This window comes from Cryptomeria japonica, chromosome 5, assembly GCF_030272615.1.
Source record: "Cryptomeria japonica chromosome 5, Sugi_1.0, whole genome shotgun sequence".
NCBI lineage: Eukaryota > Viridiplantae > Streptophyta > Pinopsida > Cupressales > Cupressaceae > Cryptomeria > Cryptomeria japonica.
The window spans coordinates 779,440,668-779,584,846 of NC_081409.1; the positions used below are offsets into that span (position 1 = coordinate 779,440,668).

Genomic DNA, 144,179 nt, shown 5'->3' on the forward strand with positions numbered 1-144,179 from the left:
TTGGTCAACATGGAAGATATACTCACCACATCCCATGTCTTTAAACTTGAACTTTTCTTTGATCTTTGCTTGTTTTGATGTAGAAGCTTTCAAGGATTCTAGATCGACATATGCTAATGAAGGAATAGCTTCTCGATTGACTGGGATTGTTATTTCTGATCTAGGTCGCATATTGTTGCAATATATGAATGGATTTGGATCAGCTTTGATAGTCACTTCAATTCCATTGTGTGGAAACTTGATACATCGATGATATGTAGATGGGACTGCGCTCATTTCATGAATCCAAGGACGTCCTAATAATATATTGTATGTGAGATCCAGGTCTAGGACTTGACAAACCACATCCTTTGTAATTGGCCCAACTCTGAGAGGTAAGGTGATTATTCCCTTGGATGAGCGCTCTTCATCATCATATGCCTTAATGGTAATTTTGTTTGTAGAATTCATATCCTTTTCAAAATATCCCAATTATTTAATAGTGCTCATTGTACAAATGTTTAGACCTGCTCCTCCATCTATCAGGACTCTTTTTATTCGATGTTTGTGTAGGAAGGCTTCAATGTGTAAAGGTGCATTATGTGGTTGGCCCACGGAGGCGTCATCAGTTTCTGTGAATGTAAGGGAGTGTGGAATGGAAAGGTATCCCACCATGGCTTGAAATTGGTCCACATTTAGATCAGTAGGGATGGAAGTGTCTCTCAAACTTTTGTCAAGAATGGCTTTATGTGCAGGGGATATGTGTAAGAGCTCAAGGATGGAGATGAGCGCAGGTGTTTTCCCTAATTGTTCTACAAGGTCATACTCAGGCTTAGTTGATGAAGAAGGGGTGTTTTTTGTTGGAGCACCTTGCAAAGTGAATTTACCTCGACGGGTTGTAACATGACATTCAAAGGTTGGTTTGGAAGAAGATCCAACACCTTTTTAGGACAATCTTGGGTCTCCGGGTAGAATTCTTAGGATTTTTGTCCTTGATGATAATGGTAGAGACGTAATTGTCCATCAAGATGTGATTAATAGTTGAATCATAGTTGTAGGATGCTCTGGTATAGTTGGTTTGATCCTCTGTGGCTTTAGCTTTTCCCTTGTCATGCTTTGGGAATGGTTCCTTAAACATCTCATGTTCTTGATTGGATGAGTGTCCCTCAATCTCAATGTCACCTCTATCAATGAGATCTTGTATGATGTTCTTCAGTCGATGAAAATTTCCTATCTTATGACCCTTGCTCTTATGAAATTCACAATACTCATCATCATTCCACCAATTTGGTTTAACCTTTGGTTCATATGGAGGAAAATCTGGAACTATGATTACCTTGTTTGCCACTAGCTTCTTGAAAACTGACTCAAGTGCTTCTCCCAATGGAGTGTACTTCCTTCATGATTTAGAAGTTGTTTGAGCATTCACTTGATTGTTTGTAGAGCTTGATCCAAAAAAAATGAATTTGGGTCGCACTGTGTTGGCATCAACAACGCCATCATTGACTGTGTTCTTGTTTCTATTCCAAAATCTCGGCTTGTCTTTTCCTTTAAAGTCATCTTTGTTTTCCTTGAATATCTTAATTACTCCTTGTTCAATTAGGACCTTCTCTATTGCTAAGCCTTTTTCAATGACATCCTTGAAGGTGGACAAACAAGATTTTCTTAGATCATAGCCAATGTCTTTGTTAACATTTTGGGTGAACATCTCTACCATTTGTTTTTGTGGAATTTCACAAGAGCATCTGTTGGCTAGATTTCTCCATCTTTGTAAAAATGATGAAAAAGATTCTCCATCCCTTTGCTTGGTGTTGCACAAAGTAGTGACTGATATGTCTATCTCTATATTGTAGGAGAAATGTTGAATAAATGTCTCCACTAAGTCACCCCATGACTTAATACCAGGTGGAAGTTGGGAGAACCATTCCATAGCTTGATCGCCTAGGCTCTGTGGGAATAATCTCATCAAATATGTATCTTCTACTGCTACCTCAATGCAAGCTATGAAAAACTATCTTATGTGTGCCTTAGGATCCCCTTTTCCTTTGTACTTATCAAACTTAGGTGTCACAAAGTGTGTAGGAAATGGAGGCATTGGAATGCTCTTGTCAAATGGATAAGGACATATGTCTCTCATTGTGTATGTTGGCTTTGGTGTATTTATGTCCTCCATTTTCTTTTGTAAGTCCCTGATTTGTTGTTCCAAATTACTCTTAGGTGGAGATCGCCTTCTTGGACCATACCCCATGCTTGAGGCACCAATTGGATGAGGAGCATGTTGCATATATGGATGATATTGATCATACACATGTTCATATGGAGGAGGTCTATAGTGATGCTGCATATATGGACCACTTGGTATAGATTCATGTTGAGGAACACCATATCTATTTTGTGCATGTATACCATACTCTACAGGTATGTCATGAGTTTGTTCTAATGTGTTACCCCCAAATTTGACACGGGGTTTCCTTGTGTCCAAATTTTGAGCATGCCTTTGAATATCCAATTGCTTTGGTGGTTGATCCTTAGCATTGGTATGTGATTGAGTATATATTTCTGCATAAGACTTCCATAATGGTCTGCGAAGGTGAGTATCATATGCTTGACCATGTGTATGTGGGACCTCTAGTTTTTGAAACAAAGATGATGGTGATTCACGTACCGTATGTGGTCCTCTATTGCCTCCACTATTAGGCCTCCTTTGATCCATGTTGGAGTGAGTTTGTTGCAAAGGTCGATTTTCCATTATTTGAGACATGTCAAGATCATGAGGTATCTTGGCTTCACTTTGTGCCATCATTTGTAACATGTATTGTCTATCCCTCCTCATTATTTCCTCAATCAATCGATTGAAACGGGGGTCCATAATGGATTCTTCCACATTTACTGAATGTACAAAAAAGTTGTCCATATTGTCATTGTGTGTATCATTGTTGTTTGTAGTGTCCATGTTCTCAACATTTGGAATGTTTCTATAGGCATCCATGTTAGGTAATGTGTTATGATTAGTATTGAAAAAGACATCATTGTCATACTCATAGACACTCATGTTTGCGGACTCTTAAGCCTCTTTAGTTTCTCTCCTATATTTTTGAAGAAGAGTTTCAACCATGAACTAGGTATTGACCAAGATGTGTTAGACTAGATGAAAATGGAAAAAGTACAGAAGACCAAGAAGTGAATGGAATGTAAATGAATCTGAGATGTATTTGCAACGTCCAAAGTGTAAGACCAAGTATGTATGTAGTAGAGTAGGTGTGACTTCCAAAGAGAGGATAGTTTCTCTTGATGAGGTAAGTTGTCCTTGACTCTAAGTAAAACCAAATGAGACCCAAAGGTGATAGACCTTGATGAGGGACCACTTAGCAAAGTGTTATTGTATGTAGTGTGTTGACAAAGTATGATGAGGACAAGCAAGTGACCTTTTGATTCAAGTTTAGACAAATGTGAATGTAATGTAAGGTGTGAAGCAATGATGGACTGTGTGAGACCCAAAGACAGGTTGAATGCTAAATGAAACCCTGGAGAAATGACCTAGGAAGCTCAAGAATTCTGAAATTGACTGTGTTTGTTTGCTGGACTGTAAAAGTTTTTTTTCAATTCTGAACACAGACGCGCCTGTATACTGCACATACGTGATTTCCTGACACAGACGTGGTTTTGTTTAACATAGACATGCTTCTGAGATTTTTGTAAAGTGCACTGTTGATTCTGGAAACACAAATGCATTTCTGCCCTTCACAAATGCGGTTATACAACACAGACGCTATTATATCAGACACAAATGCGTTTATGCAAAATTTGTGCAATTTTTTCCAATCTGTGAAGTCATTTTTGTTGTGACCAAATCTAACTATTTGACTATTTTTCGTGACAAGAGGACACAGTGTTGATGAAGACCCAACGTTTGCAAGTGTCTAGACTCAAAATGACTCAAAGAAAGTGTGTTGTTTGATGTAAAAACGTTTTGCATACACATGAAGACACAAAAGACACAATGTTTTGCCCATTTGGTCTTGAATGTTTGAATGTTTAAAATAAGTCAAGCACAATTCTTATGGCTGGCCAAGACAATAGTTGTTGATCCGACATGGGGTTTTACCCCTGAGGCTACACTATTCAAAGCGGATACTTAGATGCTTGACCTCACTGGCTCCACCCTCGGCACTCACTTCTTAGGTCAGCCAAGCATCAGTCCCCACGAAAACTCTCTGTGGTGAACTTTGTATCTCTACTAAAAACTGTATGTGTGTGGGCCGCTACCAGAGGTCTGACCTCCTGCCCCAACAACTAGAAGGATTTGGGCTTCTAAAACAAAAAGGTGCTAGTAAGGGCATCCGCTCATGTGGCCATACATGTGGCACTTTCAGCTCTGTAAATACAGAAGGCTCCTAGCCGATAGGGGTTACGCCCTACAACTGATCAAATAAATTTGATCAAACGGGTTTATGGGGAGACATAGTGTCGGTATGAACTAATCAGCACACGTTATTCATAGTTTTCACCATGAATACAGTTATTTATAGTGGTTCGGAAGAGGTGGGTTTTCCTCGCTACCACTTGGGTCATTCTCTTCTCACTAGTAGTCCTAATGACCACACAGGAAGACAGGCCCTCTAAAGATTAAACAAAAAGAGCCTATTGCTCAAGACACAAAAGACAATGATTCAATTTTAGTGCACCAATTGAAGTGTTTGCTAGTCTATGAAAACAAGGCACACAATAAAAATCAAAAAAACCCTTGCCAAGGTCCTACAACAAAGATTTGTTAGTAGTTTGGATTGTTTTAAATAATCACCCCTTCCTACAAGCACACAAGTTAGGTAAATTTTAAACCCAAAAGACTTTGTGAAAATAGGGGCCTTCAACAAAATGATTTTGCTTTCAAGACAAGCTGCACCAATTTCATTAGCTAGATCTAAAAATGTTAGCTGAAAATAAACCAGATCTGAAACCTTAGATGAAAAACCCAAAAAAAATTGAAACCGGTGCACACAGACGCGGTTACCTTCGACATAGACGCGACTTCCTAATGCAGACGCGCTTTTGTGAGACATAGACACGGCTCCAGAACCTAGACGCGATTTCTAGACACAAACACGTCTAAAAGCACCACAGATGCGACTGAGGAACACAAACGCGGTTTTTGGAATCTGCAAAATAAAATACTGTCGAGAACATAGACACGATTCAAGATGTCGCAGATGTGCTAGAAAATCAAAAACACGATCTGAAAGTACGCAGATGCAAAAATATCAAAATGTTGTCGAAAATGTCAGATCTACAACTTCAAAACACAAAATCTACAACAAGGAGTTAAATGTAAAAAGGGACAAGAGTCCCACCAAGCGTGCCAAAATGTATACAGTGAAAATGGATAACAATAATAACGATATTGAAAGGCTAAATGAATTCAACCACAAAACCCTAGCCTAGCAACAACAAAGATCCACTATAACATATGAAGATTACCTAAGACAATGCAAATCAAATGAAATCACAAAGATTATACCATCACATGTCCAATAGGGTTTGAATCTCCATTCTTCCTATCTCCATTGATCTTGCTTGATATAATTGCTCTCAGATTTTATGTGCACAAGAGCTCAACAAAGAATGGAATGTGGTTGCAAGTAGGATCGCATATGCTCAAAAGCGTAGTGTAGTCAAGTGTATAAATTGATTAGCTAGGGTTTGATAATGAAGGAAGAATCTCCTTATATAGAAGACACAATATGAAATGGAGGGATAAGATTGAGAGGTGTAAAAGGAGGTCGGCTATGATTAGAGGGTAGGTAAAAGAAATAATAAAATAATGAAAGGGGTAGGTAGTGTATGAATTAAGAGATGAATGACATGGTCATGGGTAGAAAAGGTTAATGAATTAATTAAATAAATAAAGATTTATTTAATTAATAGAAGAAGTGGGATCAATTAAATAAATAAGATATTTATTTATTTTAGGAAAAGGGTAATTTAAATAAATAAATGTGTTTATTTAAATGAGAAATAAGGTTAGAAGAGGATAAATCAATTAATTAAATAAATAAAATATTTATTTAATTAGACATGACAATTTTAGGTGTCTACACACTCATTTCCTCTCTTTTACACATTGTCAACAAGTCAACTTTCTCATTTACAAAAGAGGGTAAATCACACTTCAACCACTTGCAATCCACTCAGAATTCACATCCTTGTTTCGCTCGGATTTGGATTTAGTAGATTCAACCCCTCTTTTGAATGTAAAGTTCCTACCAAGTGAAAATCATCCTAGTGGCTTCCTTTCTCTCTCCTAGATGGGAATCACTAGGATCCAATTTTTCACTTTACACTATCATATCTGCTTTAGAACCCAAATGTAAAGGACTTCTCTACTAAAATAAATCACTGTATGAGTGACTTGAGCACAAAGTCGATTTCCACAACCAACACCAAATCCTTCTTACCAAGATAGAAGTATCCTTATACTAACAAAAGATATTTGTGAAGCAATAAACACATCAACAACTAAAAATTGCCACCTGTAATATACATACATATCTTCCATTGCTTTGCAACACATTATACATACCTATCTTCCACTGTTTTGAAAGACTTGGACCAATTGGATTACGGGGTTTGACACAATGACAACTAAGACAAGTACTGCTAACAATGTGACCTCTGCCCTAATTCACATTTGGCCCCATTGAGAGGGACCATGATGCTTCTGCAAAAGGGACCAAAATGAAGCCTTAGGGAGAGGGGTAACCCACTAGGGAATCCATCGATGATATTTCATGGCATTAGAACTAGATAATAAGAATGAAATAGACCTAGATAGTTGATGAGGATAGGACACGCTAAAGTAGGGGCACAAACATGAGGTGTAAATTGGCCCGGTGACAATTTATGACACTACATTTTAAATTTTTTGTATCAACATTATTGTTGTTTAGGAATTAGAATATGTGTGATTTTTATGTATCAATGTTTCAGATCATACACATCAAACAATTTTAATAAACTATCTCTTACCACAGAAACCACCTATTCCCACTAATTAAGGCAACTTCCTCTTAATCTCCTAAAGCAATTCCCACCCAACCCAATCAACTAATCTACCTCAAATAGAATTACCCCCACCCACAACTAAAATTAGACCTCAAACTATAGTTACTAAATTCCCACCCAAATTATAATTATAGTGTTGGGAGATTAAGATTAATTGTTTGGTGGCACTCACACTTATCTTTCCTTGAGTCGGGCTCATTCATTGACATTCAATTGAAAATTTGATTCAATGGTTGAGGGATTTATAAAGAGAAATAGGTTGCACTCACACCTTTTACATGTTTTTTGACACTATCATTACTATTGCATTCTCTTAAACTTAATTAATTGATTTTTTGCACCAGTCAAAAGTGATTATTATTTTTGTTTTCAAAATAAACTTGATTTTTTTAAAGTTGAGTTTATATTTTCAAACTTAAAAATATTAATTTATAATATGATTTGATGAAAAAAATTGGTGTTATAAGAGCAAATTTATAGGGATGATAGATTTTATAAGCTTTTAAAATGATTTCTTTATATTTACAAAATAAATGCCTATTTTAAATATATGTTTTTACTTTTTGTTGACTTTCTTGTAAATAAAGTGATTTTGATTTTTTTGTTTAAATATATATATTTTTTTTATTTAACTAATAAAATCGATTAACTATTGTATAGGAATCACATTCAAACTATTTAAATAAAATGAAATAAAAATTTAACTAAATAATTAAACTATTTCATTACAAGTATCACACAACAAATGTTTTTATTAAAAAAATTTACCCAAATATACATCTTTTATAATTATAATTTTGTATTATTTTTTGAAATCATTTTATTTTTTATTAATACTTTTTGAAAATTATAATTTTTTTTTATTTGAGCTATGAACCGGTGAGGCCACAACCGAGGGACCTCATCCTCACACTTCACTTGTTCAAACCCGCGAGCACAATAGCCCAGTGAAGACACAAGGCCTGCGAGCACAATGGCCCAACAAGGGTTTGAACCTTGGTGGCCACTTCACCAATGAAGTGTTTTAACCATGACACTACATGTCTAAAGACTTAATAATTTTCTTTTTAATTGTTTTAATATATACAATATAATTTTATATTTAATTATTAAAAAATACATATTTTCACTTTATCGTTTATATTATATAATGTTTTAATTATTAATAGTTATTTTATTGAGATCAATGATAATTAATATTACAAAAGTATAAATAAAATAATATATTTTAAAAATTAACAATAATTCAAAATTATAATTATTAAGAATTACAACAAATATTTTTATTGTTATAATAGTCACTACATGACACTTGTTATTATATGTTATATATAATATACAATTATTATTTTAAAATTAATATATAAATATAACAAATATATAATATAATGTATTATATATTGAATTTATATATATAGTTAATATTGAATTTATATAAATAGTTAGGCAATAGTACTATTGTAATGATTTTTAAGTTAATAAATTATGAAACATGTTTTTCTTTATAATGATTAGTTAATTCAGTTTTAGCTATTCTAGATGGATTTCTAAAAATGAAAGCTATTTAAATTCAAACTTCAGTATTTTATATGCCACTCCTTTCATTTTCGTCAACAATAAATTAACTTTTCCAACATCGTTTCCATAAATTCGTCAGTAATAAATTAACTTATAATAGGAGGGAATTTGACGATTGCTACTTGATTTTATTGATTGTTCCCTTTTAAATATTATGGTACTCTTCCACTATCATTTGAATGTAACTGTTTCATATAGTTGGAGACAACTAGTGAGGGTTTATTTTATTTCATATTTCATGCATTTACCCATCATTTGCATGTCAAATAATTTTCTATTTTTTTACTTAATATACTAACCTTAAGAGCAGAGGGCAGAAGAACTGAAGAGGGGGGAAATGATGAAGAAAATGATGCTCCACTTAGTCTTTACATAGCTTCAAAAAAAAAAAAAAATTTAATCTACATTATTTGATCAAAGGCTGGATCGATGGCATCGTGCGTGAGGGAGTCTGCAGGGTTTCAGGCTAGGGAACCGATGCCCTAGCTTGTGGGAGGTCATTGCCTACTGGTGTGTCGGAAGGAGGGCAGTGGAGGTTAGTGTAGGGAGGGGAGGAGTTGTGTTAGGGGTGGCGGGTGTTGGTGGTTGAGCAATGGTCTGCAAGAGGGGGGTTGTGTTGCGCACGATTGGGGCTTGGGGTTCCCTACGGGCCCGTGGTTAGCCAGTGGGGTAGGGGACTGTGGTCTGCTATGTCATTCGGTGGTGCTTGGGAGGGTTGGATTTTTGTTGTCGTGATTCCTTGCTTGTCTCCTTTGGGGTGTGGATTTTTTGTGAGGATCAATGTCAAGTTTTGGTGGAGAGGCCTCGAAGGCACCTCCCATCATGGATTTTCATGCTTCGATGGGTTCAAAAATCCCATCCCAAAGTATCAAGACTTTTGATAATAAGCTTGTTGCCTCAAATTTGTGGTCTAGTAGTGTCAGTGGTTCTCAGATTATGAAGATTAATGGCTATCTAGAGAGATGATGTTAGAGGTCGAGGTTGGTTATTCCTCCGGAGATGATAGTTGAAGATGTTGAATACTTTTCAAAACACTCACTATATTGCAAGTTTTTGGGGATGAGGGTTTCTCTGTAGTTTTTGGAAAACTGGGCACAGAGGACTTGGGCATCGGAAGGGGAAATAGAGATTATGCTACTGGCAAACAACTACTTCATGGTTACTTTCAACTGCATGGAGGATCACAATAGGGTTTTTGAAGGAGGCCCATATTTTTACAACCAGGTGTGGTTGTTCATCAAACCTTGGCATGCGAGGTTTAACCCTTCAGAGGAGCTCTCGAATAGGGTCCCAGTGTGGGTTCGATTATCGCATTTTTTTGTGGAATGCTATTAGGAGGATGTGTTGCGGATGCTCGCTTCATTCCTTGGGAAGCCAGTGGGGTCTTCAATGCAAACCCTGGGGAGAAAGGTAATGACTTTGGCACGTATTTGTGTTGAAATTAATCTTAGTAAACCTTTGCCAGATGCTATAGATATGTGTGCGGGCTCTTATTCTTGGGTTCAACAGTTGGATTATAAGACTTTACCATTTTGGTGTTGTCTGTGCCATGAGTATGGTCATTTATAGCGCAAGTGTCCTAGGTATAAACTGGTGGTGCACCAACCTCAGCAGCCAACCCATAACCTAGATGGGGCTTGTTGTTCACCAAAAGTGATAACCCAAGAACACCTGCAAATCTATCTATGAGATAGCCGATCTCAATCAATGAAACACCTCAGGGCTTGGACAACATAACATAGGATCCTAATGATCCTCCTGCACTTCAGGTTCTGCTAGACCTAGGGGGGGACACCCTTTTGATGCATTGAATACAACAATCACAAACATAATACTGCATCAACAATGAGCAGACAAATCATTTCACAAGCTCGACATATTAGGAAACATTACAGATTGGCTAGATCTATACAAACAATAGGATGAAACAGAGCTTTGAAAGAATGGAACACAAACACCCCTAAACATGAAGGGAAAATAGATTTATCTTTTAAATGTATATCTGAAAACATCCCCAAACTTGCAAGACCAGTGCCTTGTTCATTGGGCAACAGAGTCACAGACATAACTACAAATATGAATCATAGATGCAAGCTTATTTTCCTTAAACAAGATATTCATGCATCAATACCTTATATTAATGCACTATTTGATTCATTCACAACTTTATCAGATCTGGAAATATATTTCATCATTTATGATTGACTACAGAGTTTAAAACCTTCCTTGAAGGATACCTATAAACAATCACACAATTTCTTTGAAATTGACAAATCTTATCCTCCTTGAGGATTCAATTCATAATAATGAAATACTTACATAGAGACAATACTATGAGGAATGTACTCATGCCTGACACAAGCAAGTCCTGCAACTAAAATCACATTTACAACATTGCCCTGCAATCTCTATACCCTGAAACAAAACCAAAAGCAATTACAAATTTGGGCCATGATATTCAGAAAATGGAAGCCATGAAAACTGGAGCACTTCCTCACAGAATTCTGGAACCCTTACAACTGAGAAGAATTCGGAATTAAAAGAGAGAGGGAACCAAATCAAATCTGTAACTGAATTGCCAAGTGTCCCTTCTCTAACTGAATTTTGTTCCCATAAAAAATGCATCCAAAATATCCCACATTTATCAAAATTAACCTCATAATCAGATTCCTCACTCCGAGAGCTTTCCGGCGATATATAATACTTTATATTTTGGCCAAAATTTAGACCCTGGGCGAATTAATTCTCATTTGTGCTCAGTCATTTAAATATTTCGAAATTTAATATAGTCAGAACTATATCATTTATTCATTTAAAATTTAATTTTTTTTTTGCCTCCATATATGCTCTGACGCCTTGCCACATGGCGGGGTCTGATTGGTCGATGGGGTTGACTGGGCGCCACCTAGGATGACACCTCATCATCGCCACATCATCTGCTTCGTCACTGCCACTTGGTCACCATTGGACTGCCACCTGTGCACCAACCGTGTGCCACCTCACCGGGACCCGCCTGCTGGAGCGCTGACTGTACCCGCCACCTACGTGCCACGTGGACGGCTCTCGTCGCTCGTTAACCCGACCTTCATCTGCAAAATTTTGCCTGCTTGCCTCGGGACGCATGCCCGCATGGGGTCCACTTTGTCTTCGTCCAGTCAATTTTTCCTTCGCCTCAAGAAGCGTGCTCGTGCGTGTGGGCCCGCCTTGAGCGCCCATGGGCATCTTGTGTCAAAAGCCTTTATGGCTTAGACATTATAGATGGGTTTGTTTTTGCATATAAACATTATAAAATTCGCTTCCACAGTCAATGTGGGATATTGCTATTTGCCTGGGACTGCGTTTTGAAGCTTTTCTTTGAGTTTTTAATGGCTGGCAATGATGTTTTACTAAAAGATTTATTAATTCCCCCCTCCATTACCACTGTGAAGAACAGGGAGGACTGGTAGAAGGCGTGAGTTTTAAGATTTACACTTAATAGTGTGCATTGGCTGAAGCTTTCCTTACATTTTTCATTTGCCACAGCAGGAGGAGACTACCAGCAAAGGTCATGGATTTTACTTTACACCTGCCATTTTCCTTTGTTTGATTTTTATTACTCTCCACCACACAACTCTCCACCTTCCTTTCACAGCAGGGAGGATTAGTTTGGCAGCCAAATTGCATTTGCTTGAAAGTTTCAACAGCCACGTGAGGGAGAGGATACTTGGCTAAAGTTGTGGAGGCTGGGCATACACCTCCATGCCACACACAACAAGGAGGATAAAAAGGCTTGGCATAAACACCTGCCAATGTATTTTACTGTTTCAAATTGCCCCTTTCACTAGTCACGTGGGAGGGGGAGCTAATTGCAAATGGAAACATTTATATTCTTAAACCATGCAACGCCTGCCAATGTATTTTACTGTTTCAAATTGCCCCTTTCACTAGTCACGTGGGAGGGGGAGCTAATTGCAAATGGAAACATTTATATTCTTAAACCATGCCATGCTGCCTGGAAGGATTGCTGCTATTTGCATTTGTATGATTTTATTTCCTTTTCAACATGCTCTACACCACTTGAAAATCCACGCACAACAAAGGGGGAAATTGGCAAAGTTATGGAATTTGGCTCTTGCCAGCCATTGCATAAGTTATTTTTTTTAAAAAAACTTGGAATCTCTAATACACCACTGTAGAACATTCAACCTTGAGTAAGCCAATAGCATTAATCACTTCCTCGATTATGTCTAGAAGTTGAAATTCCATGAAATGAAAATTATTCTGGCACAAAATTAATGCGCAGGCACGAGCCAAGTCGAGCCCCAAAGTGGGTCCGACTAAAAAAAATTTCGTTTTCAAGCAACTGGCCTCTGGAATGCTTCACTGACCTCAAACATACCTCTGGAAACGATCGGCACCATTTTCGGATCATAAAATTGCATTTTGCAACTTTCAGGCAATTACGCCACAATTTTTGCATTTAATCGCGAAGACGTAATTTTCAATGTGGTCAAAACACCTTTCTGGAGCTCGCCGTCTGACAGGCGTGTACTCTGATATACAAGGATGATATCTACCAAACGGTTTCTCAAGATGAGTCCCGAGCGAAGAGATATTAATTTTTGAAAACGGCCAACTGGCTTTGTCGACACTGCGGACCTGATGAAGTCAATGTTCTGGCAACACATGATGCCTTTCTCAAAAATATCAAACGACCTCCGTAGGCCCTCAAATTCGGAACATAGGTACCTTTAAGTACATATTAAATCTTTGAATTCTCAGTTCGATCACCCAACTGATAGGATGCAAACGGCGCGCTCACCAAAATGGCTACATTAACTGATCTAACACTGGAAGTGCGGATAACTGAATTTGATGGCAAAATGAATCCTTTTGAAAACCGATCAAACGGATTGATAGAGCCTTGAAATTTGAAACGTAGCTCACCATTTATACCAACATTAGCTCGGAACAAACATTCTGACATGACGCTCACCAGAATATTTTTACACTTGTGCAAACATCACAAACTACAAACGGATTTGGCTATGAAAACGGAGCAAACGGATTCGTCAAGACTTGAAATTTTGCAGGGTAACTCACTTTTATGCATACAATTGAATCCATTTTGAATTTCTCCATGAAGATCAACAGGGCAAAAGATATAAACACCCAAAGTAGGCTACTTAATAAAATTTGCACTTGTGCCTAGAATGCACTTTCAGCTCACCCCTCAAAACGGGTACTTGATAAACTTATCCAAATTGAATTCTGAAAGTTGCACATCACTGAATAGGCCAAATGAAAGGTGTGGGACATGAATCCCGAGCCTTACCCTTTGAAAATCAATTGGCTCCATTTTACCCCCTTGCTAACTAGGCCATTCAAACTAACTTATTTGGGTGCCTTTCTGACATACAGAGCAAAAATTTGAAATAGGCCTACAAACTTTGACTCAATTTTAATCAGTCCCAACAGGGCTGATAAAGGAAAAGTTGTCATGTCGGATGAGGTAGTGGGTGCTAATGGTTTTGTCTCAGTTAAGACAAAGAACAGGAATCGAGGACAAAAGAAGTCCTTGTAGGAGAGACATGAGGAGGATACCTTTAACAGATTTGAAGCCTTGGATGACCTTAGCCAATAGGAAGTGAACCCGGGGTTAATCTCTTTGGGTCAAGGTGCATCAGGGTTGGTTTCAGAAGGTGTGGTCTAGGAATCTACCTAGGCTCTGCAAGTGGTTGGAAGTCAACAAATGGAGATGGATCAGCCAGTAGTGGCCCAATTGGGACCCACTTCTGGCGCAGAAGTGAAATTAGCTGGGGGAGGGTTCTCCTGCAACTCAAAAATTGGAACCTATTGGGGTCAAAATTAATAAGACCTCCTTACACCTGGGTCTTCATCAGAAAGACATTAAGAAAGGAGTGGCAGAGAAGAATTCAAAGGTTGGTAGAAAGAAGGATTTGGATAAGATCAAATTGATGTTAGAGAATTTGGTTGAGTCAAGGTTAGTAAAGACTTTGGATTATCACTTTTCCAATCCCTTGAAATGATTGTGCTATCATGGAATGTGAGGGGCTTGAATAGTGGCCCTAGACAAAAATTTATTCGGGAGTTGATTAGGAGTCATTCACCTAATGTCTTGTTCTTGCAGGAAACTAAAATTTCTATGGAAAGTATGATGGGTGTGGTGTCGAAGCTTTGGGGGTGAGGCAAGTGTCATTGTATTGGGGTAGCTAGCTCCTCGAGAGGTGTGGCCTGTCTTTGGAACCCCTTGAGGATTCGTCCTATTTGGTGGGTTGCTTCCAGATCTTCTTCATCTGGGGTTGCCTCTAGTCTTGAGACTAGGGAATATATCTTGTTTACTAACATTTATGCCCCCATTGATCTTCAGGGTAAACAAAATTTATGGTCTCATATTTCTTTTATGCGAGGGTTGTTCCCTTTTCATCCTAGGATTATGGCGGGAGATTTCAATGCCATTTTAAAGTTGTGTGAGAAGAAGGGTGGTGTTATGTGTTTAGAACCTTCTTCTTTCCTTCTTCGGGATAGTATATCTTCATTGCATCTTGTTGACATTAAGCTTGGTAATGGTCTATTCACTTGGAACAACGAAGGGTAGGGGAGTATTGGATTATGGAGAGGTTGGATCGCTTTCTGATTTCTAGTTTTTGGGTTGGTGGGGGGTGGTCCACATGCTCGGAGATTCTAGACTGGAGAGGGTCAAACCACTAGCCCATAAAGTTGGTGTCTTCTTCTGCTTGGGTCGCTCGCTCTCCTTCATTCAAATTATAGCTTATGTGGTTGTGGGATCCTTCTTTGTAGGATCATGTTGTGGAGTGGTGGAGGAAAGGGAGGCCAGCCTTTGGCACTGCTATGTACACTTTTGCCAAGCAGCTGCAATTTGTTAAGGTTCAGCTTAAATGGTGGAACTAACAGTGTTTTGGGAATATTTTTCATCCTAAGAAAGCTGCTCAAATAGTGTTGAATGGCATTACCAAGGAAATAAGAGAGAATGGTTTGTCTGAAGCCTTGCTTAGGGAGGAAGACAGGGTTGTCAAGGCTTTAGATGAATGGGAGCTTAGGGAGGAAATCTATTGGAAACAAAGAGCTCATATTGATTGGCTTCAAGCGGGGGACAAGAATATTGCATTCTTCTTCATTCTATGAAAGCAAGAAGACATGACAATTTTATTCCTGTTCTAGTCAATGATAGAGGTGAGTAGTGTTTATCCTTGCAGGAGATCTCTAGGGATTCTTTATAGTATTTTCAATCCCTCTTTAACGAGGATTCTCAGGGGGAATCGGAAGAGGAGAATCAGGTTCTTGCTTGTATTCCTTCTATAGTTACTAGGGAGATGAATGAGAAGCTTATGGGTCCTATTTTACTGGAAGAACTTGAGAGGATTGTTTTTCACATGAGGAAAGGAAAATCCCCTGGTCCGGATGGGTTCTCGGTTGAGTTCTTTCAAGATTTCTAGGATATTATCAAATTAGACTTATTCGAGGTGGTCCAAGAGTCTCAAAGGAATAAGAGGATTCTTTGTGCATTGAATGTGACTTTCATTGTACTAATCCCCAAGTGTGATGGGGATGACCGGTTAGGCCTTCTGCCCTATCTCTCTTTGTAATGTGATCTATAAGATCATTTCTAAGTTGATAGCGGAGAGGTTGAAGAACTGGCTTGGGGATGTCATCTCAGAGGACCAGAGTGGATTCATAGAAGGTCACCAAATCCTAGATGGTGTGGTCATTGCTACTGAGGTCATTCATTATATGGCGGCTTCCAAGGAAAAAGTTATGTTTATTAAGCTGGATATGGCTAAGGCTTATGATAGAGTCCATTGGTCCTTTCTCCAGAAGATCCTTAGGGCCTTTGGCTTTGCTGATGAATGGATTCAATGGGTAATGAGTTGTGTTACGTCTACCTCCTTCTCTATGCTAATCAATGGAGATCATACTGAGTTGTTTGCTGCATCTAGGGGTCTTCGCCAGGGGGATCCCCTCTCCCCATACTTATTCATTCTCCTGGTTGAGGGTTTGGTAAGGTTGATTAAGCATAATGTTGGTCTGGGTATTATTCAAGGTTGGAATTGGGGAAATGACCTGCATCCTCGGTCCCATTTGCAGTTTGTTGATGACACGACCCTAATGGGATTAGCTCGGATTAGAGAATCTTTGAATCTGCGTAAAGTTTTGGATATTTATCTTGCCGCTTCAGGCCAGTTGATCAATGAGGATAAATCTTCCATTCTCTTCTTCAACACACCTGGAACTATTCAGAGGAGGATTGCTCATATCCTGAGATTCCAGGTCAGTTCTCTTCCCTTGACTTACCTGGGTATTCCTATCTCTATTGGTAATCCTCCCAAGGATTCGTGGTAGGGTATCTTGGACAAATTTTGCATGAAGGTTGAACATTGGACACATAGATGATTATCCTTTGCTAGGAGGGTTCAACTCATCCAGTCAGTGGTTTAGGCTCTTCCAATTTATTGGTGTATGCTCCAAGTGGCCCCTAGGTTGTTCTTGAAGGGATTGGATTCTCTGGCAAGGCAATTCTTATGGGTAGACAACCTGTGCTTCTACAAATGGTGTCTTGTCAATTGAGACTTGGTGTGTAGCCTGAAGCAGTCGGGTGGGCTTGGCTTAAGGTAGTCCATTTTATTTGGGGAGGCTTTGGCGGCTAAATTGATTAGGAGGTGGTTTGTTGAATAGGATCGAGGTTGGGCAAGGATTTTGGCTTGCAAATATATGATGAGGATCCTGAAGGAGGAAATCCCAAGATATCTTGCTTGAGGGAAAAGGTTCATCCATTTTGAGTACTCTCAAGAAAAGGGCTTCTCTTATAAAGGAAGGAATTTTTTGGATATGTAAGAGGGAAGAGGTTCTTTTCTGGTTCGACTCTTGGGATGGATATCCCCCCATCCTTGATCAGTTTCCCAACCTTGGAAATATTTGCCACAGGTTCTCGAAGGCTGGGTGGTCTAGGGTGAGCGACTTTAAGTCTGTTTATAGGTGTGGGTGTTCGAAGTTGGAGTGGTGGAAGGCTCCTAATGAATGGTTGATTGCTAGTATGGATGAAGAGTGTGTTGAATTGTATGGCATTTTGGCAAGTAGACATTGTAGCTCCCTTAAGGGTAGGGATAGACTTTCTTGGTCCTTGAATCCTAAGGGTGTTTTTACTATGGATAGTGGGTAAGAAGGAGTTGTGCCAAAGATTGGAGGGGAGGGAGTTTCTTTGGTGGAAACATGTGTGGAATAATTTTTCTTGGCCGAAGTGTAACTATTTCACTTGGACATTGTCTTTGAATAGATATCTAACTTGGGACAATATTTGCAAGTGAGGATTCCTTGGGCCTTTCATCTATGTTTTGTATGGTAATGGGGAGGAGGATTCCTCACACCTATTTTTCAGATGCCCTTTCTCACTACTAATTTGGTATTATTGGTGGGGGGTGTGGAAGCATCCTTGTGTTCACGTGGATTATTTGGTGGAGTTTTGGAGTAGTTTGGGTAGGCCTCCTATTTTGTCCTCTTTTCTCCAGATTGTCTGGCATATTGGGCCCATTTTCATACTATGGCAGATCTGGTTGGAGAGGAATGGGAGGATCTTTAGGGAGGTCAAATTTTTAGTTCTACAAGTGTGGAATAGAATGATTGGTATGATTCGGGAGACTATTGAAGCTAAATTTGCAATGAATTTTCCTCTGGATAGAGGAGAGGCTGATATTGTGAGTAGGTTGGGTCTGCAGGAGATGTCTCCCGCCTCGGCGTGTGTTAGGAAAGGTAGATGTGCTATGAAGAAGGTTCAAAGGGTGGGAAGGTGAATGCCCCCTCAGGATGAGTCCATCAAGATTAACACTGATGGATCCTCTAGGGGTAATCTGGGTCCTGCTAGGATTGGCGGTGTTGGTAGGGACAATAGGGGGAAGGTGGTTTTCTTCTTCTCGGTGCATAAACGACGGCAATCTAATAAATTTATGGAGGGATTAACAATTTTCTATTCCCTGGAGTGTTCCTTGGAGTTGGGGTGGTAGAAGGTTATCTGCGAATTGGATTCACAAATTATTGTTAACTTGTTGATTGAGCAGAAGGTGAGTGGGGTTCATTGGCAGCTAGCAGGGATCGTTCACCAAATTCTTGAAATTATCTCTATGATTGAGATGGTGTCTTTCATCCACATTCCTCGTGAATGGAATAGAGAAGTTGATTGTTTGGCTAAGTGGGCTTTGGAACATGAGGATGATTGGAAAGTTGAAGGTTGGGAGCAACTCTCCCCGGATTACTGTTAGGACCTGCATAAGATATTTGTTTAGGATATGGATAATTACAAAGCTAGCTGATCTTGGGTTGGGCTTGTGGTTCCCTCCTGGGGCTTTGAGACTCTGGTTCTCTCTTGGGTTGGGCTTGTGGTTCCCTCATGGGGCTTTGAGACTCTGGTTCTCTTTTGTAATTCTTGATTCTGATTTTCAATAAAGTTTTTTACCCCCTTTATTCAAAACATACTAACCTTAAAAACTGTATGTATATATATCTCTCTGATTAAAAGTGTATAAATATATATTTTAGGTACTTTGATAACATTTATTTGCTTAATGTTTATTACTCTTTATGTGATTTTCTAATTATATTGAAAAGTATATTCCTTTAACTATTTAATAGTAATTTAAGAGCTAATAATAATTTTCATGCATGTCAAGAAGATGTCAGATAATATACGTACAAAATGGGTGTCCACTTGGATGTCAATGTATCACCCATATCTTCCACACAATGTCCTCCTTCGTATTGAGGAATTGAGTGTCCGCTATTGGGTCAGAGATAGGATGGTCAAGAAAATTAACAACAATGGACTAAAGACCACTCAATTCAAATTTTACAATTATGCTCTATATTTTAACTTCTTATATGAATCGAAGATCAAAATAAACTTAGATGTCAAATTTTATAATCTATTGATTGAGATTGTATATTTGTGTGGTTGGTCGATTGCTCTATACCATGAAATTCAAGATTTTTACCTTACTGGATGCATTTGGAAGATTGTTATTAGACCAACAAAAAAAATTGAGAAGCACAGTCTATCTGATCAACTTAGTATGAAGTTTATGAGATTTCTTTAGGAATGATTTCTTACTACTCTTATTCTCAGGTACTCTATTAGATTCACAGTGTATCAAGTTATGCCATCATTCAGGTTGTTGCATGAATACTATGGGATACCTACCTTGTATGCAATGAAGTCCAATGTGACAATTAAAGTTCAAACTATTCTTGATGATATTGAAGATCGAGAGATATTACCTATGCATCCATGGTCAAGAAAGTGAAAGTAATCTATAGATATTATTTGACAAATGTGTGCAAACTATTTAAACATTGCATTTATGACTATATTCAATTTTGATATTTTTATATTATCATTTGATGAATATTTGTAGATCAATCACTAAACATTGTATATATGCCTAAATTCAATTTTCATAATATTTTGTAACTATTGTTATAAATTTCTAAGAATGTGTTTTATGGTTTATGTATTCTTTCTTGCATCAAACAAAACTAATTAATTTGATGACTAAAAAACAAATTGTCAATATTTATATTAATCATTTGCTTATGATTTTGGTGACATTTCAACATAGTAAGCCAGCTAGTATCATATACTAATGGTTAATTTTTTTTCAATGACTATTAGGTATTTTCATTATTTATTTCATGCACAAATTGTATTACTTAATATTATTTTTTTCTAATTTTATTTTATTTCAAATTATGGATAGTTTTATTCTCATTGTACCTTAATACTAATTTTAGTTTTACTATTTTTTATTTTTAGCAAAAAGTTGAAACTATGGATGCTTCGCAAAATGAACCACAAATCATTGTTGAGAGCCCTCTTGCTTCTGTAAGCTCTAATGATTTTGTTGAAATCCCTATCGACAAATATCCGAGAACCATTTTAGAGTTACTTTGTAAATTTGACTTTCAATACTTTTTATTTTTACAAACTTTTTACACGTTTTAGAAATATTTATCAATTTTGTTTGACTTAAATTATGATATAAGATAAATGATACTTTTTGGTAGGATTAGTGTGAGATATTATTTGATGATTTATAATGCATGTATTGAATTGTTCTTATCTTCATGCAACATACCTATAATAATATATTTATAGTGATTCTATTAATTGTTGCAATTGTTTTCTTGCATAGTTCTCACTTGTCAAATAGAAGGTATGTTGATTTATTCATCATTTATGTTTGGGATACTATGTGAGATTTCTATTCGAAAATGCAATATGTAAATACATTTTTTTCAATCAATATGATGATTTATAAAGCATGTGTTTGGTTATTATGACCTTCTTGCAGAACGCCTCTAATAACATCTCTAATAACATATTTAGAGTGAATCTTTTGATTGATGCAAGTATTTTCTTGCACGTCTCATTTGTCACATAGAAGGTAAAATGATATATTAATTTTTATGAAATATTTTGAAATTTGATAATCTCAAGGCAAATTTTTACACAGATTTTTTAAAATATAGGTATGCTAGTTTATTTCATATTTCATGCATTACCCGTCATTTGCATGTCATATTGTTTCAAAATTGAATTTTTGTTTATGATCATTTTGATGTCATTGTGGATGCCTCTTGGCATAATTATTTTATGTGGATAAAGATAAGCAAACAGTGAGTGGTTGACATAACAAAACCACTTCTTATGGGGTATAGCACCCCCATAAACTACAACTTTTTAACGTGACCAATGACGCTAGCACGACCTGGTACGACGTGGGCTACGAGAGACTAGACCTAGTGTTTCACCACTAGAAGCTCTCACCAATCGAGCTCGACTTGCAACCTTTTTAATATTTTTCATTTTTAAATAGATTTTAATATAATATTTTTAATTTTAAATTATATGTTTTTTAATGTATATTAAAATTATATTTAAAATATTTTTTACTTTTTAATTTTTTCATAAATTAATTTGAAACTATTATATACAAAAAAAAATGCAAGACATTAAAAAATGTATTTGATGAATAGATAATATTCATTAAAATATTAAATATGTTATATGTTTGGTATTTATCTATATATATTATTTAAATACATATTAAATTTATTAAAAAATATAATAGAACAAAATTTATTATCATATCGTATAGTTTCAACAATAAAAAGTTCAAGATACTTTCTATTGTTCAAGTTTTATTCAATATTTCAAATTGGTCAATTATTTTTTCAACACTAACTGTTTCAAAAAAATTATAATAATGTAAAAATTATAATCTACTTGAACTAATACCAATAGTTTCAATAATTAAAATGATTATATTAATTATTTTAATTTATTATTACAATTATAATTTTATAAAACATCTTATAATAATAATTATATTATTTTATTTTAAATAAAATATAAATAATAATATAAATAAATTTAATAAAATAAAAACTATAATTATATTTAATATTTTAATATATTAATTACAATTCATCATATATTAGAAAAAAAAACTTATTTTTATTTATCTACCTATCTTATTACATGTATTATTTGCACTACCATATTAAGATGGCAAGTACTATAATATTACTAAGTGTTATTTATGAGCAAATACCTAAAATTCATGGCACTTAAGGACACAAGTGCTAGTTTACCTACAATCTAAATTGGATCCTAATGTGTGCACTGCATTTCATTTATTTGCAATTCAGTAGGAATTTCATTGGAAAGAAGATAATTGAATAGACAATCAATTAATTAAACCTTTCTAGATTAACGTCTTTAAAACACGTTCAGACTGGCTAAATTTGCTTTCTAGTTCAGAAAGCAAAAATATAATTTTAACCCAAAAAACAAAATATTCAAACACAAATTGCATCAGATACCAAACTTGCTCTCTTTACAATTTATGACATGTTCAAGACTGGCTGACTTTTCTTACTTGTTCAGAAAACAAAATATGATTTTACCACAAAAAAATTCAAATTCAAATTGCATCAGGTACCAAACTTCGTTTTTTCCAGTTTATGACAAGTTCAAGACTGACTGAATTTGTTTACTTGTTCTGAAAGCAAAATATGATTTTAACCCCAAAAAAATTAAAAAAAAAATTTGTATAAGGTACTAAACTGCTTTCAGGCTTCCATAATATAATTAATCTACAGCACATATCCATTTTTAAAATAGAAAAATAAATTATTGAGATCTGGTAGTTATTCCACAGAACATGACCTTGATTATATGAAGCATGCCATAATAATTTGCTGGTAATATACTTGTTTAAGATTACAATATTGCCTTTTAGAAGAGATTGAAAATATATGTTGATAATAATCATTAAAGTCACAAATTTAAAAGGCAATATCCTCATGCATGCGAGCTCAAGCCTAACAATGTCACTTTCCACGTTGAATCTGCTTAGATGATCTATCTTGTTGCAAAACAAGTTGCAGCATAAGTTGTAGTCATTTCCCATTTGTACCTTCAATGTGAAGAATAATTTTCTGACATATTAGCTACTGAGGAATATGTGCCAACAATTACACTGACAATGCCAATCGCAACGATAATGATACATAACGCCACCTACATCATAAAAGAACCGAGATTTCCTTAATGCAAATTTGGATAATCATCAGCCTGTTCCACTTTACTAAATATGTCTATAATGTCCCAACATCATGTACAGAGAGACCCAAAGATGGGCAGATTGAGGCTTTTTAACATTATAATGTTGGGCATCTATTCTCGTGCTAAAAGAATAATGCACATGGAAAATTCATGCAAATTATGATGGTTAAAAAAATCGAATTGAATATTGAAATATTAAGATAAATAGTAAGATTTTTCTTGCCTGAATTTTAGAGGCGCTCCTCCCCATAATTTGTAAGAAACAAAGGCACGGAAGGATAACAGCCTATCAAAAAAGCAAACAAATAAGCTCAAAAAATCCATACTGTTTAGATGATGAGTTTTATAAAATTACTCAGAAAGGGAATATATACAAAGCAATAGATTTTGTTACACAAATAGGAGGAATACTTACCACCAGCATACTAAGGACTGAACCAATCAGTGCCATCATTAGGCCTGCAGCATACCACAAAAGACTAATTAAAAAATGGATTAGATCATTGAATAATGGAACTATATGTGTTTTAGGGTATTTCTGAGTTGTAATAATTTAAACTTCTAGAAACCCTAACAACTTCTATTTAATGATTCCAACAACTTTCGAACCAATTCCTAACTATTTCCAACTGTTTCAACTATAGGACATAATTTACATGTTTCCCAAGATGAAATAATAACTTTGTTGGCATTAGATTGTCATTGATGTCAATAGTTGAGAAGATGCAGTGGACAGAGATGCAAACATGACGAATGACCCAAAATGAAGATCAGATTAGATAGAGATGCAACAATGATAAGAGTCATAGAGAACAAGTGTGGCTTGACAGAGAATGTATAGAATGATAGCTTCACACTCACTAGACAGAGATGTCGATGCAGAGACATGTAGAGGCATTAGGTTGGACAAAGATGCAGGATGGTGAATGCCCCAGATGAAGGTCATATTGATATTGAGGTTGGCATAGGTGGGCAGATTTATGTTTGTGTGCAAGTTGAACAACCATGAATTTGAGTTTAGTCAAATGCCACAAAGTAGATATATAAGGCAAGCATGGAGTGTGTTATTAAGACGTGCAATTGGACAAAGAAGACACAAGCCATAGAGTGATTAAGGCATTGGGAAAATTGTGAAGACTCGGAAAAAGTGCAGTTGCAGTAATCCAATAATACATCGTGTTAGTCACGCACTATTACAGGGATAGCATAACACATCGTGTTGTCAACTTGTCGCTATCGCTATGATCTCCACACATCCACAAGGCAAAATTCCATCACTATCAGATCTAACGGTGGGCGTGCATTCGTGGTGCGATTATGTCTCAAAGAGGAGGCCACGGTGCAACAATAGCCATTGATTAGGCGAGTGGGACCCACCTTGGCAAGGCGGATGGTATGCGGTGCACATAACATGGTACATTAGTCAGACTGCCACTGCAAAGCAGCTTCTGCAACTTCGCAAGTTCACATAAAGTGACTATCTGGCCACTTGCAGAACTGCGATGCACATAACATGTATTCAACGGTCAACAGATTGCTAGTTTCCGCAACTCCGCAAGTTCATATGAAGTGATTGCCCAACCACTTGTGGAACTGCGGTGTACATAACACGCAATGTTAATTAGATTGCGGAATACGCCAAGCTCAACATGCCGCACGTGAATCCAATGTGAATTTCTTCTACACGTGGACCTCTTGTGAGCAGAGGGATTTGTTGATGGGCCCCACCATCCACCATGTGGCTAAGTGACATTTGAATGTTTTGTGGACAAAATGTTTGATTGGTCTTTGAAGCCAAAAGCCTACGTATCCAAGGAGATTTCTTTTCAGTCTACACAACAAACTAGAAAAGGAGTTAATGTTGAATAGTGTTGTAAATGAATTTATTTATTTTCAGTGTGGGGATTGTGTGCAAAATAAATCAGATTGCAGAAGTTACAATGAACAAGAAGAAAGTGAGCATTTAATGAGGGTTGCTACCGGTCTGAAATGAAGAGAGACAATAAATTATTTAGTGGCTCGAAGAAGATTATTTTTGAATTTTCCTTTTGGAGGGAAAACCTTGGGGATATGTAGTTGACCAATAAGTAAAATTAGAAGATATGAGAAGTTGAAAAAGTTAAGTGAGTGGAGGCGTGCAGGAGACGAAGCTCTGCAAAAATAGAGGTTACAGAATAGAGAAAAAAGTAGAGGGCCGCAGAGAAGTTTCAGCAAGTGCGCATAACATGGTGCCCGAGTAGGCATAACACTCCAAAAAGAGATTGCAGGTAGAATGATCAGATGTGAAGAGGAGATAAGAGGGAGCTAAAAGTAGATGCAAAAAGAAAAAAATTGGAGAAATAAGGAGGTAGGGTAAAGGAGATAAGAAAGGTGCAGCTAAGAGGCGAAGAGGATAAGTTTAAACAGAGGATATAGAATAGGGCACATAAAAAGGCACACATATGCAAATCTAGAACATTTTCTTTACACAGTGGCAAGCAGTGAAGAATGTGTAGTTTGTGTGTGTGTGTGTGTGTGTTGAATAGAGAAGAGAAGAGCAGAGAAGAAAGAAGAATCACAAAGGAGAGAAAGGTGCACAGAAGGTGTGGAAAATACAAAAGAAATACACAAGTATGAAGAACTCAACAGACAATACACACCAAGTGAAGTAGAGGAAGAGGTCTGAAGACGAAAAATTTAGGGAAAAGAACTGAGAGCAAAGAGCATATGGAGAAGAGAACAAAAGTCAATAGCAAAGACCAAAGACCAAAGCGTGGAGAGCCAAAGTGGATAACACAGAAGGTTATTCACACAGAGTGGGGCAGAAAAGGAGGATTGAACCAACCAGAGATCAAAGAGCTGAATGCGGAGATAAAAAGAGGGTAGAGATTGATAGCAAAGACCAGAGAGTAGAGGATAGAGTTTGTGAGCAAAAAAGACTCAAGTCAATCTCAAGTGCAAAAAAAAAATTGTGAGTTACAAAATTTCATTTGTAACAAGGTGCATTAATTGTAACTAAACATTTAGTCATTGTATGTCATCTGAGTGGGTGCTCAAATCAGGGGTTGGTGCTCCTTTGGGTGGGTGCCCAAAAAGCTAGGGGTTGGTGCCCATAAACTTCAGGGGTTGGTGCTCCTTTGGGTTGGTGCCCATAAACATTGTAATTAGACTTTTACTTGTGAGGCTAGATTAGAGCAGTAAACTCTACGAGCATTTCTCACCGTGGTTTTTCCCCACCGTGGGTTTTCCTCGTACACACTGTGTTATGCATATTTGATGTGGATATGTGTTCAACATTTCATTTTCATATTCTTGCTCTTTGACTTTAGTGCTTTCATAGTTAAGTTTTAAAGCTCCACTAATTCACCCCCCCTCTCTCAATGGTCCATTTGTGTTCCTTTACACTTTTTGTCACAAAAGGACAAAATTGCCAACCTAGATAAATAACAAACTTTTGGCTTTTATTGTATTACATTAAATTCAACCAAAAAGTTGTTAATTTTACAATGAATTAATTCTTTTTTACAATAAATAATATTTCATCTCATATTCAACTATTATTTCTCTATTTTTGTTTATTCCCTTTAACATTTCTCTAGAATCAGTCACCATATTCCAAAATTTCTAGAAATGACAGCCTCTAGATTGTGATAGTGATACTTAATACTTCTCCAGCTTTGTCACAAGTCTTTCATTGACAAATTATATAGATTTCTCTATCAAAGCCATTTCTCTAAGAATGTTACTCTCAATCTTCTTCAAAAAGACATCCTCCTCAAAATTTTGATAGTGTTTCCTTTTTTTGTCTTAGACATCATGTGACACTTGTAAATAATATTTGAAAGTTCTCAAATTGCTAGCCCCTCTGGATGACGCTTCTCCTTTAGCTCTTTTCTAGAAACTACTCTTTACTGCGATCATATCTTCAATCCGTGCGCAGGATCCTCCATCTTCTAGCTCCTTTAAATTTTGCAACGACAAATAGCTCATTAAGTACCTTCAGGATTTCTAGTAATTCAAACACATTTCTCATTTATGTAAGTCTTCAAAATTGCTCCCACACCACACATATCCACGTCCTCACATATTTTTCAATTGGTCTTCTTTCTCATTAAAGAATTGATCTTCTCATACTGATGTCTCTCTTTATTGGAATTTGGTGGATATCCCCCCTTTAAAGAACCTTGGCATGCATAAAAAGACTAAGGAAACTTATTGACTTTGGAAAGCCTTGGACACTTGGCATTTAGAAACTAATTCAGACCTCCAATCGACAATGCAAAGATTCCAAGATAAATACAACCTCATAGTGTCAAACTCAGAGTTAGGAAGAGAGTAGGATTAAGGCAAAGACACCCAAACTTGATCCTAGGAAAAAAAAATTGGATTAAGGTGGCAAACTCAGACCTAGGAACAATTTTGGAAATACAACTAATCCTAATTTTGATGGAAAGTCTAAGTTTGTGAAATAAAGCCTCTCTCAAGGTAAAACTTGGAGGTAGGAGAACTTTTGGGAAACTCAGAGTCGGGAACAACTTTTGGAATTCATGCTCAAAACTCGAACTTTGGAGGGAATTTAGGAAACTCAGTCTAAAACTCAGAGTTAGGAAACATTTTAGGAATTCAGACTTTGTTGTTCAGTGATAAATTTCTTCCTTTGGAACTTGGTCATTGTAATGTCACCTACTTGGAGGCTGCCAATTCCCAATGATTAACAATACATCACTATGCATTTAAATCCGATTAAATTAAGAGACAATTAATGATTCATAATACATTTGACAGTTAACATACTTAAGCTCAAATTCCTTGCTTCTCTCCTAATCATCAACCTAAAGGAGGATGGGGAATTACTTGTCATAGGGTGCTTGGAAACCATCTACAAGCAGACTTCCTCAAGGGATTGGGAATGCATGTTCATACCCATCTCGGGATCCTCCCTCAAGGCATTGGACATACATGTCCTTACCCCCATCTTGGAACTTACCTGCCTTGTGAGGATTTACTCCGCCTTTCCCTACACAACACCAACCTCTCCTCTTAAGGGGCTATAGCGAGTGATCAAGGAATAGGTTATGAGTGTACTAACTTCAATTGGATTATGAACAATTATCTAACTTGGTATGACTGTCATACATATTGCAGTCTATATTAACATTACTATTAAATTCTGCATAAGAACATTATCAAGCTTCATATATTAAGCACATCCCCATGCATACCACCAAGAACAAGGATGTTACTGCCTGTAACTTAACAACAGTTCTGATCTGATCTGATCGATGGTGATGTCACTGGATGCTTTTGATTCCTTTCTTTCATATTTCTCAATGTGAGGGAGAGGTCACACCTCTTCATCATGTATGCCCTTTGGTAAGAGACACACCCTTTCACCATTAGCCCCCTTTGAAAGAGTGAAACTCTTCATTATTTCTGCCCTTCAAAAGGGACACAACCTTTCACAATCAGATCTGAACTTCTGATTCCCCAAATTATTCCCCCTCAAATGAGGTTCTCTTATCCCTTTTATATCTCATGTTTGAGGGAGTCACAATTTTTCATTTTATGTATTTTGACCATTCATTAACTTAATTAAATACTAATTATATTTAATTTTATTCTTTTATATTTTATTTTTTAATTTTAATTATATTATAATTATTTATTATTAAATTCTATTTCAAAGTGGCGACATTACAGCCATGGAAGATGCTATGACAAACTTGGATTTAGGAATCTAATTCGGATGATATGAAACTCTCCCTAAGACTTGGTTCTTGGAAGAAGTTAGGAATCTCAGACCAAAACTCAGAGGTAGGAACAATTTTAGGATTAAGACCTATCTACTTTTTCAGTGCTACCACCAAGTTTGTAACAAAGGTCTCATATTGAGGTCGAAAACTTGGGGGGTAGGAATAATTGTAGCCTTAGGATTAAGACCTTATTTCAGAATGTTGTGCAAAGTCTGAGTTTTAAACCAGCTATGACACATGTTTTGCCATAGTTGGACTACTCGCGACTCAGCTCGACTCGCCAAGCCCTTAAGAAAAAAGCTCGGCAAAAACTCGCAAAAACTCGGTGAAAAACTCGGCAACGTAAAAACACGCTTAATTTTAATAAAAAATGCATTTTTTTTGCAAAATTTAATGAGAAGATGCATTCACTGAGTCAATAAATGATAACACAAAAGAAACAAGCTGATTCTAGATATATTTAAATGCAAAGTGTCTACAAAATCGCATCCTCATGAGGAATGTTGATGGCTGGAAGCAAAATAGTAAATAGTTTTTGTAAAACCAAAATTAAATACATCATTACAAATTACAATTACAACTTCCTCTTCCCAGCTCTAGCTAAAACTATTTACTATTCCTCTTCCTCTTCCTAGTGGAGATCTTCCCAGTTCTGAGGGTGAGAAAAAGAGGGGTAGAGAGATAGGTCTAGATCTTGGTAAAGATCTACAAACACGCAATATTTGAAATTTCATCATTCATACTGATAGTTTCAAACTTTCAACTCTAAAATGTATAATACCAAGATTTCTTCAATGCTAATTATGTTGTTATATGGAGCCTAATCAGACTCGGAGGTTAAATTTTCCCTGCTTCCATCAACGCAGTTTCCCCCTATATTTTTCAATGGGGGTTTGGGGGCAGCGCCCCCAAGTTGAGGTCAAGGGGCAGCGCCCCGCGAGGCCAAAAATACTTTTATTATTTTATAAAGGCGTCGGGTGTTATAAAGTTGACATGTTTGGGCCTCTTTTTTTAGTCTAGCCGAGTTTTTTAAAGAAACTTGCCGAGTTTTTGCAAAAACTCACAAAAACTTGGTGATTACTCGACGAGTTTTTTGCAAAAACTCGGCGAGTTTTTGCTATGAGTTAAAGTCATAAAAACTCGCAGAAACTCGCTGAGTACTCTGTGAGTGTGCCATCTATGTTTCAAACATTGATGAATGGGGCATTCAACAAGTTTCATTGCAATTTTTTCTTTGTAATTTATGATGTTATTTTGGTCGAGGAGAAAATATATGCCAAAGCACCGAAGTGTTGATTTGCTACAAAATAGCATGAGCTGTTTAATCCAAAACTAAAGAAAAAAAATGGCACATAATTAGGGACATGCCCAAAAGATACATCTATCAAACAAAAAGAAAGAAGAACTTGAGCCACATTATTTCTGCAGAAGCAATTTGTATATACACTGCAAAAATGAAGGCCATGGTTGATTTGGATGTACCCAAGACTCTAATAATGAGGCTTTTGGGGATTGACACAGTTCTCTCAACAGTTGTTAAAAAAAATTAATATTGTTTTATTCCATGTTCTGATATTTTCATTTACTCTGTAATTCAATGATGTAGAACACACAAGTAAACATTTGGCACCGTTGTCTATTCAAACTCTAGCATAGTATGACTCATGAACAGGAATCATGGCAATCTAATGGGGCAGCTTGTCAACGAACAAGTACAAGCCAACAAAGAATGAGAAGACCAACTTACATAGGACTTAGTAAAATTGTGGAACATCTCATTAAGGGAATACATTTAGAGGGAAGCTCTCATGAGATAGGTTCCTTGGGATGCCATCTTGGACAATCTCACCATCAACAAAGAAGTTGATAATTTGCTGCATAGACTTCCAAGGCTTATCACACGTCACTTCATCATCCTTCAAAACCTTTGGGCGAAGAGGGATTAGGAGCAACAAAGACAACAAATACTACACCAATAGGAGACAAGACACGAATTCCAAGCAGTCACAAAGCAACAAAAGGATTAGTGAGAAGATCCCTTCGACTGAAAGAACAAAGAGAATGATGAAGACAATTTAGAAAAATTGTCGAAGAAACCAACTTGTTAGAAAGCCCAAGCCCAACAAGAACTGAAAGCCAAAGTGTCAGTCAGTGTCAGAGTTGATAAGAAAGGAAAACCTTCAATGAAGAACACACACAAAGCAAATGGGAGGAAATAGCTAGACACCTACACTCTTGAACGAAGTGTACCAAGATCTTGCTGACCAAGAAAACGATATGCTCGTACAATCAACATCTGATGAGGAGGGCGCAGAAAGAAATCCTAAATTAACCGATACATTCAAGAATAACATATGCTGCATTCAAAAGCTATTCATGTTAGTAGAATCGAGAATTGGAGGAATGGAACCAAAGACCCCTAAACGAAGGTAGTGTAGGAACGAATTTAAAGATAATGAGAGTGCAAGCGACGCTAAAGGGGGAGGTGTAGAGGAATCATATGTGGCCAAGAGTACAAGGAATGCACCAGAATGTAGAGGTCAAGATAGTCCACCCAAGTCCAATGCATAAGAACAAAATCAAGCTAGAAAAATGGTGACTCCCTCAGTGAGTCCGAATGTGGAAAGACAAAAACTCCCAAATTTCACAAGGAATGGGTCTGAAGATCATGTGAAACCATATGGATAGCAAGTGGCCAAGAAGACAAGGACTATTTGGTGTAGGGGCACCTACTCATCTAGATGCCTCATGAAGGCTTTTGCATTTTTTTTTGTTTGTAATGTTTTATCATAGCTATGTAAGGTCCTAAGGACCATTTGGAGTCAATTCAAATTATTTTATAAGGCTATTGAAGCCATTATGCTCTTGGTGACCTATAAGGTCCTGGCAAGGTCAAAGTTGGTCAAAGCATGTAAAAATGCCCAATATAGGTTTAGATGATGTAATAAGGTCATTTAAGAATGTCTAGAGGATAATTAGATGATTTGGAGTTAGCTGTACAAGTTTTGGAGTCATGTTGTCAAGTTTGATAAAAAGTTGCAAAGTTGTCACAAAGCAAAATTGCAAGATTTGCAATTAGATGTAATCCAAAGGTCATAACATTCAAAAGGTAGTTAGAGTTGGTTTGGTGGTTGGTTTTGGTGTAGTTATCATATATATGTGTGAGGGAGGTCGAATGGAGGTTGGTTGGTGTGTATGGAGGGAAGAGATTAATAAAATTTGAAGATTTTTTGCATTTACATTGTCCTTCCTTGATGTTACAGTCTGATCCATTGCATTTTTCATTGTTAAATATCATTCAATTGATTTGGAAACCTGTTGGAAATGTTAGGGAAATGAATTTTCTGCATTTTGGTCTTTGCTTCATTTAATTTCATTGTGTCTTGGCAAAGTTATATCAAATTTGGTGAAAACTGTCAAAACCCTGCCAAGGGTTATCCGTTTTGGTAAAACCCTCATAACTTTTGTTTTAACCGTTGGATCTAGCTATAAATTGGAGAATTTTTTTTTAACTAGGCAATCTACAATCTAACAGGAGCAATTGGCTTCATGATCAATTTTGCAAAATTTATTAAAGACTGTTTGTTACAGTTAACAGTGAAAATCAAACTGGTAAAGGCAGGAACAGTCACATTGCAGCAAGTTGTATGGACATATATGACCTGGTATTGGTATGAAACCACTTGTATTTGTTGGATACATGAACTAAATTTAATTTCCTTCAAGTTTCACTGATTTTCATGGAGAAATGAGTAAGTTATGATCATTTTTGTGAAGGCAGCTTGTTCAGAAAATATTTTCCAGAATTTGCAGTTAGAGAACATGTTAGTACAACTATGTATGGTTGAGTACGGACCTGACACTTGGATGAGAGGAAGGATAATGATGTTACAACAAAAATTTATTTTTATCATAAAAAATAGTAAGGCCTTTTCAGAGGTCAAACAGGCCCATTCCCGAAAACTGTCATTTTTCTGTATAGGCTTCTATTGCTGCCAGAACAGGAAGTGTGTGGAATCAATGTTTGTGAGGGTTGCTAAGGGTGTGTTAGTATTTGATTTTGTGTAAGATATGATGGTTGATATATCTTTGATTCTTGAAGGTTATCAAGGGTGCAATGATGTTGCATTGAATTGCTACAGGAAGTCTTTGAAGTTACTCAGGTCTAGTGAACAGTAGAAACCATAATTGTCATTTGTAGCCATAAGGCAAGGAGTCATTATGAAGGGGAGTTTTGAGTTTGTGAAGTATGAAATGGTTGTTGTTTAGGACCTGATTCTTGATGAGTCCTTATGTATTTGAGATGTTGGGATGCCTGAAGATCTATGATACAAGCCTTGTGTTGAGTTTGGTGAAGGGCACTGAAATGTTTCCAAGTGGTTGAGTCATGAACCCGAGCCTCTACATCACTATGAGCAACACTATAGGGGATGAATGAAAATGAGATCATGGTAGAGATCTACAATAGCAAGCAAGGGAAGCACAAGAATGTACAAGCTTACAATCATAGGCTTAAGGGATTGCTAAAGATTGGAGAACTAACTGGCCAATGGACTAAAGAAATGATGGTTAATCGAGGGATTGATCACTTAGGGGAAACAATCAAACCCCTTGGACCAAACTTTTATCACAAAAGCCCACACCCTTGTTGAGATATCAACTCAACAACCTTGTGAAACATGGAAACAACCCTGAAGTGTGGGACCTTGCACAAGAAGGTTGAATCTCCGGAGAAGGTCGGCTTCCTTCTCAATCTAGGTGCAGGTGTTGAACCAACTCAACACTTCAAAACTTACTCCTAAGCCTATCCTAACAACTTGCAGAGGTAAAAGGGAAGAGAAAATGCTTGAAATAGAAAGAGGTGATGCACCAAGAAGAGAATTTTCCTCTCCCCACCGAGATGACACAAAAAATTAACTGAAACACCTAGGAGATGCACAAACTTCAATTGCATTATTGACTCCAATACATGTATGGAGGTTAGAATTCGCTAAGTGTCAAGAGGGGAGAAGGATTCCCACAAGTCACACTCGGAAAACAAGTTAACACAACATATATGGAGAGAAAAGCCACAAGACATACACATATAATGAAGGTAAGAAAAGATACACAACATGCATAGGTTGAAAGAAGGCAAGAATGGTGATTTTCAATGAATTATAAGGCCAATGGCCAAACTTACAGTTGCATAAATGCAAGATAAATACAAGAGAAGTGGGAGAGCATGGAATAGCTCAAGCCAGTGGGGAGAGAACCCTTTACAATGAAGCTTAACAACCTTTATATAGAAAAAAGGTTACAAGGGTGATCATGACCCCTGCATGTCAGTCTAGAAGTGCAGGGAAGTGCATGCACTTGACTTGTACATGCAAGCAACCTAGCCATAACCATAAGGGGCAATTCCGAGAAGGTGGATTGACTAACCTTCCAAAGTCAGACATGACATAAGTCACCAAGCATGGCCCCGTACCTCTCTTGATGGAAATCCTGCCAAAACATTTAATGCACCCGTGTGGCTCCACAAAAGAAAGTGCACAAGTCACCAAAACTGTCAGAGCATTAAAAGCCTTGAGTGTTGATCACATCATCCAGAAGTGTCGCCAGTCGGAAGGAAGTCCGAGGAGGGAACTGTGGAACCTCAGGGTTCCGAAGTTCTGAAGAAAAGAAGGAATAAGAGCGAGGAGGGAACTTTGGAATCTCGGGGTTCCGGAGTTCGGGAGAAGGCAAGGGAAGGGAACTTCGGAACCTCGGGGTTCCGGTGTTCCGAGAAAGGAGAGAAGGAAAGAAGGAACTTTGAAACCTTGGGGTTCCAGTGTTCCAAAGGAGGGAGAAGGGCGAAGAAGAGGAGGGGCTAAGCTAGGGAAGGAACTTTGGAACCTCAAGGTTCCGGAGTTCCGGAGAAACTGGAGAAAATCTAAGGGAAGGAAGGGAACTCTAGAACCTCCAAGTTTCGGAGTTCTGGAACGGGAAAGAAAGCGGCTAAGGCAAAGAACTTTGGAACCTTGGGGTTCCAGAGTTCCAGAGGGGAAGAGAAAAAGAGGGCCTAGGAACTTCCGACAAGGCAACACTTCAAACCATGATTCTACTGCTTTTATCCTTGATCAACTGGGGCAGCGCTGGTCCATGGAACATATCTCTGATCAGTTCTCACTGATGGACCAAGGGTGTCATAAAATGACAACACAAACCTCCTAAACCAAAAAACAATAACAACAATGCTCTTCTAAAAGGTATCGCAGCAAACAAGAAATAACAATCTGTACAACAATAGAGGGTTGGGAAGCATAATGCCAGAACAATCAAATCAAAGGAAGAATGTTGTGTAAATGGTGTGAACTAGGTGATCACGAAGACACCAATTGCTTGAAGGAAAAAGGTATCAACATGCTAGACGTGGAGGAACAAGAAGAGGAAGTTTTGGCAATTACCAGATCACAAAGAAAGCAATCTATCCAAACCCTCGTATGAAGAAAGAACAACTGTGGCAGGCCAAAGAAGTACAACAGGCAATGGCCAAAGAAAGAACCTCTAACAAAATGACAAGTACCTCATTTTGGTCGGAGTCAGAGAAGAACATCGTACAATAGATGTTGCAGGCAACCATACCCATCAAGGTGATAGACCTCCTTCAAACCATGCCACAATTTAGGGTGGCAATAACTAACATGGTCAGTGACAACCAAACTCAATGACAGGAAGGCCCAAGTAAAAATACAATAGTAGAGCCAATATCAAAGGGTTAACAAGTCAGTGATCTAGTGCTGCTGATGGTGAACATCGGGAAGAAGTTGGCTATTATTCAAATGGAAATCATAGGGAAGAACTTAACAAACACAATTGTCGATAGAGGCTCAAGAGTTAACATTCTACTTGAAGACACATGGAAGTTCCTCAAGAAACCAACCCTTTGGCCACCAACATTTCACTTAGTAGGTGTTGTCTAACATGGTGTCAAGCCATTGGGAACATTGATGACACAAAAGGTGACAATCGAGACATAGTAGTTTCTATTAAAATTTGTTGTTATACCATTGTAGAGGAGTGTATGATGCCCCTCTTGGGAGGATGGCTAATTGCAATGAAGGAAAACCATAACTCAAAGTGGAACTCACTCTCCATAGATGACGAGAGAAAGTATGTCATTAACTTGAGGAATCAAGCAATGACCGAAGAAATGGCATCTTCTAACTTGCAGTCTGAAGGAGTCAAATTTGGAACAAAAAAACAAAAAATTTGTGGAACTAAACGATGGTGTCTAAGACCTCTTGAGTTGCTCTAAAGATGAAACAAACTCTCAATGAGCTCTTTCTTTGGCAAATAGAAGACTATAAAGTGTTCTAGCTTGATTGTAACATGTTACAAATCAGGGAGATCGAAGATAACAAAGCCACAACTAGTTAGACATTTATTTTGAAGTACAAAGAATACATGTTGGGAGTAGCAAGGCTAGATGAAAAGCCAACGCATAACTTTGAGTGGGAAACCGTGATTAAATACGAGGAGCCGAGAATGAAGATGGTGAACTTGGGAGATGAAGGAAACCAACGATGGGCACAATTCATCGTAATCTCCCATGACGATAGGGAATTCGAGTCCACCTTTCTTCTTCTTTTTCTAAATCTTGTTGTAGGCAGTCAACTATCTTGTTACCTGAAGCAGTACCATCTTATTTGTTGGGTATCTTGGGAGCCTATAGGGATAGGAAGAGAATCCCTAGACCCGGATGTAGGTGATACTTGGAAAGTGGATGAACCATGCTCCATACTTCTTTACCAATTTCCTTGCTTCCTGCAACAACTTCATGTGAACACATCCTTGTAGGGGCTTGACAATGTGCATGGTGAAAGCATCATTTGCTTTCTTGAAATAAGTAATGTTGTATAGATGCAATTGAGGATAGCTCTTGTGCACTTTGAACTATCTTGGACCATAACCCAGGGGTCCTTTGCTTGACAATTGCTGAATTTGGCCATTCTTGCCAACATATAAACAATGTATGAGCTCATGTAGAAGGATTGGGAACGCATCAAATTCTTTAGTTATTTGTCTAGGTTGTTGCTAATTATCCTTGCCCAATCCACCATCTTTATTGCATCCATCACTTCCTCAATGAAGTAAAACATCCATGGCTTGAAGATGAATGTTTATGGACATCCCATAATCCGACTCACTACCAGCATGAGATCACCATACTCTTGCTTATGCCATTAATGAGCAAAATAATGGTCGTCCATTTTTGGACGAGGATCTTTTGACCGAGTAACGTAGTGACATATTTGTTGTTTGAATATTTTGACCAAGTGGCAGCCAGGTCAGTGCGTGTTGAATCAATGGAGCATCTTTTTTCATGCAGTTGTCACATTTAAGGCATTATGGCTGATTCTTTTTGCATGCAGTCGTCGCATGTGGTGATGATGGTGCATTTATGACATAGTGGTGCGATTTTCGCATGGAGGAATATTCATTGCATGTTGGCCAAATTTAGCGAAGAGTGGTGCATTTAATGCATTTTGGATACCAATTGTAATGGGCTGGAATTAATTGTATATGGGCATAATGGGCATTTATTGATGATTCCCACCTTGTTGCATCATGTGTGGGAAATCTTTTAGGGAAAACCCTAATTAGGGTTTTGCATGTAGCCAAGGCTTGAAGCCTATATAAAGGGGTGACCCTCCCCCCCTCATTTGTAAAGGAGAAATCGCTTTTTTTTTGAGATTGTTGCAATAAGTTGTTGAAGCAGTTAACTTAATACATTGTTCAATTTGATGGTGTATGCTTATTTTGGTTTGTAAGTTACATGGTCTCACTCTTCACTTAGAGTGGATTTGCTTCCAGTACTTAGATGAACGAGATTGATGAGATTGTTTGCAATGAAACCCTTGCTCATACCTTTTGTTAGTAGTTGATTGTTATTAACTTTGCAAGGTTAGTTTGAGCCTTCTATATGGGGAAACTTAACTTCAATCATCAGGTGGACATTGTTCTATGATGGTGTTCATTGGTGGTATGAAAAACTCCTGCACAACCTTTGAAGATTGCACCGTCTGTGTAGTTGTACGAAGTTGGCAAAGCAAAGTGCAGTTTGGTTTCACCCAAGCAATCATTGTCTCTTTGTTCTTAGATTTAGATGAGATTTCCCTAAACCCTTTCCTACAAAGCAAAGTGCGGTTTGGTTTCACCTAAGCAATCATTGTCTCTTTGTTCTTAGATTTAGATGAGATTTCCCTAAACGCTCTCCTATTTACTTTCAACATATTTAAATCCTAAATCCTAAAAAAGAGCTTTTTCATTGACAAATCTTTCCCAAATCGAATTCCTTGAAAGTTATAAATTGTTTAATCTTTATTGTGTGTGCGTAAGTCCCCTTGGATTACCAGCAATCACATCAGCCACATAGTCACGTCCATTGCATATAGGAACCTTGGGGTTGACCGTCTAAACTTACTGCAATCTTAGCATACAATCGTACTTTGATCAAGAAAGAGTGAAGTGACCCTTAGGCAACTTTATTTTGTGTTAGGCGCTGTCATAAAAAACACATCAACGAGACCTAAGTCATTAATTAATGCATATCTAATCAAATTGTTGCCAACATAGACCAAAAGGAATGATCAGTCTGAACTTAAATTGTTGTTGATGGTGATTACATAATAGTACAAATGCAAAACAGTTTAACGTGCGCTATTATTGATCTTTCCTAATGTTCAACATGGCAATTAATGACTGCAAAAATAGAATGTTCAGAGATAAGCAACTTCTTTTGTGAACAATATGTGCTGACAATTTTGTTTATGCATTTGAATGTTTCGTTTTCCAAAGAACAAAAACTGGAACAAATGACATGTATTGCTTCTTTGTAATATTTCAAGCAGAAAAACTTACCAAAATATGGAACAAGAAGAGCAACACAGACAGTTGAGACAACCAGGATTGTCCGTATAAAAATGGATGCCCACCTCTCACTTTTGGAATTTTTTTGTGGAAGTAACTCCTCCAAGCTTCTTGCAATAGGATTTATTAATAAAGCATATTTGTCTAAAGTTAAGGGGATATCAATCATCAAATTACATCTAACAAGGGTAATAGAGGTGGATGCTAACCATACATCAATAAAATAAAATTTGATTAAGTACTTTATTTACTCTGTTGCAAGGATATTTGGTAAAAGGATTGATAACCTGACAGAATTTCAACCATTGGGTTATGTCAGAAAATATTGAACCTCCAAAAGCTGACTATTAATTGCATGAAGTGATAAAACAAAATGTAGTGCAAAAAAATCAAGTAAAAGATAATCTCACTGTTGTCCAGATTGCAACTTTTGAAGCAACTGATCGTCTTGGCAAGTTCAAGGTCACTTGGGAAAGTGTACCCTGACCAAACATGAGGAAGCCCATAATTGCCATACCTCCATAGAGTATAACGCACAACACAAAGCTGGAAACAGATATTGAAAATTAATATCAATGATTCAATATATTTCATGCACTGTTAATAGTTTGGATTCTTGAAGCATGATGAATACTTTCTATTGAAGTTTTGATACTTCCACAAGTAAAAATCTTGAAGCAGAAGAGGACAGAGCATAGTTGAATCCACACATATCATTCATAACTTCTACTGCTGAATACTTAAGTCTTAGGTAAAATTTTAGCAGTTAATGATTTTCTTGATTTGATAGGTTCTACAAAAGAATTTGTCTCAAAGAAAGCAAAATTAACAAAAACTATTCATAAAAATTGAGTTGAATCTTTATTTTGAATTGGAAAATATATTGGAATACTTTTGGAAAAAACAGCACAGCAAAGTTGAAAATGTTATCCACTATAATCTCCATTGCCTTCAACTCACTCTGAAATTCATATAGTTCGTGGTCAATACCTCACTACCAATACCATGCCAAATTGACTGCGGTCTGCCATTGATGTATAGATGTTGGGAAACACAGAATGGCCAGAGTAACAGAACCCATACACACCAATAGCAAAAGGAAGCTGGGCCCAGTTTGCAAATTGGCCTCCATAATGAAAACCTACTCCATCTACAGCTCCCACCCAGAAAACTGAGACAATAACCAATATGGTGGCAAGGACTCCTCCAGCTGCATATAAAATATATTCAAAAAAGAAACACACTGAAACTATTTATTTAAAAATCTTATACAATGAAAAGAAAGAAAACAGAATTTACAAGTATGTCAAAAGGAAGACAATGAAACCTGAGAGGTAAGAAAGAATACGCAAATCCTTGAGCCAAACAGTTGGAAGTACTATCAGTGCAGTTAAAATACCAAAGGAATGGTTAGAACTCAATTGAACCCCAGCAACATCAAGATGAAAATCTGGGAAAAGCCTTGTCAAATTGTCTCCTTCCAATATGACGAACTCTACACAGTATGCCTGGATCATTAAAGAAAAATGTTAAATATCAAATAAAAGCAGAAAGAATGCTAAAAAACTAGATTTCCTCTGATGTATTTAGTTTTTTGTTTTTTTTGTTCCCTAGAAAAGTAATCCCAACATTTTCCTACATCCATGGATGGTGCCTAGGGTAAACCACTGACCAAAAATATGGCCACTAACCCAGCAGGGAGGTCACGAGTGAGGCCCACCACAGAGGCAGCCAACCTGGGTAATAGTTCCCATAACCTCCTGCATGCCATATCCAACACTCAACCACTCAAGCTAGCCTACCAGGCTATGTTGTATTTAGTTAACAAGATGATTCAGATACTTACATAGAGTTCACAATACAGAATGATCTGCATAAGAAAGAAAGAACTTTATGAGAACTCGCATTCTATGAAAGAAAAAAGAAGACTAGAATTATACAATAACAATCTTCTGTGAGCTAGATCACATTATAGTAAGCTTACAAAGCGAGGAAAAGAAGCTAGCTAACTGAAAGAAAATTACACATTTATGTAATTGACATCATTTTTTACAAGAATTATAGTTAATCTGCAATCATGCATTATCCAAAATGGAGGACTAAGTACATCCTTTCAGGGATGCCTGTCAAAACAAAAAATTCTATTTTTCCTCTCTTCTAATCATTCATATTCATATTTTAAAGGAACTTCATTTATGAAATTTCTGATGTTGAGCGCTTTTGGAAATATTGTAGACTTAATTTAAAAGGTCCCAAGTTGCATTACAAACCAATTTGCATTGAGGTCATTACTTTTCCATGATAAAACAACCTAGATATTCTGAAGGTAATTAATGTCAGCTTCAATTGTCTAACCAACAGAAAAGAAAAATTTATGAAAGGAGTCGGACAAGTGCCTCAACAAGTATTTGTCAATTTGGAAAGGCAGAAGAATGTTCACACACTATAGGAATAGATCAATTAAACAGTTTATTATTAGCAAATCAGAGACAAGTGCAAACAGAGGACTAAGAGCAAGAAGTAAATGAAATCTATGATATCAAAAAAAAGAAGACAATACTGGATACAAAAAGATCAACATATAAAGTGACGATGAAAATGAAAGAGGAGAAGATTTTGACCGCTCAGTGGCAATTCATAAATGAAAATGAAAAGGAAAAGGAAATGAAAATTGAAGTGGTTAAATCCAATTTCTAGAAAAAGAGAAAAATGTGACAAGGAAATACAAACCCAAGAAAATAGAGAAATGATGGTTGAACAAAATCAAATTAGAGGCAAAAAAATAGATGAATCTAAAAGAATAAAAGCAATTATCGATGAAATCTCAGGAGCGGAAATTGGGTCTAGAGCACACCAGCAAACAAATGTTACCATATACAAGGCTAGAGATAAGAAAAAGCAATGCAGAAAAAAAGAAAAGAGGCACAGTCAAAAAGCATAAAGGTAAGTCAAAAGAAAGTAAAAGAATACCATAGTGGAGGTGAAATTCCCCACACCAGCCATGAAAATCAAATTTGGAATATTATAGGCCTCAACTGTCTTGTCCCAATTTTAATACATCATATGAAATTGTACATCATAAGAAAGTAAAATAGTTGCTAAATGACAAAGTTTATGATAAAGATAAATCTGAGATGGGATTAGCAAGAAGACAAATTGAAATAAAGTGGATATCATATTTGAGCATATGAAAGGAAATAACTTTATTATATTGGAGTCAAAATATTGTGAGTTGAATGTTTGAATGGTATTAACTATTATGCTGAAATGTTACGATTTTGAGATGAAGTGGACACCGCTCTCTTAGCCACCTCTTTTTCATCACCTTGGTATAGTAACTCGGGTGTTGGCCTTTCCTCTATTACAGCGTGATTTTTATTAAGGTTTCAAGCTTCTGCTTGGCCGCTACATCTCTTGACTTGTATGGTTGGGTTGGGTGAACCCACTTGTTAGTGTGAACTCTTCTTGGTCAGGAATTGCTTAGTGTTATTGTTGCCGCTACTTTGACATATTATCCATGTGTGGTTGCTATTGTTTGATGTAGGATTTGATCTCTATCTACCTTGGTGCTGCTATTCTAAGCTTCACTTTGGCTTTAAACTTGGCATGAGGTAATTCATGTTCGGGACTATTGGTTTTGCATGGAAACTCGTGCTTGTCGGGCACATTATTTGGAGACCATTAACCTTAACAGCATTGCAATTTCAGAAGAGGCGAACACACCCCAATACCCATCGAGATTCTGCAATTTCCCTTTAAGTCCAATTTCCCTACAAGATTGACAAGGGCAGAACTTCATCACTATGCAAACATATCCAAGACCCCCTTCCATCCTAAATGCCTAAATTTCACTGCTAAAAGATAAAATGATGATTATAATGGCTTGCATGCAAATCCTATGAACCAATGAATGATCGATACAACGCCTAATTTGTTAGAACATGGGGTGGTCACCTCTTCTCCATCCTATATGCTATAAATTGGGATTCTGAGCTCTTTTGGAGAGATTTGAATTAGAGAATGTTGGCAGATCAGAAAGGACTTCAACATGAATGCTGAAGAAGGTGTCTCAGTGAATGCATCTATGGTATATCGAGTTTTGTTGTTGATTAATTTAGAAATACTTCAATATTGTTTTGGAAATGTTTGAATGCTGTCAAGTTTGATAGTTTGTTAAGACTCCAAGCTTTGGACTATATCAAGAGGTTTGCATGCTCACAATTTCTACCAAGAGGTTTGCATACTCACAATTTCTACCCAAAATATTTTCTCAAAACAAGCTCAACTAAGCATACTTATACATCTCTCGATCAATGTTTTGTTCAATTTATTAAAAAACTTCATTATGTTGAGAGGTCTACAGATTTGTCATATGCCTTGCACGACCATTTTCCCTGCAAAAGCTATCAAACTTTGCTAAACAAAATTCTCCACCATCATCTATCCTCAACACCTTGATCTTGTTCTCTTTATAATTGTTAGCAAGAGATTTGTGTAATGACCCCCTACCAATCTGCCCTAAAATTTTCAACTTGAGTAGGTTGACATTTCGTCAAACACTTTGAATGCAAAGTCTGAATTCTGAATTCTGGATTATTGTTTGCATTTTGATGTTTCTTTCCAATGTCAAATGATGCAAGAGCATATAGAAATGAATGAACAGATTGCATATATCATAAACAACCAAATACTCAATAATAGATCACTTATTTAACTTCTTTTCAGAACTGAAAACATGATTAAACAGGTCTGTAACAGTAGTTTTCAGACTGATTAAGCTTTGCAAAATTGACATTTAAAATATATGGCCAGGTCCCAACATACCTGTTTATTTGTATCTTCATTGGGTTACAAAGTAGTCATACATGGCATAAATATCTGAAGATAAAGGCTGCACAATCCTCATAACAGATCTGATATAAAGTAACCCAGGAACTAAAGATTGTGGCAGCCACAAGAAAATGTATTCCAACCTGATTTGAGGCGTAGAGATGTATGCAGCAGTTAGAGGTTGAAAGAATCACTGTAGCATGGCAATTGTAGCATGGTACTGTAGCGCAACACTGTTCATGCCATTGCAGCAGCAGTTCGTACAGCAAGCACGGCTTCAATTAACTCCAGTAATCTTCAGGCTGTGTCTTCAAACAGCGTGAAGATTGTAAGCAAGAAGGGGTCTCGTCCTCCAAGCCTTTGAAATCAGATTTCCTCAGAAAATCCAATTAAAAGCATATCATTGTTCATGCCATTGCAGCAGCAGTTCGTACAGCAAGCACGGCTTCAATTAACTCCAGTAATCTTCAGGCTGTGTCTTCAAACAGCGTGAAGATTGTAAGCAAGAAGGAGTCTCGTCCTCCAAGCCTTTGAAATCAGATTTCCTCAGAAAATCCAATTAAAAGCATATCATTCAACCAAGTATATCTAAGAATGAGTCCTTCAATCCTTTTTATAACTTCATCTTGGAGGTTGCTCTTCTATCTTGCCAATGTGGGATAAATAAACACTTCTTTTAATATAATATTTCCCACTTAAGTGAACTATATAAAAGGGAACTTTTGATATATCAGACACATTACTTTATTGTTCCCAAAGTATTTAATAACGATAAAGTTAAATATTTAATTTAACTTTAATACTTTATCGTTAAATAATAAATACCTTTGATTAATCAATAATTAACCAATCGTCATTAAATCTTAATTACTGACATCCAAGCCAACCAGGAATTCACTAAAAAAACTGAGTCACTACCATAGATGCTGACTTACTATAAATAGTAAGTACCTCATAAACTGGTCAAAACAACTTGGAATGGCTTGAAATTGGAAACGCCTAGGCCAAATATCCGTAGGATCCCTCCTATGTCCAAGTTAGCCCACTAGACCATGGCGAAACGGGCTAACGACCAATCATCTAATGACTAGCTAAAAAGGGGACATTACAGTTTGCCCCTCTTGAAATTGCTTGTCCTCCTCAAGCAATCCCAATGTAACCCCAATGTTACTAGGCCGGAGCACACCGAAATCGAGTATAATCCCAGGGTCCCAAATCAACCCATAAGATATGTTGCACCATTGTCTCCGAGTTCTATCCTATTGATCACCTGTACCCAAAACAACCTGCCAACAAACATCAAAAGAAGTAATCAAGAACCGCATAAACTGAGTCATCTCCCCAGGATACCACTCTAAGAAAGTATCAAACTGAAAACCATGGGAGTGATTTCTGGAATGTCAACATAGGTTGTCACATTCCTCTCAACTGTTGAGCTGATGACCACAGTGTTTGCAAGGCCCTCAATCAAACTCTGAATGGAACCACCATGCTTATACTATGACACTTTGATCATGATTGGTAAGTTGTCATACTCAAATTGCACTCTCATCCCCTAGAACCTTATATAGGAAACATTATCAAAACCAAAATTGAAATTCTTGAGAGAGCGGAAATCATTCCCATGAGATATACCTTGCCAAGGAAACTCAAGAATGTCCATATCAACAAACTCACCGTCAATCACGATCCTGGGCAACTGAAAAAACACCTTGCTCATCCACCATACAAAATCCACCCAAGCATCTCTCCCAATAACATCCTAAAACTAAAGAAGATTAATCACTGTCACAACTCTGCAAAGTGCCCACCAAGGAATGTCTCTATTGTCACCCACTAGTATCATACCACTGACACCTAATCTCCACGTGTCAAGGGAAGGATCTCGAGTGCACCAATATTCCAATCTCATTACTCTCAACCAATTTTCATCTTGTAGAAAATGCACTAACATTATGAAGTGTCTACAATGACTCCACCCCTCCCATCTGGAAGTGGGGGATAACTGTACTATGCCCCAAGGGTCTCCTACAACTAACACCTGTGAGTGCTTAAATCTATAATTACACAAGTCTAAAACTTCAAACTACAACCTCAACTCTATGAGAAACCAAATCCTAGTCATATTCCCTCCAATCCACCTGCAACAGCTATAATGGTCTCCTATATATATTCTAAAATAGGGGTAGCAGCAACAACACTACCACACTGTGAGTCCCTGACACAAGGAGTAAGTCCACCACGTTGACGCTGCACTACTCTAATAACCTCTACAATCCAATCAAATCAAATCCCAAACACTTGCTTTTGTAGGCAATTAGCTGGAGAGAACAAAGTGAGAGACTTGCCAAACTTGGACTCTTCACCTCTCAACAAAAATATGTCATACCAGAGTGGACTTGAACACCCCTTATTCAATCCACCTTTTTGTGCCATCAGTGACATAGTTAAATCATGTGTCTATGGGCTAAAGGTAAACTGATGAACACACCTCAGTATGTAGTCGAGGTGTAACGCTCCTGCCTGCACCAATGGAATACAAGAGTGGTCATGTCTTTTCCACTCCATGCTAGCAACATCGGAAGATGACTCACCACTCAATGTAGAAAGAACAACTTCATCAACATTATCATCATGAGTGCCATCCATTTCCTGGACAATGGTCGGAATAGTACTAAGGTCCAACGTGCAAGACTTAGAAGGCATCTTTTCCTCCTAACCAGCTTGCCCAATGATAATCTCAATAAAACCCATGCAAGACCTTGTGCCCAATTCTTCAATGATGCCTGAGCCTTTGACCAAGTCCGATGTGTTTGAGTCATCGACAATCCAATCTACCCACAGTGGTCTCCTGTAGATATGAATGATGCCCAACATAGGTACAAATAAACAAATACCAACCCTTGTCAAACTGTTGGCATAGATTAGAACAACACCATCTAACCAATAAACCAAATCCAAGATGGAGTAAAAGGTATCTCTACCACCCAAGGAGGGCAAGAACTCATCATTTCCCCATCCTCTAACTCCAAAGTGACAATCCCAATCTCTCCTATCCATATCAACAACCGTTGCCCTCAAAGTGAAATCTAACAGAACTCTAATCAGCCACGTAGGACAGTCATTAATCAATGAGGTAGGAGGTAAAACCCATGAGGAAGGTGTTGGAAGCCTGGGATACTACAAGCAAAATGCTTCTCTCCATGCCGTAAACCGAGATCAATCCAGAAGGTGCTGAAGTCATAATGCAACATCTCATACTTATGGATTTCATCAATCCCCTCAATGATCTGTTGGAGCTCTAAGGTTCTTGCATCATATGCATGGATCACCGATGGACCTGCAATGGAATTCCCCACTTTGTGTAAGGAAAAGTGAACCATGCTCAATTGTAAACAAAGTTCATCAATTTCTTCCTCTTTGCTTCTCAAGGCATCTGAATAGATCTCAACCAGGTTGAGAAGGTGATCACGATCTGAAAGAAGGTGCAAATAGTTTGTCTTCATCATTCCCATACCTTCTTTGATCTTCTACAGGCTATCAAGAGAAGACTCCACTTCAGTTCCCTTTTGTCTTCTCTCTAACTAAATCATCCAAAGGTAATTTTCAACCAGCTTGTGCATCTCATCATGATGAGATAATGCTGCCACAATCCCATCCTCATTCACCTTCAATTGATTTATCAAATTGTGTGAACTATGGGGTGTATGAACAACTTTTGCGTCACATGAAGGAGCATTTGATTGTGTCTGTAATTCTTCTTCTACAAAGTCCTATATGCACATGATATGCTCTGGAATTAGGTCAGCACTAATTCTAACCATAGAAATATCCTCAATGCCCAGATTAAGTGTCTCGGAACAAGGGGATTTAGTTTGCCCAATGTACTCATCATCCCACTTAGCTGACTCAATGGAAGATGGCATGCTCTCTTCATGAAGTTCTATTGGAGTGGTATTGTGATCATAAGTGGATTCATCAAGGTAGTTCTTCTCTTCTCCTATTTTATCAATGATATTCTACAAATCACCAATGAAGAGTTTTGAATATCCCTCACCTGTAGTGATTGACTCTACCTCCTGTTGTGACGTATTCACACATCACCCCATTGCAAATGGGGACCCCTACCTTTTTTTTCTTTCTGGGTTTGTTTCTAGGTCTTTTAGGGTTTTGTCTATTAGCCTTTGCATGCTGAGTGTTGCCAGAGGGATCACTAAGAGAGCAGGCTCTGTTTTAGCTAAAGGTGAGTTAGTGGATGCTTCGGATTAGGGTCATCTTTGAAAGTCTTCCTTAGGACAAAGTTTTGCTCTTGTTGCTAATTGTGTCTTGTTTGAGTTTGAGGAGGTCAATGAAGGTTGGTGAGTGAATATCATCTTTGAAGGTCCGAGTTAAGTCAAATTGGTGAGTGATGAAGTCTGGGATGTCATCCTGATCTTCAAATGTCCTAAAATTGGGCTGTTTGGAATGTCATCCTGATCCTGAAATTTGACATCCTGACAGTATATATGGAATATGACTTAAGTCACTTATACTTAAATGTTATATTCCATATATGAATCTTGACGGTGAGACCAAAATGTCAACTTTCTCTCCTGACCCTTCCAAAGGGTCCAAAGCGAATTTCAATTTTGTTCCTGACCCTTCCAAAGGGTCCAGAGCGAATTCCTCTATAGGACATTCTACTTTGATCCAAACTTAGAACTAACTCATTCCTAGCCATTATTGAGGGCAAAACACTTATTTGGAGTGAAGAAATATGAAAATGAAGTCAGGATTTGAGCATAAGGAGGAATTTTGCTCCTGACTCTTCCAAAGGGTCCAGAGCGAAATTCATACAAGACCCTTTTTTCTTCACAAAACCTTGAAGTGAATGCTAACTTGGACTGGAGGATGATCAGGAGAAGCCTAATGAGTTATATCCAAGCCAAAGAAGGTAGAAAAATAAGTGAAAATGAGCCTAGAAGGAAAATTTCACTCTTGACCCTTCCAAAGGGTCCAGAGTGAAATTCATATTTCCTCTATTTTGCTCTTTAAGTTGACCAAGTTTGGAACTTCTAAGGCATGGTTTGGAAGACTTGGATGCATATTTGCCTTGGAGAGGAGGTTTGGGGCAATGAAATGATGGAAATCAACCTAGAAGGAGAATTTCGCTCCTAACCCTTCCAAAGGGTCCAGAGCGAAATCCACGAAATCCTCAATTTGACCTTCTTTTCTGCCTTAAGCCCTAGGTTGACCTTTTCTTGAGCTAGTTTGATGGTGGATTGCCTTGATTATGGTGAAAGGAGCTTAAAATTGATCAAGTTTGAGGGAGAATTGGATGAATGAAGTGGAAAATCAACCAAGAATGAGAATTTCGCTCCTGACCCTTCCAAAGGGTTCAGAGCAAAAATCCCCATAGACCTCATTTTCTTCCTTGTTTTGGCCGAGTTCGTAGTGTCTAAGGCATGTTGGAAAGTAGGTTGACATGTTCTTGCCTTGGGGAAGTGATTGAAAACATTAAAAGGTGGGGATTTTGTCCTAGATTGTGAATTTCGCTCCTGACCCTTCCAGAGGGTCCAGAGCGAAATTCCCCAAATGTAAAGGATTTTGGCCTAGAAGGAGAATTTTGCTCTTGACCCTTCCAAAGGGTCCTGAGCGAAATCCCTAAGATCACCTATTTCCCCTTCAAAACAAGTCAAACTTTTGGATTTTTTATGGCTTGGATAGGAATAGATTGATATGTCCTTGCCCTTTTGAGGTGAATTGAAGTGGAAAAATGATGAAATAAGCTCAAGAAGGTGAATTTTGCTCCTGACCCTTCCAAAGGGTCCAGAGCGAAATTCCTAAAATCCACCTTTTCCTTTCATTTTTGTGTCCATCTAAGTGTGGATCAAGGTAGATTGAACTTGGAAGGACCCTAGGCATGCCTTAGAATGGATTGTGGCCACCAATGGCCAATATTTTGAGCTAGAACAAGGATTTCGTTCCTGACCCTTCCAAAGGGTCTAGGGTGAAATCCTAAATAGGTCCTGTCCCTGGCCATGGTTTTTTAGCAAAATTCTCCTTCTTGTCATTTTGAGGCCAAGAAAGTGTAGTCATGTTGAGAGATGAATCCAAAGATGATAGTCTAGGTATGGAAAGTGAAAGGGATAGACCTAGGTGAAGGAAAACAAGCAAGTCAGGAATTTCGCTCCTAGCCCTTCCAAAGGGTCCAAAGCGAAATTTTCAATTCCACCTAATTTGCTCATGATGAAGGTCAAGTTGTGGATTCCTAGGCTTTGGAGAAGAGAAGGCTAGCATATGCTTGTCTTGGAGGCATTTTGAAACAATAAAATGGTGGAATTTGAGCTTAGTCAAGAATTTCTCTCCTGACCCTTCCAAAGGGTCCAGAGCGAAATTCTCAATTTCACCTAATTTGCTCATGATGAAGGTCAAGTTGTGGATTCCTAGGATTTGGTGAAGATAAGGATAGCATATGCTTGCCTTGGAAGGCATTTTGGAGTATATACATGATAGAATTTGTCCTAAAATGCAAATTTCGCTCCTAACCCTTCCAAAGGGTCTAGAGTGAAATCCTTAAAAAACTCCATTTTGCTCCAATTTTGCATCAAACTTGGTGTTGGTTGAGATTAAGGGCATCCTTGGGCATGTATCTAAGCAAGTATGGTCACAAAGTGAGAAGATTTTGAGCCAAGAATGCAAATTTCGCTCCTGACCCTTCCAAAGGGTCCAGAGCGAAATTCCTAAGTAGTCTAGTATTTTGCCTAGGTCCTTGAACAAAACCTTGTCCTAGGCAATTTTGGAGGTGAATGACTTGATCTTGGTTGGATAATGATGAAAATGAGGTTTGATTGAGCAACTTTGTCAAAATTTGCTCCTGACCCTTCCAAAGGGTCTAGAGCGAAATTTTTATAGGGCCTGTCGCCGGAGAGGATATTGAGCGAAATTCCATTTTGATGTCTTCTCATTAATGATTTAAGGTGGAAAATGCTATGTTGAAATGAATATGTCATATGTGCTTAATCATCCTTTGGTTTATTTTGTAGATGGGAGGAGACCAAGCCAGAACAAGGATGACCTATTCCAATCCATCAACATCAAGGACATTCCTAAGGCATAAAGGTGGACTCAAGGTGTTTCGAAGCGTTGGAAGACTACAGGTGTCCAAGAAGTTGTCAGCCATCTCCAAAACCTTCATTTCACCACACTAAGGAACCACAAGATGACAAAGAAAGGCTTTGCCAGCACTTCAAGACGAGATATGCTATTGGAGCAAGAAGACTTGACAATAAGGAAACCTCATCAAGCATGGGAATAAAGGAAGTACATCATTTATCAAGTCAGAGACAAAGGAGGATCAACCAACTCACAAGTGTTAGACAAGGTGACATCCCAATCATCATTCCTTCGGTTAGATTGGTCCACCTCAGCATGACCAGATTCAATGTACCTAATTTATCGAAGGCGGCACAAACTTTGGTGTACCTACCCCTACTTCCTATTGGTCCTCGCTCTGGGAATGTAATTTTCTAATTGGCTAAGGAAGTTTGTTGTAACAAACCCTAATTAGGGTTTCTATCTTGTAATCCTAGCCATTGATTCTAAGTCAATCAGAGCCATCAATCTGTAAAGGGCTCTCTATATAAAGCCTTGGCTCCTCATTTGTAAAGGTTAATAGTTGGTTAATAGTAAATAGTTAGAGAGTAGGAAATAGTTAGAGTAGAGTAGAAAGAGAAGGCAAAGATTGTTGCCAAGATATTGTTGCACAAGACTTGTAAAGTTCATTGAAGAAATGGTGAATTCTATCGGTCGATTCAACAATTTGCATGGTCTCTATACTTCTTAAATTTGATTTCATGTTATTAGGTGAATGGAAGAAATTTGTATGATCAACGGTAAAATTCGTATATCCATACTACTAGCTGTTTGTTGATTGTAGACTTGCCTTGCGTAGTCAACTGGAATCATGCAGCTTAAGCTTAACTTCAATTATCGCTTCTTCATTGATATGCATCAACATCCCTTCATGGTGACAAGTCAACTCTACAAGTGCAAGTTGAAGTGGCATCCTAGTCATCATCCTAGTCACAACTCACCAATCAGGGAAGGTCTACCTCTGCATGTCTTGATTCAATGTACCTGACACACCATTGATGGCACAAACTCCGAGGCGCCTACCCTTGATATCTATTGGTCCACATGTTCTGAATGTAATTTTCTCATTGGCTAAGGAGAGTTTGTTGTAACAAACCCTAATTAGGGTTTTCATTGTAAAATCCTGGCCATTGATGGAGGATCAATCCTGGCCATTCATTGTAAATGAGCTCTCTATAAAAGCTCAAGCTCTTCATTTTGTAAAGGTTGATAGTGAGCTAATAGTGAATAGAGAAATAGATGGTTAGTAAGTTAGAATAGCAATTAGAGTAGATTAAGAGAGGGAAGAATTGTTGGTATGACTTGTAAATGAGATACTCTTTTCATTGAAGTTATGGTGAAATTTGTTGTTTCAACAAGCCTCATGGTTCTACTTCTCAATTTATTTTCATGTTGATTAGATTGAATGAAAGAAATTGTTGAATGTATTCATGTGGAATCCGCTTAGTCCATACCACTAGCCTCTTACTAATTGTGAGCGTGCCTTGTGTGGTCAATTGGAATAACATGAGCTTAACCTCGAATTGTCCTACACATTGTTTATGCATTAACTTGAATGGTGATCAATGTTTGGCGGTATTGGTTCGAACATCTTTGAAACGTCCTTAGAAGATTGCACTGAGCTTGTGTCGAATTGTTCAAGTTGATGGTGAGACCTAGCTTGGTAGGATTCCACCTATTCATTTATCTATCCTTTTATATTCTTAGGATTAGAATAGACTCTCTCAAACCCTATCTCTTTTTCTCTTTTTTATCTTCCAATTGAGTAGATAGGACCTAAGTTCAAGCAAATCAAGCATTCAAGCATTCGAATGTAAGACCCTTTGTGATTCTAGCATAATCACATCAAACCAACTAAGCTTATCCACACGTAGTGACCCTACATTCATGAACCTTGGAGTCATCTCGAATGATTCTTAAGCTAATCTTCAGCATCTAAGAGATTTTGTTCAAGAGAGGATAAGATACTTATGGTATTTTATTCTGTGTTCGCATGTGCGTAAAAAACACATCAACAAAATTGGCACTAGAGGGAGGGTTGATCATTGTCAAGTCGGGATGAGTGGAACTTATCAAATCATATTTAGAGGAGTTATCCAGAGCTTTTTACCCTCCTCCCGCGCTCAACAGAATTAGGAGGGCCTGATAGCGAATGCGAACTCTTGAATAGGTGAATCCAAGGAAGATCAATGGAGAATCCTCTTCACGCTCAACAAAATTTAAACAGAAGAAAGGCACGATTGTGGATACATGAGTGAATCAATTGATGCTGGAAGTCACCCTTTAGTAGACTTGTGAAGAAAAGTAGCACCTCGCGTAGCTGGAACCAGTTGAGCTTTCAAGTTAAATTTGAGATTTGCAAGATCTCTCCTTATTCCAAAAAATCCAAAAAAAAAGTGAAAAACTAGAAAATCCAAAAAGATTAGAAAAATAACAAAAAAAAAGAAAGATTTCTCAATGGAGAAACAATAGTTTCATGATGAGCAAGAAGTTGATATACCTCAATGTTGCTGGAGGTTGAATACACAGCTTTATCCACGTCGTTTGTCTGAGTTTGCAAGGCCAAGGCAGTGTAGAATCCATGAGACAACTGAACATGATGAGATGCATTGCTTGAAATACTTATCAAGAACGGAATCAGCAGTACAAGGAAAGATTTTCTTTTGGGACATGTTGACGTGTTTTTTATAAAAACATCTAACACAGAATAAAGTTGCCTAATGGTCACTTCACTCTCTCTTGATCAAAGTGCGATTGTATGCTAAGATTGCAAGAAGTTCAAACAATCGACTCCAAGGTTCCTTCAATGAGTGGACGTGAGTCAGTTGGCTGATGTGTTTGCTGGTAATCCAAGGGGCCTTATGTTTGCATCATTCTTTCACTTCCTTGTTGTGGCTGGAACTCCATCATCGGATATGACAATTCTGCGATGATGCTGCTTCGAACGGACTAGAATGAACTGAAAGAAAAGGGAAAGGGTTTCGAAGGATCTAAATCTACTCCTAAGGGCAATGATAACAATGAATAGTGCTCTGGTGGACAAATTCCAAATAAACCAAGCTCTACTTCGCCAAGATCAACTACAACTCCACAAGAACCGGTGCAATCTTCTGGGGATGGTAGAGGATTTTCAAATCGAGAAAGTACATTTGAATACCCAAAAATGGCGCAATCCAAACGACTATCCACAATCGAACTCAGCACAAATTTAGGGGGCTCAAACTAACTTTACACTGCAACTTACAATCAGCAAGATGCAAAAAGTATGAACCATGGAAATTCATTAGACACCATTACATTCTCTTTTGAAATCAAAGCACTTTACTATTTCTACTCTAAGTGAGGAAGGTGAAACCATGCAAGCTTTGAAAAAATAACTTAAGTGGACACCATCAGAGAACAATGTTTCACTATTATTTTCTCAAAAACTTATCGCAACAATTTCATGCAAAGCTCCCTCCCTTTAAAAATGCGGGGGTCACCCCTTTATATAGGCCTCGGGCCATGATTACATGCAACCCTAATTAGGGTTTTCCCTAAAAGATTCTCCACACATGATGCAACAAGGTGGGAATTTCCAATTAATAACCCATCATGCCCATATACAATTAATTCAAAAGTACCCAAAATAGCATCCATTGCGCATTAAATGCACCACCTCCTTCAAATTTGCCCAACATGTGTTGAATATTCATCCATGCAAAAATCATCCCATTATGTCATAAATGATCCACCATTTCCACATGCGACGGCTGAATGCAAAAGGAATCTACCATAAATTCAACATGCAATGACCGAGTCGCCATTTGGTCAAATATTCCAATAATGAATGCGCCACTCTACTACCACGTGTTCAATAGATCCTCACCATGCAAGTGGACCCCGCCATCGTATATCCGCTCCTGCACATCTGGAATTGTTGGAGAGGGAAAATTCGTTTTCTTGAAGTCTCCTCAACTTTCCTTGATTGAAGAAGGTTTTTATCAATTCTGCACACTTCCTATTTTTTAGGAAAATTTCCAAATTAGGGTTCCATGGTCCAAGAGAGAGAAAATTCTCCTACGAATCCAAATCTATAAAACTTTTGAAATTTGGATGTGATTTGATGCCTGAGAATGGATTTTTCAAATTTTTCCCTAGAGGGGGAATTTCTTGTTCAGTTCATCCCTGATTCCTTCCTTGCCTTGGAAATTTTATGTTCAATTCATCCTTAGATGTATTTCTTCCTTGCTTGGAATTTTGTCCCAAAGGAAGGAATTTCCAATACTTAGCCAAATTTTCATCTTTCCTGGAATTATGTCCTTAAGGAAGGAATTTCCAACACTTAGCCAAATTTTCACCTTTTTCAGGAACTCTGTCATGAAGAAAGGAATTTCCAACACTTAGTCAATTTTTCACCTTTCCTGGAATTATGTCTTGAAGGAAGGAATTTCCATTACTTTGTGAATTGTCCATGTCTCCTTTTCAACATCCCTACTTTTTAGGGATCCTCCTAAAATTTAGGAGCTAGGTTCATTGGATGAAGAATTTCACCCTAATTCTGAATCTATAAAATTTTCCACATTTGGTCGAGATTTGGTGTCTAAAAATAGGATAATCGAAAATTCGCCCAAGGGGAATTCTGCTTTTTATTCCTCCTTGACTCCTTGGATTCCGTGCCTTAGGCAAAATTTCAATTTTTAGCTTGGGTGAAATTTTCACCATGCCAAGGATTCATGGATTTCCCTCCTGTGAATGCCTTCTTGAATTCAACGCCCCAGCCTAGACCTGGGCGCATTTTGGAGATGTCCATAGAGAGGTGGAATTTTCCACTTGTGAATGCATTTCTCATTTTGGTGCCCCAACCCTGACCTGGGCACATTTCGGAGATGTCCATGGAGAGGTGGAATTTTCCACTTTCAATTTTTAGCTTGGGTGAAATTTTCACCATGCCAAGGATTCATGGATTTCCCTCCTATGAATGCCTTCTTGAATTCAACGCCCCAGCCTAGACCTGGGCGCATTTTGGAGATGTCCATAGAGAGGTGGAATTTTCCACTTGTGAATGCATTTCTCATTTTGGTGCCCCAGCCCTGACCTGGGCACATTTTGGAGATGTCCATGGAGAGGTGGAATTTTCCACTTGTGAATGCATTTCTCATTTTGGCGCCCCAGCCCTGACCTGGGCACATTTTGGCCATGTCCATGGACACATGGAATTTTCCATCATTTCAGGCTCTTCGTCAGGATATATATATGAAATTTAACATTTAAGTATAAGAGACATCTTCAATATGTGTCTTTTTCCTTTCTTATACTTTTAAGTTATATTTCATATATATTGTTAGGATGTTTGAGAGTGGTTTCAGGTCCATAGGAATCATAATGCAAATTTTGGATTTTGGAAGATCTTCCAAATTTCCAAACTTAGTCAGATTTCGGGCCATTTTCGGATCAGGATGACATTGGTGGATGGATGTGAATTTCTGGACTTGGATGATTTTGCATGCTTTCCTCTTTTGGAATTGGAGTTCCAAACTTAACCATTTTTATTTTTTTTGACCCAAATTGTCTGCCTTCTAACTCTTCCGGATTTAGAAATGGTCTTCAGGAATGTTCAGTCTTCAGAGATATTCAGCTTTCAGTGTTTTCCTGTGAAGAACCTGCCAAAAATAGATTTTTCCAAATAGTAAGTGTTTCAAAATGTCAAGGTTTGGGCAAAATAGGTCAGAAAAGCACTTACTAAAAATAGAAACTTACTAAAAATAGTAAGTTTAATTTTTGGCAAAATTACACCAATTCGAGACTTAGTAAAATCCCTAAAAAATAGGAACTTTCTAAAAATAGAAAGTTGCTCCGTTTTGGCTCAAATTTTACTGGGAGGTTCCTTGAAGGGTCTTGATTCCAGTTGTATGTTCAGTTTTCCCAAAACCCTAACAGAAACCCCTAAAATCTAGGACAGAAGGCAAAAAACCCTAAAATTCACAAAACGAGTCCCCGACTTAGCCGAATTTGCTCAAACGAAAGGCAGACTTGACCAATATGATCCTCGAACACCTGCAAAGCAAAGAGACTGACGAGACTGCTGCGAAAAGACCACAAAAACGCAAGCCAAAAAACCAAGAGGGCCTAAAAAGAAGGGGGTCCCCATTTGCAATGGGGCGATGTGTGAAAACGTCACAACAGGACGTTCCTAGGCCAGAAGCCAAAGAAGGCAATTTCAATGTCCCAGAGAGCAAGGATCCTCTTACAAGCTTCTTGTGGATGATTGAAAGTCAATTTGTCTTGAATGGTGAAATGCATTTAGAAAACATATTGCTACCATTGTGGTGTAGGATTCATAATGCACCTCACTCCGAATTTACTTGCCCATTGTGCGAAATGGCTATCAACCAAGTAAGATGCCAATTTAGAATGCCAGCCTTATCCGAAGAAGAGTGTATCATGAATAGATCATGGAGTGCGTATCTTGCAGCTGAAATTAGAAGGACATATGAACAAGACATTGCTACACTGTCTCATAATGGAGAGAGCTAGTTGCATGTTGATGCCACAAGTTCACCTGATGATCAATGTATTGCAGTGAAGAGTTCAGCATACCTTGCACCTAAAGAAGAATGCTATGAAATGCAAGTTGAAGAAACAGTTGAGAATGCTCAAGTAGTGATAAAGGACGATCAAAGTGTTGAGCAAACAATCAAAAAAGAAGACGACTCATTCCTTAAAGAACTTTCATTCATGCTACAAAAGGAAATCCTTGAGAAAGAGATACAAGAAGTTTCAAATAGCACTCTTGAAGAAGACAATCATCTAGAGATGTTGAACAAAGAATTGCAAGTCATCACAAGTGAACCCAAGTATGAAGAACAATTTGAGGGGGCGCTCAAAAACGTCATCACCATCATACTATTTGAGGGGGCACTCAAAGATCTTATGGAAGAGGCACAAATGGAATCATTGCCAAAAAATTTCAAGACAAACAAGCTATCGTGAGTGATGTGATTCATCATCAACCCCGACCTCTTGAGACAATGCTCGAGGATGAGATACCACCGGAAATTGTATTTGATCAACTAGAGGAAATGTTTGAAGATCAATCTATCAAGGAGTCCTTAATTTTTGGAGATATGCTCACGGAATTTCATGAAGATACATGGTTTATGCATAGAGACGAGCAAGATGTCATTGAGAAAGTAAAGAAGGCTGAGCTATTCGAAGGGGCGTTGAGTTTGTTTCAAGAAGAGTTTGCAAATCAGGATCAACATGTTGTGAATTATCGTGGAATGGTACATCACCAATGGCGACCTCCTGAAGCAACTGATAATCTTGCTTCTGACAATGCACTTCCATTCAAGCAAACACCTCCATCCGAGATTGAAACAATCCAGGTTGCCTCTTTCCTTAATCTTAGCTTTGAAAGTTATTATGATTTTGATTATTAGATTAGAGGTCTTATTGAGCCTTATTCTTAATTTGCCTTGAGTCATTTGACTCATGATCCTAGGTGGCTCAAATAGTTTAGTCGTTTGCTTTCTTTGGTTCGTTTGCTTTTGGTTTGCCTTTGTTTGGTTTGTTTTTGTGTGTGCTTTAGCTTAGTTTGCTTTGGGATTGTTTGCTTTCGAGTCGGTCGGTTTGCTTAGTGGGAACCTTCATTTGTGAGAAAGGTGTTTGCGTTGTTTTCTCACACACTAGTAAAACTTTGGATCTCATGTTTAGTCCATTTCTTAGATATCTATTCATGAAGTGCTTTGAATCCGAGGTTAATCCTCTCAGACTTTATCATTTGGTTAGGACTTGTACTTGACCTCGAAGAGAACCACTTTCCATGTCTTGATACCGACATCTTTTGGTTGCTATATCTTTACATACTAATAAGCTTCGAGTCATTATGGTTTTCAGGCGAAGCCGTGATTAGTGAAAAATCTAAAGTCTAGCTTCAGCGCCACTGTAATCATCAAACCCAAGTGAGCTTCATTGCTTACAAGCCAAAGGAATTGACTGAATATGAAAAGTGAAAAAAGCAATATCAAAAAAAAAGGAAAGTTGAGATAAAGAAAAAAATCAAGAGAAAAAGAAAGTGAGAAAATGAAATATCAAAATTGGCTATGAGAACATGCGAGTAACTCCATCGGAGCTATGGACGCTCGACTAGCAATGGAGAAATATTTGTGAGATTACAGCAATAACCTCGTCGGGGCTATAGACGTCTGAATGGTAGTGAGGCTCTATCCAGGATGCTTATGAAGTTTAGACAAACTACATAGCTAATCAGGATCGAACTTGGAAGTCATAATGTTCTTTTTGAGGGGAATGAATACAATTGCACACACATAGGTAATCAAAGACTAAGTGTTTTGATCTGGTTTTGGATTCTTCTTCCACCTTAAGTACACTTTCTAGTCTCTTGATAAGTTGGGTTGAATTTTGGGGAGGTTCTAAGTATGAATTGATTCTTTATCTTTAAAATGTTCAAGAACATTTATTCGACGCGGTGCTATGTTGTGAGGTATTCACACATTGCCCCATTGCAAATGGGGACCTATTGTGACCTTTTCACACATCACCTCATTGCAAATGGGGACCTGTTGTGACCTTTTCACACATCGTCCCATTGCTAACTGGGACCAACTCTTTTCCTGCTTTCTGCGTTGTTAGGTTAGGGTTTTGGTTGCTTAGTGGGCAATTTTGTGTTTCTCGTGCCCGAGTCTCAGAGTTTAGATCATGCCTAGTGTCGTTTAGGGTTTTTGAGGTTATAGGATAAAGTTGCAAACGTTGATATTTTAATGATCCTAAATTTTGTCTAAGTGTTAACCTTCTTGAGCGTTAACGTGTTCTTAAACATGCACGTCGGTGATTTTAAAGTGCCAAGGTATTTTCAGACCTTTTGGAGTTGTTTTCTTGCTCCTAGGTATTATTCAAGTTGATTTCGCACTTTATCCCTACAAATTTCCTTTCGTTTTGCTCATTTTTTTGGAAAATTTGCCTAAGTCCATTCAAGTTTTGAAGTTTCTAAGCGATTTTCAGTGGTTAAAATGTCAAATTCCTAAGGGAAATCCATATTCGAAGAGTTGAAAGATCAAATTCCATGCTAGAGGTGCTTTTGCCCTCATATTCCAAACTACCCATCCTTTTCCCCCACTCAAAATCCATACTACACATGGCTTTCCCCTTAAATCCATACTGGCTATGATTTTCCACCATTGTTTATTTCCACCACTGTTTATCCATGCCTGGGTCGTTTTTCCCCTAGAAGCATTAAAATTTGTCTAAGTGTCAGGATTTTTCCAGACTACCTTCGTTTTTCCACCGGGAGTGCGGACTATAGTGCGGATGAAGTTGATGAGGATGATTCCATACCTGGGTCTATTTTCCACCAACCTGTTTTGTGACAAGTTAGTGCACATTTTTGTGCATATTCTCAGTCCATACCCAAGTCGATTTCCACTGAGAGCAATTTGATGAGTTTGAAGTCCGGATTTTCATCCAAACTGAGGTCGAATTCCACCAGGGAGTGTTTTTTACAAATGAAGTGAATTTGGAGTATGGATTCCTTGTCCACACCCCCATCGATTTTCCCTTGGCTTGTTTTATATGCATTTTGATGAGTTTTTGCAAGGAGTTTTTTGTCCATACTGGGATCGATTTTCCCTTGTGGGGAATATTTTGACGTTTTAAGTGATTTTAATGGGATTTTTTAATCCCTACCCATATCGATTTTCCCCAAAGGCTCAATTTTGACTTAAAATTGAAATATTTAATAAGTGAGCCCCATTTTAATTGTTTTTAAATAATGATTGACGATTATTTAAAATTTTAAAAGCACAAAATTAAATAACTTGCAATAAGCGTTTAATGTTTTTACCCTTCTAGAAGCAAGTTGGTTTTACCAAACAAGTATATAAGCAAGTGTTTTATCCCACATTGCTTGTGTGGTGAAAGTGAGAGGCAAAAGCAAATATAAGAGAGGAGTCCCACATTGCTTATTAAATCTGTCAGGTGTCTCCATGAAAGGCGATTTTTCCCTCTTATTGGTGAATTTTGGCGAAGTGTTGAAGTGAAGTGTTGGATTGAGGATTCTTTTCTCCTCCATTTTTTCTAGCTTGGCTGTCCTTTCCATTGCTGCCATTGAAGATCATTTCCAGATTTTCGATTTTTTTCAAGTTTGGCAATTTTTGGTGGAAATTGGCAATTTTTGGTGTTTGAGGCTTCGACGATTTTGTCTACCATTATTGCTTTATGTTCTCAAACCATTTTCAGACCATTGTTGGCAGATTGAAGTATGCATTGAAGACATTTTTCAGATTTGGAAATGGCGCTAAAGCTAGAAAAGTTCGATTTTTGTTTGGAGCGTACTTTGGTGGATTCCATGCATGTTTGATGCCACCTTTGCCCCCCTAGTTTCTGTCATTTGCTTCAAATCTGAGGTTGCTTCAGGTTTTGACCTCCATTGTTGGCTACACATTCATTTTTCAGACTTATCTTTTATTGCCCAGCCAGCTGCAACTTTAGCGATTTGCATTTGGAGACATTTTGGATGCATTTTGGGATCATTTTCAGAACATTAGAAGGTTGTCTCAAGGTCTGCAACTGTGTTATTGGCTGCTTGTCCTCAAAAATTTATCTTTTACCAACCATACTCATGTTTCCAAGATTGATTATTTTCATTCTCAAGACTGATTTTTATCAAGTTTGTGCATATTTTTAAGGATTGCAACATGTTTAAAAGTTTAATTTTAACATTGTCTTCAGATTTTGTTGACCTCCATTGTTGACTGTGGAAGGTGTCCTCAGACATACTTTGTGTGAAAACACAACCTTTCACACCTTTCCTTAGTCATTGTTGATCCGCTATACTCCTTTGCACTTTAGTTTGCACAATTTCTAAGCATAAAGAGGTATTAATAAATTTCATAGAGGGTTTCCATGCCCTAGCATTGTCACATTTTGAATCTAATTGTCAAAATCTACCAAGAGTGTGGACTATTTTCCTGACTTCATGCTCTAATTAGCTAAAATCTTTAGAAAGTCAAGAATTTTATCAAGAACATTATTTATTTTCCCAAGTCTAACTTCAAGCTTCGTACAGGTGTGATGTCTAAGTTTGGATTTAAGGAAAGGAAAGAACTATTGAAGGTGCTGGAGATTGGATTTTATCCAGAGCTCAAGTTTTCATCCAGATGGAGCGAGATCACAAATACAAACATGCATTTCCTAGATCTGAACCAGATGCGACAGTGGATGTTCGGAGTCGGAAATCAGGTTCCTTCCCCAACATATGCGAACATTATGAAGAGTGGTATTTTTCATGCCGCTAGATTTCGACAATCCATACAATGCAGTGAGCTCATCCTAGAGTGTGCACAATGTTATAATCCCCTCATGCGAATGATCAAAACTCCTAAGGGCGTTGTTATTGCCTACCTTGTTGAGGATGCTATTGCTAAGGTGTTCGGAATTCCACGCAGAACAGATATGAAGGATGTGACCAACTATGAATATACAGAAAGAAACACGAAGAAGATGGGTGCTTGCAAGAATATGATAAACAAAGAGTGGATGATAGAGCCTAGGTCTCATCATTCCAAGGCTCCCAAGGCACTCATGTGCATAGACTTCAAAGAGGAGTATAGTGACTTAATATTCCTACTCAACAAAGTGATGGGGATGCCGCAGGGTGCAATTTTCGATGGATGGATGTTCTACTTCATCCAGGATTGTCTTAGAGGGACATTGGTAAATTGGTCTAAGATTATAAGTGACAATCTGGACTTTGAGCTGAGGAATGTAGAGCGGTCCAAGTCATTCGTCATGACTTCTTACCTGGTATACATGCTTGCATGATTCGTTTCATACAGAGGATTGATATGCAAAAGTGAAGTCGGGAATGGGCAAGGACAATTCAAGAGTCATGAATGCTACCCCTAGCTAAGCATGTATAGAATTGAAGACTCTAAGAGAGTGAATGATGTATTCACAATGTACATCACACGGATGCTGCAAGGCGGAATACACAGAAGATTGTCCAAGGAGGCAATAGAGCTAGTAGAGAAATATGGATCATGGTATATTCAGTTTCCCACTTTCACATACCTTAGGATTCACGGGTTTCAATCCGAACCCTACAAACTTCCTAGGTATCTGACCGACAGAATGATCTTGTTGGAAGTAGTGAGACAAATTCTAGAGTTTGATGCCATTCAAAGAGAGAAGCATACGACAAGCATAACATTCCCTATTTTAGTTGGGAAGACATCAGAGGTTTGCCAGTCTGCCTTAGCTGCCAGCACTGCGAGTCCAGAACTTGCATTCTATCGATTCGCAACATATAAAAAAAGAGAAATATTTGATCCAGATAAGAAAGTAGGAAGGATCAGGGGAGAGAAGTTCATCCACAAAGTGGACATAGAAGATTATTGGGCCGACCTGATGGATGAGCAAGCAGTGAAGAGAAGAATGTGGTCCAGAATGTCGGTGGATTTCATGAGGAAGTGTGGACTTTTTCTCATTCCTGATCAAGTGTTAGATGACAAAAATCATACGCATCCACAGTATGAGAATGAAATGAAGAAGGCAATCTTATTGCCTAATTGGTCAGAGTCAGAAGAGATTGACCTGAATGTATTGATGAGAGAGGTCTTGAATTTCTCCCTTGCATGGGTAGATATATAGATGAATAAGTTAGTTGATATGGGTGTTCCCTTCACTTATGAAAGGATGAAGCCAGAAGAGTCTACTTCCAAGGATGATCAAAGGACTATTTAGTGATGTCAGGATTCATCCAGACGAAGAGAGTCAAGCTCCTAAAAGAAGGAAGAAGATGCTAGGAGAAGTCAAGGCCAGAGAGGAGAAGATTGAGGAGGTGAAGAAGAAGAAACAGAAGACTATCATTCCTCCACCTACCACTCCTTCACCGTCTCTCGGTGTCTCATCAATTAAAGTGATTTAAGTAACAGAGCAGAACAAGAAAACCCAACAGTGTTCCAACACAGTGATACTACCAAAAAATATTCAGGAGTTACATGCCACAACAACATCTGCACCTTCAAATGAGAATGATAATCAGCCAGGATCCCCTACTATCCTTTTGGAAGTTAGTTTGGGAAATGAGATATATGATTTGACTAGGAATAATCCTGACAATGAAGATGATGATGTTATCTCGGCATTGAGAGGACTTGATTGAGAAATGTGTCTTGATGATGGCCGCTATTCCTGATTGGTTGATGAGAAGTATGGAGAAAAGTAAGAAAATGATAGAGGTACAACCTATTGATGATATTGATGACTACCTAGCTAGGAGTGCTAAGGAGAAGGAACCCAAGAGAGTGGATATTTTGTCGCACATAGCTAGAGATGAGATAGGAATGCGGATTGCACAGATTGTTGTTCCTATTGCACGCGTGACAACGGACATTGCTACTCCTATGGATTTCCAGATCACTTCAGTTGCCCTTGCTCATACATCCAGAGAGCAAGAGTTTCAGGAGGTTGGTGAAAACCTCAAGGCAATCGATGCAAGGTTAGACAGAGAGATTGCAGAGAAAGAAAAGTACAGAGAAGAGAATATCAGACTTAAGAGAGTATATTGCAGGGATAAGGCATGAAAATCCCACCCTTATTTCCCCTATTGCAATTGACAATGGAATACATTCACACTATGAGGCAACAAGAGATACACTCTTGGAGGTGGAAAAGTGGATTGAGAGTGCAAGAAAGCAGGCAGATGATTTCCTTACTCAGTTTGTCCATGCATATGGCAAGACAACAGGGCTCATATTTAGAATTCAGTATTTGGAGGGAGTTTGGGAAGAATTCCGACCTATTCAAGAGAAGACTATTCCACGCCTCCAAGCTTTAAAGAAGATTCTTAATTCCACCTTGGTCAGTGAGAACATTGTGCACAGTGGAGACAGGTACGATTTCCATGGCTGGTATTGTTCATTGGCCGTGAAGAGATCAACTTATGAGAATGCCCAGTCAAGTTGCATGGAGATGGAAGGATTGATTCAGGACATTTAGATGAAGATCCTTGCCTCGATTGAGGAATTATTGGGTGTTGATGTTAGTGATGCTAGTGGTTTACACTTAGCCGAATTAAGAGACAAGATAAAATTTATGTATTTTTGTCAGTTGGACTCTTTGAAGAAGAGTTAGATAGATGACTTTGTCTCTTTGTTGATTCATGTTCCTAGTTTGCAGAAGCTCATGCTAGATTAGTAGAACACTTTGGATGCTTGCACAGATTCACTAGACATAATTGATTTACAGTAGGATACCTTGCCTAGGATTTCCATGGAGGAGTTAGATTCAATATTGGCTAGATTCTTGGAGTATGCGAGGAGAGAGAGAGATGCATGGAGGAATCTTTTAGAAGATTCCCTATTTGATGACTAGGTATCTTTTATTGGGCCATATCTAGGTGGCACCATTTTTTATGTAAACCCTAATTAGGGCAATTCTATGGTTTTGTTGGCATGATCTTGGTCGTTTAACTTGGATCAATCTTGGCCATCCATTTTGTAAGAAACTTTATATATGCCTCCTTGTCTCTCATTTGTAAGAGAGTTTTTGTAGAATTGTTGGTATATGCTACAGCTATTTGAATCATAATCATTGTTCAATTGTTGGTGATTTTGCTCTTCAAGTGTTGTATTTGTTGTTTGTAACTAGGTCAGTATGGGTTTGGATTGCCTTAAGGCAACATCCGAACCCATTTAGGACTGGGCCCTATCCTAAAGGGTAACGCGCCCCCAAGATTGAGCCCAACCCTATACTTGCACGCCACCCTAAATACTCCACGCCACAATAAGTATATTGTGGCCAAAAAGAAGGAGGCCGACTTGAATTAATAAAGGCTAAAGACACATATAAATAAAGACATCTTGCAAATACAATTCACTCATTCAAGCATTCAGTGAATCAGCTCTGCATGTAAAAGATGCGAATTTACACAAGAAGGGTGCGAACTTGTCTAGGCTTGTGCAAACTTGTCCAACAGAACATAGGACGTTTTGGTGCAAACTTGAAAAGCTTAGAAGTGCAGATCTGTCATACAAAAGGGATCAGATCTGAAAAGGAAGCTAAGTATTGTATTTGTGATATTAAGGGAGAATATATAATCTAACCTGTGGGTCTTTAATGTTGGGTTTTTCCTCCTTGGAGGTTTTCCTAGGGTATTTGTGTTTGTCTCTTGTTTACTTCCTTCATTTCTGAGTTTACTGAATCATGGTTTACTAAAATGTTACAAATCTGATTAACAAACTAGGGCATAATTAAAGGACATAAATCTGATTACTGATCTAGGGCACAAAAATTACAATATTTGCATTCATGGTTCTCAATTCCTCCAAGTTAGATTAGAATTTTAGATTAGAATTTATTTTCATGTATGTTAGAGTGAAAGATTTGTTGAATTTATTCTTGTGGAATCCTTAATCCATACCACTAGCCTCTTCCCGCTGGTAAGTGCGCCTTGTGTGGTCAACTAGAAATTTGAGTAAGCTTAACTTCAACTATTACGTGTCCCTTAACAAGCATCAACTTGGATGGTGTCAATGTTTGATGGTGATAGTCTAAAAATCCTTAAGTATACCTTAGACGATTGCACTAAGCTTGTGTCAATACCTGTTTGTGAGACCGTGCCTAGTTTGATTCCACTAGATCTGTTCATCATTTCCGATATTCCTAGGCTTAGAATAGGTTTCCCGAACCCTAATCCTTTTGCCCATTTTTTAGTAAGAAGTAAATCCAAAGCCATATTGAGTTACCCAATCGTCAAGACCTGACATTTAGAGAACTTGGAATCATTTTAGTTGATCTCATTCTTAGCATCTGAGGTGATTTTGTTCAAGAGAGGGTAAATTACCTTGGTATTATATTCTGAAATGTTATGTGCATAAAACACACATCAACAGGACCCCCACTTTTTGCTTTCGAGGGTTAGTTACTTTTGTTTTGTTGTTGGTCATTTTAGTGTCTTAGCCTTTACATTGAAGGGATTGAGTTTCTCAAAGGTGGGTCTCCTCAAGGTGGAGTGAAGGAGGTCAGGCCAGTTGAGTGATTAGGGGTTATTTAGATCATTCCTAGGGTTTTTGTGTACTATTTGGCTGGGCTTCAAGTTGCTAAATCAAACCTTGGTTGAATGCATAGTGTCCTCCTAGGTTTTGTCCCTTACATCAAGGGCAGAGCGAACTCGCCTTAAAAGTCTAGAATGTCATACTGATCCTGAAATGCCCTGAAATTTGACTAAGTCTAGAAATTTGAAGGATCTTCCAAAAACTATATTTTGCATAATAACTCCTGGAGGTCTGAAGCCACTCTCAAACATCCTGATAATATATATGGAATATAACTTAAAGTATAAGAAAAAGAAAAGACATAAGGAAGTACCACTTATACTTAAATGTTATATTCCATATATGAATCCTGATGGAGGACACAAGGTGAACTGTCTTGTGAGTTTTGTTCTTAGGCTAGTCATAGAACGAATTTATCATTTTGCTCTCGTACCTTGCCAAGGGTCAAGAGAGAACTTTGTCTTTGAGTCCCATCCTTCGGAAAGTCATAAAGCGAAAATATTGTTGTCCTCATTTTTGTTTCCAAAAATGAAGGACCATTACATAAAAATTTTGTGAAAAATGAAAAAATTACTCTATGGAATGCTTCCCGAGGCATAATTTTGACTAATCCTTGGATTGGGTTAATCCTCAGTCCATCCTCGAACTGCGTTTCGAATTTCGTCAAATTCTGGGTTCGTTTGCTATGTCTTTCCTTCAATTTCGGGTTTTAAAATCCCAACTGCAGGTGGAGAATTTTCTTCAAACTGCAAGTTTTAATGATGTCCATTGTTTTGGTCTTTGTAGGGGAATTTTTGGCTTATTACATGTGCACTTTTATTAAAAGATGTTACTTGTAATTTTTTTTAAATTTCCCTTTGTTGTTTTTATTATTTTTACTGTTTTTTGGTCTTTTTTAGTTAAAATAGAGATTTTTTGGTCTCCAAAAACCCCTACTTTAATGGTTTTTACATGTAATAGGGATTTTAAACCCCCATTACATATGTGCAAGTAAAGTATAACTTGTAGGGATTTTATTTCCCTTTTAACAAGTAAAACTTGCATCTCTCTTCAAAAAACCCGATTTTACACATAAAGTGCATTTTTAACAATTTTTAAACTTGCAGTTTGTTCCAAAAAACCCGATTTGGCTTTGTAAGTGAAAAAGTGAAAAATAAAACTTGCTATTTGGCTAAAAAATCCCGATTTTGCCTAAACATGAGGAAAAAGTGAAATCAAAACTTGTCATATCTTCTCTAAAACCTGATTGTCACTTGTGCAAATTCGAACTTGTTCTTGTCTCCCAAAAACCCGATTTTTCAGTTGGAAGCAAAATAGTTGATGATTTCAATCGATTTTTGGGGAGAGTTTCTAGGAATGAGAGGTGTTTTGGTTTCTACCTTATTCTTATGCGTTTGAAACCACTTGTCATGCCATATGGAGGTTGCATTTACTGGTTTTTTGCTCCAAATCAGCAACCACATGTTTCCAAAATGACACATTTTGGGGGATTAAAACTTCATGAAGCTGCAATCTTCTAAATCGATTTGAACTCTCCTACCTAGGCGTGGAGATTGGAGCTTTATTTGTTTCACTTCTCATGCATTTGCTACCACGTTTTTCATTTTTGGGCATTTTTTGCAAAAACGTGGCTAGGGTTTGGCATCTTTGACTGTCTCTATTTATTGGTGTGGCTTCTCCATTCCAAAGATTGTTGCATTTTTTGAGAAGCATTTTCAGTTTGAAGAAAGGTATGTTCTCTTTCCTTTCTTTCCTTCATCTTATTATTTTCTTGTTTTCTTAGTTTTCTTTCTTAGTTGCATTTTTGGAAATATGTTGTTCTTCCCCCAAAAATCGGTTTTTGTGAGAGAGATCTTCCCCCCTTGGTATGCAATTTTTGAATTGCATTGTTCTTCCCTAAATTCCCTCTTTATTTGTATTCGGGATTTTTAATCCCGATTACAAATTCACTGGAAATTCTTGTTCTTCCCTTACAGTTAAGGAATTTAACCATTTTTTATTAAAATTCCAAGTTGAAAAGATGTGAAATACCCTCCCTTTCAAATTCAAGTTTTAAAAACCGGATTACATGTTGAAGAGTTCTTCCCATTTTCATGAAAATGACATTCCCGGATTTTCCCATTTCTATCCATTCATGTTTCCCATATCTGTACTTTTCATTTCCATTATTTTCCACAAGTCAAAATCTTATTTTCCATCCATTTCTCCATTTGCAATTTTACAAGTGTACTTGCATTTGGGTTTTAAAACCCCAACTGCATGTATGTTCTTTCCAACTTGTATACTTGCAAAAATTTTCCCAAGATCCGAAATTGGTCAAAGTCAAGATTTTCCCATTTCCATATATTTCCCCTCTTCCTCTCACAAAATCGTGAAGTTCAAGAATCAAAGTCATTTGAATTCCCATTTGAAGAAGGAAGAATGATATTTGCAACTAACTATGATGTTGCCTTAACTCTTTTAAGTCTTCATCACAGTATTCCAGGTTCACAATCAATGTCAGCTTTGCCGGCATCTCCAGTTTCAAAAAAGATGAAGTACAAATATGACAAATATTAGAATGAGGTAGCACCTTCCCAAGTTTCTTCCCCTTTGGATCGCATCAGAGACACGGAAATAGGGCACATAGATATGTTGGAATTCGTCAAGAGGATAGAAGATCCACAAGATAATAACTTGCAACGGCTGTTAGACAGCCATATCCATCATGCATCTTCTTTCCCCGTGGCTGCCCTAGAACCTAAGTTTGTTCTCGCCTGCACCCATCATTTTGACAAAGAAACAAGAGTCATCAAAAAAGATGATGGCAAAGCTATAATCCGTCTTGATGTAGATACGATCGAGAAGGTCTTCAGAATACCTCTTGCACTTGTTTACATGGAATCTCCAAAGAAAGTGCAGCAGAGTATTACGTGAAGAGGGAAAAAGATTGCAAGCGACACATCAATAGGTGGATCCAAGAGCCACGAGCCTCCTTTTCAAGGTGGGCGAAGTTGTACCGCTACGATTTCAAATGGGAAATAGGAGACACCATAACCCTTCTCAGCAGGATGATGGGTCTCAAGTATTCTAATGTCTTTGAGCCATGGATGTACCAGTTCATCATGTTCATAAGGCAGTCTCATCACATTTCATGGGGAGAAGTCATTAGCGATGCTCTGTGTGAACAACTTGCAGCAGTCCCTACCACCATGACCTTCTTCATGAATTGGTATTTGGTATATTTGGTAGCATCACTTAGACACTTTCCAAGTCTTTCTATCAAGGGTGATCCCTCGCTTATACCAGTCTGGGAATATTATGACCAGTTGCCATTGAGACCCAGCAAACTGCATTCTTTGGATATTTCATGTGTCAGTTTGATAGAACTCTTAGAAACAAAAGAGTATCAAATGAGGCATGGGAAAGGGTGTGCGAATATAAATGTTTGTTTCTGCAGTTTCCCACCTTCACCTATATGAGAATTGGATGCTATGGCAGTCAGCCATATATGCTTCCCAGATACCCAACTGATAAGATCATTCTTGTGGAGTTGGAAAGACAGATCATGGCTGTCCACACTTTTCAGTCTACTAGACACAAGGTTGGAATGGGGATCTCTACTACAAATCCATTGAAAATTGGTCGGTATTCCCTTGTCACATCTATGAAAGCTAAAGCCATGGAGACTGAACTGCAGGAAATCAAGCTCAAAAGGTTTAAACCTAGAGCTGATTTTGATTACAGGGGTATGAAGGAAAAGATCAAAAAATTCTTTGTGCATGAGCATCGCATTGAGGACATCTGGGTAGATCTCCGCACAAAAGCCGAAATTCTGAAGATGGATTACTGCAGGCTCACTGTTGAGCAAATTGTTGATTTGAACTTGGTGGATATCCCACAAGGGATGATTGATGATGGGCACATACTTGATCCTGAATACATTTCTCGAAGGGTTGAAGAAGCTCCACTTCCTTTGATCAAGTGGTCCCACAAAGAGTGCATATCCATCCTTGAGAGATTTCAGCCTATCCTAGCTAACACTAACGCATGGTTGAAAAATAATGTTGTTAGACTTCTAAAAATCAAGGTTGGAAAAGAAGATGATTCTACAGGGCCTCTTGGACGTAAATCCGAGATTTAGGTTGACAACAAGGAGGGTGCATCATCTTCGGGCACAAGAAACAAGTTGCGAGTCAGTCGTGTAGTAGTGCTTCCTCCTGAGGAAACGACAGTTCGTGGGAAGGAAAAATCATGATTTCATGTTCAGGTGATTGATCTAGATAATCCAAAAAAGGGGCAGCAATCTGATGATGCTCCTAAGTCTCCAGTTTCAGACTCGCCTCATGAGATCATTCCTCTAGTTTCCATTGAGATGCCTCTTTCTCCTCCTGATTTGCTTGTGGATGACTCTCCTCAGAATGCTATTCCCATTTCAGCATACGAGCCATCTCCTGATCATCAACAAGAAAGTGTGTTGGAAGTTCCTGAGGATATTCCTACTTGCATCCAGCTGTCAGAAATTGATACTTCCACTTTTGGTTTTGAAGAATTCATGAAGCAATCTTCATGCCCATTGATAACTGAGCAAAACGTGGTCGCTATCCAAACAGATATTCCTCTCAGGATGACCACGGAGATTCAAACAGAAATTGCTTCTCCTTTGCCTACAACTGCTACTGAAGGGGAGTTGATGATTTTGCCTCCTTGGCTTAGTTCTTTTACCCCGAAAAGGAAGAAGCAAGAAATCTCACCTGATGCCTTCGACTATCAGCAACTGAAACAGTCTAGATCCAAAGTTGCTAAGAAGGCCAAGACTATGTCTAGAGTAACTGTTGACAGCAACAAGATGAAGGTAGCTGAAATTGTGGAGCCTATTGCAGATAAGCCACTTGAAGAAATGTCAGCTGCTGATTATAAGGTTACAAGGATAGAGTTGGGCAAACAAACGCATGAAGTCATTAAACATGATGCTCAATATTTTGTTGCTTCGCTGGTGCAAAGGTGTGATGAACTTCTAACAAAGAAAGACAAGCTAAAAGTGGAAAACCGACAACTTATGGCAGCTGTTCATAAAATCACAAAACCTGCTGCTGAAGGGAGTAACTCCATAGGTTCTTCTGGTTCCCAAGAATCAATTCGTGGAGTGGAAAGGGCTGCTCAAAAGGTACAAGCACTAGATTCCTGGGTTGATCAGCTTCATGATCTATGTGCACAGGTAATGAAAGGCATTTTTCAAATGGTGTCTAGTCAGAGACCATTGAGGAGAAACTGGGTCAGACTTCTGATACTTTCAAAAAGAATCTGGAAAGTGTTGAAGAAAGTTTGACAATCTAGTGTACCATGCCCCAACAATAGCTGAGTGTTTTGTAGGAGCATGCCATCATCTCTTCCAAGATCATGTACTTGGAATTTGAAGAACTCCTGGAAAACAAGGCCCTTGTTCTTAAATCCCTCATTGAGGAGATCAGTGATGCAAAGAGATTCCGGGGTGAAGTTTTCCGAGATATTGTCTCACATTGTGAAAAGGCCTCTTGCAACATAGTAAGTCAGGATGGAGAGTTGATTCCAAAAGAAGAAGTTCTTGCTGATTTACAGATAAGGATTCAAAATGAATGGAGGAGCAAACAATTCTCGGCCACTTCAATTCAATATTGATGAAACACCAAGCCTTTTTGCATCAAATCCAGTCTATCCTGAATAAAAACAACTTTACGCTCCTCCAGTCTCATGACACTATTGTGAAGACCATGGTTGTTGCCAAGAACACCCATGAACCGAATTCCGAGGAACTACAAATGAGCATCCAAAAGTTTAGAGGATTCGTGTCTTCACGTAATGCAACTTGTTTTTCAACACTTAGTTGTATTTTCCCGCTTTTGTAATCTTTGGTTGTAATTTTATTTTGACAAGTTACATGTAAAAGTTTTTTTGTAAAATGCAAGTTCACATTACTTGCACTTTTGTAATTACATGTAAGGCAACTACAAGTTGTGTTCAATCAGGACTGTAGTTGGAATAAGTCTTAGTTATTTATTAAAGTCTTAGTTTGTTATTGAATAAGTCTAAGTGGTTGAAAGAATTTCTCAAGTTAGTTGGGATCCTCCCACCTTTTTCTCAAGGCTCCTCTTCTATAAATACTTGAGGGGTCTATTGTAATATTTATCTTTTGGAAAGCAAGCAAAAACTTTGCCAAATTTACAACAAAGAAGTCTTTGAGCTTTCATGTGTAAATTCAAGAATTGAAAGGAATAGAAGGAAATTGCTCAAGCTTTGAGTCTTTGTGCTACATTCTTGAGTTAGTGTTCTATATTATCTTTCTTGAAAGTGTTCCTAAAGAGCTTAATCACTTCTGATTTGCAGTCTTTGTGCTGCAAGTAGTTGAGTTTAATATAGATTAAATTAAATATTTTGTTGAGAGAAGCTGCAAGTCTTTGTACTTTCACTTGTTCTTAGGAGAATTTAGGAATAGATTTTGTGGGAAATAGCTGTGAGTCTTTGAGCATACACTACTTCTCATTGTTTTAAAGAAGAAAAGAATAGTGTCTTTCAGTCTTTGAGCTGTCATAACTTGTTCTTTATAGCATTAGTGTAGAAAAGGGTAGATAGGACTTCACATAATCAAGTCTTTGAGCTTGATATTGTTGTCCTATCTCGAAGGAAGTGATGGAAGTCTTTGTGCTTTCAAGAAACTTCATTTCCTTTCTCTCATTTCATTTGAAAGTGGTTACTGTTGTTTATATTCAATTGCTATACTTTTCTGTGAAGAGAAAAGGATATTGTCTTTCTTGAACGAAGAAGAAAGATTGATGTTCCATCCTGTTTTATTTTCAAAGTTGTAGTTAGATAGGGGGAGCCTTCCCTTAATTAGGAGAGTTTTTACTCATGTGCATTTTGTATATTTCCCCAAGTGTCCAAAATTTTCAGCCAACAAATATGATGAGTCTTGTCCTTGGGAAGGACGATGAGCAAAGTTTTTTATAGGTCTTGTCCTTAGAGCGCTCATAGAGCAAAATTCTCTTTAAGGATGGTGAGCGAGCTTCTTCATGTAATTTTGCATCAGATTGGGTCAAATTCATCTATAAGCTTGTCCTTGGGCTGGTCACAGAGAGAATTCATGATTTTGGAACTGTCCTTAGAAAGGACAAAGAGCGAACTTCACATTTTGACCTTGTCCTTACGAAGGGCGGTGAGTGAGCTGCACTTTGAAGTCTTGTCCTTAGAAAGGTTGGTGAGCAAAGTTTTTTATAGGTCTTGTCCTTACCTTGGACATAGAGAAAAATTCATCTTTAGGGCCTGTCCTCACCTTGGTCACAGCAAAATTTGAAGCTTGTCCTTCGGCTGGTCCAAGAGCAAAAATTCCATATAGGGCCTGTCCTTAGAAAGGACATAGAGCGAAGTACTTATTTTAACCTTGGCCACCCAAAAGACATTAGGCGAAATAGTGAGGCATACCTTGCAAAGGTTTTGGAGCGAAAAAGTGTTGATAGGTCCTGTCCTTAGGCTGGACAGTGAGCGATTTTATGGTATATAGGTCCTGTCCTTGGAAGGGACATTGAGCAAAATTATTCTCATTGATGATGGTCGATGAAACCTAGAAAACGTTGTGGAGTGAATTTTTCATGCCAAGTCTTACTTTTAGAGTGATTGAACTTGTTCCTACAAGGGTCTTAGAGCGAAGCTTGTTTTAGGCTCTATCCCTAGGACGGTCATAGAGCGAGTTCATCATATAGGTCTATCCTTAGGCCGATTATAGGGCGAGTTTATCATATAGGTCTGTCCTTAGGTCGATCATAGAGCGAATTTAATCATAGGGTCTATTCTTGACATGGGGTGATTTATTTGGGGCCTTTGCTTGTTAAGGACATAAAGCGAAACACTTATCTTGGCCTTGTCTGCCCAAATAACAAGCAAGTTGAATGAGAACATGCTTTATAAAGGTCAGCCAGCAAACTTCAATATAGGGCCTGCCCTTAGAAAGGACTAAGAGCGAATTTAATGAGATAAGTCATGTCCTTAGGACGGTCTAGGAGAGAAAACTTCACATGTACCATGCATTAAACCGAAGTATTAAAGCGAAATCCCATGAAACACGTATTTTGGCACCTAAAAGTGACACCAATGACACCATAAGAAAAACCAACCTCCAAAGCATTACACCCAATGTATTTATCAATAAAAAAGATTATCATACAATATTAAGGTCTTTGTGCTTCAACATGGTTTAGACTTTAAATCAAGTGGAACTTTGACAACATAACCCTACAATAAAATTTGGCATACTATCCCCAGCCTAAGTCCTATATATATAGGCCAAGAAGATCCAAGAAACCAAGAATGGACCATTGGCCGAAAACCATGAGCCAAAATCAAGTCAAGGTGGTCAAGTCCAAACCATACAATCCAACTCCAAGAGAAACTCCTCTACAATTAAAATGCTTCTTTATCGACCAATCTAACCCCCATGACTAAGAGGTTCAAGTATAGCTCCCAAGTGCTCCAACATGAGCAATCATTTTACTAACACACCTCTTACAAAACTAAAAATAGCCAATCAATAATTATAATCATAATCCACCTAACAACGCCCTATTCAATGACTTTTTACAACCATCGTAAAACCAACACAACGAAAAGAGTGTCATCACATACAAGTGGGGCTCCATTTTCCATGTGGGACATTACTTACAATATTACAACTATTCAGTAATTGCTACTGCACCTTGGACATGCAGAGTGTACAACAACACCTATTGCTCTAGTCCTAACATCATTCTTGTTATGTTTCTTCCATGTTGCTATACTTTTTAACAATTATCATAGCAATAGTTTCTGTTGTAGGAGGAAGAATATGGTTGAATAACAATAACAATGTAAAATCCACTATAGATTTTTCACCACTTTTTTATCCATGTGCATTTTGTCAAGCAGTTTACATATTGTTCTGTAAAATGAGATGTTTGTGTTGCAATTTGGTGTTTCAGGTTTGTATATGATTGATTGTTTGATTCATACAAGTTTTGCAAGAAGAAATAAATATATAACAGCATATAGAATACAGTACCTATAATCAAAATAAATGAATGGAAGAATTTTAATCAATACTGCTGTTATTATTGCAAGTTCCAAGGACACTTACAAACAGAAATGTATATGAATTTCAAAGTTAATGATCATATCTTCTGACCTTGATAACAGAAACAACAGTTTGCACTATATTTGCTGCCCCCAAGAATCAATTTGCGCGGCATACACTTGATTTGTAGACTAAAATTGTTCCAGATCACTCGCAGAAGTTTCTCACTCCCCCAAATAACAGTTCACACAATGAATATGGTTTTTTAAGGATCCCGTGACCTTGCAGAAACCCAGTGACTCTCCAAAAGGCCTTTCAATAATATAGTGTGCCTATATCCACCTTCACAGGCTGGTGACCAGACACAACAGAACACAGCTAGCAAAATGATTTATCTTTGCCCTTATACCTCCCTCGATGTGCACCTAGAATCCTCACATGTATGCTAGAAATATTATTTTAGTTTCCTCCCAAACTCACCATCTGCACTTATCTCCCATGTGCCATACTTTAGAAGGTTAAGAGATTAATGTGAGAGGAAAATCGCCCCCTAAAAAGGATCTCACAAGCCACAATGAGCCATATTAGTATATGGTAATACAAAGTTATTCACACAGAAAATTTACAGGTATCATCATCATATAATTTATTCTTTGGCATCCAATAAATGCAACTCAGAAATTAGTCTTCATAGAAGATTTCACAAATTTCAAAATCCACAAACTGATCAATGAAGCACAATGTGTATTCTGAAGTGAAACCACCAATGAATGGAATTAGATTTTTGTCCAACCACCAAAATTCCAAGTGTTTAGCCAAGGAATTGCCAAACCTGTAGTTGCAGCTCACAAAGAGAAAATCTCAATGAAATAACAAGTTAAGGATGAGAAAATGACTTGCCTTCACCTCCTTTTAGAGGCCCAAAAGAACTCTCTAGAAGAATATGATTTAACCTCTTTTGAAACTTCTAGAAGAAACACTTTATTTAACAAAATGACTTTATACTATTTATTTTATTTTTTCACTTAAGTCAATTAAATTCATTAAAACAAACAATGTTAACACGTCCTTGCCTTGCACCCCCTAGGTCCTAGTCCGGTTCTTACTAGGTTCTAGTCCTGGTGTGGTCCTCTGTGGGTTCAGCCAGGGTCCTGCCCACAGCCTCTGGGTTCTGCCCGGATGAATCTCGGCAAACCCGAGTGTTGCCAGCAATATTGTACGCGGAAATAAAACTAGTTAATTAAGTTGTAATTGTGTTGGTTAGTTGGCAACCGAGGGGTGGCAGTTGCAGTGCGACGGTTGGTGCTCGCACCCCCTCAGTATCTTTATATACTTCCGAATGTAACTTGTGACAGGGGAGCAATTATGAATGGAATAACATCTCTTATACTTGTCTGATATCTATGGCGTTATCATTCTGCATTACGTGCTTTAAGTTTTAAGTTATTCACTCGAGAGGGCAAACATTTGGCACCGTTGCCTAGATGTACTCGGGAACAGAAGACACGGATGGTGCACAGACACGATGGGCCTACCCGTTGGTGAGATAAACCCAAAGGCCAACGACGCGCGAACAGAACTTTACATAGGAGAAGACACCGCAACAAGAAAATTTTCAATTCTGCTCCAAGTAGCCATCCAAACCTACATCCGACGAGAGGCGACGGAGGCGGAAATCCCACCAAGTGCCGTGTGGATAGCATTGGAGGTGAGCTCAATAGTAAAACGGTTGATGAACCATCTTCCCCGGTTGCTTGCACAAGCATCGCTAGCACAACAAGCTCACCTGGAGGAGATTGCCCAGGAAGAGCGACGCTAACAGATCCTTCAGCAATACGAAGATAGCAGCCGACGGGAAGCAGAACAGGATGGCGCCAGACCAAGAAGGAATTGAACCTTGAATCTTCTATATTCAAATAAAAGTGTCATTGACACGAGTTGTATCTGAGGAAATGAATTAATAAAGACGTGTTTTCATTTAAGTATTGTGAATTATGGAAATGTATGGCAATTAATGCCCAACCTATTGAATAAAGATAGAAATAAAAAAGTAGAAACGGACGAGTGGGAGGCCGCGCAGAGGGCCTTGATTCTAGAGCAGCAAGTAGAATGTAGACGGAGGCTGAGGCAACTTGCTGAAGGACGACCTCCCTAAAGGTGGCCCAAGGGGAACCAAGGAGGTGTCACAGAGGGTGAAGAAGCTGACGAAAATTTCTACGCGTCGCCATAACACCGTAGGGTGCGGAGCCACGAAGAGTTTCTGGAGGAAACAAGGTTACAGTGGAATCTAGTCGAGGAGACTCGGCATCAGTTTAGAAACTTATCCCTTACACCACGAAGTGAGGATCACCAAAGGGAGCCAGGAGTGGGCGCGGGTGAGAACAAAGGGGAGGACAACCGTACGGCTGTAAGTGCGACACATGGCAGGAAGAACACCATACCCCCAGTCGCCCATGCAGGACACACCACGGGCGTCGGAGGGAGCGGCGTAGGGGCTCAGACACAACTATAGCCACCGCAGGGGAGACGACCCCCATCAATGGCAAGTAAACAGAAACTACCGAAGTTCAATGGCGACAGGAAGGAAGATCCCGTTCGCCATTGTCGAACGTGCGAAACTATATGGTTATCGATCAAGATGAATGGGTAACACAATTCCCAGCAACCTTGAGAGGAGTGGCCATAGACTGGTACTCAGATATGGACAAGGCCAAAGTCGGCACATGGCCCGACCTGAAGGAGTTTGGGATAGAGTTCCGCCTCCTGAGAGATGACAACGAAAATAGTCGCCGAGATCTATGGAACGAAGCAGAACAAGAACGAGACTGTCCGAGCCTATAGTCGGTGGCTGAAGGAACTATTGGGAAAAATGGAGAGTCAACCAGCAGATGCGTTGAAAAAGCGATGGTTCATGGAGGGACTAAAGCATTCCCTCCGAAAGAAGATGAAAATCATTCCACCTACATCGTACAAAAACGCATACAATAGAGCGATGGATCTAGAGAGCGAGACCAAGACATCAAAGAAAAATAAGAAGAGGGATAGCTCATCCGAGGAGGATGACTCGTCACTGGAAAGCAGCAGCGACAGTGAGGTTGGCAAACGGGTGCAAGCGCTCCAAAAAGACATGGAGCGAATGAGGGAATTCAAAACAATGAGAAGCACCAGTCGGACCGAAGGGGACGTATGGTGCAATGAGTGCAAAGAGGAGGGGCACACAAAGGGTACTTGCCAGAAGAAGGCATTCTGCGAGATTTGCCAAGTGATGGGACACTCCACCAAGGAGTGCCCATACAACATGAAAACCCAAAATACGCAAATGAACCAAGTGTAGTTCACGAAGCAGGCCACAACGTCCGCACCAGCGGGTATGGGCCAACAAACGAACACAACAGCATCATTTGGAGGATACCGGGATAACAAACGCAACGGTGGAAGAAATAATAACAATAACAATAACAATAATAGAAACCGGATCTAGTATGACGCCAAGGGCCAACCAATGATCTAGTGTAGGGCCTGCAATCAGTGGGGATACTTTGCCCGCGATTGCACAAAGGAAGCCAACCCTCAGCACCTCTGCGGATGGTGCAAGCCAAGTGACCATGAGGACGCAAATTGCCCGAAGCCTGGTGTAAACCTTCTAAACATAGAACCCACGAAGGCGGAAGTATTGGCAATCACCAGGGCGCAGGCCAAAAAGAGTGCATACCCAAATCCCCGCAAGGAGACTGAGAGGGTGCGGGAAGCAAGAGACGAGATCACAAAGGAAATGGCTGCATAAAGGCAGAACAACCACTAGACCGCAAGTCCGCTACAGACGAGGGGAGAAGAGGAAATTTTACGGCAAATATTGCAGATGGAGGTACCCGTGAGAATTCAAGACCTCCTGGAGACCATGCTGCAGCTAAAAACAGCTATCTTAAACTCTGTATTTTCACAGGTGAAAATGAGGGAGGTCGTGAGCCCCACAACCGACTCTACGTTAAGGGAGGTCCTAAGCCCCACGGTCGACCCCATGTTGTTGGTAGTCAACAGCAGATGCCAATTGGCGGTAGTAGAAATGGGCATACTGGGGACCACCTTGACAGACACTATTGTGGACGAAGGGTCGGGAGTAGATGTGCTCCCAGAAGCGACATGGAAAAAACTGGGAAAGCCTACGTTGTGGCCCCCCACGTTCAACCTACTAGGGGCAGATCAACATGGGATTAAACCCCTTGGTACCCTCATGGGCCAGCAAGTGATGATTGGCATGCAGCCATTCGTACTAGATTTCGTAGTAATTCCCCTGAAGCAGAAAGGGTATGACGCCATTCTCGGGCATGGGTGGCTCATTGCAACAAAAGCAAACCATAACTGAAAGCGGAATACTCTTTCCTTGGAAAAGGTGGGGAGGAAGTACGTGATCGATCTCCGTACGCAGATGGTGAGTGAGGAGTTGGCATCCTCCTCTGACTCGGAATTGGAGGGAAACTAGTTGGGGGAGGGCGGAGACGGACGCTGCATGGAGCCTAGTGATGAAGGGGTGTTAGAACTGGAGGCATGCTCAGGGGACGACGGGGACTCCTTGAATGGCCTCTTCCATTGGCAAATGGGAGATTATGAATTATTTACACCCTCGTGCAATGTATTGAGCATTGAGGAAGAACTAGATGTATTTCCCCCAGAATATGGCGAGTACAAGGAAGGGAGGGCCTCGGTGAACGAGACACCGACACACCAATTCCCGAAGGGGGAGCCCATTAAATACCAAGAAGCCAATTTAAAGGAGACAAACCTCGGGGGGATGAGTGACCCCAAGATCATCCTTGTCGGAGATGACTGGAATCCAATGCTAAAGGTTGGAGCCTTCAAAATTTTTATTATTATTCTTCTTCTTCTCCTTATGTACGGGAAGGACACCGTGGTCCCTATAGAATTTGTGGTTCCAGGTCTTCGGATGGCCATCGAAAATAGACTTGCCACCAACGGGTCCAAATTGAAACCCTACCACAAGAAGCGCGCAGGGGACCCAAGAGGCTGGAAGGACACCCGAGAGTCCGGAGGGGAACCCAATAGGATGGAAGGGGACTCGAGAGGTCGGGCAGGCGACTTGAGAGGCATGGGACCAACGTGGGAGATTCTTGGGTGAGGAAAACCAAGAAGGATGAAGGGCCATCCCAGAGACAAGGGACCCGAGCCAAAGACTCTCTAGACAACTAAATTAGGAAATTTTTTTAAAAAAAAACGTACGGTCGTACGGGTTTGTACGACTGGGAAGAAAAAATTATTTAAAAAAAGAAAGACAAAAGTCACAGTGGCACCGTCGTGCGGTGGGACCACCGGCGGTGGCAACACCAACGGTGGACCACCGTGCAATGGAAACCATCGCTGGCGCAAGGAATAAAGGCACAGAGCGTGGAGACATAAAACGCAACCCCGCACAAACACGCAGCCCCCGCACAAACAAACACATAGCCATACGATGGAGTGTTGACCGCACGGGAAGGTAGCCGTACGATTGGAGGTGTCAATGTTGTTGTTGACCGTACGGGGAGGTTGTATGGCCGGGGTGCCATCGAGGACATTATAGATGAAACAAAAAAAATAAAAATAAAACGACAATGACGACCAGGTTGAAAAATCATTCAATGACATCTGGAGCCAGGATGTTGAAAATATTAGAGTGGAGTGGAGCCCCCAGACCCCGCGAGGGGCACTGCCCCTCGACCCCGTTGGGTCGCTACCCCAAACCCTGCGGGAGAGCTGCCCCTCAACCCCGCTGGGGGCACTGCCCCCAGACCCCCAGTTTATTTTTGAGCTAAAATACACTTTGAGTTTGGGGAAGGGCATCAGAGAAGGCACGGTAAGTGTTGGGTTGTCTCGACCTGTGAGAAAGAAGCTTGCAACTAAGCATTGGCGGGGAAGCCATAAGCCGTAGAGGGAGACGGATTTGGAGGTTGCGAACAAATAGAGTTTGAGGGAAGGCATTGCAAGAACGCGAAGTCATACGACACCAAAGAGTTATTTGATTCAGTTATCAGCCTTTGGGGAGTGTGATGGAGGATTTGAGGTGTCTTGTAGCCTTTGTGACAAAGGGTTGTGGAGGCATGAATGGTACGCTTTGAGGAACTCGGAGTATGTCTCAGCTGGACATGAGGTTGCCTTGGTGGATGCACAGAGGGCTCGGGGGGAGCTGACCACCAGGTTGGAGGTAGTAGTAGCATGAGACTTAGCTCAGCGTACCCAAGAGTTGGATGCCGAGAGGGCAGCGCGGGTGGCTATCGAGGACAAATTGGCTAGGGATACAATATCATTTGAGTAGCAATTGGTGGAGGCTGAGACTGAAAAGCGTGTTTTGGAGACAAGTTTGGTTTAGGCACCGGAGGACTATGATGTCAAGGAAAAAAAAAAAAAAAAAACTCCTTGCGAAAGCAATAATGGTGAAATCCGCACTTGAGCATCGGATGGTAGCAGAAAAGGGTTTTCAGGCGAGGACGCAGCAGGTGTATAAGCTCCAGGCTCGACTGGCATCAACAGTTTTGTTAATGTCATCTCTATTTTGTATTAAGTCGTCCGAAGACGACTTCTTTTCTTTTGGGGGGGATGATGTTGGCGGCAATATTGTACACGGAAATAAAACTAGTTAATTAAGTTGTAATTGTGTTGGTTAGTTGGCAACCGAGGGGTGGCAATTGCGGTGCGACAGTTGGCACTCGCACCCCCTCGGTATCTTTATATACTTCCAAATGTAACTTGTGACAGGGGAACAATTATGAATGGAATAACATCTCTTATACTTCGTAGGATTTTGCCAAGATCAAGGGCACAATGAAAAGCATAAAAGAGACAATAGAATGACAAGAACAAACTGTATTCTCATCAATATGCAAAATGATCAACTGGATTCACCAATACAATGAATAGGGGCCTGCTTATATAGGCAAGGCCATATGGATGTATGAGCACACAAATATGGCATGTTGCTCAATGAGAAACAAGGGTAGGTAAGAAATACTAAGGGTAGGTAGGAGAAATAATATAATATTCCACAAGAGGTGGATGACCCACCGAATGTGGAGTGTAACAGCAAAATAAGACCACAAAAGGTGGAATTTCTCCTACAAGCTCTATCCCTATGTGCACACTTCCCTAAGTGTCTCAAATCCAAACTAAGAAGAGATGCATTATCCTAAGTTAACTTAAGTAAGTGTAATAATATCCAAAATGAATATTTATTTACACCAACACCCCCCCTTAAGTGCAACTTAGGGGAATGAAGACTCAAGTCAACAATGCAAAATGGGTCCCGGCTACTAGGCCATGATAGGTACCCATGTACAATATGCAAATGCAAGCAAAACTATGCAATGCAATCTCTCACAAACGAAGAAAGGGAGAAAACCCAATAGGAAAAAACTCCCCCCCAAAAGAGAGATGAATGTACAAAAGACTCTCAAAGAAGAAGGACAAAACCTCAAAGAGGAAAAAGTCCCCCCCATAAGAGAGGAAGGAGAAGTCAGCTGACCCCCCCTAATGACACATCCCGCACCCCCAAGAGAGCTCGCAACTGCTGGAACTTACTCTCAGTGAAAGGTTTGGTGAATATGTCAGCAATCTGCTCTACTGTAGGACAATACTACAAATCAATGACCTGCTCCTGGATGAGCTCTCGGATATAGTGCATATGAATCTTGATGTGTTTGGTCCGTTGGTGCTGGACCGGGTTCTTCGAGATTGCAATAACACTCTGATTGTCGCAATGTAGAACTGTCAGTCGTGGAGTGGTGAATCCAAACTCTATGAGAATCTGCTGGAGCCAAATGGTCTCAGTCGCTGCGTTAACAGCGCCTCGATACTCAGCCTCAGTCGAAGAGAGAGCAATAGCATGTTTCTTCTTGCTCTGCCAACAAATGGGGCCCGAACCAAGGTGAAAACTGTAACCAGAAGTAGACTTACGATCAACGAGATTGCCAGCCCAATCGGAGTCTGTGTAACCAACCAAGCAAAGTCATGTGCCTGCTGCATAGTGAATCCCATAGTGATGTGTACCCTGGATGTAATGAAGGATGCGTTTGGCGGCTTTCCAATGAAGCTCATGTGGGTCCTGCATGAAGCAGGAAACCATGCCAACTGCAAATGAAATATCAGGGCGTGTATGAGTCAAGTAGATGAGACTACCCACAAGTTGATGATACAAAGTGGCATCAACTAGTGGAGAAGAACACTGAGCCTCAAGCTTGACTCCTGAAAGAAAGGGAGTCGAAGTAGGCTTACAATCAGCCATATGAAAGCGTGCAAGTAGATCAAGAGCATACTTGGGCTGCGATAGTGTAATCCCGGAAGGTGACTGTGAAATCTCTATCCCGAGAAAGTAGTGCAAAAGACCCAAGTCAGTCATAGCAAATCTGTCATGCAAAGCAGATTTGACCCGGCTAATGATGGATGAAGTACTCCCTATAATGATCAAGTCATCAACATAGAGCACAAGTATCAAGTGAGAGTCATCCTGTCGCAAAATGTAGACATTCGGATCGGAATGACACCTGGTGAACCCTGCAGAGAGAAGAAAGGAATCCATCTTGGCGTACCAAGCCCTGGGGGCCTGCTTAAGGCCATAGAGAGATTTCCTTAGTTTGCAAACCAAGGAAGTATCCTGGATGAAACCCTGTGGCTGCTCCATATAAATCTCCTCATCAAGATCACCATGAAGAAAAGCACTCTTCACATCCATCTGATGTACAGCCCAACCATGAGCTATAGCAATAGCAAGTGTCACACGAATGGAGTTCATCTTGGCTACGGGTGCAAAGGTCTCAATATAGTCAACACCTGCAACCTACGAGAAACCTTTCGCAACAAACTGAGCCTTATACTTATCCACACTACCATCCACTGCAAACTCGGTTCGATAGATCCACTTACATCGAACCATCTTTCTCCCCTTAGGGAGATGGACTAGATCCCATGTGTTGTTCCTCATCAAGGAACTATACTCTTCCTCCATAGCTTGGTCCCACTCAGGAACCCCTGATGCTTCCCTAAATGTCTGTGGATCGGAAGCGGTAGCAATGAATGAATGTGGAAGATCTTGATGTTGTGATCGAGTTCTCCGTGTATCCGAAGGATCCCCAACAAGAGAACTTGCGGACTCAAGTGTCTGTCGAGCCCAACGAGGTCTAGGTGGAGGTGGAGAACGAGGCTCCTCAACTGCAAGTGGACCCTGCGGAGGTGTAACCCTGCGAGTTGGAGTTGAGGGAGTCTCATCATCTGAATCACTAACATCACTATCCACAATGGAGGAAGGTGGAGGAGGTAGAGAGGCTAAGCTAGGAGAGCTTTCCTCAAAGTGAACACTCCTCTCAATGAATACCTCATGTGTCTCTGGATCCATCAATCTGTATGCCTTAACACCCTCAGGATATCCAACAAATATGCAAGGCCGACTCTGAGGTTCCAATGCCTTGCGTTTCTGCGGAGGTATGCGAGCCCATGCGGGGCACCCAAAGACTCTGAAATGTCTCACAATCGGTTTCCTACCAGCCCAAGCTTCAAAAGGAGTAATACCTTGCAAAGCTTTGTGAGGAACCCGATTCTAGATGTGTGTGGCACAACTGATAGCCTCTGCCCAAAAGGCGGGATCAAGAGAACGTGCATGTATCATACAGCTAGCCATTTCTTTGAGAGTTCTATTCTTGCGTTCTGCAACCCCGTTCTGCTGTGGAGTGTATGCTACAGAATGCTGAAGATCAATCCCCTCAAATGTACAAAAATCCTCAAGTCTCTTGTTCACATATTCCCTTCCATTATCTGTGCGAAGAATCTTGACCACTTTCCCTGATTGCTTCTCCACACGAGTCTTGAAGTCCTAAAATCTGTCAAATACTTCACTCTTATGAATGAGAAAGTAGACCCAAGTGAAGCGGGAGTAGTCATCAATGAAGGTGAGAACATAGCAGGCTTTACTAAATGAAGGTGCTGGAAATGGACCTGCTACATCGCTGTGAACAAGTTGAAGAACTTCCAAAGCTCTCCAAGTTTTCCCTTTATCAAACTTCTCTTTGGGATGCTTGCACCCATGGAACAACCTGAACATACACCCTCTGAAAAACTGATTTGAGGTAGACCTGTGACCATGTCTTTAGTGCTGAGTTGTTGAAGATAGCAGTAGTTGAGGTGACCAAACCACTCATGCCATAGCTTACTTTTTGAATTTGAATGAGTAAGCAAGGCCCTAGAAGGTGAACTGGGAACAAAGTGGGAGAATGAATAAAGCCTTGAGTTGTCATTGACTTGTCCCACTGCTACCAAGGCATCATCATCAAGTTCTTTTACCACAACTGAATCTGGTGTAAACTCAACCTTTTTCCCATTCCCATAGTGAGTGATTTGGTAGATGGAGAGAAGATTGGTAGACAAGTTAGGAACATAGAGAACATTCTCAAATGTGCCATCATCCATGTCAACTGAACCTTTCCCTTCAACCTCTACTTGTGTGTCATCACCTATGTAAATGTGAGGTACCTTAGATGGCTCCAATGAAGAAAACTACTCCTTTGTAGAACCCATGTGATATGAGGCACCCGAGTCAAGTATCCATTGCTATGAAGAACCTGTTTTAGCCACAAATGCTTGCCCTTTTCCCTTAGACTGTGAGGAAGAAGAAGGAGATGAATCCTTCTTTGTGTAGGCGGATGGCAAGTTGATGTTGTTTTTCTTAAGAAGATTGGTTAACTCATCAACTTGCTTTGCGTGGCATCGATGCTCATCATGACCATACTTCTTGCAATATGCACAAGTTGGTTTATCCTTCTTAGGTGGTGTCCCCTTCTTGGAAGAGGATGAAAAATCGCCTTGTGATGGAGAGGATGATTGTCCTTTTTCCTGGTGTGGCTTAGACTTAGAGTGCTTCTTCTTCTTGTTGGAATCTTTGCCTTGACTTCCTTGATTTCCTTGATTTGCTACCAAAGCTTTGGACTTTGAAGACTTGAGAAACCCCATGTTCAACAACTTAGTTTGTTCCAATATTAACATTTCTGTGAAAGCATCAAATGAAGGCATAACATAAGAACTCCCCACTGTCAAACAATGAGTTTGGAAGCTAGACACAAATGCTGCATATTCTGGTGCAAGCTTATCCAACAAGTTGAATATCAATTGAGCATCCTTTTTGTCAATTCCACAATCCTTAAGCTTTGCTCTTAGCTCATTTGCTTTGGTGACATAATCTTGGATTGTATCAAAACTCTTGGGATCCAAGTTGGTGAGTTCATTGTCAATCTGATAGCCTCTGATTTCATCAACTTGTCCATACAATTTCTGAAACATATCCCAAGCCTCTTTGATTGTTTTACACTTCTCAATGTGAAAAATGAGGTTATCTGATACATACTTGCGTAAAGTTCTAAGAGCCATGCAATTCTTTGTGAGCCATTCTAATTGAGCATTTGGATCAGCCTTAGGATCAGGTGGTGCTGTTATTGTTCCATCTATGTAGTGTGTGAGACCCTTTTCCATTAATTTACTCCATACTTTAATTTTCCATGATGCATAATTATGTGGAGTTAAAGGTGGAAACTTATTAGGACTCATTGCAACAAGAATGGAAAGAGCACAAAGAGAGGCACAATCACACAAGACACCCCCCCAAAATTCACTCAATCAAAGAATCCCCCCCCCAATGTGATGATTTTGGCACTTTATAAGTAGTGTGTATACAATGGGCCACTTGCAAAAAATGGCAAAGTGGACTTCTGTTTTACAATTTTACAACTGCCTCAATAAGGCCAAAAGAGTCTCAAACTGATAATGCAAGAGATTTAACTAAGATCCAAGCAATTTACAAGTACCTAATAGGCCAAATAAGACCAATATATGAAAGTACAATTTCCACTCAAAATCTCTGAAATCTGATCATAGATTATGAAAGTAGACGAAAAAATAAGCACTTTCAAAAAAAACAGCACCTGAAAAGTAGGTCGTATGAGCTCAAACGAGGCCTTTGAAGTTGCAAAATTGAGGATTGGACAGGTACAGCTGAGAGAATCCAAAAATTCCAAAAAACTTGTGCACCACAATCAGAAAATAGCCATACCACTGCGAAGATCACGAAATTTTAGCCCATTTCAAAAAAAACTGCACCAAAAAAGGAGCAAAAATGAGCAAGATATGGCCTTTCAAAGTTGGATTGCAAAACTAAAAAGCCCAATGGAGAGGGGTCAAAAAATTTTCAAAAAATGCTGATGTGGCGCTGATGTCAGCAAGTCACTGTGTTAAATTTGACGACCATCTAACCGTCACAAAAACTTCGCCTTCCTACTAACTGGGCGTTCGTACTATACGGACTACTAGCTGTGCAATACGAATGCTGACGTGGCGTACAGACGGACTGTGTGGTGCAGGTGACGTGGCGTACGGAAGTCGACTGGGCTGCTATATGGAGATGACGTGTCAAGGTGTCAACCGCGGGCCAATGGCCCCCTACCATGTGGCAGACGCAGGGCCGTCAGTTGTGGTGGTCGCCGGCGGAGGGAGCGGCCGAAGTGGAGGTGGCGGCTGCGTGCAGAGTGGGAAACAGTCACCGGAGGAACCTACTTGGACGGCGGCAACGTGGACGGCAGGTACCGGCACGGGCGGCGGCGGGTGACGTGGGCTTGCAGGTACCGGCGCGGGTCTCGGCAGTCTGCGGCGGCGTCAGCAGCAGGTACCTGCAACTTGCAACACACGTACTGTGGGTACAAGGGGGTCCGCGGAGCCCCAAAAAAGCCAGTGCAAAAAAAACTTTTTTTTTGATTTTTTTTTTTATTTTCAATTTTTCGAAATTTTTGAAAAATAAATTTATTTTTTTTTGAAAAAAAATTTCAAAATCCGTATGACAATAGCCAAAATGGGGAAAAAAAATTTCTCACCAAAATAGGTCAACTTTATAGTCGAAATTTATGAAAACGGCCTCCCGGATTCAATGGTGATGTCCAAATCGCTGTATGACACCCCCAAAAAATGAAGATCCCCAAATCTGAAAATGGAAGCCTTCCACGATGTCTCCAAAAACCGATCAATGAAGCCCCAATAGCTCTAATACCATGTAGGATTTTGCCAAGATCAAGGGCACAATGAAAAGCATTAAAGAGACAATAGAATGACAAGAACAAACTGTATTCTCATCAATATGCAAAATGATCAACTGGATTCACCAATACAATGAATAGAGGCCTGCTTATATAGGCAAGGCCATATGGATGTATGAGCACACAAATATGACATGTGGCTCAATGAGAAACAAGGGTAGGTAAGAAATACTAAGGGTAGATAAGAGAAATAATATAATATTCCACAAGAGGTGGATGACCCACCGAATGTGGAGTGTAATAGCAAAATAAGACCACAAAAGGTGGAATTTCTCCTACAAGATCTATCCCTATGTGCACACTTCCCTAAGTGTCTCAAATCCAAACTACGAAGAGATGCATTATCCTAAGTTAACTTAAGTAAGTGTAATAATATCCAAAATGAATATTTATTTATACCAACATACTTGTCTGATATCTATGGCGTTATCATTCTGCATTACGTGCTTTATGTTTTAAGTTATTCACCCGAGAGGGCAAACACCAAGCCAAATTTCACCTCCGGATGTATCCAGTCAGCGAATTCGAACGTTTTTTATTTTATTTAATTTTACTTTTTATTGTAAGGTATCCATCTACAACAGTAGTAAAAATATTGTCAAAATCACTGCATCAAGGAATAATCACCCGATTGCTATGCTTGAAACGAAATGGAAGGTCTGATATAAACCATAAACATTTGCATATTCAATTCTCAATCTCTAATGTTATCAAATTTATAACTATTTGTTAATCATGTTTATCATTGTTTAGGACAATGGATTGTGTCTGCAAGAGTATCAAATGACTGCTTTCAGCACTCTATCAAGTGTGTAGTGGCAGTGATCTATAGATAATAGTGAGAAAGGGCTAGAACCATGTTAAAATCTTAGGGCCAGTTCATTACTTTAAGAATACCTTAAGCCTTATCCAAATTCTTGAGACACTTCAAAGTCCTATATACAAAAAGAAGCAGCCTTAATATGCTTGAAGACCTTGTGATCAACACCAAACAAAGACAGTGTACAGCTAAGCCATCAACAGTCACAGTAAACTTTTAATGATAGTGGTATCAAAAGAGAGATCACAGTGTTCTATGAAAAGTATCCTTTGTATCATAGTGTTCTAAGAAGAGCCATGGATATGATAGTCATCAAGTTGTTATCTATGAAATGTCATAGTGTATTGAGACTACAGTCCATAGAGCTAACAATCACAAATGATTGTCACATCAAGTAAGCCCAAGTCAAATGACCTACAAGAAGATACTCATCTAATATGGATGATGATGATGATGATATTTTTGATGAACCGATCAATGATCAATGATGGCTGATTGTTGACACTTGACATTATTATTTTTTAACTTTAAAGTTTAATATATATCATGACATTCGGGTTTGACTAATATTTGACTATTAATATGGCAGTGTATTTTGCTATGTTATTTGACTATGAATATGGTGGTGTTTTTTAACATAATTAATGCTGCAAATATGTATATATTTCTTATTTTTATGTGTTTTTGTATGGACAAACTCAAAACGAACCCAACCCCCCAAAAAATTTTGCTTGAACCCTCAAACCCAAACCCGAGCCCAAACCGAAATGGGCTACTTAGAAATAAAGTTATACTTAAGATTTACTTTTATTGAAACAAATTTAAAATAATTATTTTAATTTATTCCCTTATAATCTCCCACCTTAGCCTATGGGAATAAAAATAGGCTATTGGACTCTGCTCAATTATCACTTAGAAAAAAGAGCCATTACACATAGCACAAAAGAAAGACCTTTACAAGAATTAGAGAGGTACCAAGATGGTATTTGAGCAAGGAGTTGAAATCAAACTCAATCACCAATGGCACAAATCTTTATAGAGCAACTTGGCCAAAGATCTCAAATGTATTAACACATAGTTGAAAACGTTTGCAAAACTTAATCTCAATTAATAAAAACCAAAAAAAATGATTACTTTGGCCTTACAAGTAGAAAAAAATTGCTAATTTACTTGCAAGTTCAATAGAAGAACCAATTGGTTGAAAAAAGATGACAAGAATTCAATCCCAAAGATTGGCAAGGAAAACACCTCCCAAAAGGCTGAGGCCTATCTTCAAAAGTTACCATCCTTTCAAGTAGAAAGCAAAAATTGAAATCAATTCATATGCAGGTCAATTGATGCTCAAAGATTAAATTCTCCATTGAAATAACTGGTGATTTGTTTCGAGATGTGCAGTTATAATGATGAGCAAGAACAAATTTTACATTATTAAGAATGAACATCGATGATTTGTTTTTTTTCCAAATCTCTAACATATCTTGGAGTGAGTTTATGGATTTATAGAAGGTTTGATTCTGCCTTCTCAATTATGGCCAGAAAATAAGGATCCAATAGATGTATTAATCTCAAAACAAGGAGCTAGGCATCCAAGTACACACCACTGTATAGGAGACAAGACACGTTGATTGGATCATTTAAAACTAAAATATTTCCTAATCACATATGTGGAAGGAAATCATACTTAATTGATATCAATAGTTGAGGCATTCTGGTTTTCCAAACTCAATCATCTTAGATTGGAATATTAGGTTTTTGGGCACATTTTGAGTCACACTACAGGGAAAGATGGACACCAAGTTGCAAAAGTCTCTACTTTCCACCCATAGAAAAATGGAAAAACTTGAGTAGTAATTGAGTACCTAAATAAAGGAAATCCAAAATTTTGTGATGAATGCTTAGACCATAGTTAGCATGCTTAAAATAGGGCAACCAATACTCATGTTTATTAATCTCCATTTGAGGCACGTTATAGTTATATGCCACTTGAAAAATCCCTTGTTGTTGTTTGCCCTCTCGGGTGAATACTTAAAGCATAAAGTACGTAATGCAGAATAATGCCATAGATATCAGACAAGTATCAGATATGTTATTCCATTCATAATTCGTGTGTTGCAAGTTACATTCTGAAGTATATAAAGATACCGAGGGGGTGCGAGCACCAACCATCACACCGCAACTGCCACCCCTCGGTTGCCAACTAACAAACCCAATTACGACTTAATTAACTAGTCTTATTCCCGTATACAATAATGCGGCTAACATCATCCCCCCCAAAAAGAAAAGTCATCTCCAAGCGACTTACAACAAAATGGAGAATACATGGAGCTCGCAAAAATCCAGAAGAAGAAAAAAAACTAAGGAAGTGCAGAAGGCATCCCTGATGAAGAAGGCACCGGTGGTGGTGTAGTAGTGGACGCCAAGCGCCCACGGAGCTCATAAACCTGCTCCATCCTCCTCTTGAGATCCTGTTCCACGACCATCTGTCGCTCCATAGCAGTCTTTACCATATAGGCTACCTCGAGCACCTCCTTATCCTTCTTGTCCACACTTTCTAGTGCACTAACCAATCGAGTCTCCAACAGCTCCCTTGATGCCCTCTCCTCTTCCAATTGTATCAGCAAGGCAGACTTCTCTGCAACTAAAGTGTCCATCACTATCTAGTTTTGTGCCATGGTAGCCTCTAGCTCTCGAAACCTGGTAGCCAGCTCCTCCCAAGTTGTTACTGCTGCCACCCTCAAAGCCTCAACTGTGGTTGCCGTCTGTTGTGACCTCCGAAGCTCCAGATAACCTTCACGAAAGGCCTGCTCTACCTCTCTCACCAACGACTGCATCTGGGTCTCACCAACCCCCTCAGTGAGGCGCCAAGCCTCCAGCATTGCCAGGCTCTCCATGTCCGGCCACCCGGCACACTCAAAACACCTCTCAAACTCAGCTCGGCATCCGATGCAGGCAAAGGTCAACAACCCTTCCATCCGCTCAACCATGGTCGCATCGGCTTGGAGCATGGTAGATGACACAAGCCGCTATGCTCCTAGAGTCATCTCGGTAATAAACTACTCCAACTCTGCACCCTGCTGACTTCCCACAGGCACCCCCTCTGCTCTGTACGGACTGGTTACTACCACCATAGGGGGTGAGGCAACCCTCTGAACTACCCTGCTGCTCGAGGAACTCCCTTCCTCAAGATCAATGACATCCAAGGAATACATGGTCCGCACTGGGGATAGAGTGGCCTCTCCCGGTGCCACGGGTGCCATCTGGTAACAGCTCAACCAGTTGGTGAGGTCATCATGAAGAGTGCCTGCTGCCGTCATTGCCTCCTACATATATTCGGGCAACCCTGGCACATCCTGTCCTGTCACATCCGGCACCTCATGCACCATGGAAGCCTCTGGCACATCGTGGGCCATGGAAGTCTCTGCACTCGCCAAGGGCTCCACCCGTGGTGGTGTCATGGCTATCGTTACCCGAGGCTGCCCGAAGCTAGGAACTGGTATTGTGGTGACTACACTCACTGTCCCGAAGGACTGCGACACCGCCAACTAACAAGTCTTTGGTAAGCGGGCTAGTGTAAAGTGGACCTGCACCTGTGATGCTAAAGTAGACCCTACTGTACCTGCCGACTCCACTACCCCCTCTTTAGGCAATTGGTCGCCTCTTCTCCCTGTCAATCGGAAGCTTCCTCCGCTTACCTGGGAGGTGTCCTCGGCAGCGGCGCCAAATGTTTGCCCTCTCGGGTGAATACTTAAAGCATAAAGTACGTAATTGTAAAGCAGAAAATCGTGATCGAACCCTAAGTGTTCCCCCCACCACTCCAAGGAGAGAGAAAGGAGGTCACTAGGGTTGACGGTTTTCACTTAGGGGAGACTTTACATTCAAAAGAGGGGTTGAAACCCACAAGATCCAATCCCACACAATGCAAGATTGGATTCTAAATGAGTTTCAAGGGTTGTGACAGCAAGGCTACCCTCTTTTGTAAAGAATGTAGATAGAAGGATTAAGCTAAGAATGCATAAAAAGTGAGAAAGATTCACTTATAAACAGAGATAGGAATATGGGATGAAGCTGCGGACTTGGAATTAGCAGTAAAATGTCGAGACGGCGCTGTCTTGCAAATTTGAGCGAAAGTTGAAGGGAAGATGGTGCCCGGCGTGCACACGGTCCTCCGAAAAATCTGCAAAACGAAGGGGGATCTGTTCGTCTCTGCACAAGGATTCCAGATCTTCAATTACAGCCATGTACCTGCAACCTACACACAGAAAAGAGAGGATGAATGTGGGGTTACGGATTAGGGGTTTGCCCTTAGGTCAAACCCCAATTTTGGAATTAACCAAGAAATGAGAATGCTGTAAATGTAAATGATTGTAATATAAACAAGTATTGATACCTTGTTGTAAGAATGTTTGTATTCTTACATGCGAAGGTGTAAATGTTGTTGTATGTTGTATGTTGTATGTGGTATGTGATCTCCTCTTCAATGGTTGAATCCTTGTCTTGAATGCAACACTTAGCCTTGAATGGAGACTTAGAATGATCAATTGCTTGAAGGAATGCTTGGATGCTTGAATGCTTGAATGTTTGAATATCGTTTCCGCGTCTTGTACACATATGTCCTTCCTCTTTTCCATCTACCAAAATGGGAGAGGAAATGTAGTTTATATACTTTCCAATTAGGGTTGAAAGACTGATTTTTCCGACCTTGGGCCGACATAGCAAGATTATTTTCCAATTTGCAAACTAAAAGACCCGAAGCCCCATAAGAGACCGGGCCCAAAATAGGGCCAAGGACCAGGGCGCTGGGCGCCATGGTCCTGGGGGACTAGGGCGCTGGGCACCATGGTCCCACCTCCAGGGACAGCAGGGTGCAAGGAGGATCAGGCTAGGGTGCTGAAAAATGCAGTTTTTGGTGTCATAAACAGGTTTCGGGGTCTCCATTCAGGTTCAATGTTGCGTCGCCATCGTGAAGACCCAAATGCAGTCGAAATTGCAAGTGTCGCAATTTTAGGACGCTACAGTAATGCAGAATAATTCCATAGATATCAAACAAGTATCAGATATGTTATTCCATTCATAATTCGTGTGTTGCAAGTTACATTTTGAAGTATATAAAGATACTGAGGGGGTGCGAGCACCAACCATCGCACCGCAACTGCCACCCCTCGGTTGCCAACTAACAAACCCAATTATGACTTAATTAACTAGTCTTATTCTCGTATACAATAATGTGGCTAACAGTTGTTATATGACTGAAATGTACAAGGAATATTGTCGAACAGTTATCTACCAACCTTCAATCTGCTGTTAAAAAGTTTCGGACTGATAACCTGCGTGTTATTGGCACTGGACAGCCTTGCATAACTGTGTGTTATTGATTCTGAATGCAGTTTTCCTTTGGGTTTACTTGTTGGGACATATGAATGCAATGAACTGAAATAAATTACTAATAAAGAATGCATACAATCATCATATCTAGCAACTTGACATTTTGTCAAACATGTAGCATGCAACCTCAGATTTGGAACCAAACTTATTACAGCATATATAGAGCTCACAACTGAGTTATTTATTCAATGCAGTCCTTATTACAATCATCAAGCTCTAAGCTTGCAAATATATATACTTCCACTCTATACTCAGAATTATGAATGATCACCTTTTACAACCACACCAACAACTATATAGACAATGTAAACTATGACAAAATCGAAGTATGAACCTGGTAAATAGTCCGCCCACTGCTGAGGATGAAGAAGCAAGCACTATTTGATGAAAGAGTCCTTAAGACAAAATCATGGCTGTTTCCAAATCGCCCCTATTCTGCAAAACTTCAGACCATAATAAATAATCGGCTGCCTCCCAAACAGCTTTCAAGTCTCAAAACCCATCGGTTTCGCCTCACAAGGTGAGCGTTCCAGCTGATGTGAGGAATCAATGCAATAATAGACCTTAATGACCAAAATTGTGGTGTCTCCCTGGCTGATGGAAATCTGAAAATAGTCCGAGTTTATAACTCAAAAATTGGAAGACGCAACCAACTGAAATAAGCAAAATCGATGAAGACTTAAGCTTCCAAAATGTCTCCAATAACCTCCAAATTGTACCCTAGCATAATTTGTCCCTTGGCCACCAAATGAGCTCCAATGAAAGGATTGATTTATCCTTTCCATCCTGCAACACTTCAGTGGGTCTTTCACCACCTTAGTTATGCTATCAATGGGAGCTTTCCTTCTCAAAGACAAGTAGATCAACTGTAGAAACCTTCGGCTCCACAAGCTTAGTCACACAATAGAGATGTCAAGTAATCGATGATCAAACCATGAGGCTCATCCCCTTTTTATCCTTCTCCACACATGAATCAGCCTCCCTCTAGAAGATTCCATTTTAATAAAATAATATTTAATTGCTCCCTTTAAATAATATTTAATTGCACTTTAGAAAATATTAAAATATTTTTATAATATAAAGTGCAATTAGCAACATATGTGACATCATACGTGAGAACACATTATCTCACCATAAAATCATGTAAAATAATAAGTGAAGCCACAAGTAACTGCCACAATGACCCTCTCATCAACTCCTTGGCATACGAGGGTAAAATAATAGGCCAAACCCCATGAATGTCTACGAACTAGGGAGAAATGGAAATTACACCACCATCACCATTTTGACTTGGTTATGTAAGAATCTCTTGATATAAACCCCCACAAAAGACAAAGAAGGATCCAAATCTGATGCATTTGTTGGAAAAGATAAAGATAACTCATCAAGGGTACAATAACAACTTGCCAAGTTACAAGCCAAATATAGGGTAAGGCATGATCATAGTGTTGAGCATGCCATTTAAGTGGATGTTATGGTGTGACTATATCTCTTCAAGTTTTTGCATACAACTTGCTCAAAGTCCATGAATTTTCACCTATAACTCAGCTACTACAAAAGTTAAAAAACCTTGTTAAGAACTTTAAAACCCTTTATTTTTTGTATTTTTGTCATTTCCCTCTCACAATTAGGATTCAGTGGTATGAATTAGTTCTTGAGTGATTTAAAGGGTCTATGATGGTTGGTTAAAAGCAATAAAATTATGACAAAAAAAGCATTCACCATAAACGTTCCTATATTCCCCAGGGCCAAGAAAAGCACTACCAAACCCAAACTCCACTCTAGATTTTAAAAAGAAAAAAGAAAAAACCTAAAAACCATTTTCAAACTATGGTTCAAACATCCAAGAAAAGCTTATGTTATATAAGAAAATATGGACGACGAAGAGGCTTGATGTATAAAGTCCTTGTTGTCTCCCCACCTCGTAATTGATGCTTGATCCAAAAACAAAAGGCCTTCCTTCATATTTCAACAGTTCAAAGAAGAGAGAAATTGCAAAACAGGAAGCAAACAACAATGTTTGAGGTTTAAGGAGACATTTCAAAGTAAACTGCACTTGTACTTGGTCTTGTTTCTTTTAGTTAAATTGAAGCCTAAAGGCCCCATTCCCATTCTATTTCTCCCCATAATGGGGTTTCCAGATAAGGTGTCATCTTGGAGTATCCCTTGGTAATTTGACCCTGTTTTGCTGATTTAAACTCCAAGGAATATTGTCAAACACTTTGCACACAAGGTCTGAACTTGCCGATTGATGATTTTGTTTGTATTGTTTTGGTTTTGTATGCTGCAATTGATGTTTTTGAATGCTTCTAACAATGCAAGATTGACTAACAATGTCATAGAAATGATATGCCAGTTGTTTTTTGACTTTTCACAAGCATATAAGTGACTGAAAATATTAACTACAACTACTTGACAAATTATCAAACCCTTGGCATGCATCTATTCAACCGAATATGAAGGTATAACAAAGACACTTACAGCTAATACACATTTAGACAAACATGTGGCATGCAATCTTGTATCTCCTTCTTTAGATGCAAACCAAGTATAATGCTGATATATAACTGATCTAAATGCAATGCCAAGACTCTTGGCTTACAATCAAAGGTCGTTCCAATGACTAACATGTAACGTGCACCTACAGTACTAATGATGGCAGCGATCAGATTTATTCTTTCAGACAAATAAAAATGCAAGTAATGAACCTGGAGTAACATGCTGTTATAAATCAGTGATGCCAAGGGAGATCTAGCAACAATGTAGATGCCTCCGCAATGAAGAATCTAAAGAAACACGTCCCTGCTATAGCTGTATATAATCTGCCAACTAAATGCTTGATTTCCTGATGTATAATGGCACCCAATATGAATTTCCAGGTTTTTTGTAGATATACCTTCCAATCCTTCAAACCCTAGATGAAATTTCTTCTCTTTTGAGCACAATTAGAACTTTTGGATGAAGTCCTCCACAAGCAATAATATCAGTTGGTATTGCACAGCCTCAGAATTGCACAAACATCGAAGAGTTTTCGTTCTCCAATGTTGGAAATGACTGAAACCCTTATGTATTTCTACACAGCTCTCATATCAAAAAGCACAAGTTTTATAATCTTCAAGAATGAGAAGCATTTGCTTTTTGAGTCCTTTAATGATTAATTATTAATAAAGTATTACTTTATTTATAATTAAAATAACATAACTCCATAAATACTCATTATTTCTCGATCTCGTCTGAACCAGGGAGTCAACCACTGCATCCACTTTGCATCCATCCTTACTAAAAATAGTAAGGGTCCCTCTCAATCATCCACTGACTTACTATAAATAGTAAGTGTGTAGTATTGAGTCCAACAAAGGCCAAACCTGAACTCTGGATGGGAATAAGCCTCCTGCTCTGATAATTAAGTCCCTCTAACCAACTACCTTAGCCTATGAGGGCCAAGAATAGGCTAAACCATCCAAAAACAACAACAAGCTAAAAAGGGGACATTACACATCTTGTCTGAACGTATTGTGGTTTTTGAGTTCCTTTGAAGCATATTGAGTTATCTTTCATTATTGTTATGTTTCTTCCATTGTTGCAATGCTTTCAATTACAATTCTTAATGTAATTGTGAAGGTCATTAATCATGAACTATTAATTGATCAACTGCTTCCATTAGAAGTGGTTTTATAGACCAAGCCACTTCCAATATGGGTCTGAGGGATGGAATTTTTTCAGAATGTGCACACCCTTAATTTAAAAAGGACTTGAGATGGAATGTACGGAAAGGGAGCACAACCTTGATTTGGAATGATACCTTGATAAAGTCAGTTACTTAAGCTCAAAATGAGAAGTTTAGAGGTTTCTATAGAACAAACCAGGGTTAACAAGTTTAAGCACTAACTCATTTTCAGAAAGAACTAAGAAGAAAACAAATGGATGTATTTGCCCCATCATTTTGATAGAGATTATTATATTTCTAGAAAACAATTTAAAATGACCTAGACGTCAACCTGTATGCAGCAAAGCCAAATCAGGAAGGCAATCCCCACAATGAATGTGTGCTAAAAAATGGACTTCCCCCCAAAAAAATCCTTTCTATGGTTAGCAATTTCAAGTAAAGCAATGACATATGATACTCTCGCCCATAAAAGACTTCATAGCAGTTCAAGATGTCCACCATGCAAGAGCAACCTAGATGAGGAATATTTGTTTCAATAATATAAGATGATTTCAAATATTGATGAATATATTTTAGGAGAATGGAAGTAAGAAGAGCTGCCCCAAAATCAATATGGGAGTGGCTATTGGAGTGGCAAATAAAGCTTCAAAATGGTATTTTGCAGTGATTTTGCAGTGTTCCATGCAGCTTTACAACAATGGGATGCAAGGATGGGTTTCAAGGACAAGGGGACTATGGACCCAAATTTGGAGGGCTGAGGGGCAACAGGGAGATGGCAGTGCAAATATAATATAGTACTTGAAAAAATAGTTATAAAAAATGTATAAGTAATAGCACTTTGTCTAAGTCATTTATGTAAAGACATAAACTATAAATAGTAAACTACTAAACACAATGAATCAACTGCACCTACATTGAACAGTACACTAAAAAATTTGAATATCAATATATGCAAGAGGAATACTTTAATAAGCATAGTTAAGTTAATAAGGGAAAACTTCACACAAGGTGACAACTTAGGAAAATCTAAGAAGACTTCACTAAGTGACTAAGACAAAGGTTGTCATATACCCTCCTTAGCTGGGTCAGCCCAGCAATTCCTAAAAGGTGCTTTTAAACACCCTTATTAATTAATATATAAATAAAAATTGAAATATTAAAAAAATAATAATAAATAAAATATTAAAATTTAAATTTTGAGTTTAGGCTTCACATTTGGGCCCTAGTGCCTTGCACAAACAGGTATAGATTTTTGTCCTGCTGGCTGTGGTGAACATGTGGATTTCGGCATGCTTTTTGAGGTACAACTCAAGCAGGTCAGCTAGGACACAATCCCTAGTTACCTAATCATGCAAAATCCTTTAATTCTTCTGTTTTAAGATCAGAAGATTGCAAGTTTAACCCTAGCTGTCTAATCAGGAGGAGTGCCATTGTTGAATCGGAGAAAGTGGACAAGTCTTCCTGGTGGCTGGCCACTAGGTCACCTGCTGGGCACTTTATCAGCAGATCCAGATCGCCATGTGGTAATTTGTATGCAGGTAGAGACCTTTACAGGCCTTGGGTGTCACAGACCGAAGTTGTGTGAGGGCTCTGAAGCTTCCTGAGACCATCAGCAGCACCAAGAAGAGTGGCACAGTGATCAGAACAGCGATCGGACCCACATGAGATCCCATTTCATTGTTTAAAATTGACATCAACTTGCCATTCTGAAGGTTTGCATGCCAACTAGGAGGTTTGGGGCAAGGTGTTTATGCAAATCCAAGTGGACAGTAGCACCAGATCTACCAAAATTGAAGCTAAGCCATAGAAGAATTGTGCACCATGCAGGATTAATGACCCAGCACCAAATCCTAGATGCTAGCTCCTGTTAATACTATTTCAATTGTCATATTTCTGTATAAGAATTGTCCTTACAGCGCCATTGTAAGGTCTGTTGGACTAATAATTACTTCAAGCAATATAATTCAGAATATCTTCTGCGGTATTCTTCGTTTGTGCAGTCATCCTTGGATTTAATTCTGCATTTATGCATAAATCTACTATCTGCCTGATCTACTGTGTATTGTTTCTCTAGCTGTTTTGTGGTCTAGAATTTGTTTTCTGCTCACTGTGAGCTCATTGGAATTAGCTGTGCTGTTGCAAATCTATATCCATGCGAAGAGGTCTAACCCTAACTCTATGATTTCAAAGTTTACTAAATCCTGGGGCTATTACAAAGGTAGCCATAACTATTATTGAACCCTATTTAAGATCTGTAAATCTTTACAAAGAACATAAATATTTTAAGTAGATGTAATGTGATCGATTCACAAAATCATTTTTCAGAATCAGTAGAAGCTATTTTACAGTCTGCAAAGTCAAAAACCTAATTATAGACAAGCCTATTAAACCTTTGTATATTGATAAAACATCAACTTTCCTTCTCAAGCTGTTGAAACGGGCGCTAAGCACGCAATCCCTTGGAGAGGACTACTACTATTTTCAGTTTTGTTGTCAATGTAAGAAGCATGCAAAATAGATTAATAGGAATACTCAATCTTCACATCAAGAACAAAAGACTTTGAGTGGTTGCTAATAAGTGTGGCAGCTAAAAGTTTTCAGCACCTGCTCAAACATGTTCAGAATTGTTTTTGCTAAATGGCATCTTCAATTCCGTGAATTATTTCTGAAACATGTTTAATTGCTGGTTTTGGGTACAAACTACAGATAACTTCGGAAAAGGGCTAAAATTTTCATATTGCAAAGGAATAACTTAGTGTTTTTCCTTTATGAGGTGGCAGGACTTCCAACTGTCCCCAAGATGTTTGAGGGATATCCAGGCATCCCTAGCCATCCTGAGGGCATCAGCAAGTTAACTCATCCCCTACAAGGGAAATGCACCCAGGATATCCCCTCCTTACGTTGGAGCATCTCAAGCGCACCCTACATAGAGGAGGCAGTTTGGGGTTGAGTGGGAAAGGGCAGGGTATTCATCATCGTCCTTGATATTTTCAGAGTGATGGATCCCCATGGAACACTAGCATTTTGAAAGCCATATGGAAAATGAGACTGGCATCTATTTCAAATCTATGGCTAGAAAGGTATTCTTAAATTTTTATAGAGGAAAACCTAATGTGGAGAATATAGAAGAAGATAGATACTTTGATATAATAATTCATCAATTATTCGAAAACTGAAACTCTAGAAAGATGGAAGAAGATTAAGATATTAGATAATAGGTTTGGTGAGAATAGGCTAAAAAAATTTAAAGATACATGGAAGAAACCTCTTAAGACTAAAGAAATACTACAAATAGAAATTGTCTTTATGTGTACCAAGTAGTGCCTCTTCATGTTTATATCAAAGAAAAGAGAATCCTGAAAGAAGAAAGAGATGATGGATAAATGATGAAAGATGCTATCTTTTATTTCTGCTAATTTTCTTGCAATTGAAATAAGCTTATTTCCGTATTTAATTTTTAAAATTCGAATCATTTTTATTTTCCAAGTTTGGTTAGTTAAAACCAGCCGAGTGTTAGCATCTAAACCCACATTGTTTGTAACTCTACATAATTTTAGCAAAAATAATTAGAACATATAAAGAATTAAAAAAAACAAAGGTTGAATTTTAGTATTTTAGTTTATACCAAAGTGGAACGAGAGCAAATATCATGCAATTCCGTTTGACTTTCGTCCATTATGTCATTAAGTGGCCTAACTTACTGAAATAAAAAGTCGACCAAATCTCCCAAATGCAACTTCTCCAACATCTGGATATGTAAAGATGCCCTGTTTTCTCTCAAAAGAGTGACGCAAGAGAAAGCCTGTGTAGCAGCAAATTAAAGCAAACAGCACCAATAACACTAAGCTTATCCAGCCTGCTTCTTCAATAGTATATGGCGTAGAAAGAATACCCACACCAGCCAGCACATTCACACCTGCAAAGAAGAAAATAAGTAAGAACCAACTGTTTAGGGAAGACTGGCGTTATTAGATAATTTTTACTATGTGTCAAGAAGCTATCTAGGACTTTGACTAAAACAAATTCAAAGATGGTGAAGTTGTAAATCTTTGAAAACTGACATTTGATAGACTTCGAGGTGTCTCATATATTTCAGAAGGTCTAGCAGTGAGCATCTCCTGCAAAGGCTTGAAGAAACAAATGACAGATGAAAAAGAAAAAGAAAAATGAAAGAAATAGGCAAAGAATTATGTGTAATCCTCTTTCAATCACAAACATAGCTAGAAACGTTAAGCAAAATACAGAATTTTTTGTAAAGGATAAATAGATCAAGCTCACATGAAGCAAAAGAGTAAATCACAAAGTTGAAAATTAAACTCAGTCACATTCGGAGGAGCAGAAAGAATTTACAGTTGCCTTACAAATAAGGAACCTGCAACAAAGATTGGCAAATGAAAAAGATAACCATAAAGAGTTTGAAGTTTAGACCTGTGAAAATCACTTACTTTGGAGGAAAAAGGTCAAATAGGCCGAATGAGATTAATGATCTGTGTACCCCACTTTCAATGAAAATCAAACAAAGTAGAAGACACTAAAACTATAGCAAGAAGCTTTGAGAAAAAATTGCATGTTATATAGAAGCATTGTATGGTGGGCAACTATGTTCAAATAACCTTTGTACTTAAGGTTGAGATTCCACCCTGCTAGCAACAATTGCTCTTATGAGCCAGATAAATTCATAGGGAACGATTTAATCTGATAGTGAACAGTGCCAACAAAATAGAGAAGAAATATACAGCTAAGGGAGAGATAACAGTAAATTGCTCTTATAGCCAGATCAATTCATAGGAACAGTTTTATCTGATAGTAACCAGTGTTAGCCAAAGAGAGAAGAGATATACAGCTAAGGAAAAGAGAGACTAACACCAAAATTGAATAGAGGAACAAAACATATAAATTCGATTTCCTGTGAGATGAACACAGCTTGAAACCCACAACAGGCTATACATATTTTCTGGACGTTGGCAGAAACATTATAAGCAAAGAGCAGCAAGCAGTCATGCAACATAAATTTCATCATGATTTTGATAACATCTGTTACTCAAAAAACTCCATTTTTCTCCCACAATTAGAAAATTTTCAATTTACTTTTGAAAAATTACTGATATTTTTCTCAATTGTCTGTCCTTTCGCAATTTAGCCCCATTCAATTATTAATCTTTCTGGAGCAGATGCAAATGAATTGCTATTCAATATTTTGGTAACATTGCTTGAATTCCATGTTAGGTACAAAAAGCAAGGGAACCAACTCAATTGCAAAGATTCTTCAGCTTTAAATACTACCCATCAATCAGGACTTCGTAAAAAATGAAAGATAACTTAGGACCTTGGGATAATCCCACTTGCATTGCATCTCAATAATACCTTTCCTTGATGTCTAACTATGATTTTAGTTTCATCACTTGTGTAGATTTCTTGACCCAGCTATTTTTATAGACAACCAGAGTAGAAGTAACTGGCACTCCAATCACACTTTGCTGAAACTTTGATTTGTAAAAGTATTTGAAAGTTGCAAAGGACTGTGTTTTATATATGGCCACATACGTGTAAAAGCAACTTCTGTTTCAAAAGGTAGAGATTAAGGTAGTTTTTTAGGTAAGCATTAAACAAGAGACGAGTTTGCTGTGAGGTGTACAATCCTATGGCCCTCAAAATTCAAACTTATGACCTTTGTAGAGGGCACACAACTTCACCAACATGTAAGCTATTCATGTTTTAGAAAAACCCTATCTTCCTAAGAATTAAGAAAGTAAATGCTATCCTTGTTGGACTGAAGAGGTATCTTTCCACTAGTTCATGTTTCAGCAAATACTTTCGACGTACATGAAGTGACAAGAATCAAGACAACCAACTCAATGACCATCACTAAAAGCTGAAGTCATGTAGACTAGGGCGGGTTACACGTTCTTGAAACAGATATGCATCTTCTAGACTGAGACCTGTAGAAAATGTCTGCATAAAGAAGACAACATCTTTAACTTGTACAAGACATCACATAACATCCCTTGGCATCACAGTTGATGTCTACTGCTACAAAAAACAAAACAAAATCAAAAAGTAAATGATCAAAAAAACCTACACTCTAGAAGATCAAAAAAACCTACCAAAAACATTTCTCACTCATCCAGACAAGGAAATTTAGAGAGCAAAACAAAAAAATGTTCGCCAAATTTAAAGAAAAAGAAGAGCAAACACTATAAGGTTTCAGCAGCATAGATTTGTCAGGAATTGCAAGTTAAAAAAAACAGAGAAAAAAAAACCTCACTGGCACTTACGATTCAAATTTGTGATAGTTAATTTTAATTTTTGAACATTCAAATTGGATAAACATGTGGCATCTGTTCATCAGACATTCTTCATTCCCACATGCACCAATAGCTTGATGCTAAAAATGATGTCCCAGTCATCATCATCACATCTCTTTATGACCATGAGAATCAGGCAGAACTCAACCAAATACATTAGTTTGGTCATTATGATTAAAATTTTCAATAAATTTTTTTTAAACATACCATACACAAAGATATGAGGCAGTAGTAGACTGCTGGCATTCATGAACTCAGCACCAGCTTACTTTATTGATAAATTTTCATACCATTAAATACTGCTTGTACGAAGCTGCAACCCGGCGTAATGCATTCTGTAGAATTATGTTTTTTTCCAATCTCTTTGTCAACTTCTGTTCTAGTAATTTCATCTCTCTTTTCAGCTTCTGCAACTACCGGTAAATATGTCCTCTGCTCTTTGAGACCATCCTTTTCTGATTTACTTGGAAGTAATGGTATTTTGGAATCCTGGAAAACCCCATCCTCTGGCCTAAAAATATTCTTTAGGGAACTTGTTAGTTCAAGGCTTGTCTGAAGAAAAACAAACGATGGGGATGCAGCAATACTGTATGTATCCATAGACTCCCTGTCCAAAGTCACATTCAATGCCATTGATTAAGTTGCTAACCTCTTGCAAATTGAAATTATTCTATATTTACCCTGATATGAAAAAACAATCTAAGGAAGACTATGTTACCGTTAAAATATTTAAAAGTCAAAATGTTGAAATCTTTATAGACTACAAATTGCATTGAAAATAAACTGTATGCATATTAGGACTAGAGTACTTCATAGAATTTTCTCCCTAGGGTATCTTCTACTGTTGTCGGCAAGCTGAAACCCTTATATCCTAAACCCTTAAGACTGGAATACTTCATATTGCTGAGTTCATAAAGTGATATGTAAAGGAACTAATAAAGACATAATGTAAGAGATGCTTTGATACCTTATATAAAATGATCTACAAGAATTCTTGCAAATGTTTTGGCCTAGGGAGTTTTAGGCGATTGTATGCATAAAATCAAAAAGGGCAATATAAACTTTGTTAAAGTAGATCCATTCTGGGTAATATTACCTGGATTTGAGAGACAGTCAATCTGGCTAACAAGTCATACTAGACAAAATTGTTCCTGAAGCACAAATTTGAAAAAAAAAATTCATCACAAGATTGAACCGGACTTCATTCATGGCATGCTTTCATGGCTGAGGTTGTGTTTAAAATTTTAATCTATGGTACTTCTCTGGAATGAAAATCACCCTGTCCCCACTGTCTAGACCCTGTAGTGACCCTACTATTTCTCTATTATAATTTATAACCGATAATGCTTTGTAATTAATATTTTAAATCTTCTAACAATTGCCTTATCCCCGTTGTCAAGAGATATACATAATGCATTAGCTATAGGCAGATAACAAGAATAGAGGAAGGAAAGAAAAGGACAAGGCTATTAAAGACAGACAACAAAGAGACCAACAACCCCAGCAGTGTTTGAAGTTGAACAGAGTATGAAAAAATGGACAAAAGGACTGTCAAGGTCGAACTCAAATATGAGGAAGGAACAATTGCTGACAAGAAAGAAATAGCTGTGAACGACAGCAAGAAAACCTATGAGTAGATCAAGACTAATAGAAGCATGGAGATGGAAGTGATGATCCCAACAATGGGAGGATTGTTGACAGAGGACAGCATAGGGCAGAAGAAACTATAGATGGGGAGCGGCTTAATGGTGCAGGCGAGGAAAGGATAGAGTCTAAGGAGCGTCAGTCACAAAATAATGAATTCTGGTTTGAGACTGCACCATACTCTCAAAGAGGCTTCCTGGCAGAAAGATATTCTAAGCGCAATAGTGTACCCTGCACTGGATGTGAGCATTTGGCGATTCACCAATCAACCAATAAACAAACATATACAAAACCACATCTAAGAGGGTGCCATGACATCTGTAAGTGAAATAGTAAACGCATACACAAACTTTGTAAAGTAGGAAGCATATACAGACAACGACTAAGAAAAGGCCCTTACAGTGAATACTTTTGTATACTAATATTGTCAATCTGATGTGCATATAGTTGCTAGTGCATATAGTTGCTAGTGCAAAACCATCCATAACAGTTATAATAATTTTGCCAATATATGTTTCTTGCAGTGTGTTTTGGCCTCATGGTGATGACATTTGTTGTTGCATTTGGATCCCTTCCTTCGCACTCCTCCATGGCCATCTGGACACCTCCATTGACAAGGTCATCCAATGACTTTATCAGCACCCATGTTTTCAAGTCTGCAAATAGTGTTGGAGAAAAAAACCATGTAATCCGAAATGGGTGAATTTCATTTGTGTTCAAAATTGATAAATATAAACACCTGTATGAGGAAAAGCCATAACATCTGTCATATCAAAATAAGAGGAAAAATTTTTATCCGGGGCTAGTAAGTTAGAGAATCTATTAAAGCAATGGACCAGGTTCAAATCTTGGGTGTTGTAACCACTGTGTGTTACTGTCGATGTAAGTAAGGAGTTGGTTTCCCATGAATCCATGCTTTGAGACAGGTTAATTTTCTTCTCAATTAAAATTTCAAGGGGCATAAATTTTAGATGGAAACAAAATAATTTAACAATCGAAGTGTGCATTATGTGATGAAAAAAATTGTAGACATCAAGGAAATTCAAATGGGTGCATTGTGAGAAAAAGACAAAATCCATTATATCAAAAAGTGAAAAATGTAATAAAACACCAAAACCATAAACAGTTGACAGCTAGATTCTGAATTTCAAGGACACGTATAGTTCATTTCATATATGACACGGATGGGGGAACTTAGGCAGACTAACTCCATCAGCCCAATTCATCTCTCTTTAAAAAAACGCGATCACACATAACTCCATCTGTAACTTTATATAAAATAAAAAGAACATACACAACGAATATGCACCATACCTGTAACTCTGAGGCCATTGGGCGGAAATAAATGAAGATGGGGGTGAACCATTTTCAGGAAAAGAATCCTTGCTTTCCGAATGAAGCCGCTCTTCGTCATCATCATCATGAATTTCTTCCTGGTCCATTAGTTTTTCACTCTCCTCGTCTTCGATAAAAATGTCGTCATCTTCTCTGTGCTTGTTTGAATCCATTCTCAATAAATGTTTATCGTTTTCAACTCTGTACCTCGTCTTCAAACCTGCAGGATAACGGTAACTATGTTTGAATGTTCATAAACGCAATGTGCAAACATAAACGGAAGGAAACATATAGAAAGTTCTAGTTAACAGAAAGTCGTTATGTTTGGATGTTCATAAACGCAATGTGCAAATATACGGAAGGAAACATATAGAAAGTCCTAGTTAACAGAGAGTCCAAAAATTCGTGTTTAACAAAAAAATAAATGTGCTTAATTGCTGGCCGTTCAAATCATCGATATATTTAATTAAAAATTTGGGAAAAAGGTCGAATGATTATGCAGTTATATGAGATTTTTGTTCAAACTTTTTTGAATATATTATAAAGTCGGTGATTCAAGTCGTGGTCTTTTCACCACCTTCATATAAAGAGCCAATCTCCACTTACTACTTCTCAATAATATTGGCCGTTTTGGTGTCGTTTATTTTCCTTTCTCGTCTTTTTGTGAATAGTTTAATATAAAAATTTTAAGGTTCAATTGAAGTTAAAATTCAATTGAGAAAAAAAAATGTAAAAATTTAAAAAACAATGATGAATTAGTAATGCACTAAAAAAATCTTAAATTTATTTTTAAGTTTCTAAATTCACACCCAAAAATCTTGTTTATTATAAAAATAGAAACTATTTTAAATTTTCTTATTACAATATTTTTAAAAATTAGAAATGATTATATCTTATCATTTCAGTGGTTAGAAGTTTCTATATTGATATTTAAGACAATCTTATAAACAATAAATTGACAATGTTTCTAAATTTATATAAGAAAAAACATACTAAAAATTCATATAAAATTAGAAACAATTATATCTTAATCCTACCATTTTAAAATATTCTAAATAAAGTCATATATTTCTAATAAATGTTGTAAAATAATATATATCAATATATATTACCTATTATAATTTTTTATTGCTTATTAATAATTTTAAGTGTCATATATATGGTTTTTGAAAAAATAGTCTCTCCATACACAAAAACGGTCATATAGCCTGTCAAATTTCAGCCCTGGTAACAATATGAACTTACCTTTTAAGTGGGGTTTTCTTAATTTTTTTGGACTGTTATTTTTTTTAATTTATTTTTTATTTCAACTTTCTTAAAGAAAAAAAAAAATTAATTGTTAATTCTTTTTTAAATTGTTAGGTCATAATAAGTTGCCATATAGTTAAGTTTTTTTTAATTTTTTAATTGCTTATTTATATATGTAAAAGTCAAAAGTATATATCTTTATATTTTTTATTTTATGTTCTTTTTTAGATCTCCTAAATAATTTTAAAGTAAATAAAATATTTGTTAAAATGTAAGAGGGTGATCACAATGATTATGGCCACAAATTTAATAGACCTCTATTTGCTTGTATTATATAATAGACCTTTATTTGCTTGTATTCTATGTCTACAAACCAAAGTTTTTCGCCTAATTCATAAGGTTGGTGATGTAGGAGTGGGAGTTTGATATTTAGAGGGGTGAGGAAGTTGATGGCTTTTTGGTTGCATTCTAATCACCAATGGTCTTTTCTAGCATGCATGGTTGCACTTAGAAGGAGCCCTTTGGGCCCCATTCCTTTCTCATTCAAATGAATTGTCTAGGCTAATGAGCCCTCAACATTTGAACATGACAATGTTGTTTGATTTCTACTACATGGAACAAACAACTTTAAATTAGACTAAGATTTGAAAAAGCACTCAAGATATAATATTAAAGCATGCTAATTTGAATCCTAATTTTGTCCAATGTTTGTATTCTTATCCAAACTGATTTTTTGAGCCAATTGTTAGATAGTGAAAATATGAACTTACCTTTTTTAAGTGGTGTTCTCTTCTTATATGTATGTATGTATGTATGTATGTATTTGTTGATTATTTATGAAATTGTTAGGTCATAATAAGTTATCATATAATTAATTTTTTTAAAGGTATATATCCTTATATTTTTTATTTTATGTTCTTTCTGGATTTCTTAAATAATTATAAAGTAAAATAAAATCATTTTTAAAATGTAAGAGGGTGATCACGATGGTTATGGCCACAAATTTAATAGACCTCTATTTGCTTGTATTCTATGCTTATGAACTAAATTTGTTTGCCTAATTCATAAGGTTAGTGATGTAGGAGTGGGAGGTTGGCATTTAGAGGGGGGAGGCAGTTTATGGTTTCTTGGTTGCATTCTAACTGCAAATGGTCTTTTCTAACATGTATGGTTGTACTTGGAAAGGGCCCTCCATGCCCCCTTCCTTTCTCATTCAAATACATTTTCTTGGCTAATGAGACCTCATCATTCGAACATGACAATGTTGTCTGACTACTACTACATGGAACAAACAACTTTAAATTAGGCTAAAATTTGGGAAAATGCCCAAGATGTATTATTTGTTTGGAGAAGAATGTGGATCAACACATTTTAGTCATCAATTCTAATTTGATTGCAAAGGATGTACAAGTTTTTGGTAATTAAAAGCTCACTACTGGTCACGCCCACAAAAGGATATGAAAATCACAGTAAAACCTTTCCTGGGAATTGGGCATTCCAACAACCAATATCTCTCTTTGTAGACGTTCATTTACTTGTCAAACCAGGGGACGTATACTTTAAATGGCGCAGCAAAATATATGCACTAGGAACTCGTTTTGGTCAAATCTTAGTAGAAATACATACTGGAAAGAAATTTTATCTACGCTACAGGAAGGTAATGCAAAGTTCTTTAACTCAACTATGGTTTGATTAAAACAGAAACCATGATAACTACAATTGAAACACAAACTATGAACTGGCCTTTTGTTGCAAGAACAGGTACAGTGATGGATTCCTTGTGCTGTAGGAGCAATATAAGGCTGAGTTTGTATAAAAACTTTAAAGATGAAAGCAAACTGAAGCTTAACAGGAAAGAACAACTAACTAACTAGCTACAGATACTTACTAAGTGGGCCCCCTTAGCAAGCATCTACTGATTACGCAAATGCTAAACTTAGAACTTCATTGAACTTTATTCATAAAAACAGAATGATATACATTGTTTTGTTGATATGGAAACTAACAACAAACTCTGTCTTTGGTTAAACAAATTTTGTCTTTCATTATCATATTGATTCTTACATGATATCTACTACTCTGATTCTATCTTACTCTAACTATCATCTCTCTTTTTCCCTCCTCTTCTCTCTCGCGTAGGAGGAGAACTTTATTTAAAAATAGGAGAGCAACTAACTAACTAAGCCTATCAAAGAAAGACGTGGAAGTAAAATATATCCCCGAATCAAGGAACAAACTTCATAAATGAATTTATGCGTTCAACCCAATCTAGAGAGAATCTAGCGCTCCACTCTTTCCAGATTGACTGTCATTAAAATTCTTTCCCATGGTTTCGGTCAAAGAGTCTTTGTCGGAGCTCCCTCGAAGTCGTGCAGGAAATGAACTTTACTGCAAGGCCGAGATCGACTGCACTTGACTCGATCATTCTTCAACAACCTGCGAAACAAAAGGTAACAGGAAACAGAAAAGGCGTATGGCACATACACGATATCTATTCATTAATCACACATTTTAAATCTACTTCATCATTCAAAAACTGTATACGATATACCAGTCATTTTAGGGAGTCAACGGGGCAATAAATGCAATCAAGTCAACACAATGAGCTGCAAGAATATAAAAGTATCTTGCTACAGGATATCCCAATAAAAGGTTTCAACAAAGTTTGAACAGCCATGAAATAACAAAAGTAAAGGCATTTAAAAGTTTATCATAACATCCAAATTATGAGCATATTTTAAGCTCATCAACTACCATTCTAGAAGTCTAAGGCTCATTGAACTTAGCAACCTAAGAGAGACAAAGATTATGCTTATTGTGAATAGATATTTATTTGTTATTCTTTCAAGAATGTCTAATTGAAATATGGCTTTCAAGGGTAGCTCTTATTTTTTAAATCGAGCAAGTTTATACATCCAACTTTCGCATGTGAGTTTTGATCATGTAGAAGAGCCCTCATCTAGAATACTCATTTGGATTCATCTCCTTTGATTGCCCATGAAATTATAGATACATGGAATTCTTTACTTCATCATTGTAGACCTTGGGAAACCCATGGATCCATCTCATCTCAAGATGAAAAGGAAGGTAACTACTTAAATGCATGTATTCTTATTGAAATAATTCTTAATAGCCATTAATCTAAAAATTTAAAGATTAGATTGGGGGGAAAGGAAGGTAACTACTTAAATGCATGTATTCTTATTGAAATAATTCTTAATAGCCATTAATCCAAAATTTAAAGATTAGATTGGGGGGAAATGTAATAGGTTTAGCATGTAAAGTATGAAGCCCTTCCATTATATTGTCCTATTATCATGCATATGTGGACATACAAAGAGATTACCCATGAAGGCTTTTAGCTACCTCTAAATATTTACCGAATAATTATGTAGCTAAATGTAAAGACCTGACCCATGTTAATGGACTCTGGATCTATATGGATTCATCTTATGAAATCCCACTATGTAAAGGAAGGCCATCAAAATATTTGAAAGAAAATTTATCAAGAGGAAAATTTAATAACAAATATCTCAATATGTGAATAGTTAGATCTAGGCAATCTTGTTGCATCTCCTTGCCTACAAAAAATACTTGATTACAAGTAACCCACAATGTGAGTGTTCCTGGACTCCAATCTACAATATGAAATCAAGAAACTATCAAGAAGTTGATTGTATGGACAATCTTGTAATTGCTGCCTCCTTTATTACTATAGATACTCTCATTGAAGACCCCTATAATTTTTCCTTGCCAAGAGATTCATTTGCCCATGATTGGGTTCACAAGATGATTCTAAGAAGAATCTACTCTTCTTTTAAGCTTCTAAGGAAAGAATCTAAAAAAGATTTTATCATATGAGATCTCAAAAGCAAGATTAAAAGAGATTGAGAGAAGGTGAAGATGATTAAAGAATCCCTATTGGAATCTAGTGTCATTCAAACATTAGATGCTCACTTATCTACTCCCCATGAATGAATGTGATTTCATGAAATATTTGGGGTTTGGGCACCACCCCTTATCAAAAAGCCATCTTGAACCTTATTAGAGAGCACAAACCTAATATTGTTTTTCACCAAGAAAATACTCTCTATGGAGGAAAATATCTTCTCTCTTCTAATCTTTGAAAAGGAAATTATTTTTAATGTATTAGAGCTCAAGGATTTTGTATGCAATCTAGATTGTTTATGGGATCCTCGTCAGTTTACTCATCTTTAGATAACTAACATACATTTTATCTCATTGGTTATGTAGTTCAACAATATTCTATTAAACTAAAGAAAGAAACTAATTTTACCAAAATGTAAAGTAATTTAACATGGGATAAATATTCACAAGAAATTTTTTTAACTTTTATTCAATTCTCATCACATATCAATACAAACTTTGTATTGCATATGAAATATTGAAAAAACTTATAATTTTTCATCAAAGAAATAAACATTATTCTTTTCCTTTCAAGTACTTACATACCTTCATTAAACAATTGAGTTTACAAATATAAGTAAGATAGAGTTAAAGTGAACTATCATGTTTGGATATTCAATTATGAATCACAAGTCTCAACAATTCATCTGTAGGAGGGCTCAAAGCATCACCTAAGTGCTTTTCCTCCAACCACAAACCAGGAGTCCCCTACACACCTTCTAACTGGAAGTGGTTCTACCCTTCACGAGTGTATAGACAAAGGAAGCATCAAGGAATGTCATCTGAGTTTTGGTGTGGTGTCCTACATAACCTAATCGACTATACAACAACATATATATACATGTATATATATAAACATGTATACATGTATATTTATAAATGTATGCATACATGTATACATGTATGTAAACATGTACATATGTACATATGTATATGTATATATGTATATGTATATGTACATGTATATGTATATGTATATATATGCATATATACATATACATACATGTATATGTATATATATAGATATATACAAACACACACACACACACACACACACACACACACACACACATATATATGTATGTATACATACAGATATATGCATATATATACATACATGTGTATATATGTATATGTATATACATACATGTATATATATGTATGTATGTATATGTATATGTATGTATGTATATGTATGTATGTATGTATGTATGTATGTATGTATATGTATATACATACATGTATATATATACATGTATGTATATATACACATGTATGTATATATACACATATATCTGTATGTATACACACACACACACACACACATATATATATACATATGCATATGTATACATGTATATATATATACATATGCATATATGCATACATATATATTTAATTACTTATGACCATCCTGACCAGACTATGCATACTAGAGCATTGCGAACTAATTAGATGCAAGAATAATCTATTGCATCACTTTGACCAAAGTTTCATATTAATGACACTGATAAAGAAGTGTAATCGAATATTCACACACCTCTACTAAACTTGGATTACTACAATCATCCTATAGTTATAACTTAGACAACTCAAAGATTATTCATAGTATTGACATGGAACTTCTTGTGATGAATTCTCACATTATACATATTCTAGGCTATTGCCCCATCTTCACATGTCTTTATGGTAATACGAGAGTGTTAGGTAAGTCTTATAAGATATCACGACTCTTAATTTGATATAGTACATGCAAATGATATCACACCTCATGTTCTCGTGACTTGGCAAATATCATTGCACTTGCAAAGGTTCTAAAGACTTAATATTTTAATAGAATACTTTCACCAGTGACTTTGGCTTGACCATCTTCTCAACTGGTTTAAAAAACAAGATTTCAATTTATAAAGACTATATAGACTCTAAAACAAAAGAATTTTTATAAATGTGGTTTCAATGTCATGGTTGCATCTCTTGTAATGAACAACTTCCTATTGTCTTTACCAATCTTTTTTTTGATAGGTTTACTATCTTTACCAATCTTAACATTATATTTCTTATGCTAAATTATCCATAATAACCAATAATTTAATCCTTACATACTTTCAGATTCATATATGTATATATGTACATAACTGTGTTCATATATATATATATATATATATATATATATATATATATATATATATATATATATATATATATATATATATATATATATATATATATATATATATATATATATATATAAATATGAACATGTAAGTAATAAGTAGATATGCATTCATGAATATAAGAGAAATAAAATTTATTCTTTAATGAATAAGCTTTTATTAGAGAAAAATCCTTCTTCTCATGTATGTATTTACACATACTTGTTATTACATATTGTATTGGTGAAAATTTGGAATTAGGGTTTCAATTAAGATAATAAAGCCACTAATAAACCAAATCAACCAACACATTGAAAGACGGGTGAACCTAATAGATCTATCCACAATCCAAATAAGAAAAGGGTTGAAATTTTGATTAGTCTCATTGGTTAGGGTTTGTTACCCTTTTTTTTAGTTGAATTTGTAAGGTAATTGTGAAATTAGGTTAAAATAATAAATAATTAAAGGAAATTGTCAAAACAGACTGCTACAAATATCTCACAGAGCCACAAACTAAGATCTGGGTAAAAGAAGATATTTAGAAACTATTCCCAAAAGTTTGGCCTAATTTTTTGGGACCAAGTAGTACAAATTCACCCCAATCCTCTAAATTTTTCTCTGTCAAAATATGAACTTGTTCATCACTGTCAACTCTGTTGGAATCCCAAAGTGTAGCTCCTAAACCTGTTTCCTATACACAAAAAGGGAAATATGTTGGGGATAAGGGTTTTCCTTAAGTCAACCTTGGTTTAGGAATTAATCTTGAAATTGAAATAGGAAATGAAATGGAAATTACTACAAAATGTTTTCCTTTTGAGGTAAACACCAAATTGAAGTAAAAATGCTTGTAATTGAGATATACCTTGATGAAGTTTTGTTTGATCCTCATGCAAATGTAGAATGTCTTCAAAGAAGGTTGATCATGGATGCCATCTTGAATGCATAAACTTGACACCACTTCTACTCTAATGCTTTATGAATGACTAATTTCTTGCTCACATGAATTGAAATTGGGTTTCAAATGAGAGCGGTAGACCTCCTTTTATACTTGACTGCCAAAAATTAATTGAATTTTCGGAGTAGGCCAACATGGGAAACAACTTCTTTCTCATTCGAGATGACTGTTGTGGAGACAAAAAATGGGTCCTCATTGGGAGGACCAAGGTGCCCAACACCTTGACCTTGTCAATCGAGACTCAAGCTTGGAGGAAAGGCAAAGAAGGAGATGAAAATGTAGGTTTGTGTATCATGTGAGCAGAACCACAACAAGCATCAAGCATCGAAAGACAAAGAACCAAGGTGAGGTCTAAGTGAGGATGAAATTGTATGCGAATACAATTTACAATGCTACATGTAGATTGAGAAAATTCGGCTTTAGAGCTTAGACAAGAAATCAAACCAATAACATTAAAAAGTAAATCACAAAATTTATTAACTATTATGCTAAACCTAACATAATCCTACCAATAAAGACACTAAAGAAAAACACAAAAACACTATGCAAGTATTACCTATTCCTTCAATGTGGCTTCATTGTTCTTTCTTTCTCCTCTAATTGATGTCACTCTCATTGAGTAGATGCAAATATGAATGAAAGCAAGGTGATTGCAAGGATTACTCAAAAGTGTGATTTATTAAGATAATTCAAAAGTTAGACAGATACTCGAAGACAAAATGACAATGCTAAGATTGGATCGAATACTACACAAACCAACATAATCATGACAAGAAGATTAGATGAATTGACAATTTGACATAATGAAATTACTCAAAAATTAGCTGAATTGATTGAAAAAGAAGTCCTAATTTATAGAAAACTCAAAATTTGACAAACAGACGGGATTGGAAATATTTTTGATTAGATGGATGAACTTGATTAAGTGCATGAAAGAGCTGCCGTTTGAGGAAGGATGAAGGAGATGAGAAAAAAGCAAAGAAAAAGAAAAAAACATATTTTTTCGAGGTTGCATACCTCAATTTTTAATTCAAAATTAAGATATAATTGTTGGGAAAATGGTGTCTCAACCTTATATTTACATGAGGTTACTATTTATAGTAAGTTTTCATTTGAGCATGAAATGGTATGAAATTATCCTCGAAGCTTCGGGTTGGCTAGATAAGCATTCTGGTAAAGCTACATCACAACATCACAACTAGTTTTGAAGATATTAGTTTTTTTCATTTTGGAGGGGTCCAATGAAAGGTTTAAATTTGATTTCAAGGACTTTAGAGGCCCTCAAATGCCTTGCAAAGTGGGAATAAACAACATAGTCATTTACGAGGCAATAAAGCACTTTGTGAGCTTTCTAGCGCTTCAAACAGATCGTCAATCGGACACATGGTTCTCAAGTTATGGCCTCTAGAAGTTTGTACTCCTGAAATAGGAAATATAAAATACATCGGACACATAAATGAGTTGTAAAAAGGGAGGGACGTGCCATAGGGCATCTAGAAGGGAGATAAGGTCGGCTACACCTTATTGGGTGGGTTTAGCCCATGGTTTTGTAATACCGCTTGACGGTTTCTTGTATTGTATCTCCTATATATGAAGTGCATGAGATAGAGGTTGTGTGTAAGAGTCTTATGGCTATTGAGTTACCTCTGAATCTTTGATTAGTGGTACTCCTGCGAAGAGCTTTCTCTACAAGTATATTGTAATCTATTTTGATTGCAAAATAATATATTGGGCGACTTTTGGAGTGTGGGGTTTTTCTCCCGAAAGGGTTTTCCACAAGTAAATCATTGTGTTATGGTTTGAATGTTATTATATCTATTTCTATTTTCTGTAACTGTTGTGACGATCTGTAAAAGTTTTTGCATTACCCTCCTCTCAAGGTTAGTGTATGAAGTTGTTCCACTACTTAACTTCCTTACAATAATGAGATATTTCCAAAAAGATGGTTTTTCAAAAATCAAAGAGAATATTGGGGAAAATCTCAATCTACGATATTGTTGTCATTTTCTAAAATTAGGTGGATAAATAGGAAAAATAATTAAATAAATAAATTATGACACAATTAGCTAATTGAATAATTTATTATTTAATTAAAATGTGAAATTCAAAATTAATTAAATAATATAAATTATTTAATTTATATTAAAAGGGAGATGGCCAAATAATGAAAGAATAAAAGAAGAAGAATTATTAAAGGAGCTTAATTAATTGAATAATTAATTAAACATAAAAGAGCAAATTAGTCAAATTGATGTCCAAAGACCTTAAATGGGTCAAATTAGGTGAAATTGGGAAGAATTGGGAAGGTTACGATAGAAAAAGGGAAGAATTGAGAGAACTAGGAAAATTAGAAAAAACTGGGTAAAACCGAGTAACAACAGGTAAATCAGGTCAAAGCGGGTCAACGGATGAAAAAGGGATGAATGCAATGCCATGGGGAGAAGTGGTCAAAATAAAATTATTGACTCAAAATGGGAAGAAAATGAAATGATCTAGATAGAAAATAGAAAAGACGAAGTGACAAGACCGAATCAAGAGCAAAAATCCCTAATCAAGACAAGGGTTTAGGTTGAAAACTAACATGATCACCAGATCAAGAGGGGAGACAACTGACACCAAGGGGATGAAGCTGAATATGAAATGACATCCCATATTTTAAATGGTAAGAAAATGCAACGATCTTAGGCAGAAAATGGAAAAGGCAAAACAGGACAAGATCACATGAATAATAAAGATTATACGCATGATTAGATTAAAAATGAAGAACACAACTCCTACCAATTTTTTAGTGTCTACACTACATTTATACCCCCACTTTAGTGGGAGTATGAGACTAAGCATACTCATGGGAAAGTACAAAGTCACATTGAAAAACTTTCACCACAATATCAAAGAGACATGACACACCAAGCCCCCAGGGACTTTAGGATCTTACTACTCTAATATCAAGATAAAAGGGACAGCACATGAAAGGAGAGAGAGAGAGAGAGAGAGAGAGAGAGAGAGAGAGAGAGAGAGAGAGAGAGAGAGAGAGAGAGAGAGAGAGAGAGAGCATGAATAAGGTAGCATGCATCTAAAAGAGAAGCACATTGCGACAGTGAGATGCCCCCAAGAAAGGACAGATCAAACGATAATGATTACAAAACATATAGGAAAAAGAACATAAGGAACCACTAATTCTAGGGTCAGTATGTTCTTATGTTAAATAATATATATCAATAATATTTGTATTGAATTGACCTTATCCCCCAAAGGTAGTGGAACTACAAACACAATGAAAGAAGAGAACACAAGGGAACAAACAAGTAGACAACACAAAACACAATATATAGAAGAATTGAGATACAAATAGATGAATGCCACAATGGATTTGATCTCTTTATTACCTTACACCAATAGAGTAACAAGGGTCATCCAAACAAAACCTAACATAATACAAAAATATTTCAAGCAATACATCATAGGGGAAGTATATTATGAACAAAAAAACATACAAAAGAGAATCCATGTCATGAATGAACCTAGTCAAGCAAATCATTTTCTGCCCAATCTTTCTTAGCATCATTTAGGGATGGTAGACAAGATGCAAGAAGAGCCACTTTGAGCACAACAGATGGAGCTACTGCAAGTTTGAAACAAGGACCATGCTCTAATGCTGAGTCACTTTGTTTGTCACTAGGAGCTAGGGTTAATGCTTTTGAAAAATGTGAAGATAACTCATGATTGATCTCAACAAGCATGTAAATGTCATTAGAATAATTCAACATTGTTAGTATGAACAACATTATCATCATCCATAGCATCGTCTAGATTAATAAAAATAAGATATCTAACATGAAAAGAAGTTGACCCATCATTTTTCTTAAGCATTTTTTAATTTAGGTGACTTGATGTGAACTTCCTCCCTAGGGTTAGGTGAAGGTTGGACAAATGAGACCAAGTCAACATGTGGTGCCTTTGAGAACTTCAAACATTTATGAATTGTAGAAGGGATAGCTTTCATAAAAGAGAGATTTAGGATGTCCCAAATTCACATGAAATTGATCCAATGTAAGAATAATAGCAAAGGTGACATCTAAGAAATTAGTACCGACCTTGATAGAAAGAGTAATAGAACCAATTGTAGGGAAAGAGGAACCATCATACACCTTAAGCATAACATCAGTTTTATCATATGTTACTTGATGCAATTGTGAAATATAAAGATGTTATTCAATAATCACATTCACCATACACACTAGATCAACAAGCACCTCTCATGAGAGTTTGTCTTTGACCTTCATAGTGATATATAATGGGTCATTAGGTGCAAAAATAGTCTCACTAGGATCAAAAGTAATCCATAAGTCTTGGTTAGGTGTAGGTTTGTAAACAAGGTTCACATAATCGTTAGATTCTATACCAAGGTCATTGGGGGAAAAATCAAGAGACTCAGACTCAACAACATTGGTAGAATGAGAAGGCAGTGGTTTGGTTAAGATTTAGAGGTTTTGATTAGGAGGAGCTACAAATTTATTCCCTTGTCATCAACACTAGCTATATATATAGTATTGATATCAATGAATTCTTGGATCTTATTTCTCAACTTGTAACACTTCTCGATATCATGGCCAAGTTGGTAGTGATATTGACAAAAAATATTTAGGATCATTGTAAGGTGGCAATAGTTTAGAAGTGTCAATTGGATCGATAGGAAGATGTTCACATTAGCATTAATTAAGCTCAACATTATATTATGCAAAGACTTATAAAGAGGAGTTAATTATTGTATATGGTGAAAATGGATAACAATAATAACAATATTGAAAGGCTAAATGAATCCAACCACTAAACCCTAGCCTAACAATCAACAAAGATCCACCATAAAATATGAAGATTACCTAAGACAATGCAAATAACTCAAAATCACAAAGATTATACCATCACATGTCCAACAGGGTTTTGATCTCCATTCTTCCTATCTCCATTGATCTTGCTTGATATATTTGCTCTCAGATTTTATGTGCACAAGAGCTCAACAAAGAACGGAATGTGGTTGCAAGTAGGATCGTAGTGTAGTCGAGTCCTCCAAATTGTCGATTAGCATGAGTGATTAGGCATTAGGGTTTGACAATGAAGGAAGCATCTCCTTAAATAGAAGACACAATATGAAATGGAGGGATAAGATTGAGAGGTGTAAAAAGGAGGTCGGCTAGGATTAGAGGGTAGGTAGAAGAAATACCCAAAATAATGAAAGGGGTAGGTAGTGTAGGAATTAAGAGATGAATGACATGTGTCATGTGTAGAAAAAGCTAATGAATTAATTAAATAAATAAAGATTTATTTAATTAATAGAAGAAATGGGATAATTAAATAAATAAAAATATTTATTTAATTTAGGAAAAGGATAATTTAAATAAATAAATGCATTTATTTAAATGAGAAATAAGGCTAGAAGAGGATAAATGAATTAATTAAATAAATAAAGATTTATTTAATTAATAGAAGAATTAGGCTTAGATAATTAAATAAATAAAATATTTATTTAATTAGACATGACAATTTTAGGTGTCTACATTTTGCCCCTCTTTGAGACAATGCGGCTTGTCGCGTTGTTTCAAAGAAGATAAGATGAACTGATACAGAGATGCCCCTACCCTGGGATATGTGGCCAGAGATTGAGGATGCAGGTATGGATGCAGAGTATACAGCTTACTGGGCAGAGCATCCATTCCCTCGACTGACAGATCCAGGGGAGCTATTGGAGGGAGATGCAGGAGGAGATGATGATGATGATGTTGGGGGTGATGGAGGCAGAGGCCGACGGAGGCGGAGGGGAGTAGTTGGGGAGAGTTGGGTGGCACCTCGAAGGGAGGGTGGACAGGAGAAACAGGCCCAGGTGGTGAGGGGTCGCGGTGGATTGCCCCTGCAGGTACCAGCAGCACAGAGACAGGGACAGGTACAGGGACAGGTGCTAGTACAGGCACAGGGACAGAGACAGGTACAGGTACCCAGGCATGCACAGAGACAGGTACCTGTTCAGGCACCGATACAGGTACAGGGGCAGGTACAGGGGCAGGCACCCGCAGAGGGAGAGCCATAGGCAGAGGTAGAGGGTGGGGATCCAGAGGAGGATGAGCTGCTAGAGCTGAGGGAGATCTGCCAGGGCCAGGCAGACGAGATCCAGGAGTTGGAGAGGGAGAGGGATCGACTCAGGACGAGGCTCAGAGATACTGAGCGGGAGAGAGATCGGGCTATCCAACGCTATACAGAGGCTGAGACAGCGCTGAGGGCAGGGAGGTAGGCGGCGGAGGACACAGGAGCAGGCTACGCATATGTCTTGCGAGCCGGAGAGGAGATCGCCTATTGGAGGGACCTATATTATGGTGTCGTGCCAGCAGATCAGTGGGTGAGGAGCTTCCATAGACCATCGCGAACAACGATGGCTATGGGAGGGAGCCGGAGGAGACAGGCATCGAGTGGTGGGGTCATGGGTCCTCCACCACCACCAGATAGGCAGGGTGATCCTGGAGTGGGTCCTTCTAGAGCTCAGACTCCGTCGAGGCCAGGCGGCTCCGAGGGAGGGAGTTCATCATAGCCATAGAGGGCTCCCTTGTATCAGTATTTGTACCATTTTTGTATTGTAGACACCTGCGGGTGATTTTGTAGCCATATGATTCTTTTGACATCATTGTATCATGACACATTTGATTATATATGAGAGATGATTCATTTTTGCAGTAGCTATATGCATGTGTACCTATGTGATGAGATGTTCTTATGTGATGCTTATGATATAGATGCAAATATATACATAATGCAATGTAATATTTTTGTTCTTTTATGCTGTATATGTGATGCATGATGCAAATGTGAATGTATGTAATGCAAATGAATATGATGATGCAAATGATTATTTACATGATGAAAATGTAAGATGTGCTAACATGTGTTGTATGCAGGATGTGCTGCAGTTGTGATATCTATATGTATATATGAAATGCTTATATGTGGTAATGCAGGTGCAACTACATGAAATGCAAATATTTTTGGTGTGTCATTATACTCAGTCCTGTGATAGCAGGCTACGCAGACTCAAGAAGGATGATGGAAGTCAATCAAGAAAGGGGGATGAAAGACAGAAGATATGAACGTGAAAGAGCTTCTTGTGCGTTATCATCATTGAGCTTTATTATGGCAAGTAGGTTACGACAATTGAGGCATATGTTCAACCTAGAAAGTCATTGTACCTGTTTGCATGGAGATAAGACAGTCACAAACAAGGAATGCCCCAGTTCATACTAGACTCACAGTGTCCTCATATCCTTGGACAAGTCATAGCATTACTAAGAGACAATCCACAGACAGCAAATGCAAGTAGGTGACGATACCCCATCCTCGCCTTTCTAGTCAAAGACATCCTAGAGATAGAATCTCTAGTCAGAGACATCCTGGAAAAGCTAAAAGACATGTCACCAAAAGATAAAATCAAAAGAAAACCAAGACTCGACACCAACATCCACTGTAGTCCTCAAGTTTAGTGTCTCTTGTCACTTGTATAAATCATGTTTGATTGTGGTCACAATGTTTACTTTCACAAAAAAGGATAGATAGCACTAAACCATATGTTGTCTGAGTCTGTTGAAGCTCATTGTTGCTATTGTCTCATCTGAAACTGACTGAATCCATGAAACTAATACTTTATTGCGGAGAAAAATGAAACTTTATTGCGGATCTATGATGCACATGTTGCTTTATTGCGGATTGTGCGCGAATAGACTTGAAGAAAGCTGGAAGAAACTATACCCCTCAAAACATGTGATGTTCTCAGTTCCACACCCATCACTAGACGTAGGAATTGCCTTAGCCACAGATAGGATTTGATTTATTATGGATTGAAAGGGAGTGAAAAGGGAGGGTTTATTATGAATGGCTAACCAATCTTAGGTAGATCAATAACAAGCCATGATGGGAATGGGTAAGTTTATTATGAGTGAATAGGTTGTGAGTGTGTGCAAAGTGAAGGATGAAAGGGAATCCTGAAGGAGGGAGGAGCAATGTCTCTATGCATGGCGCTGGTGACCTAGTTTTCACCATGGTACTTGCCCAGGGCACCACCAAAGTGGTTTTCACCGTTGGACGAAATTATTTCTCTTTACTTTTTTCAATTTTTCAATTTTTTTTTGTGTCACAAGACGCCTGTTTGCCAGGTTTTCACCAAGTAACGATTTTTTTGTTTTTATAATTTTTTTGTATTTTTGATTTTTTTGTATTTTTGAATTTTTTGATTTTTTTGTATTTTTGAAATTAGGATATTCCGAAGAGCTACGTGTAGAACCTGCGAAGGTGCATGCTGTTGATAGGATCCTCCAAAGGTTCACCTTCTGTAGTTGAGAGCTGATATGCCCCAGATCCATAGGCTGCTGTGATGATGTAAGGACCAAGCCAATTTGGTTCAAACTTGCCCTTCTTTTCTCTGTCTTGCTGATTCTTGGGATTTTCTCTGAGAACCAAGTCACCTACCTCAAATGTGCGAGGCTTGACTTTGTGATTGTAGCTGTGACTCATTCGTTGTTGGTAAGCCTTGAGATGATTAAAAGCAGTTTGTCTCCGTTCATCCAATAGTTCTAGTTCTTGTAAGCGAGAGACCCTGTAATCTTCATCGTTAATGATGTTTTGCAAAGAGACCCGTAAAGAAAGTAAATCGACCTCAATAGGCAAGATGGCTTCAACGCCGTAGACAAGTGAGGAGGGTGTAGCTCCTGTAGGTGTGCAGACACTTGTGCGGTAGGCCCAAAGTGTAGGATTGAGTTGGATATGCCAGTTACGGCCAGCGTCGTCGACTATCTTTTTGAGGATTTTAAGAATTGTTTTATTAGACGCCTCAGCTTGGCCATTACCTTGGGGATAATATGGTGTGGAGAAATGATGGGAAATATGGAAGCGGTCACAGAGTTCACGAACATCCTGATTTTTGAAGGGATGCCCATTATCAGTGATAATGGAATTGGGAATACCATATCGGCAAATGATGTAGTTAAGGATGAAAGTAGCAATTTGTTTCCCAGTGACTTGTGTGAGAGGCACGGCTTCAATCCACTTTGTGAAATACTCTGTGGCTGTGATAATGAATTTATGACCATTGGAAGAAGGAGGGTCAATCTTGCCTATGAGATCGAGTCCCCACTGACAAAAGGGCCAAGGAGACGCAAGTGGTTGTAGTTCTTGTGCTGGTGCATGTATGAGGTCTCCATGAATTTGACATTGCTTGCATTTCTTGACAAACTGATATGAGTCCTTTTCCATATTGGGCCAGTAATATCGAGTCCTGATGAGTTTCTTGGCTAAGGTAGGACCACTAGTATGTGGACCACATATCCCTTCATGCACTTCACGTAATGCAATCTGAGCTTCGTCGCTTTCTAAACATCTAAGAAGAGTGCCATTTAGACCTCGTCGGTATAGGATATCAACTAGAATGACATATCGAGAGGATTGGCGAATGAAAGTGCGGTGTTGGTTATTTGATAGATCAAGAGGTAGGATATTGTCGTGAAGATATGTGAATATGGAACCATATAACTGGGATTCAGGACCAACAACGCATATCATTTCAGTAGGAGTGATCTCATATGAAGGAATCAACAGGTTGTCTACCAGGAACTCATAGCAGGTTTCATTTTGAGGTAAGTCGATTAGTGAAGCGATTGTAGCTATGGCATCTGCAGCACGATTCTGCTCTCTTGGTATCTGCTCAAAATCTATCTTTATGAAATGTTGTTTCAAATCATCTACCAATTGCTTGTAAGGCATTAATTTTTCATCTTTTGTTTGGTAATCATCAGTTGCTTGACGGATAACAAGTTGAGAATCCCCAAAAACACGAAGTTCCTGGATCTTCCATTGAACCGCAATTCGTAATCCAGTTGTTAATGCCTCATATTCCGCTATATTGTTAGTGCAAGGAAATGATAAGCGGTATGATTTTGGTATAGAATCGCCTTGAGGAGTTATAAAGAGAATACCAGCTCCTGCCCCATGCTGTGTGTATGAGCCGTCAAAGTACAGTTGCCATGTCTTTGCATGTGATATTGTTAAAATGGATTCATCTGGAAATTCTAAATTTAGAGGAGCATCATCTATCATGGGAGCATCTGCTAATTGATCTGCGATTGCTTGTCCTTTTATTGCTTTTCTATCCACATAATCGATGTTGAATTCACTTAGGATCATTACCCATTTGGCTAGTCGCCTAGTAAGTGTAGCTTTGTTGAGAAGATATTTTAATGGATCAATTCTTGCAATCAACTTAGTCTTATGATTGAGCATATAATGTCGTAATTTTTGTGAAGCAAAGACCACAGCGAGACATGCACGCTCAATTGGTGTGTAATTTAGCTCATATCCCACCAATGTGCGACTGATATAGTATACTTCTTTTTCTTTGCCGTCGGCTATTTGTTGTGCTAGGAGTGCCCCTAGTGCTGTTGGAGTAGCTGATATGTATAGTAACAAAGGTTGATCTGGAATTGGTGGCATCAAAACTGGCGGATTCAAAAGATAATCTTTGAGCATCTGGAAAGCTTGTTGACAGTTCTCATCCCATTTGAACTTGATGTTTTTATGTAGCAGGTGTTGGAAAGGATTACACTTATCTGCAAGTTGTGCTATGAATCTTCGTATAGACTGGAGTCTCCCTTGTAAGGATCACAGTTGACTGATATTTCTGGGTGGCGGCATATCCAAGATAGCCTTGACTTTTGCTGGATCGGCTTCGATTCCTCTTTTAGACACAATGAATCCTAGGAGCTTCCCGGAGGTTACTCCAAAGACACATTTCTTGGGGTTTAATCTTACTTTGTATTTTTCCAACCGATCAAAGATGACTGAAAGTATGTCCAAATGTGTATCTCTGTCTATTGATTTTCCCAAGAGATCATCAACATAATCTTCCATGGTTATGTGCATGAGATCATGAAAAATAGTGGTCATTGCTCTTTGATATGTAGCACCTGCATTTTTCAGCCCAAAGGGCATGACATTCCAACAAAAAGTTCCCCACGGACAAGTGAATGATGTTTTGTGTTGATCCTCGGGTGCAATCCTGATTTGATTATAACCAGAAAATCCATCCATTAAAGATAACATTTCGTGACCTACTGTGAGATCAATGATCAAGTCGATATTTGGTAATGGGAAGTCATCTTTCGGACAAGCTTTGTTGATGTCTCTGAAATCTGTACATATTCTAATGCTACGATCTGGTTTACTAACAGGTACTAAATTGGAGATCCATTCGGGATAATCAATTGGGCGTATGAATCCGACATCCAATAATTTCTCCAGCTCTGCTTTGACTAGTAATGCCACTTGTGGATGCATTTTCCTTAATTTCTGTTTCACTGGCTTTGCCCCCGGTTTGACTATCAAATGATGCATTACCAAATCCAGATCTAGTCCAGGCATATCAGCGTATGACCATGCAAAGTTGATTTGTCGTTCTTTGAAGAAACTTATGAATTTCGTCCTTTCAGACTCTGTCAATGATTGAGCCAGGAATATGTTGTGCGAAACCTCTTCTGTACCAATGTTTGTCTTGATAGTCTCCTCTACCAACATGGATGACTTTTCCTCATATGATGCTGGGAGAATGTCGAGCCTTCCATCTTCGGGTGCCTCAGAGAGGTTTTCGCCCTCAGATACATCCTTTCTTTTTACTTTTTTGGGATCAGATAGCGCCACAGTGTGGTTTTCGCCATAAGACCCTTGTTTTGTTCTTATTTTCACATTTTTGCGACTAGAAGGTCCGACACCCTCACCAAAATATGCCATGTTGTTGAGTTCTATGGTGTATCCTGCTTTGTGGTCTCCAGGGGGAAGATCATCTCGTATGCCAAGATAGTCGATAATAGCTTCGTCATTTTGAAATGTATCAAATTGTGCTGGTCCTTCATAATCCCAGTCAATGAGTTGGGGATGAACAAGGGGAAGGCCTTTAATGTTTTCAGGGTTTGCCGGGCTAAGAGTGAAGATGTGGTTATATTCGGGTATATCGAGGCAATCGTCGAGGTCATTGATGGCACTCTCCTCATCAGTTTCAATCGCAAGCGAATCCAAATTGTCGTCACTAGTAGCGCTTTCCGGGACAGGTGTTCTCATCCTATGTGATTTCGACCTAAGACCTTGAAACGAAGACTGTGGGGAATCCTTATGAGTTGTTTCTTGACCAACTCTGAACTTTTTGTAAAATTTCTCTTCTTCTATGGGTTCATCTGGCTCTCTGAATGTCTCGATGATCTCATAGTCACTAGAGGATTTGTCTGAACCCCATTCCCATCCGTTGGAATCTGTGGAATAGTAATCTTCTTGTTGAACTTTGGCAATTTTGATTTGTGATGCCTTTTCTGTCCTTTTAGTGTGGATCTTGGAAGTCAGAAAACCAAGTCCTTTTGAGCGTTCCCTTTTTACAGTCAATTCAGGTTGTAAGGGCTCCATGACGCCTTCTTTGCGTAACCCAAGAGGGCTTTTTCCATCATACCCGAATCTTTGTAGAATCTTGAAGCCTTGCATTGATGATATGTTGATGGGACTGCCCTCATTTCATGAATCCAAGGACGTCCTAGCAATATGTTGTATGTGAGATCTAGATCTAGGACCTGACAAACCACATCCTTTGTGACTGGCCCAATTCTTAGAGGTAAGGTGACTGTGCCTTTGGATGAACGCTCTTCATCATCATAGGCCTTGATGGTGATTTGATTTGTAGAATTCACAGCTTTGTCAGAATATCCCAATTGTTTAATGGTGCTCAATGTACAAATGTTTAGACCAGCTCCTCCATCTATCAGGACTCACTTTATTCGATGTTTGTGTATGAAGGCTTCAACGTGTAAAGGTGCATTATGTGGCTGACTTATGGAGGCGTCATCGGCTTCTGTGAATGTAAGGAATGTGGAATGGAAAGGTGTCCCACCATGGCTTGAAAATGGTCCACGTTCAGATCAGTAGGAACAGCAGTGTCTCTCAAGATTTTGTCAAGAATAGCCTTATGAGCAGGGGATATGCGTAAGAGCTCAAGGATGGAGATGAGCGCGGGTGTCTTCCCTAACTGTTCTACAAGGTCATACTCAGGCTTGGTTGATGAAGAAGTGGTATTTTTAGTAGAGGCACCTGGCAACGTAATCTTACCTCGACGGGTTGTAACATGACATTCAGAGGTAGACTCGAACGAAGATCCCACACCTCTTAGAACAATCTTGGGTCTCTGAGGAGGATTCTCAGGATTTTTGTTCTTGATGGTAATAGTAGAGATATGATTGTCCATTGAGATGTGATTGATAGTTGAGTCATAGTTATAAGGTGCTCTAGTATAGTTGGCTTCATCATCTGTGGCTTTACCTTTTCCTTTGTCATGCTTTGGGAATGGTTCCTTAAACATCTCATGTTCTTGATTAGATGAATGTCCCTCAATCTCAATATCACCTCTATCAATGAGATCTTGCACAATGTTCTTCAGTCGATGGCAATTACCTGTCTTGTGACCCTTGCTCTTATGAAATTCACAATACTCATCATCGTTCCACCAATTTGGTTTGACCTTTGGTTCATATGGAGGAAAATCTGGAACCGTGATCACTTTGTTCGCCACTAGCTTTTTGAAGACTGATTCAAGTGGTTCTCCTAATGGGGTATACTTCCTTCATGGTCTAGAAGTTGTTTGAGTATTCACTTGATTGTTTGTAGAACTCGATCCAGAAAAGATGAACTTGGGTCTCACTGTATTGGCATCAACAACACCATCATTAACTGTGTTCTTGTTCTTATTCCAAAATCTTGGCTTGTCTTTTCCTTTAAAGTCCTCTTTGTTTTCTTTGAATATCTTAATGACTCCTTGTTCAATTAAGACCTTTTCTGTTGCTAGGCCCTTTCCAATAACATCCTTGAAGGTAGACAAACAAGCTTTCTTGAGATCATAGACAATATCCTTGTTAACATTTTGAGTGAACATTTCTACCATTTGTTTTTGTGGGATTTCGCAAGAGCATCTGCTAGCTAAATTTCTCCATCTTTGTAAAAATGACGCAAAAGATTCTCCTTCCTTTTGCTTAGTATTGCATAGAGTGGTGACTGAGATATCTGTTTCTATATTGTAGGAGAAATGCTGAATAAATGCCTCTGCTAAGTCGCCCCATGACTTAATACCATGAGGTAATTGAGAGAACCATTCCATGGCTTGATCGCCTAAACTCTGTGGGAACAACCTCATCAAGTATGTTTCTTCTGCCGCTACCTCAATATAGGCTGTGAAAAATTGTCTTATGTGTGCCTTGGGGTCTCCCTTTCCTCTATACTTGTCAAATTTTGGCGTCACAAAGTGTGCAGGAAATGGAGGCATTGGGATGCTCTTATCAAAGGGATAAGGACATATGTCTCTCATAGTGTATGTTGGTTTTGGTGTACTCATGTCCTCCATTTTCTTTTGTAGATCTCTAATTTGTTGCTCCAAATTGTTCTTGGGAGGAGATCTATTTCTTGTAGCATACCCCGTGTTTGAAACACCAATTTGAGGAGGAGCTTGTTGCATGTATGGATGATACTGATCGTAGACATGTCCATATGGAGGTCTATATTGATGCGGCATATAGGGAGCACTTGGCATAGCTTCATGTTGAGGAACCCCATATCTATTTTGTGCATATATACCATATTCTATAGGCATTTCATTTTCTAATGTGTTGCCCCCAAATTTGACTTGAGGTTTCCTTATGTCCAAATTTTGAGGATGCCTTTGAGTATCCACTTGTTTTGATTGATCCATAGCTTGAGCATGTGATTGAGCATATCTATCTGCATAAGGCTTCCATAATGGTCTTCGAAGGTAAGTATCATATGTTTGAGCTTGTGTATGTGGGATTTCTGGTTTTTTGAAGAAAAGCTGAAGGTGATTCAAGTACCATATTCGGTCCTCTATTTCCTCCACTATTGGGTCTCCTTTGATCCATGTTGGAGTGAGTTTGTTGTGAGGGTCGATTTTCCATAAGTTGAGACATGTCAAAGTCATGGGGTATTTTAGCTCCACTTTGTGCCATCATGTGTAGAAAGTACTGTCTATCCCTTCTCATTATCTCTTCAACCAATCTATTGAAATGAGGATTCATTATGGATTCTTCTATGTCTGCTGATTGTATTGAAAAGTTGTCCACATTGTCATTGTGTGTAGCATTGTTGTTTGTCGTGTCTGCGTTTTCCACATTTGGATTGTTTCTATAAACCTCCATGTCGGGCAATGTAGTGTGCTCAGGATTGAAAAATAAATCATTGTCATACTCATAAGAACTCATGTTTGCGGATTCTTGAGCTTCTTTAGCTATTCTCCTAGATTTTTGAAGGCGGGTTTCAACCATGAACTAGGTGTTTGAGCTAGATGTGAGAGACTAGATGAAAAATGAAAAGAGTATGGAAGACCAAGAGTTTTATGGAATGTAAATGAATCTTGAGGTGTACTTGCAATGTCCAAAGTGTAAGACCAAGTATGTAAGTAGTAGAGTGGGTGTGACTTCCAAAGAGATGATTGTTTCTCTTGATGAGGTAAGCTGACCTTGACTCTAAGTAAGACCAAATGAAACCCAAAGGTAAGAAACCTTGATGAGGGACCACTTAGCAAAGTGTAGTTGTATGTAGTGTGTTGAAAGAGTATAGTGAGGACAAGCAAGTGACCTTTTTGACTCAAGTTTAGACAAGTATGAATGTAAAATGAGATGTGAAGCAATGATGGACTATATGAGACCTTAGAATAGGTTGAATGCTAGATGAAACCTGAAGAGACAACCTAGGAAGCTCAAGTATTCTGAAACTGATTTCCTTTGTTTGCTGGACTGTAAAAAAATTCAATTCTGGACACAGACGCTTCTGTATACTTCACAAACGCGATTTTCAGATGCAGACGCTTCTCTGTTAGACACAGACGCTAATAAAAACACAGACGCTATTCTGACCTTCACAGACGCGCTTAGATGACCCAGATGCGGTTAAAACAGACACAGACGCGTTTCTGTAAACTTCTTGCAATTTTTCCAATCTGTGAAGTTGTTTTGTTGTGACCAAATCTGACTGTTTGACTGTTTTTCGTGACAAGAGGACACAATGTTGATGAGGACTTAATGTTTGCAAGTGTTTAGACTCCAAAAGTGTGTTGTTTGATGTAAAATGTTTTGCATACACTTGAAGACACAAAAGACACAATGTTTTGTTGTTTGGTCTTGAATGTTTGAGTGTTTAACATAAGACAAGCACAATTCTTATGGCTGGCCAAGACAATAGTTGTTGATCCCACATAGGGTTTTACCCCCTAGGCTACGCTATTCAGAGCGGATACTTAGATGCTTGACCTCACTGGCTCCACCCTCGGCACTCACTTCTCGGGTCAGCCAAGCATCAGTCCCCATGAAAACTCCCCATGGCAAACTTTGTATCTTTACTAAGAACCGTATGTGTGTGGGCCGCTACCAGAGGTCCGACCTCCTGCCCCAACAACTAGAAGGATTTGGGCTTCTAAAACAAAAAGGTGCTAGTAAGGGCATCTGCTCGTGTGGCCATACATGCGGCACTTTCAGCTCTGTAAATACAGAAGGCTCCCAGCTGGTAGGGGTTACACCCTACAAATGATCAAATAAATTTGATCAAACGGGTTTATGGGGAGACATAGTGTCGGTATGAACTAATCAGCACACGTTATCATAGTTTTCACCATGAATACATTTGATTATAGTGGCTTGGAAGAAGATGGCTTTTCTTTTGCTACCACTTGGGTCATTCTCTTCTCACTAGTAGTCCTAATGACCACACGGGAAGACAGACCCTCTAAAGATTAAACAAAAAGAGCCTATTGCTCAAGACACAAAAGACAATGATTCAATTTTAGTGCACCAATGGAAGTGTTTGCTAATCTATGAAAACAAGGCACACAACAAAATTACAAAACCCTAGCTAAGGCCCTGCAACAAAATTGTTAGTAGTTTGGGTTGTTTCAAATGATCACCCCTTCCTGCAAGAACACAAGTTAGGTAAATTTTAGAAAACCCAAAAGACTTTATGAAAAAGGGGCCTTCAACAAAAACATTTTTTTGCTTCCAAAAACAAGCTGCACAAACTTAGTTAGCTAGATCTGAAAGGGTTAGTCCGAAAATAAACCAGATCTGAAACCCTAAGTACGAAATCCGAAAATTGAACTAAAGAAAATTTTAAAATTCCGAAACAGTAAAACACAGACGCTGTTATACCAGACATAGACGCGTCTGTATTACACAGACGCGGTTCTGTGATGCACAGATGCGGCCAAAATACACAGATGCCTCTCTCGGACACAGATGCGGGCAGAAACAGCTCAGACGCGGTTCGAAAACACAGACGCCCCTTTCAGAAACCTGCAAAATAAAATTTGGCAAAAACACAGGCGCGATTCCAAATTCCGTAGATGCTCCTGAAACTCAGAGACGCGATCCGAAAGCTCGCAGATGCAGAAATACCTAAATGTCGTCGAAAAATGTCCGATCTGCAACTTCAAAAATGCAAAATCTGCAACAAGAAGGTTAAATGCAAAGGGACAAGAGTCCCACCGGGCGTGCCAAAATGTATATGGTGAAAATGGATAACAATAATAACAATATTGAAAGGCTAAATGAATCCAACCACTAAACCCTAGCCTAACAATCAACAAAGATCCACCATAACATATGAAGATTACCTAAGACAATGCAAATAACTCAAAATCACAAAGATTATACCATCACATGTCCAACAGGGTTTTGATCTCCATTCTTCCTATCTCCATTGATCTTGCTTGATATATTTGCTCTCAGATTTTATGTGCACAAGAGCTCAACAAAGAATGGAATGTGGTTGCAAGTAGGATCGTAGTGTAGTCGAGTCCTCCAAATTGTCGATTAGCATGAGTGATTAGGCATTAGGGTTTGACAATGAAGGAAGCATCTCCTTCAATAGAAGACACAATATGAAATGGAGGGATAAGATTGAGAGGTGTAAAAAGGAGGTCAGCTAGGATTAGAGGGTAGGTAGAAGAAATACCCAAAATAATGAAAGGGGTAGGTAGTGTAGGAATTAAGAGATGAATGACATGTGTCATGTGTAGAAAAAGCTAATGAATTAATTAAATAAATAAAAATTTATTTAATTAATAGAAGAAATGGGATAATTAAATAAATAAAAATATTTATTTAATTTAGGAAAAGGATAATTTAAATAAATAAATGCATTTATTTAAATGAGAAATAAGGCTAGAAGAGGATAAATGAATTAATTAAATAAATAAAGATTTATTTAATTAATAGAAGAATTAGGCTTAGATAATTAAATAAATAAAATATTTATTTAATTAGACATGACAATTTTAGGTGTCTACAATTATTTTCTAAATTAATTGGATAAAGTGGTCATGCCTAATGTCGTGGTTGCCACTTGTCTTTTGATGTTGTTATTTATCTTGATGAAACCTTTGTTAGATTTGAACTTCATAGACTATTATTGAGCACTCTCATTCTTATCAACCAAATCCATTGAAGATGATGATTCAAATTGACTCTCTTGCAGCCAATAATTATGAATCACTACATACCATTGCATAAAAGGAGTGAACTTAGAAAATAGAAGCTTAAATCTCTAATGTATTTTTGTAAATTAGCAATCAAATTTCTTTGAACATCATGATCAAGCACTTGATAAACAATTTGGGTATGCAAATATTTGTATCTACCAATAAAATCAATCACTTTTTATTTAACTCTTTGATTACAATGAAGCAAATCAGTCAAATTAATCTTAGGACCAATGCTATTTAAAATTGTTGAATAAAAGCTTTATCCAATTGTTGAAATGAAGTAATAGAATAAGGAGACAAAGAACAATACCATTGTAATAATTTATCTCTAAATGTTGTAGTGAACAATTTATCCATAAGTCTTTGGTCATGAACAAAATCACTACACAAAGTTTGAAATGTCTTCACATGAGTCAAGGGATCACCTTTTTCATTATACAAATCCAATTGAGGAACTTCCATATGTTTAGGAGGAACCACATAGACAATATGATTAGATAGTGGGATCACTACATCAAATGTGGGAATATTGAACTTAGACTGAGTTATGGAAGCCAATTTATGTTTTGGGGATGTAACACAATTTTGGGCTAGGTTATTTATAGTTGCTTCAGTGGATGGATTGAAATTGGACACATTAGATTGTGATGGAGGAGTAACATTGTTGTACGTAGGTGGAGGTTGAGAATAAGGAGGGAGAAAATTATGGTATTTTCGTATAGAATAAGACTATGAAACAAATGGAAGACTCACAGAAGGAGGTATACAAGAATATTGATTAATAGGCACACTAGGCAAGGATGTAGGCATAGGAATGGATTGCTTAACTTGACTAGTGGGTTGAGATTAACCAAGGATTTTGGCACAACTTTTGATTAACATAATATTAGTATAAAAAATATGAGAAATGCCACACAAAAACTCCACACTTATCTTAACACTTTGCAACACTATTTTTAATCCTTCAATCAAGAAGATTGCCTCACTTTCCAAGTATTATCCACACATCCATTGTTGAAGATTCTCAAATTCATTATCAATCCTCTCTAATTGGTCAATAGTAACCCTAGTTAGTGATTCATCCACATCATGAGAAGTGTGAGGATAATGGCGATAAGAAATGTCATTTGTTGGATTAGAGCAAGCACCAACATTCACATGGAATAAGTTATCCAATTGAGGCTCCATATCATTAGTGTTTAAACCTTGGGAATCCTCAAGTATACAACTTCTTCTCATTGTAATATTGTATGTAAGACTAATAGTAACAAAACTCATGCACAACAAACAAATTGGATGCAAAAAATATGATTAAGCAATGCAATTCTTTGTAAAAATGATTGATTAAACAATTAATTAAGAAATTTCAATTACGATAATGAATATTAGATAGCTCTAAATCTAAACATAACATGTCATAATAATCAAATCTAAAAAACACAATTAAAAAATTATGCAACCCAGAAGTCAATTTTAGAATAATAAATGAGGGTTTTTTTGTGAATTTAACCACTAAATTTATGTAATTCAATTGCAAATAAGACTTACGGGTGCAAAAATTAATGTTAAAGTGCATACAAATCAGATCTAAGACAACAATTCATAAATTAACATGAAAGAGGTTGGGTTCACCAAAATGTATTGGTGAAAATTTTGAATTAGAATTTTAATTAAGACAATAAAGCCACTAATATGCCAAATTAGCCAACACATTGAAAGAGGGGTGAAACTAATAGATCTAGCAATAATCCAAATAAGGAAAGGGCTGAAATTCTAATTAGATTCATTGGTTAGGGTCTGTTACCCTCTTTCTTAGTTGAATTTAGGAAGTAATTGTGAAACTAGGGTAAAACAATGAATAATTGAAGGAAATTGTCAAAAACAAATTACTACGGATATCCCATAGAGCCATAAATTGAGATTTGGGTAAAAGAAGATGTTTAGAACTTGTTCCTAGAAATTGAGCCTATTTTTTTCAGACCAGGTAGTACATATTTGTTGTGGTCCTCTGAATTTCACTCCATTGAAAGCTGAACTTGTTCATCATTGTTGACTTTATTGGAATCCCAAAGTATAACTCTCTCTCTCTCTCTCTCTCTCTCTCTCTATATATATATATATATATATATATATATATATGTATGTATGTATGTATGTATGTATGTATGTATGTATGTATGTGTAAAGCGGAAAATCATCAAACCCTAGTTGCTCTCCCCTCTTCCAACTCCAAGGAGAGAGAAGGGAGGTTACTAGGGTTGACGGTTTTCACTTAGGGGAGACTTTACATTCAAAAGAGGGGTTGAAACCCACAAGATCCAATCCCACACAATGCAAGATTGGATTCTAAATGAGTTTCAAGGGTTAAGACAACAAGGCTACCCTCTTTTGTAAAGAATGTAGATAGAATGATTAAGCTAGGAATGCATAGAAAGTGAGAAAGATTCGCTTATAAACTGAGATAGGGATATAGGATGAAGCTGCGGACCTAGAATTAGCAGTAAAATGTCGAGACGGCGCTGTCCTGCAAATTTGAGCAAAACTTGATGGGATGATGGCGCCCGGCGTGCACACGGTCCTCCGAAAAATCCGCGAAATGAAGGGGGATCTGTTCGTCTCTGCACAAGGATTCCAGATCTTCAATTTCAGCCGCGTACCTGCAACCTACACACAGAAAAGCGAAGACGATTGGGGGGTTAGGGATTAGGGGTTTGCCCTTAGGTCAAACCCCGATTTTGGAATTAACCAAGAAATGAGAAATGCTGTAAATGTAAATGATTGTAATGTAAAACAAGTACTAGTACCTTGTTGTAAGAATGTTTGTATTCTTACATGCGAAGGTGTAAATGTTGTTGTATGTTGTATGTTGTATGTTGTAGTATGTGATCTCCTCTTCAATGGTTGAATCCTTGTCTTGAATGCAACACTTAGCCTTGAATGGAGACTTAGAATGATCAATTGCTTGAAGGAATGCTTGAATGCTTGAATGCTTGAGTATCGTTTCCATGCCTTTTCCGTCTTACCAAAATGAGAGAGGAAAAGTAGTTTATATACTTGCCAATTAGGGTTGATAGACTAATTTTCCTGACCTTAGGCCGACTAGGAAATGATATTTTCCAATTTGCAAACAAAAAGACCCGAAGTCCCATAGGAGACCAGGCCCAAAATAGGGCCAGGGACCAGGGCACACCTCCCAGGACAGCAGGGTGCAAGGAGGGATCAGGCCAGGGTGCTGGAAAAATGCAGTTTTTGATGTCGTGAGCAAGTTTCGGGGTCTCCATTCAGGTTCAGTGTTGCGTCGCCATCGTGAAGACCGAAATGCGGTCGAAATTGCAAGTGTCGCAATTTTAGGATGCTACATTTAGCCCCCACTTTAGTGGGAGTATAAGCGTATGCTCATACTTCCGGTAAAGTACAAGGAATCAACATTGAAAGACTTTGACCACGTCAAGGAGGCAAGACACACCAAGCCCCCAGTGGACTAAGGATCTTACAACTTCGATTGACAAAGTAAAAGGGAAGATCACGAGGGAGAACCATGACTGTCAGTAGTAAGGTTCCCTCACTATGAGTCATGCAAGAAAAATACCAAAAATTTTCAAGGCAAAGCTAAGTTTGCCAAGAAATTTTCAAGTATCCTGAAGGGATAGATAGGGTGTATGCCCCCCTACGTTAAAGCGATCGCACGTGCCTCAACGGGGGTGATTGCTTTAACGTAGTGATACACATAAGAAATGAGAAGGGAAAGGAGCACATTATCACAAAGATTTAGCCCCCAAGTGTGAGATAAACCCAAGGATAATAGACACAAAACACAAAGCACGAGGTGACTTCGCTTTCCTCGGGGTCAGTATGCTGTATCATATGTATGTATGCATAATTGTTCTTCATTCCCCAATCAAGGAAGGTCACCTAGAAGAAGGGAACACATGTGTCTTTTGAGTCAACATGAGAGAGACCAAAAGAGGTCGCAATGCTTTGCATCGTCCTCAAGTAGACAACACTAAGGACAACAAATAGAAGAATGAAAATAACACATAGAAGAAGTAACAAAAGAGAGGAGGAGAGAATCTGCTATGCTAATGAACTAGTCTAGCATGTCATCTACCCCCTGATCTTGCTGATCAATGTTTCGGGAAGGCAGGGAACACGCCAGAGGAGGACCATTCAACACAACAGATGGGGCTATCACAAGATCCAAACAAGGGCTATGTTCATGTTCCAAGCCACATTGTTCTTGTCTAGGAGCTAGGATAAGTGCTTTAGAAAATTCATTAGATAAATGGTTATCAATATCAACAAGTTCATATTCACTATCAGAAGCAAGAGGAGTAACATTTTCATCATGAATAACATTTTCATCTATATCATCATCAAGATTTATAAAAATAGGATCTTTAACTCGTATAGGATCAAGATCATCATGCATCTTATGTTTAGGAGATTTTGGAGAAAATGGAATAATGCTTGTTGAAGGTGTTTTTGGAGATTGCGAAGTTTGAGAAGTAGCTGCCTGAGCTCTAAGATGACGCTTTCGTCGGCGTTCACGTGCAGAACGATTTCATCTAGTCTTAGTAGGAAGTGGAGAAGATTGAGGAGGAGGAATGTTCTCATCCTTATTACTTGGGTGTTTAGGTTGTGGTCTCTTAGGCTGGATAATAGGAGAAGAGGAAGGTCTCTTCTCTCTATAAAAAGAAGGAGGAGGAACTGCTCCATATAAAGGAGGAATATTTGGCTTAGGAAGGAGACCAAGTCCATCATGATGAGGAGGTATAGGTCTACTTTTAGAAGGTTTGTTAGGCATAGACACAGTCACATCCATAGGAACGGGTTGGGAATCTTCTTGAGGAAAGATATTAGTTTTATCTTTCAAAGGAAGAACTTCCTTCTCAAGAACAATAGGAATATCAAGTTTGGGTATTCTAGGTTCACTTAGAGATAGGATCATATCTGTTTTCCACTTTTGATAAGATTTGAAAAGATGATCACTTCGCGGAGGAAGAGATTGGAATTGTTTAGGCTAAAAGTAATCAATAGGAACGCTAGAAGTTCTTTCAGCTAGTTTAAAGAGACTATGATTGACAGTAACAACTTCACCATTATGGGGAAATTTCAAACACTTATGAATAGGAGAAGCAATAGCTTTCATGGAAGATAGCCAAGGATAGCCAAGCTTCACATGAAATTGTTCGGATGAAGGAATAATAGCAAAGTTCACATCAAGAGATTTGTTATGGACCTCAATAGGTAATGTAATAGAACCAATTGCAGGAGAAGAAAATGCATCAAATAATTTCACAACCACATCTGTTTTGTCATAGATCACTTGATTCAATTGCAAAGTAAAAAGAAATTCTTCGGTAATAACATTAACCATGCACGAAGGATCAATAAGCACTCCACGGCAAGGTGTATTCTTGACTTTTGCAACTATGTATAAAGGACCATCAGGTGCCTTGATAGTTTCACTAAAATCAAATGTGATGGAAGGTTCTTTAGGGTTTTCTTGCTGCTCTACAAAGTTAATCACATTCGGAGTCATAGACACAAGACCATCAGATGAAAAAGAGGAATCATTAGTCTCAATCGCATTAGAGGTATGAGAAAGTAATGGATCAGTAAAAATCTGAAGATTTTGGTTAGGAGGAGCTACAGATGTGTTGCCTTTATCATTCACTCCAGAAACAGAGATAGTATTATTATCAATCAAATCTTGAATTTTACCCTTTAAAGCAAAACATTTTTCAGTATCATGCCCAGGTTGACGATGAAATTGACAAAAAGATTTGTTATCAAAATAAGGTGAATTAATCTTTGCAGGATCAATTTGCCTTACAGGAGGAAGAGTAAGCACATTTTGTTCCAATAACTTATTCATAATACTATGCAATGATTCATTCAAAGGAGTATACTTTCTTTCTTTCTTGAAAAACTTAGAAATAGGAGGCACACCTGATGCTGCATTCACATTGTTGTTGATGATGTTTTCATTGAATTTGATGGAATCTCTGTTCGGTTTAAACTTTCCAAATGGTTGTTGATTGCTATCACCCTTATCACTCGGAGCCATAGGATGTGATTGTTCCATTTGACTCACAGTCAGTTGATAATTGTGAAGAGTTGCACACAACTGTTGGAAAGAAGTAAACTCAGAAAACAAAAGTTTATCTCGAATATCTTTTTGTAAATTAGAAATAAAGATTCTTTGAATATCATTGTCAGGCACTGGAAAAGAAATTTGAGCATACAAATGCTTATATCTACCAATGAAATCAGTCACTTTTTCTTTAACACCTTGTTTACAATGCATTAAATCAATCAAAGTAACTTTAGGACTTATATTGTTTTGAAATTGTTGAATGAAAGCATTTGCAAGTTGTTCGAAAGAAGTAATAGAATAAGAAGGCAATGAGCAATACCATTTTAGGGCTTTGTCTCTTAATGTTCTAGTAAACAGTTTTGCAAGCAACCTTTGGTCATAAGCAAAATTGATACATATTGTTTAACATGTGTTAGAGGATCACCTTTACCGTTATAAAGCTCCAGATGCGGGATTTCAACATGTTTAGGAGGGATAGCTCGAACAATGTCAAGAGAAAGTGGGCTCGCAACATCAAATGTGGGCACACTAAACTTAGATTGATTCATAGAGGCAATTTGTTGCTGTAAAGAAGAGACAGTTTGTGCAAGATTGTTAATGGTCGCTTCAGTCGAAGAGTTCATATTAGATGTGTTAGATTGAGATGGAGGTGTTATGTTATTGAAAGAAGGTAAAGAGTAAGGTGGCGGGACACTATGATAGTTAGTCATAGGAGAGGATTGGAAGGGAGGAACACTACAAGGAGGAATGGAATGGTTGAATGAATTGCCCCCTTACGTCATGTTCATTTGTGGAGATGTAATAGGGACACTCATTGAAGGAATGAATGAAGAAATCAGATTGAATGAAGGAAGAGGGTTAATTGAAGAGGAAGGATTGCCCCCATGACTGGTGATCATAGGAGGAATGTCTTGTATAGAAGTAGTCATTATGTTTGATGTAAAAGTAGGTATGCTAGCAATAGAAGTTGTCAAAGGAATAGAATGATTGACTTGAATGGGAGGTTGTGTATAACCTAAAGTTTCAGCACAACTCTTTATAGGCATCACATTCGAATCCACAATGTGTGCAATACCACGCAAAATATCAATTCCATTCTTATCACTTTGAAGCATATGTTTTAGACCCTCAATTAAAGGAAGAGCTTGACTATCGGGGTATTCTTGAGACATCCATTGTCGAAAATCGTCAAATTGATTATCCAATTTCGCAAGTTGTTCTACAGAAACCTCATGGAGAGATTCTTCATCATTAGGAGGATTAGAGGAATTACCCATGTCCTCGTTAAAAAGGCTATTCAAATTAGGTTCCATCTCCTCGGTAATTAAACCTCGGAAAGACTTAATTCTAAGGCTTCGTCTAACGGGAATAGTGTAAGTAGGGCTTCTTGTTGTAAAACTCATGCACTAAAAAGGGAGAGAGAATTTTGAATTTAGAGGTAGCAAATTTCAGTAAAATCAGCCAATCTTCTAGATTTAAGTTGTTAAATGCAATCACGACAATCTCCCGAAATTTCGAAAAAAATGTCAGGGACTGTGGCGCTCGGAGTGCACACGGTCCTCGCAACTTTTTTCAAAATTTGCAGGGATGAAAGTTATGATGATTTTAGAGCTAATCTGAAAAAATTGAATGATTTTACGATCTGTAGATAGGCCAAATTAAAGTTGCAATCTCAAAATTGAACCCTACCAAGATTGTCGAAAAATGCAAGAATTTGAATTTTGAAAAAGAGAGGGAAACTGAAATTTTGAATTTTATGATTTTGGAGGGAATACCAAAAGCAAGGCAAGTTTTGAAATTCAAAAGTTGACACAATTTCACGCAAAATTCAATTTTGAAAGCAGAAATCAAAGTTGTTGTAATTAAGCGCTTAATTTCAAAAGTCACAAATTGCAAGAATTTGAATAAAGCACTGAAATTTTGAATGAATGCAAACACACTTTTCAGATTTAGGACAGCAAGAACATAATTTTGACACAAAATTTCAATTTCAACAATTTTTGAATGATTAGAAGCCTTAATCCAAGCAATCACAAGACCAACTTTGACTGTAATTTTGAAAGTGTTAGAATTGATAAAATCAGCCAAAATTCTGGATTTTAGCAGAAAAATACAGTAAGATCTAACTCCCGAAATTTCGAAAAAAATGTCAGGGACGATGGTGCTCGGAGTGCACACGGTCCTCGCAACTTTTTTCCAAATTTTCAGGGATGAAAGATATTGTGATTTTATTGCAGAATCCAAAGTTACAGCTGATTTGGAGATGTTTTGATCAATGAAATTGTCGGACAAAGGTTGAATCAAGAGGGCTTTAAAAATTAGGGTTTTGACACTTAACCACTTAATTTTCAAAATTAAAGCACAAATATGAAGTGATAATTTGTAATAGAAGGGTAGATCTGAAACAAGCATTAACAATTAAACATTTCGCAAGCTTAATTACTAAAAAGAAAATTTTAGGGTTTTTATGCAATCACCCTCTAAAATTTGCAAAAGATCAAACATGGAAATGTAATTAAGGAAGCCAATTTTAAGATCTAACCATGAATAATTAGAAAGGATGTTCACGTCGGGTTCACCAAAATGTAAAGCGGAAAATCATCGAACCCTAGTTGCTCTCCCCTCTTCCAACTCCAAGGAGAGAGAAGGGAGGTTACTAGGGTTGACGGTTTTCACTTAGGGGAGACTTTACATTCAAAAGAGGGGTTGAAACCCACAAGATCCAATCCCACACAATGCAAGATTGGATTCTAAATGAGTTTCAAGGGTTAAGACAGCAAGGCTACCCTCTTTTGTAAAGAATGTAGATAGAATGATTAAGCTAGGAATGCATAGAAAGTGAGAAAGATTCGCTTATAAACTGAGATAGGGATATAGGATGAAGCTGCGGACCTGGAATTAGCAGTAAAATTTTGAGACGGTGCTGTTCTGCAAATTTGAGCAAAAGTTGACGGGACGATGGCGCCCGGTGTGCACACGGTCCTCCGAAAA

General features: G+C 38.0%; 1 protein-coding gene across 6 annotated transcripts; it reads right to left on the reverse strand.

Annotated features, from left to right (window-relative positions):
• Window positions 1-22,805: 22,805 nt before the first annotated feature.
• Window positions 22,806-108,534, reverse strand: LOC131031313 (amino acid transporter AVT1A). 6 transcript variants are annotated; one of them, XM_057962404.2, is made up of 12 exons: window positions 108,193-108,534; window positions 105,525-105,841; window positions 102,631-102,845; window positions 40,724-40,747; window positions 40,205-40,385; window positions 39,868-40,087; window positions 39,288-39,423; window positions 39,141-39,164; window positions 38,869-39,013; window positions 23,667-23,710; window positions 23,475-23,537; window positions 22,806-23,206 (listed from the first exon to the last, which is right to left on the reverse strand). In XM_057962404.2, exons 1-12 carry the CDS (start codon window positions 108,384-108,386, stop codon window positions 23,105-23,107), a joined length of 1,665 nt encoding a protein of 554 aa, XP_057818387.2. In that variant the 5' UTR covers window positions 108,387-108,534; the 3' UTR covers window positions 22,806-23,104. The 6 variants fall into 6 exon arrangements, 5 of the variants coding, with proteins under 5 accessions (XP_057818387.2, XP_057818392.2, XP_057818389.2 ...); XM_057962409.2 differs by lacking the exon at window positions 108,193-108,534 and adding an exon at window positions 107,288-107,753; XM_057962406.2 differs by lacking the exon at window positions 108,193-108,534 and adding an exon at window positions 107,279-107,752.
• Window positions 108,535-144,179: the final 35,645 nt, after the last annotated feature.

Coding starts and splice junctions, on each gene's coding strand:
- LOC131031313 (XM_057962404.2), bottom strand. CDS start 108,386: ATGGATTCAAACAAGCACAGAGAAGATGACGACATTTTTATCGAAGAC. Junction 105,842..108,192: donor CAATGGCCTCAGAGTTACAG/GTATGGTGCATA, acceptor GACTTTGGACAG/GGAGTCTATGGATACATACA. Junction 102,846..105,524: donor CGTACAAGCAGTATTTAATG/GTATGAAAATTT, acceptor TCTTCTTTGCAG/GTGTGAATGTGCTGGCTGGT.